General features: G+C 42.4%; 3 protein-coding genes across 8 annotated transcripts; 2 read left to right on the top strand and 1 right to left on the bottom strand.

The window, feature by feature from the left end:
* Positions 1-1,506: 1,506 nt before the first annotated feature.
* Positions 1,507-8,107, bottom strand: cahz (carbonic anhydrase). The gene is made up of 7 exons (XM_037458521.2): positions 7,795-8,107; positions 6,776-6,973; positions 5,859-5,977; positions 5,011-5,103; positions 4,776-4,838; positions 4,487-4,642; positions 1,507-3,228 (listed from the first exon to the last, which is right to left on the bottom strand). Exons 1-7 carry the CDS (start codon positions 7,826-7,828, stop codon positions 3,109-3,111), a joined length of 783 nt encoding a protein of 260 aa, XP_037314418.2. The 5' UTR covers positions 7,829-8,107; the 3' UTR covers positions 1,507-3,108.
* Positions 8,108-14,253: 6,146 nt separating this feature from the next.
* Positions 14,254-88,068, top strand: LOC119209263 (disks large-associated protein 1-like). Of its 6 annotated transcripts, XM_037458451.2 has the most exons (16): positions 14,254-14,494; positions 37,078-37,158; positions 46,977-48,505; positions 59,770-59,984; positions 63,479-63,674; positions 66,408-66,690; positions 74,735-74,859; positions 75,422-75,547; positions 75,709-75,867; positions 75,966-76,048; positions 79,433-79,478; positions 79,793-80,074; positions 82,297-82,429; positions 82,831-82,922; positions 83,958-84,110; positions 86,693-88,068. In XM_037458451.2, the coding sequence occupies exons 3-16, from the start codon at positions 47,105-47,107 to the stop codon at positions 86,918-86,920; spliced, it is 3,522 nt and encodes a 1,173-aa protein (XP_037314348.2). In that variant the 5' UTR covers positions 14,254-14,494; positions 37,078-37,158; positions 46,977-47,104; the 3' UTR covers positions 86,921-88,068. The 6 variants fall into 6 exon arrangements, with proteins under 6 accessions (XP_037314348.2, XP_062413518.1, XP_062413519.1 ...); XM_062557534.1 differs by lacking the exon at positions 37,078-37,158; XM_062557535.1 differs by lacking the exon at positions 37,078-37,158 and having other exon boundaries at positions 82,345-82,429.
* A 14,881-nt stretch (positions 88,069-102,949) lies between these two features.
* On the top strand, positions 102,950-104,358 carry ptf1a (pancreas associated transcription factor 1a). The gene is made up of 2 exons (XM_037458510.2): positions 102,950-103,652; positions 103,758-104,358. The coding sequence occupies exons 1-2, from the start codon at positions 103,034-103,036 to the stop codon at positions 103,958-103,960; spliced, it is 822 nt and encodes a 273-aa protein (XP_037314407.1). The 5' UTR covers positions 102,950-103,033; the 3' UTR covers positions 103,961-104,358.
* The last annotated feature ends 39,425 nt before the right edge of the window (positions 104,359-143,783 follow it).

Genomic DNA, 143,783 nt, shown 5'->3' on the forward strand with positions numbered 1-143,783 from the left:
AGTGAACGACTGTTTTGGCAAATATTGGTTTTGCTCATATCACGGTGTTTGCTGTTTTTAGTAAAAAGTTCTTCATAATTACTGTAACAGTGAGAAACTGTTTTCTTTCAGGAATCAGGATTCAGGAATCAGGAAACGTTTATTGCAATAGTATGTTGTACATACATGGAAATTGTCTTGGCGGAAGGTGCATGAAGACAGTACAATAAGACAACATAGTGCAAATGAGATAAAAATAGAATAAAATAAAAGTATAATAAAATATAAAATATAAGCTATGGGTTAGTACGCTAAAAACTAAAGCTAAAGCTATGGGTTAGTAAGTTAGAGGAGATAAGATAAAATTAGGAATAAAAATAAGCAATACAAAGCATGACTCCAATCTCCATTGGCACCACGATGATCCGTATATTTAACACTAACAAAATATTTTTAGAAATAATTCATGTAAAAATCACAATGCTGAATGTCTTCCATACGGTGAAATTTCTAGTACAATTATCAGTGAAATGTGTGAAATTTCTAGTACAATTATCAGTGAAATGTATTTATACAAGATAGGAATGCCAAAATAATTTTCTGTGCTGACATATGGACATTTACGGTGTTTCAGTGTCAAATGGACTGAATTTTCCAATTTCAATTGAAGTTACTGTTGCAATTTGACAGTTTTTTTAATACAATATACACAGTGTAGGACAGTCCTGCCAGGCAATTATTTTTTTGGGATCATATAAACTGAGTTAAACATAATGGTTTAAATACGATATGACTGTGATGATTTAAGATGTATCATTGTTGAAATGTACTAGCTAATAGATGATGATGCTACTATTCTTTGTTATGTTTACATGAAGAAGCTTTAAGCCAAAGGTGTGATCATTGAATGTACTGTAGTATTAAGGGAATAGGGATTGGTCAGGTATTTTAGATCCGGCCATCAGATGGAGCCAGGAGAGAGTCATGTGATGCCTTGGAGCAGAAAGGAGCTCACAAGGGAGAAGCTGGGCTTGAATACGACAACAGCACAAGGGACACCCCCGCAAGATCAGAAGAGCGGCGCTTGACAGACCGTATTTCTTTGTAATTGTATTGCTTCTGTTAGTTATTCAATTCTTTATCATTTTTAATCTGGATCTTAAGGCTTTGTGCTGTTAGACCCCACATTACCATACCATAATTGAGTTTCTAATTACACTGTGAAATTTCACAATTTCATATGGGGCATTTTGCTCAAACACCTACATACTCATGTATAATGTGAAGACTTGAGGTGTTAACAATGATAAATAAATCAAGTGAAAATAGGGGATCAAATTCTCATGTACTTCATTACAATCCAAAATTATTGTGGCAACCAAAAGAGTCTCCCTCTGATCATTAGAACAATAAAGTGAACATTAGAACATTGTTTTTTCGCTTTTCAGAACCAGAGGTTGCCCTTTTGGATGACCGAACCGTTTTGAGACTTCTAAAGAGCTGTAAGAAAAAAAGAAATACTCAAACTGAAAGTTAGGAATATTTATTGATAAAAGGATTTCCGATCACAACAGATTAAAAATACTTTTTTCTCACCATCACACCACACTGAAAGCTAATGCTTTCATAATAATGATATAAAAGCTAAAAACGAGTGACATTTCGCTGGCCTCTGATGAATATCTGCCATGGATCACACTTCAGTCAGATGGAATGATATGTTTGCTGACAAACTGTAGGAAATGTCAAAGTCTATAACATATGTTGATACTGCAGATTGTGTTAATATATTGTCACAAATTGATCATTTCAGTTCTTTCTTTCCAACTTGCACATTTGTCTCACGAGTCTTAAAGGCAACACTTAATGCACTGTGGTGATAGGTAGATAAGTTGCTATAGTTTTGTTTAATTATCTGTAGAGCCACGGATAGAATGAGGTGAGCCATGACCACAGAAAAAAGTAGATCTATCAGTAAAGTTCCATCAGCCGACGCATTGTAGGACTGACTCCGACACATACTGGAACATTCGGAAGCATTACCATCATTCGTTGATCAAGTCTAAAAACCTTCTAGTTTACGTACACCTGCCAGTTCATAATGGCGACAGTGCACGACTGAGTCAACGTTGTGAAAGGTTCTCTAACTCAACGAGGCATCAATAGAAACCTTAGCTTGAACAATCTGTTGGTGGCACAATTCTCAACACAATGTAATGCGTAGCAGCAAAGCATTTCAAACAAGGCAAAGCACACTGTCAACAGATTAAAAAAACAGAGGAGTAAATATTAATTTATATTATTGGTAAATATCCCTGCAGAGTATTTAGGCCTACATCTAAGTCTTATAGGCCACGTGGCCCTTTGCCTATAACTAAATAGTGCGCATCATCCAATAATATACGGTTGCATAATAATTCTTTATTTTTATATTATGTGCATTATTGCTAAGAAAAAAGCATTTCCCTGATGATTCTTCTATCCATGAAAGTTCCCTTCAATGACACAAAAATAACTTTTAAAACATTTTATAACTATTTGGGGTAGGTTTTGTCTGTGATGAAGCCCACTGTCTTATTATCTATCCACAGCCACTGTAAATGAAGAAAAGCTTTGGTTGTTAGTTATATGGTGGCTAGAGAGAGGGGTTGCGTAACAGAGATCAGGTGGTAGAATTCCTGCCCATTAGTGGGTTTGTTAGATCCCAGGTGCACCGCCCCCCTGTGGACAGAAGGACGGCTAAAGCTGTGTTGCATGTAACCAGCGTCAAATTCTGCTTGTATGGCAAATAAAGCTCATTCTAATTGTGATTCTGATGCAGCCGAAAAGAGAACGGAGGCGGACTGTAATCAGATGTGCCTCAGTGGCAAAATTTGAATTAAAAATGTCATCTGGATTTTATTTGGAAACAAATACTTTCCTAATAAGTAATTTAATTTAAGACACATCCAGTCAGTCCTATGTCATTAATTACATAAAAGCAGAAAGGCCTGTATTCTACTCTTCAAGTAAATATCAATAGTGCTGGTAAGTAATATAAACTATGGATACACTGCATATGGGGGGAAATGGGAAATACGTTAGGGATAAGCAAAGGGGGGCAGGAAGCCAGGTAGATGAGGCAGGGGTCTATTTGAAGGAGGCGCGGACCTGGCGGCCCTTCAGAGGCTGGCAGGGCCGGTAGTTGTCCACCATGCAGCACGGAGCATCTCCATCTCCAGTGAAGAGGAGGCCACGGAACTTGGCCATCTGATGAGGAAGGAGAGACAAGGGATAGACCATTCAAGTTAAGATTTCCGTCTAATATGCTTGCATTATCCGTGTTGATGCTAACAGATATATCATCAATGAGAGCACAGTGGGACCAGATGATTATATGACACGTTCAGGACTATTATGTATATAGTACCAAATAACACTTGTGTCTTATTTGATCATTAAAGCATGTAGTAGTAGAAACCTCAGATACAAATGTACACCTGAAAAGGAGCATGATGTGGCCCCCTCTGAATAAGACATGTGGAATTTGATGCAATAATCTTTAATCCAGTGTTAATACGGGGCAGCCAGCCTCACAGCCTCCCACTGTGCTAGTTATCTTCCATGTGCACGCGGCGGTGCTGACGCTGAAACTGGTCCCATGTTGGAGCCGCCAAATGGCTCCCTGAGGAGCGCGGGTTAATTGTCCCTCTCCTGCTTCTACTTCTCTACATAGGCACAACTCATAATGGGGCATCTACCATCCGGGAGGTGACCTTTAGGTTCTATGCTACATGAAGTGTGGGGTATTAGTCATGGTATCTGAGATACAGCCAGTCAGGATAATCTTAGTGACACAACTTATTTTTTATTAAAACCACTTTATTATAACTTTATAATAAAGCCTGGAGTTCTTGGTCCCAGCCTAAAGGTTTTTCAACATAACAGTTAATAACTTCTAACTCGCTTCATTCTGTAGTCATTTTCTGGCTCTTTTGTTTCATTTGTCAGACTTGCCAAGGCTTGACACTTCGCAGCCTTTTTATTCCCCTCATTTTGAGTTGAATTGTTTCATTTTCCACACGAGGATCCAGCAGCAGTCGCTCTAGACTGATCAGAAAAGCCATGCTGGGGCAGCAAGGTCCAACACACATTCCAAGGAAGATCTCTGTGTTTATCAAACTAATGTTCATCACTGCATGCATACTTCACACTGTTATACGATGCAGAACATGTGGGACTAAAGCTGCCCAAACAATGGCGTCAATTGTCGAATAAATGTGCAGATGAATTTCAAAAATTAATACATTTATTGCTATGTTACTCTGTTTTTGTTTTGATGTCCTTACACAATTTCCACCATAGAATTTCTCTTCTAGAAATAAATAAAGGTGTATCTTAATCCTAATTACTGGTAAATATCAGTGCTAATTTAGTTTCAAATAAACTAGTACATTGGTTTGATGATGCCATTTACTTGGATTGTATGAAGCTACGGTGAGAGAGTGTACAAAGCAAATTTCAGTACTTGTGCAGGGCTGACACTGATTGGCTCCTTGAGAACGATCCAGGTGACACTCTCCAACAGGGGAGGCGTGGTCAGAGATCCATCATAGGTCCAAAAGTCCAGAGAACCAGGAAGAAGAGACTTTGCGTCAAAGTTAGAAAAGGTGCTCTGCTTTCCCTGCAGGTTTCAAGGGGCAAAGAATAGAAAAGAAGGAGGGAGAGGATGACTCCTTGTTAATCCTGGATGGATTTGTTAGTCTTCAAACATATAAATAGCTCTGCATTGACCGTATTGGCCTATTTGTTCTTACCTTTGATTTAATAGCATCCAAGGCATCCAGAACTTTCTGAAGCCTGGGGTTGGCAGCACCGATCTGTAGCACAATACAGAAACACACACACACACACACATATTTGTAATTATAATACTCAAATACAGTGTTGATTTTTCGGCCCTTCATCTTACCATGTACCTCAGAGAGCACATTCCCACCACTAGTATAGCCAGTCTAATGGTTTGCCAGTGAAGACTCACTGGTCACTAACCTTGAGGAAGACCCCGACCACTGCGAGTCCATCGGGCTGGCTGGCTGCCTCTCCAAAGCTCGGGTACTTGGTGTTCCAGTGCACCAGGTGAAGCTAAAAGGAAAAGGGGAGGTTTGACCTTTAGGCAGCACCCACGGGAAAACTGAAGCTAATGCTTCATGTCTTAAACTGGCACTCTCTCTACTGACCACCAGGGGGCGACTCCTCCGGTTGCATACAAGTCTATGAGAAATTATTCACTCAGCAAATATTGTAAAGATGAGTTTATGGTGTCAATCTCAAGTTTCAAGTCTTCTTCAATACACCATTATGTTTGTTTAGTAAATAAAGGTCAATTTTGACTCAAATAGATCATAAATCAGGGGATGCTTTAGGGCGGGGCTTACTTGCATTCAACAATTATTTAAGAATTCCCCTGCTTAAATACCCTGTTGTGGCAGAACGACACTAGCGATTGTGGAAATACTGAGATTTTTCGTTCAGTTCAGTGTTTATCTGTACATTCTGTGTAAATAAATAAAAAATCCTACTAAAACCTCAAAAAACTAAATAACTTTGAATATGTGAGACTAAAGATACTGGGAATCCACTTATGAATTACTTGATACTGTAAGACCGTAACTGTTGTATGTTAGAGTTCCTTAAATAAATACATAAAATATATCTGTCCAACTGCAAGTCCCCTCTGAATTCCCCTTGGAATTCCAACCAGAGGTATTAGTATCACATATATTAGACCAAGGGCTCTTGAAATAGATGGGATAGAAGCACCAAAGGAGGAGGCTGTTCATCCCGTAACATGAAGCGTGTGCGCTAGTTGTTAGCAGAAGATCCAGCAGCCTCAGTACCTCACACGGGAACTTGATGCCGTTGACAGTGTGTTCGGAGCCTCGGTCATCGCTGGCTCCCCAGTGGAAATGAAACTGCTTCAAGCGATAGGTTCCGGAGATTGGACCCCCAATCAGGGCTGGTAGAGAATAACAACCCAATCATTAGAGACACAGTCGGGGAAGGACACATTTAATGCCAACATGGTGAGCATTAAGTCTTTGCTTCTTAGTAACCTGCATGTTAGTGCAGAATTTTTGAGATTTACTGTCAGTTCTACCTCTTTATATTGCATTTACATATGTTTTTGTCTACTTGATTCAATTAGGTTGGTTCTTGTGTTATGGGACGCGAGGAGCTTCATCAAGTCTGAGGAAACAATACTTATGCAACAAGACATTGCACCCAGGGAGACTAGTTACACACAGCATGTTCTGTCATGAATGCATAGGCTACGTTTTATACAAATATTCAAATTAAGTGGAAAAAGAAAAAAAAGAAATAAGATAAATTCATATTGATAAGCGCTGCTGAATGCATGTTGTGTAAACAGAAGGGTGAGGTGGTGCAGATGTCCTGTTGGCCTCTAGATACGCTCTTATCTACCAAAGTACACACAGGGTAGGGGTGGAGGTACAAAGCAGGCCGACTGATAAAGTGTACTGCTGTAATACTGTAATACTGTAATGGGCTGGATGAGCCAATAGCATTTCCATTTCTTGTGGTTTACAAATGCAGTTTGTGGTTTCCTTTGTGGGGGCATTCACTAATTATCTTGAAAATAGAAAGTGTGATTTAAATCTTGTTTGATTCATATTCATTCTATATACCATCTACCAACGATCTGCTCAATTCCGTGTTTGACTGCATATGTGGAAATGAGGTAGATATTTGAGGCGTACACAGTACAGTGCGTGACAGCAGGAGCTGTGCTTACTGGAGCTGTCGCTGTCGTCCACATAGTCCACCTGGAAGGAGTGTCCGTTGTTGAGGATGCCCTTGGCGTTGGAGGGGTCATACTTGATTTTCAGAGGTTTTAGACTGGAGTCGTACTTGGCGTCCTTAGGGACGATGTTGATGGGAGACTGTCTAGGCCCTACGGCCAGAGGAAAGTCTCTTTCCCATGTGTCAGGTCCTGCAAACACATATTCCAACATTAGATGGGATATAATTATATGTTGCAAGAACACAAACCTGTATAATATAATAATAGGCGTATTCTAAAGAGAGGCATTCTTTTCTCCTTTGTATTAACTGTCTTGCTTTCTCAGGTATTAGTGCAGAAACAACTACTCCTCGTGTTACCACAGAAAAACTTATTCTAGTTGTAAAAAGAAATAATTAAGATATTTGCACAATTCCAGCAATACAAAATAAACATTAAACCCATGTATAAATAAAACAATCGCATTGTGCAGGAAGAGGCAAAGGTTCTACGTTCAAAAAGAAAATTCTCAAGTTCACTCAGCAGCAATAAAGGATAAAGGCAGCAAAAGTAAATAGAAAGAGAAAAGGCTATTTTTAGGAATCAAATCAATTAAATAATACAAAATGCTAATTTAATCACTGAGTAGATCCCAAATGTACCTTACAGTAAATGTTTTTTTATTAGAAAGCCACGTTCAGATCCTTCATATTTTCATTAAATTGATCAAAAACTATTGATCAAAAACTGAATTTATTCCTGACTTAATGTTTCTTTTGCAGCCAGTCCAGGTGGTGCTTGGGTACTTAGGTACTGGCACTTTTTACGCCTACACGTCCGCTGGGAACAGTGCTCACCTGCAGTCGATTTAAAATCAAATTGTTCCTCCACTACAAAGCTGATTCCCTGAAGGCAACACTTCTTTAATTGATGACACCGTTTCTGAGGAATGCCATTGCACCGCCTGCAGCGCGCAGTGGAGGCTTCCAACCTGTTACGTCTAAGAGCTGTAGGTGCAGACACATCCTCACCGTTGCCTGGTCCGTATCCCCATCCGTGAGACATGGCTGCTGCCGCTGTGCTGACACCAAGCAGTGATTAGTCCACAGTCAGGTCGGAAAGAGGCTGGTGATGGGTGACGATGGAGATCTGGTGACAGACACCCTGCTGAAAGGCGGCTGCTGCTGGGCTTTATATACGCAGGCTTGCATGGGGGGGGGGTTGGCTCGTCCTTCCTTCAGCGGGCCGGTCAATCAAGACAACGGTGCAGCCATCCGGGGATGCGACGTAGGCGTCCTCCTGCCCCCTTCCCTCCTCTCCTCTCCTCTCCTCTCCTCCGCTTCCCTTCGTTTGGGAATATTCTGAGGCAGATGTTGAAGAGGTGTGTTTTTCATCGCCGGGCAGAGATGGAGGCGCATGCATCGCATCCCTGCGTCCCCCGAGCTGTTCCCAGCTGTTCCGGGATCAGCGCAGGCTGATGCGCTCCAGCGACTTTTAGCGCAATATCCTGAGCTCGGCATTTTCCTTTGCACATATTGCCAGCTCCTTTGACCTCGGTTATCCGGGACGGTACGTGCTGCCCCCCCCCCCCCCCCCCCTTACTGCTTCTACAAATGAGTTGCGGACTCACACATATTGGCCTTACATTCATTAACCACAGTTTACCATCTTAGTAGTGTATGGTTACTCAAACCAGTGCAGATTACTGGAACGATCAGTGACACTCCATAAATGTATTGCAATTTCAACTGGTCTTTATAAAATAATAATAATATAATAATAATAACCTATTGCTTCAGTATGAGAACTTCTCTAGCATTCAGTTATCTCAGTAAGTTACCAAGATAATTGAATGCTATAGACGTCCTTATCTTGGTTACCCCTGGTAATGGTATCCATGGGAACAGAGCAGGAGCCTTCAGCAGGTTGCAAGGTTATTTTAATGTCATTGTTAAATAGGGTGGCAAAGCGATATTCATAATATACATAAAAACCTCACAACAATCTGAGGGTCCGGTATAGCGGATGCTTCAGCATTTCTTGGCACAGAGTAGCGGGGTGAAAAAGTTGTGTTGTTTCTTAAAATCCTTTTTCGCAGACACCTCTTCTCACCAATACCACTGATACTCAGAAGAGTACATGGAACTATTTAAGGCCCACTCCAAAAACGTTTCTACATAATCATCAGTACCACAGTACAAGTACCACAGAGGAGGTCCAGCCTATCACAAGGGCGCCAGAAAAATACATTTAAAAAAACGACTCCAATTTTCATCACCCAGGAAGAGAGTGTCATGAAGGACAGGATGCCCCCCCCCCCCTTTCCATCCTGGAACATAGTGTGTGCAGCTTCAGTCCGGTACATAGATTGATGACATAGATTGACTTTACTCAAGGACAGAAGGTTTATGTTTTATTTATTCAGTGACATTACAATATTAAACAGAAATAGGACATTCTGGATATTAATTACACAAGGTTCTAATCATGACTTGTTATAATAGGGAGGGACTATTGGCTGCTCATTCGGCTCAGGCATTAGGTGCATATTCTTCAGAAGTGAAATCAGTTGAAATGTAAAAAGTGTTCACATGCGTATATTTTGCTTTAATGTCTTCACTTGTCCAACAATCATGTGTAGCCTACATTTGACATGTTTGTTGTTCCCATGAAAATACAACACAAAAGCACTTCACATGGAGACAAGCAACGGACAAACCAGACAGTCCAGCAGCACTACTCGGCCCCTTTAGGTCTCCTTCACTGACCTCTTCCTTCATTTAGCAACGGAATGCACAGGAGGCTCAAACATGGGCTACCATTTACTATTTCACAATTTAAAGATACAATAACAGTAGAATATATTAAACAGCAACAACAGAACACCAGTGTTACTAAAGGTGTTCGGGAAGGGTCTAATAAAAGACCACCGTTTAGCATCATGGGAAATACAGTATCTGTCATTTCTGTATCAGTCACCCTTGAATTGTGGTTTCACTTAAGTCTGTTTCTCTTATCTGGTATTCGTGGTAACTTTTTGAAACCATTGTTGCTGCCACAATATTCCATGCAATAAAAATGGTGGTGTAGTGTTCATTCTATGTTGTTTCTCTGTGTTGTATAAATAATAACACTTTTAAGACATGTATTCTGCATTTTGATAAGCCCTGCTGGATAAACAGAGTCCAGCAGGGTGAGGTGGTGCAGATGTCCTGTTGCCCTCTAGATATACACGCTTATCTGCCACAGTACACACAGCAGGGGTGGAGGTACAAACCAGGCCAACTGATCCAGCTGACTTGATACTGTAATACTGAAATACTGTAATACTGTCCTACCAGGCTGCTCTCAGCTGGTACTGGATCAGCACGGCCTCAGCCGCACTGGGAGAAGATTTTACCGTGCAGACGATTTCAGAGCAATTTCCTGAAGGGGACATTTTTCTTTTGACCTCTAGCCAGCCGTCCTGGTGCATGCTGCAGGCTGCATGGGATGTGCTTACTTGTGGCTCTCTGAAGGGACGAGCCCAGGTATTCTGTTGAGAATTATAATGCATTAAATAATACAAAATGATATTGAAAAAGGGCATTCAACGTCTCTCCTTGTGAGTTGTGTCGAGAGACTCGTTAGCAGCTAATCAGCTGCATTTTTGAAGACAAGGAACCATCAGCTCCACCAACACTTGAGCTCAAATGCACTCTGGCTTGATCATTCCTTTGCCTCATCTGGTTGTAGCTTTAATGAAGTCATATTAATGCACAACGTATGCTGCAGTACCGTCCACCATTATCTATATGTTTTTTCACAACTAGAAGAAGCAATCAATGAAAAACATACTGGACGAATACATGTTCACATGTGAGACACCCAACATGAAATATACAAGTCTGAAAAAGCGACTTTACACACGTGAAATCTCACATGTGGTTTTCAGATGTCACTGTATTGTAAAGGGTTAGTTGTGTTACATGTGTTTATTGTAATGCACTTTTATTGGATTTTCTTTAAGCCAAGCAGTCTGTCAATGCACGTGCTGCCCTCTGGTGGCCTGAGCACAGACGTACATCTCGTCCATTGGCTGCAATCACCAGAACATCTGGCTCTTTGGCCTTGTCTCCACAGGGGAGGGGGGGTAGGGGAATGTTTCACTTCATCAGGAGGCCATGCTTTGATTCCTTGAGTTTATGTTGATTTCATGCTCATTACATCCTCATTTGCATGTACACCACTAAAGTAAGTGACTGTGAGAAAAAATGACAAAATGGGTCCGGACTTTGGAGTGGTTCTGCATTTCAACCAGTATTTCCACTCGATCATCTTCAATATGATTCCAGGTGTTTGCTTTGGTCCTAATACTTTTTCAGGTGTGTTTGCCAAGACAAGCCAAGGCTGGTATTGGTGGCTTCCTGACTGGACGCACTAACTCGTGGTGCCTGTCCATCGGCACACTGAACCAGCAACGCTGCTCATCTCATGAGTACAGATGTCGGTGTGGCTTTTGAACGGCTGGTAAAGCTATCAAGCATTCGCGTTGTGTGACACAGACGTCTCACATGTCTGCAGCAGTAGAGTGTACGAAGCCTCCTCCTTCCAATATGGGAAAGAATGTGTCTACATTCACAGCTCACTAGGAAATACACAAAGCCTCTAGAATCTAGAGGCTTTGTGTATTAAATACAATCATCTAGAGTCTAGGTGATTGTATATTTAATTCTGCACTTGGGACTCTCTAAGACATATTTCTTTGGTGTTTGTGTGTATATTTCAATGCAAAAGTACTATTTTTAGTCATGTTTGCATAGTTTTTTTTAGGAAGGCTATGCTTCTCCAAGAGATTTGTGGTATTGTGAGTGTATTTCTTGTTGTTTAGTCAAAAAGCATCAGCATTTGTACCAAGAATTGTTTTACTGTGAACATTACGACGTCATGACAGGACATGCTGTCAGACTGAAGTGGCCTACAAAATCACTCCTGTGCACACACTCACACACACACGTTTGGAGCAGTAGCCTTTGGTGCCGTCTAAACGCTGAGGAGGATGATGTCATGGGACAGGGCGATTCGTCTCATGACGATTCTCGTCTTAGTGTCAGAGCGACCCGATCATCTGAGGCTCCGGTTCAGGCTGATAAGCATCACAGGGTCCGGGGGGGGGGGGGGGGGGCAGCCAGCTTCTGAACTGAGGCATTGCCCGTGTGACTGCTCCCTCTCCGGGTTTGTTCTCCCCCCAACCCACCCTCTGCCCTTTTTCTCATCAAGAGGGACATTCACAGCCTCACATCAGAGGAATCCTGCTCCGCACAATAAAGTGCTAATTGCAGTGTGAACCTTCTAATCATTAGCACTCCCTGAGCTAACTACCGCACTTCATTTACCCCCCCGCTGTCCTCACAGCATCCACGCTGCATCCTGCAGGAACCGGCTGCAGATGCAAAGCGGATCTGACGTGTACGATTTCAGTATGTGGCTGGGGATATGTGGGATGCTATGTTCTTTTTTACTGGTAAATGGGTGTCTACATTTTTCAAGCGTTGTCCTGAGAGAGTCTTATTATATGTACAGATACATAACTAACATCATATTTCAATTGGTGTATTTTGTGACTTAATTCTGGATTTACAACATGCCATTTTCTTCTATTTCAGGAAGTACAACTATTACTGTATTCCAATGAAGTAGAAATACACAAGTAGTAGAAGTAATATTTAGTAATATTTAAACATATTCTTATTTTGTACTAACCTATGAAACCTTTTATGGGTTTTTGGAGTAAATCCGTTTTTCTATGTGTTTCTGTCTGTGTCTCCTTTGTATATCTTGAGAACTGCTCCTCTGGTCTACTGGCATAAAGCTGTAGACACAGGCACCTGCAGCATTGGGGTTGTCCATTACTGATAAAGTAATAAACTGCAAGACCTTTGCTGCTGGATGCTTGACAGTTTCTACTTTAATATTGGAATTGAAATCACCATTTTGGATCTTTTGCATCCAATGAACATCAGTTATTGGGAGTGGGAAGGAGTGATGTACAGATGTAAAATACATGACCTGTCAATCACACCCTGGCCGTTAGCATACCCTGCTTCACTTGACTAAATGAAGCATCATTTACCAAACCATCATTCTGAAGACTTGAAACTAGAGGTTGGATCATAAATTCATGTTTACAATGTTTACTGAGGGAATAAATCAAGAGAGAAGTAGAGACTTCTATTCAATAGGAGTCACCTTCTGAAGGACACGTCCACATCGGCTTCACTTGGCACAATGTCTTCTTTGCCAACACAACGGTGACACTACATTCTACAACAAAGCTTATTAAAACCGCGGATGCGTCTACATCCAAGGTCGACTTCCAGCACCTGGGTTTTGCCGGTTTCGAGGCAGAATGTTTTTCACAAAGGTCAAGAAATAGTGTTTTGGAAAAGATGTTGGGAAGAAACTTCTTTGACAATTGGAATACAGCCCGGGACTTTCCCCCTTCAGCAGGACGTCTGTGGTGAAGGCCATCTTCGGATTATTTAGAAGCTATTTTTCTTGTTTTGTTTCCTGTACCATTCCGACATGGGAGATGTTCTAGAACAGCGTGACGAGCTGGTCATTATCTCCTGCAGATCTGTTCCACAGATATAGTGTCTTCAGATGTGAGGAGCATGGATCCTTCCATTACAGCGTGACATGTTCCCTCTTTTAGGAGCACATGGTTCCTCTGAGGATAAAGTCTGATATAGAAATGCTACAGTAACAACGAATGAAGGCAGTGTTATTATAGTGAGTTTGACCACTGTCTGTAATGTTCGTATTGTGAATAGAGGATTCCAGCTCTGTTCTCACAAGAGACAGCTCTCGCCTCAAGCTTCTCTCTCTCAGTTGGATGAGCCGACCACATTGAAGCCTGCGGTGGTGACGCTGCTCCACTTCCACTTCTCTTCTAAAATAAAAGTACTCATCTTTAAAAAAAATGACATAGGCTTTCTATCATGACGGTTATTCATTGTTTTGGGAGCAGTAGTCCCAAAGGATGAAGAGGATGAGGAGGATGATGACATGGGACGGGGCAATCAGTCTTATGTCCATTAGTGCCAGAGAGACCCGATCATTCAGGCTCACAAGCTTCACTGGGTCCTGGGGGTGAGCTGGCTTCTGAACTGAGGCAGTGTGTGACTGCTTCTGTCTCAATTACCGTCAACGTATAGACACAGAGACCTGGAGGTGTGGGTGAAATCAGTCCTTGAAAGACTCCTAAAAGGAGTGATCTTGTGTAACCTCACCTCAGTGACACGATGCATGACGTGAGAACTTGACTTTGATTCAGGCCAGTGAATGAGATGCATAGAAACTCAAGAGATCTTATTTTTTTTTAACAAGTTCCATCATTTAATTACAAACGTTTCTTTCATCTGTGTCAAGCGAGCAGTGCGTGCTTTTATTTCCTAGAGCCAACTTGCCTGATATCCGGCGTGGTCCAGGCTCAGTGTGGTTAACTTGTCTGCGGTTCATGGACCACAGGCTTGCGCCACTTGATGCCCCCACATTCACGTGCACTTGCGCACACGCAAGCGCTCACACACACACACACACACACACACATACACACACACACACACACAAACGCGCGCACACACATTCCAGCAGTGACTCTCTGTTGTGGTCGCCTCGCTTCTAAAAACGGACGTGCTTTTTTGGATGTAGCAGCCGGCGGTGTGAGGAGCTGCTGCTGTCCGCAGAAAGGTAAGCCGGAGCGCGCGGGCTTCCACCGCGCATCAATGAACGGCTCATCAGTGCGAACCGCTGCCGGTGCCGGACCCCTCCAGACGGTCCGCTGGCTCTCTGCTGCATTGGCGTGAACGGCCGCTGTCGCGCGTGGGGAGATTCCCTCTGCAGTGCGCCGCGGTCATTGCCGTCCTCTCCCACAAGAACGTCGCGCAGCGCCACGGAGAATATGGCGGGGGACCTTTCCAGTGAGCACTCGCACTTGGGGCTAATGAACTGAGCCCCTGTTCAACATCATTTCAAAGTTTCTGAGTGATGGCCGCCTGAGGAGGGGGGGGGGGGTCAGTGTTGACAAGGTGCACGGAGGGGTTGGAGAATGGCCGGTAGAGACGGGGGTCGGCGTGGGGAGCTTCAGGAGCGCCACCGTTAAACGGTCACTGATTCGCTCCGTGTCTCGCGCGGCTTTACCTCCTTGCTTGTCGAGATCGAGTGCGCGCACACGCAGGCGGCATCTGGATGCAGCTGGATGGCGGTGTGTGTGTGTGTGTGGGGGGGGGGGGGGGGGGGGGGCACCGCCCGTGACTTAGTTTGCAGCCGTTAAATGAAAAGCGAAAGGGGTCGAGTGATGTCACGTTGCCATTTGTCGTGTTTTTGGGTGTCTCGCGCCTCTCTGAGAGAAGTTGTGAGCTCAGAGGAGCGCGCGTCAGTCGTCGCGAGGACTTGCAGATCCCAGCGTGTTTCTAATTCTAGGAGACCAACTGGTGATGATGAGCGCGTGGGCAGAGTGTCAGCTGGGAAGGGATTATATTATATTATTATATTACGACCCAACATGGAGAGATGAGTCAGTTACACATCGCCTTCATATCCGTTTCATACGTCGCTCTATATGTGTTACGTCTTTGCATTTATCATACGGTGTATTCTCATCCTTCAGTGCTGTTCAATGCAAAGTCATTCAAAACTTGCAAAACAGACTTAAATACATTATATGGGGGGCTCAGAAATGTAACTCCCACAGAGAAGGTGTGCATTATTCTGGGTAACTTTGTGTGCTGCTAAAAACAAGGAGTGGAGTATGGAACATCATCATTGTTGATTCTGTACACATGACATCCATTGCAGTCTGTCCATCCTGGTAGAGGGATCCTCCTCTGACCTTCTCACTAAGGTTTCTTCCCTTTTTTCCCCATTGAAGGTTTTTTTCATTTTTTGGGGAGTTTTTCCTGTGCCGATGTGAGGTTTTAAGGACAGAGGGTGTTGCATGTGTACAGACTGTAAAGCCCTCTGAGGCTAATTTGTGATTTGCGATTTAAAATGAATGATGATGATTCATTTAACTTGTGTTATGGATTCAGTAGTTTATGGAGGGAAAGTGACGACCCCCTCCCAGTTTCAGCTTTTTAAAATATGTCATTTTGCCGTGTTTCTCTTTTTTGATAACTTTTGCAAAAAACTTTTGCTAAAATGTGCAAATTTTTTGAAGGTTAATTCAATCCCATTACATAGTTTCATGGTGTTTTCTTGTGTGTGTTTATATTAGGAAACTGTATTATTGAGTCACATATTGAATATATTTTCCAAATATTATAATAATATAATCCTTTTCTTAGAAGTTGCTTTTCATCACATCATTTCTAAAGAAATGGCCCGTATCCGGCCTGCATCCTGTCCCCCGCCCTCCTGCCTCGGATGAGAGTCCCTGCCTGCAGCGAGCGGCTGGTGGAAGCAGGAGGGGAACTCTGTCTCAGCCGGCAGCTCGGTTTGCAAGAATGTAACAAACCACACTCAAGCTAAACAGTTTGATTCCACAGTGGACACGTTTAGTTTAGCTTGTCTGTGGATGAGGGACTGAGATGAGAGTTCTTTGGCGCTGCAGGGGATCTTTCAGTAACCTTGTCCACTCTGGAAATCTCACTCATTTCTCACTGAGGGCAGGACAGGTGACAACATATCAATGCTCCAGTTTTCACCCCTGATCACACGTCCGCTGCCCCCAAACCACAGTTAGCTGGTTAGCTCCAGTCTGAGTCACCTTTCTGCTGCGGTAAACAAACCCAAGTTACGCTCAGTGAGGCTCCACATGCTACCGGACAGCAGGTGTGGCTGCAACTAACGATTATTTTAACAAATGATTAATCTGTCGATTCTTTTTTTGATTAATCAATAGATTGAATGATATAAAAATGTCAACCCATTATTTACATTTTTTTAAAGATGGACTAAGACTAAATACATTGACATGTATGGTTTATCTGCCTGAAATATAGTCTTAATCCTGTCCAGTGCGGGTCACAGCTGCGGTGTCAGCGAACCATCGGCCGTACCATTCGCTGGTCGGACCGTCAGCGTGCAGTCCTCCGTAGCCATTTGCCACAGCTCCCACTTGAGGTCCTGGGTGATGATGGACCCCAGAAAACAGAAGGACTTCACAGCGGTGACTGGGGAGTCACACAGGGTGAGGGGGGAAGGTGGGACTCCGTTCTTCCTGAAATCCACAACCATCTCCACTGTCTTCAGAGCGTTGAGCTCCAGGTTCTTTTAGCTGCACCACGTTGCCAGCTGGTCAGATTCCCACCTGTAGGCGGACTCATTCCCACCTGAGATCAGTCCAATTAGTGTGGTGTCATCCGCAAACTTCAGGAGCTTGATGGACTGCTGACTTGGGGTGCAGCTGTTTGTGTATAGGGAGAAGAGCAGAGAGGAAAGCACGGTGCTGATGGACCGAGAGGCAGAGACGTGTTTCCCCAGCTTCACATGCTGCTTCCTGTCAGACAGGAAGTCAGTGATCCACTTGCAGGTGGAGTCGGGCACGTGCAGCTGAGAGAGTTTGTCCTGCAGCAGAGACGGGATGATGGTGTTGAAGGCAGAGCTGAAGTCCACACACAGGATCCTGGTGTAGGTTCCTGGGGAGTCCAGATGCTGAAGGACGAAATGGAGGGCCGTGTTGACTAGACTTGGGTATCGAGGATCGATTGGAATCGGGACTAGCTTTGCGATTTACCCGGTATCGTTCAAAAGTTTAAAATTCAGTTCCTAGTTTCGATTCTCAGTCTGCCGGCGGCGATCGGAAATAGAAACCGCTGAACACCAACGAAGAAGCGTCCACCGGAAGTGTTGGCATAACAGCGCGATCGAACATGGATATCGTGCGTCGGCGCTCCAAAGTGTGGTTACACTTTTCGAAACAAACCGAAAACTCGGCAAAATGCAACATTTGCAGCAAAATTGTTTCATGCATAAGAGGGTGCACGTCAAATATGATTAAGCACCTGGAGTGGAGTGGAAGTAAATGTGAGCCCCGTGTTTGACGCGCTGCCTCTTCCTCTGGCTCCAAGGGTTAGCAAGGTAACCTTTAAGTACCTGCAGTATCATACACTCATGTGTAAATGTGTTTTTGTGAGGTTTCAAAAATAAAGCTCTGAGGAAAGTGTACCCCTGTTAAAATATATTCATAATTTATAATGTTTATACAATATTCAAGTTCATAGTTTGATATTTATATTGTAGTTGATGGAGAAGGTCAGACTATTTCCTTCAGAAAGACCCTTGGTTAGCTAGCTCATTTAAAATATCTTAAACTTTTGGACCCTGCCTCTTAAAAGAATCGGAATCGAGAATCGCTGGGAACCGGAATCGAAACAAAGAATCGCAATCAGAATCGTTCAAATTCAAACGATACCCAACCCTAGTGTTGGCAGCAGACCTGTTGGCTCTGTAGGCCAACTGAAGGGGGTCCAGGAGGGGGTCAGCGAGGGTCTTAAGGGTTCCTTCCGGAGACAGCTGATCAGCACAAGGCTTCAGGTGTGGGGGGAGACGCAGTCCGTACCGGCTGCTTTGCGAGTGTTTTGTCTTTTAAAGAACCTGTTAATGTCTCTCTCCAGAATAGAGAAGGTTGTTGCTGGTGAGGGGGGTGGGGGAGGGTGATACAGAGGCGTGAGCCCCTCATGGGCTGGGGGAGGGAGGGGTGGTGGTCTAGAGCAGGTTGGTGGAGCTGTGGGGGATGGAGTCAGGACATGTCTTTCAAATCTGCAGTAAAACTCATTCAGCTCATCTGCTAGGCGGAGAACAGTATTGTAGGATCTCTGTTACGTCACAGCAGCTGATGTGGGAGAAGAAGCAAATTCTTCCACCCTAGCCGGAGAGCTCCGTATCGCAGCCCGCTCTGAGCAGCTGGAATCCCGCGAGCTGGAGTGCAGAGTCCGATACGTCTCAGTCAAGCACAAAACGGAGGATGGAGAAAAGTTTCTGTCTATCCTCACCAGCAGCTGAAGCACGTTGGAGAGAAAGATGCCTGGCAGCGGTGTGCAAGAACCATGTTTGCGGAGACGCACTAATAAGCCGGCCCGTTTTCCTCTCCTACAGCGTCTCAGCGTGTGAGTAAAGGTGAGCGCACCTTTGACGAGAATGTCCAGTAATTCCACAGAACAACAGAAAACAGAATTAACCAAAAGACAAACGACACCGACGTACCAGGGCTGCCATCTGCAGCGCCATCCTAGAATTAAGATTGTAGAAACAATAGAGGCCATGTAAATGTTGGCCATGTAAAAAGCATTGGAACGAAAACGGACGAAGACAACAAAGCACTACTGCACATGCAGTGCAATGCGCTACTCTTTTTGTCTTTGTCTAAATCACTTGTATATGTTTTCATACAAAAGGAGCTTTGCGCACTTGGTAAAGCTCCAATTGTAAATCTAGTTCTTCAAGTAAATTGTAGCTAACTCCAGTCAAATTTAATGAAATTAAACTCAATTTCCCAACAACAAAAATTGAAATCGCTGAGTGACTAGAAACTTTGGAAAACCATTAGCCACAGTGCTGCACCGGTCGTGTAGGAACAGGTACTAATTAGGACCGCAACTAATAATTAGGGTCCTTGCTACGACTAGTCGTAGAGGAACCTATTGTATTTCAAGGAATTATTATTATTATTATTCTCACAAACCGCGGGCCTTTTTGGGGCCTTTATCATATTCAAATAGTTGTTAAATTTGGCATGGATATCTGGACTGTTAAAAAAATTGATAATTTTTGGGTCTCACATTTGTGTTTAAAGAAATGTCTCTATAGCGCCCTCTAGAAATTTAAAAAAGACCACACTAGACCAGTTTCCGCCCCTGATGTCCGATCTACTTGAAAGTTGGCACACAGGTGCTCTTAGACATGCTCTACAAAAAAACCAATCATAGTATGCAAATGCGCCTAACTAGATTTTCCGCCATTTTGAATTTAGTGAAAACTACATATTTAGCAAATTCTCCCTAATTTTTGAAGAATAGGGGGCGCTGTAATTAATGTTTGAAAATCTGCCTTTTTGGCCTATTTTCATGATTTCTTACAGTTGTAAAAGACTGAACTCCTCCCAGAGATTAAACCCGATTCTTTTCAAAATCGCGCAGTGTGATCCTGAGACCTTAGGCTCTAAAAATTGCATTTTGCCGGAAGAATTTCCAAACTATGTGTGTAGAGAGCATTTTAAAAAAACTACCATTCACCACGAACGTTCAAGTCTTTTTAACTCAACCATACTTTAATTTACTTACTAACTAACTTACTTTAATATCTAATCTGCTCTATATATCTCATATAGCATGAATTTATCACCCTTTAAACATCCATATGATCATTTCTAACCTGTCTTATGGTTTTAACAAGATATTACGGTTAATGAACTTTGTAAGGGGTGTGGCTTAATCTGGCAAGATTTATAACTTCCAAATGGCTTGGCCTGCCTTCACCAAAATTGCAGGATGTGTACACATTGAACCCCTGAACCATACATGTCAACCCTCCCAAATTTCAAAGCCCCTCCCGAAAATCTCCCGGACCGACCTTTCTCTCCCGATTTCCACCCGGACAGCGTCAATTAGAACGGAAAAAGATGAGACTGGTGCTGCAAAGAGAACCGCACCCCCCCCCCCCACTCGAGACCACTACCACCCCCCCCCCCCCCCCGTTGACCGCTAGCACCAACCTCCCCCCCCCCCCGTCGACCGCTACCACCCCCTCCTCAAGACCGCTACCACCCCCCCCTTTATTAAGATTAAGGGGCGCTGCATTTAATCATTAAAGATGTGCCTTTTTCTGCCAGATTAATTTCTTACAGTTGTAATAGACCGAACTCCTCCCAGGAATTAAACTTGATTCTTTTCAAATTCACGCAGTGTGCTCTTCAGACCTTAGGCTCTAAAATTTGTAGTTAGAAATTTTCTAAATACACCTTTTGAATGATTTCGAAGGAAGTTGGGTCATGTATGGTATTTTAAGAGGCTTTTATTTTCGAATGGTACATCCGAAGGTCCTGGTTATCAACAAGTCCCACCCTGGTGATGTGTACTCTCTGCCTGAATTGGAATGGTTATGAAAGTATTGATTGTTTCCTTTTAAATCTAATCTGAAAATGACAATGTCTGGTTTTGAAGGAAATTGGCTCATGTATGGTATTTTGAGAGGCTTTTATTTTGGACTGGTACATCAGAAGCTCCTGGTTAGATGTTGACATAAAAGGCCTAAGACCATGATAATGTCAAATATATTTGTAACTGTGCGGCCAGTTCCCCAACGTGCAACGAGTAGCAAAGACCTGTCCAATGCTGCTGTTGTTATTTTTGTAATTGACTAATCTATCGACTATGTTTCCCATTAGTCGACTAATCTAACAATTATTTACCACAGTGTATGAGCGTGGAAACAAAGAGGCAAGTATTCCTTTTTTTCCCCTAGAACTTGTGGTTGTTTATTTCCATCTAATAACTATTTGAGTTACGAGTTAAAACAAATGTAATCATCATAATAAGTAATACAAAATGTAAGTGCAAATATGCGTTTAAAAGTAACTCAAAATAGCAATAAAGTCTTTGAGAGACAAAAAGACACAGAGCTTTAATCATCACGTTGTAGGTTTTAGTACGTTTTTATTATGATTCATTAGCTCTCTCGTAATTGTGTTGATATGAATTTTTTTGCCACAATCTTGTGTTTGAAGAGTGCTAAGTGAAGGTTAACGTGAACTATTCAGAACGAACAGAAAGACTAAAGACGATTTACTACACTGCATTTAACATAATAGCGTTAGCATCCTTCACGAGACGTTCTGTTCTCCAACACGTAAATGTAAACCTTACGATAAGCTAACAAGTCTAGCCTTACTTCTAGCTAAACTTACCATGAGGAGAAGACGTGGTGGCTCCAGCTCGTTTTAAATGTGCTGCTGTGAAAGGACAACTCCGTTTTGGTTCGGTTCGCTGATGAAATACTCCCAGACTTTTTGAGCTCTCCCACTTTCAACTTAATCAACTTCTTATTTTCCTTGGTGTATGTAGACAATAGAAGCGATAGTGCCCTCAGCACTGTAGTATATTGCAATGCTGAATGAAAAAGACCCGTATCTGAGTCTTTTTATAATATACAACACGTCAACCATAGAAATCCGCGTTTATAATCGATGTCGCCGACAAATTGTTGCAGCTCTAGTACCAATATGGCAGCGGTTCTCTGCACTCAACCCCACTGTTGTTTAATTGTTATTTTAAACACAAAACTACACACATTTGATCATCTTGGACGCTAAATGTCTTAAGGAAACCAGGACTTTGGTCAGCAGTCAGAATGTACGTTTTATGACATTTCTACATCGGCTTCACTCATTAGAACCCGGGGTTACCGCCTGGGTAAAACATGCCAAAACCCCATCATGAAACCAAAAAATAAAGAGGAGAGAAAGAGAAAGAAAAGACTGTTCAATAAAAAGTGGGGGTCCAGTTGAGAATGGCTGGTTCATGATCCAGTTCATGATCATGTATTGCACCGATTGTAGGACGTTAAGGGGTCTCTCTTGTTGGGACAAGCAATTTCACAGTGGAAACATTGAAGGACTATGAGGTTTCCGTTGGACATGTCAAAAGCCACACAAAGACAACAAAGAGTTGCGTTTAGGTACCTGGTTCTCATGAAGTCGGCGGAGCTTTACACCCTTGCAAATTTGTTAAATATCCTTGCAAATAAATGCTTTGCTAACAAAATCCTATAATAATCTGCTATGCCAAATCCTTTCATGTAATGATTTTTCACATGTCATTTATATTAGCTCACACAAAAACTTCCTGGCCCCTCTGTCAAATTTTAGAACCCATTGTGGCCCGCCCAAAAAGTTTGCAGCCCCTGCTATAGACCCATCCTAGGAGGGATATCTAATGGAGAACTTAACTGTTATGCAGTTGTAGACACAACACAGGGGGTGTCACGGTTTGGGTCTGCTTCTTGTCTTATTTTGTAGTTTTCATGTCTCTTGTGTCCCTGGGTAATTTCACTTCCTGTCTTCCCCTGTGATTGTCTGCCGTGCCTGATCGTTTCCACCTGTGTCTAATCACCTGCACCTCCCTTGTGTATTTAAGTCCTGTGAGTCTCTTGTTGTGTATGGCGTCATTACATGTCGACTGTGTCGTGGGTTCTTGTCAAGTAAGTTTGTTTCGTGTTCTCAAGTCCAGGTCCCTGTTTTTGTCTGTTTTGTTTTCTCCTCCTTCCTGTTTTTTCGGTTGGAGTGATTTTGAGTTTGAGTTCTTTGACTATTAAATTCCTTTTATTTTTCATCATCTCCGCGACTGAGTCCTCCCTCCTTGCCCTCGCACCCCGTGTTGTGACAGGGGGTTCCTGGGCCTGAGAAGGAGTTATGTCTATTAAATGTGACTAAAATGTAATTAGTTTTCGTCAACGAAAAATAGACTAAAACTCGACTAAAACTGAGGATTAAAATGACTAAATATGACTAAATCAAAAATATCTGCCAAAATTAACACTGCATGTGTCAAAATGTTTTGGGTGTTGATTAATCGGCTCCATGTTTCAGCTTTGTGCTGCTGTCTCGAGTGCAGCTTGCGAGAATAGTTAGTCTCTGACCTTGTTCAAAGAGTTTCAAAGCGTTAGCTAGTTGATGAGACACTTGTGTCCGAGTGAATTCATGTTGGAGCTTTCACAGCTCTCGCTTTTGATGCGCTGCCTAGACAGCAGATCTCATGTGAACACAATGAGTCGCTTGACAATATGACGTTTCAAGTTTTGTCTGAGCAGCCTGTTGCTCTTAGCTTCACGTTGTGTCTCATGTTCATTCATGTTTCAAATTCTTTTGGCTCAGGTTTTTAATTTTACAAGGATTAATATGCAGGGTTGCCTGGCATTGTGGCAGTCTTTTCAGTATCAATACTGAAAACAGCTCAAAAGTGACACAAAGAGAACATTTTCACTGTCTAGGAAAACCATTTCCACTCACTTATACACCCCTTTTTTAGGATGGCAGTGGAACTGAGAGGGTTGAGTTCAGCACAAACGGTTTGAAATCCTTAAAACCATTTAAAGTGGAAAAAAAACTCTGAAATACCTGGCCTTGTGCATAACATGGGGCCTCTCAGATTTCCTTTAGTGTGTTAGGTACTGTAGCTTGCTCATCCAGCAGAGCAGGACCCTGTCAAAACACGAGAACTCTTTCGACTGAATGGTAGTGAGAGCATTGGGAGAAAATGAGAAATGAGTAAATGACATAATCCCTATGATGTATTTCATACTAAACCTTGACAAAGGTCCAACAATCAAATTGATTTGGAAATGATAAGAGACAGTGATTTTAGCCTCAGTTTTCAGGAGCAGAGCCACACCTCTCCACACTCTTCTCCTCATGTCATGCATTAATAGGAGTTTTACTGCCCTCTACACACCACACCTCTTAATTTTAGAGCACACAATCTTAGAACGTCCAATTTACTTTTCTTTCTACATCCCATTTTAACACCCACCATCAGTACCAAGAGCATCAGGGTTTGTAAAAGACAATCGGCCATCCTCCCAAACTTCCACTCGCTCCCTCGTTAGTTCTACAAGCATCAGAAGGACCTCTGACAGAAACTTGTGTGCCTGTAAGGGTGTAAGGATATTGTTACACACCGGAGTGGGAGTATAAGAGTCCACCATGAACCATGAGTTGATCATACACAGGGTTTATCTGAGACTCTGACATAAAATGTGAGACTTGTGAACAATCCACCATTACATAATTTTGGTACGTACATCTGTACCAGCATTCCTCTCTCCCTCCCTCTTTTCTCTCTGACAGCCAGCTGATACACACACCCACACATACTACTGCAGGGCCACCGCAGCCCCCCTCCTCACTTCCGCCTGTTGAATAATAATTTGTGGGTTGTCATTGTATTACAGCTTCCAATGATTCCCATTAACTATTTCATAATGAACCACATTTACAATTCAATCTTGGTGGGTCAAGGCCGGCCGCTGGGTTTGGAACGGGTGGTGGTGCATCCTGAGTATGCCACCCTGGATGAAGTATTGTATCAGTTAGAAATTGCAAGATTTCTAACAACACTAATACTAAAACTTTTGTACGCTAATAGATGCTGAAGATGTGATCATAAGCAAATCATCTGAATTGACTCAACTAGACTCGCCCCTTGTGTCCTGACACTTTAATTTGACTCTTGCTCAAAGACTTGAGACTTTACTTTGTCATGAGACCAAAGACTTTTAAGTTAAGATTTAACGTGGACTTCAATTTAAGTGGGCTCATCTTTTCAAGTCTAGAGACTTGACTTCGATTATCACCATAAGACTGGAGACTTGACTTCAGATTTGACTTGGACTCCTGCACAGGAACTGGAGACCTGACTGTATGGTAGCTCCTGTCATCAGTGTGAATGATGACGTACACACCAGAAACGTTCAGTTCAGTACATTCAATTCATAGGACAGAAATGAAATGTGTGTATGTATGATGTAAATAATGTGGACACAGCAGTTGATTATGTTGGCATGAATTATTTTTGGATAAAAATTTATTTTTAGCAGACTGGTTTTGAAGTATGTTGCCGACTAACATTCAGATAATATGGATGTTACATTTTGCAATATAGTTCCCATTGTCTTTCATTGTTTTAATCCCCTCTCGACTATGAAGTCAATTTAACTGTATTTCGTCTCTGGCTGCTCTGAAGAAAACTACCTAGCAGCTTGCCTCCCTATTCCTCTGGAGCCACCTTCTTCAATTCCCCTTAGCATCCATGTCTTTGCTTAAGTGGGATTATTTTGGTGTACCGCTATAAATTATGCATGAACTCAAGCTGGTTGGTCCGGCAGAATCATTCTACATTTAATATTCCTGCCATAGTGAGGATTGACTCCTGCCCTCTCAGCACAGAGCCTGCTCTCCGCTACACTGGAGCTTTCACGCCCCATTCCCCCCCCCCGGCTGTCTTTCATAAGGAGCATCCAAGATATGTGGCTTTACCCGTACAATTGACAATGTTTATGATGTTAGAAAACCTAAACAGCTTTTGACGCTAACTAAAAACACACCTCTATAGACCAATGTTTCCCCTACCATTGAATACGGGGTCGCCCCTACCCGCCCCCCCAAAGCACCACCTGCGCCTCCCCAAGATAGTCTGGCGCACGGCAGTTCTGCACGTTCGTGCACACAAGGACTGTGCACACGTTTTACCAATACCAAGTCCTTCACCCTCACTTCTCAAGGTCAACGCCTCTCGTAGCCTCACAATGGTCTGAGCCTCTTCCAGCTATTCAGGGTGGGTATTGCAAAGACAGGAGGTGGTATTTATAATCACATTGGATTAATTGGCAGTATTACGTGCTTTTCAGTAACAATGAGTACAGGGCAAAGTTACATTTTAATGCTATCAACGATCATTATTATTGTCACATGTTCATCATGTCACATGCTCCACACACGCTTTCATTGTTGCTAAAAGTAGCAGATTGATTGATATCAGGCTATTATTGGTTGAAATTGGTGTAACTAGATAACTAGATAATGGAAGAAAAGATTGATTCAATATCAAAAGGAAAGTGGGATAGGGGCGTTATGGCCGTCTAGTCTAAAAAGAACGGAAAGGAGCTAATGTGACCAAACGTGATGGACAGCAGAAACCTGAGGACCCTTGGAGCTTCACTTCCAATGAGTAATGATGTCATTTTGGGCTTGTGGACCCTCCGCCGGCGGACACCACAGCGAACGTAAATCCCCAACAACAATCACCAAAAACTGCTTGGAATTGTTTGCAATGTGGATTCTGCCCCGCTTTTCAGAAAGTGGGGCAGAATGAATCATGGGGATTGCCCAGCCAGATGGAACCACTTGATGGATCATAGTGCATTCTGTGAGTGTGTGTTAAACAGAGAAAGGAGATTCCCCATTTGTCAGCTGGTGCTTGTGTTGCCCACTGACCTTGGGGTGTTAAATGAGCTCCACTGAAATTGAATAGAGATACTGATGGTCCCATAGGGTTGATGGAGCCCGCTGCAGACAGGAGATGGTTTTGTCTCTTAGGTACATTCTCTGTGTGTGTGTGTGTGCGCGTGTGCGCGCATTTGAGCAGCATTCAGTTGAGGCATACTTAAAGGAATTAATGCACATTTTGAAGATGAAATGAATATTATGTTAATATAAGAATTAGGAGTTTATAACTATGTAGTATAATGCTATTCCGGGAGACAACCAAACTAGGTTGAGCTACTGTTGGTATCACAGCCAATCGCTTGGGCCTGTAAAGCAACTATAACCATCAAGTCATTTCAAAAGTAGCTTGCAGGCTGAAGAAGTGCGGTTACCCCTGCTCTAATGTAAGAACACTGACAACCCCCAGACTATATGTAGTAGTGAAATGTCAATCACTTAATAAATCCGCCCTAAGGCATACTGTTTGTCTAGTTCAGGGGTCTTCAACTAAAATGTGAAGAGGTCCAGTTAGAGAAAATCTCTAGAAGCAACAGTCCAGAAGATCATAATGTGACTACTTAGTGTGATTAAATAGAGTTGTATCAACATCTGCATGTCATCAATACACGACTAACAAATAGAATGAATTCAGTTTAATTCTAAAACTCTTTCGACACTATTTATTGTCACATAAAGAAATGAACATTTATGTGTGACTGCAAATACAAATAATGTTCTCTCAATTAACTAAATTAAAGTAGGGCTGCATTAAAAAAATTAAAATATAAAATATTTGTCTTATGGGGGGGAGGGTTAGACGGAGAGACGAACAGCAGTGGGGCTGATGACTCTGGCGATTTTTCAGGGCTGTCTTCCACTCATCTCCCTCACGGATACGAACAAGATGGAAAGCGTTCCGGAGATCAAGCTTAGTTAACACCGATGCGTTCTGAAGTAGCTCAAAGGCAAAGGACATTAGAGGTTGGGGGTAACGATTCTTGGTGGTGATGTCGTTGAGACCCTGATTGTTGATGCATGGGCGCAAAGAGCCGTCCTTCTTGCCCACAAAAAAGAAACCAGCTCCTGCAGGAGAGGAGGATGCTGCGAGTGATTCCCTGATATACTTATTCCTTATAGCCTCAGGACGAGACAGCCAGGTAAGAGGTCAATGCAACAATCACGGGGGAATAGAGGTACAGAGGTTGGGGGCAACCGGGTCTGGGCTTGACGGAGACAGAAAGACAGGATGGGCTCCAGTCCATAATGCTCATGCCTCTCCAGTCAATATGGGGATTATGCTTCGCAAGCCAGGGATGGGCACGGACGAGAAAGGCATTAGGGGAGTCGATAACAAAGAAGCTTATCTCCTCGTGATGGTTACCAGAGAGGCAGAGACCCACCGGGGCGCTGACGTGAGGGATGTTGGCCAACCTCTGGCCATTCAGCGCGTTGACCACCATTGGAGTCTAGAGTTGAATGGTATTAATCCCCACTGAATCACAAAGCCGGAGTCAATAAAACTCTCCTCCGCTCCGGAGTCGGATGCCAAATCCCCCGGGAGCCCTCATGCCTCGGCGCTGTTGCATCCTTGTGTCGATTCTGATGGCAAGGTTGATCAGGGCATCGCAGGCGTTGGGTAGATCATGGGCAATCAGCTCGTCCTTGATCGTCTCCGGCTACCCGTTCAGGAAGGTATCAAAGAGAACGTCGGCATTCCAGCTAGAGGATATTGCGAGAGACTGGAAGTCGATGGCATAATCCGAAACCGACCTCTGCCCCTGGCGCATGTGTAATAGTTCATGAGCAGCCTCATGCCCGTGTTTGGACCTGTCGAAAACCCTCTTCATCTCGTAGAAGTCCTTGAAGTTGTTGCAGGAGGGCAACTGGGCATCCCAGAGGGCGGTTCCCCACTCTCTCGCCCTGACAGCTGGGTGATGACGTAAGCCACCTTTGAGCGCTCAGAGGAAAAAGACGTAGGTTTCAGTTAAAAAACGACTGAGCACTGAGAGAGAAAAGAGCGGCATGTGCCGGGCTCTTCTGCATATTTCTGAGGAGGCAGCTTAGGTTCATGGGCTGGTGCAGGAAGCAGGGGCGAAGGTGGAGTGGCAGCAGAGGCTCAGCTGAGCTGCAAGGCCTGCATCCGAGCTGTCAGGGCACCGACGCTAGCGAGAGAGGGTTCCACCTGAGTCTGGTGTCGTCCTAGGACTCTGCCATGATGTTCAAGGGCAGCCTCCACTTGGTCGGGGGCTGCTGAGTTCATTCTGGTCGGATTGTACTGTTAGGCTTTCTCTCCGTAAGAACTCAGTCGCAGACCAAGTTGCAAAAAACACAAACAAATGTGTTTTCTCCAAAACAGAATTCAAAGAAATCCAAAAGATGGCAAAACCAGCCTTCAAAAAGGAAAAATAAAGGGAATCAAAATTCAGCCAAAACTTTCTTTCGGGCATAGATCCTCACACACTGACTAACAAGGCAACAGTTGACAACAGAAAGACACACCTATTTATAGGGGGGGAAACTAACAAGACACAGGGAAAACAAATCAGGCCAACAATCCGGGAGATGATAGGGGACAGGTGAGTGACAAGGCTGGGATGTAGCAGAGGGTGGAGTCTACGGACATGACAAAATAAACAAACCGGGGGAAACCTGTGGCATAACCCAACACACAGTGATCACAATGAAAAAATGTCTTGCACCACAGGGATCTTAACAACGCGGAATGGTTTAACTCTAATGCAATTGGTCAGTGCTTTAAGCCACTACTGTAAAGACAATCAAAGCTGTGCAGTCAAAAAGTGTGCTTTCACATTTTAATCACAACTGGGTTTTTTTTAGCTTTGGTCAGGATTCGGATGGGACAGCTTCTGGGTCCAGATCCGGACCGTGGTCCGCCAGTTAGTGACCACTGGTCTAGATACATTACATGTCATTTAGCTGACCCTTTAATCCAAAGCGACTTACATTATTTCAATCAGGAGAGACTCGTTCTGCAAATAGACCCCTTTATTACGTATGAAACAGAATTATAGTCTTTGGCGATTTGGACTCTATCCTCGAACAGGATAATCGGGGGAGGTGATACAGTACGGCTCCTCCAGAATTCCCCCCCTAGAGTCCAGACACTGGTGGTGGTGGTGGTGACGCCAGGAAGTTGTAGTGGCTGATGCTGCCTGTTGTTAGACCGGAGGTGCCTGGGGTGGAGGAGGGTTGTGTCTGGTCCGACCCGAAATGACAGCTGACAGGACCCGCCAAGATCACTCCTTAAAAAGTTTAACAGCAATGCTATGATTGGTCACCCGACCCATAGCCGCTTCTGGTTGATTGTTTGTTACTGGTGGAAACCACCCTCCCCCGCCCCCTTCGCTGTTTGCAAACAGCTAAGACGCCAGCCACCCCTATTGACCCGCCGTGAAAGGGGAGTCTTCCTTCCAGAACTATCGCTTAAGCTTTACATTATAACACATTTTGCCTGGGGAGCAATCAGGGGTTAGGCATCTTGCTTAGGGACACTTCGACATGGAACATGGGGCAGCCGGGATTCCAACCAGCGACTCCCAGCGCATCACACTACTCCATGCCCCACCATCGCCCAGTGGATTCCAAATGGACCATAATTTATTAAATGAACGTCATGCTGTATTGAAAACAATTTAAAACTACAGATTAAGACCATAAACTCATGTTTACATCTTCTTGTAACCAAAGGAGTCACCACCTTATGGCCATTAGAACAAATGTGTAACGAACAAATGAGTGACGAACAACCAGTGGCGACTAGGGTTGTCACGATACCAAAATGATGACTTTGATACTATACCTGCCAAAATATAATGATACCTGAAACTTAGATACGATACCACAAATAAGATACTGGAATATTTATCTATGATGGTAATAAATAAAACATCTGTAAGGTTTCCTTTTTTACTAGCTGGGTACTTGAATTTGAATCAAAATATTTATTTTGTCAACAACTGACTTGGATCAAATGAAGAAATTCAAATCAATGTCTTGACATAATAATCATCCAATAATCGATATATTCTCAATATATGATATTGTCAAGTAAAATAAGGGCTGAATTTAAGAATGAAATACACAGAAAGCTTTGGAAAATTATCTTAAAACAAAGTACGTACCGTCTTTGTTCAAATCTGTCAGAATATATTCACCACCTCACTGGGGTGAGGTTTGGCAGTAGAGTAGTAACATTATGATGGGTAGAGAGCCAGAGTAAATGAGCCCACCCAAGGCTTCATCCACACTTGACTTTTATTAGTTCACTGTCTGTAGACAGTGTAGCATTAAACCATGGGGTAATAACAACTAACAATCACCGCACAAAGAATCTAAGACTGTAGTTCAACGACCTTTTTACTCTGGTTGTGTTCGCCGATCATGCCTCTGCATCCCCCAGCAGACACACTGGGGTCTGGGATGGAGTGGATTTAACCTCCCCAGGGGCACATGTGTGTGTGCTCACTAACGAAGGCTGTAAACATAGCTTTGAACCCTGTGAGATCCGCTCTGGTTGTGTCCACTGGTAATGAATTTCAAACACAACACAACCTTTACTTCACAGGAAAAAGGTCACTGTCTCTCTCACTCTCTCCGTGGCTCAGGAAGTAGAGAGGAGGTCGTCGTGTGTAAGGAGCTCTAAACTGTGCCATTCATTTGACAATTCCATGAATGATTCCCAGCAGGCGGCTGGTAGGAGATTATGCGCTTGGTCGCCTGTCCACGGCTGATCTGTCCCTTGGATGCTGCTGGACCCGTCAGCCAAAGCTTTTTTTGATATCATTTAGCACTGTATGGTCAAAGAACTCTCCTGGTTGCATTGATCACACTTAGAACAACCGAAAAAAATTAATGTTTTATACCATCAATGAGTGATCAACTAGTACTTCAATTAGGAATCTTGACAAAAACATTCCATAGAAACTAAAGCGGGTGTTTTTCACAAGTTAACTAAATTGTTATTTTTGTTACAGGAAATTATGGGGGCATTTTTCCCTGAACAACCGGCAGTGCCTGGTATGGAGAACTGGTCCTGACGAGGCTACGGTTAGCATTAGCATCGTTTCTCTCTCTGGTTTAGACAAAGCTAAAGTCAATAATTAAAAATGATGTTGGAGTTATAGGTAGGGCTGCAACTAACGTTAATATTCGTTATCGATTAAGCTTGACTTTTTTGACAAAGCAGCAAATTAAAAATAATGATTTAAAATGTTGTATTTTGAACTTCTAATATATTTGAGTACAATAAAATGAAATGCTAATAAAAACATTAAATAGTGATACAACATTTTGAAAGTATAGAGAAAGTGCAAATAAAGTTCTAAAAGTAACTCTAAATCGCACTCAAGCCTATGCAATGACAAGCATGTTTAGGCTGCTAAACCTGCACTAAAACGTACCCAGCATGCCTTTTAAATATACCTGCATTCCTGTGGTGCTTCTGTGAAATGCCAATTCTGTTTTGCAGATGCTGCCTTGTACTGTTTGGTTTGGTTTGCTCATGAAATACAAGAGGTGTGGACTCGAGTCATGTGACTTGGACTCGAGTCAGACTCGAGTCATGAATTTGATGACTTCAGACTCGACTCGACAAAACGTACAAAGACTTGAAACTCGACTTGGACTTTAACATCGATGACTCGTGACTTCACTTGGACTCGAGCCTTTTGACTCGAGAAGACTTGCTACTTCCCATGAAAACTGGGGGAAAACATTTTCACACGGCCGCGCCGCTCTGTTTATCTGCATCTGTCAAAGAAATGTGCGCCACCTGTATGCAGAGAGCGCTGCCTGCACGACATCCAATCACTGCAGTCCATTTTACCGTATCAACGAGACAGCTCGTTCATGCTTTCAAAAATCGGGATTTTTGAACCCGGATTCAGACTCCGATGGAAATCCTCGCCAACATTATGTCAACGTCCGTTTTAAAGTACTATAACACAGTCACAGTCGATCCACCATTACCCTTCCCTACGTAGTCTAGGTCTGTGAGGCAGCGCACCATCACCCAGGGTTCCTCGTCCCCACTATAATAAGAGGACTTGAAATGACTCGAAACTAAAATGGTAAGACTTTGGACTCGACTTGAGACTTGTTGGCTTTGACTTTTGACTCGACTTGGGACTTGCCTCATCTTTGACTTGACTTGACTCGGGACTCGAGGGCAACGACTTGAGACTTACTTGTGACTTGCATAACAATGACTTTGTCCCACCTCTGTGAAATACTCTGAGACTTTTGAAAGTCACCTACTCACTTTTTTCGGCTCTTCCATTTTTGTTCATTTTCAAAAACGTCTTCTTTTCCTTGGTGCATGTAGACAATCGAGGCGTATTGCAATCCCAGAATAAAATTACTGGTAGCTCTGAATCTTTTTGTACTATATGATGCGTTGACCATAACATTTCCCGTCAATAATTCTTCACAATCAAAGTTGTCGATTATGTCGAGTAATCGTTGCAGCTCTAGGTTTAGAATTCAACTAAATGTAATATATATATATATATATATATATATATATATATATGATTCATTATATTAAAAGTATTAGAAGAAGGAAAAAAACATAGCTTGTTGCATAACGTACATGATACTGAAGCCCTGCATAAGTGTTTTTTCTGCAGCTTTTTTGTATATTTATAGTGAAGACCTCTTTCATTTTATTTAGGCTTTTTTGTGTTTCATGCTGTTGAGCTGAATCTTTTTTGGGGGTTGGTGAAATGTTTTTGCTGAGGGCAGGGATTAAAATGATTTAATGGATTATCATATTTTTCCACTGAGATGATTAGCCCCCAACAGCATCCCTGTCTAAAGCAGACGCCTCTTCGGTACAATATAAACATAAGACACAAAATTAAAAAATAACTACCCCTGGCAAGGTCTGAAAAAGACAAATGATTAACATGGGCCCGGCTGGGCAGGGTTTAAGAAACGCTCGGTGTAGCATTACAAACACAGCACAGCGCACAACTTCTTCCTTTTGAATAAATCAATCCACTGGTATAGACTGATCATGTGGCGATATCAGTGCTTTTCTACACCATGGACCAAGAGACACTATTCAACTTTAGCAACTAGCTATCTGATTCCACTATGATTTCATGCTGCAGTTACAGAACAGTAAAAGTACCACCAAATCATCACCTTAACATGAAGCTGAAGTATTTTTAAATTAGTGTTCATGAAAGCCTTCCCTCTTTTAACAAATGCTAATGACTAGCGGTTATCTCTAATGCTAGTCAATTGGCGTTTAAAGCTGCCTTCAAGTACATTACATTAACAATTTGTGCAAAAATGACAAGATTAAGACCTGAGCCCACCAACAAAACTATTTGATGGGTTTAATTTAAAGACTGTACATTAAGACGGTATACTAGTGTCTGAGGACTATGACTTCATTGTAGAGGCATGTTTTCTTGGGTTTTGGCGTGGCCAAGGTTTGGCAACGACACGATATGTCAGACCCTATGCCTTTTTGTCTTAAGTGGTAACTATCCTTTTCATTTCTCTTTGTGTTTGATATGGGCCATTGTGGCTTGTGTAATAATTTGTGGTGCAACCATGTGGTCACCGGGTAGAAAGTCTGCTTCTGAATCTAAAATTGTAAGGATGTGGATGATTAGTGATGTTATTAGTTGTATCGGTTGCAGGCTTAAGGCAATTTCCACACTGCAGTTCAACTTTGAATTGAAGGGAACCCATTTTTCTTGCAGCGCCCGCCTGTGTGGAACGATATAGACCCTCTATCTGAAATGCTCTGTGTTATCCCTTTGTCTTTAAGTGTCAACCCCCCCGCAAAAGAAAACAGTCTGCCCTCATTGTTTATTGTTTTATGCATCTGTGCTGTAAGATTCATATTGATTTTATTACAGCTCAGCAACCCATGACCCTCTTTAGGGGTCTCTAGACACAGAAGGGACACTTATTAAGGTTGAAAAATCCTGCATTTGTGTCAGTAGATAAAGCTTAGGATACCTTCTGTGTATTTAAAAATGACAAAGCAAGGCTTTAATATGTAAATAAGTGGTGTATGGTGGAGCTTTCTGGTTTGAAGTGCAGCAGCTCACCAATCAATTTATCACGCCCACAGCAAAGGCCCAGTTAGGCCAAACATTGGGTCTACTAAAGCTCCACGTTCTTAATGAGCCTGTTTCCAGGCAACAACTTCATCAGGTTTCCACTAGTGAAAAATATCCTAATAGGACCCCGGGTGTCATATCCCATCATTAGTTGGGGGACAAATCTGAGATTGTTAGCAAATTAATCTGCGAAAGAGGAGCTTTAGGAATTGCTTATTTGTAGACAATTAAGCACCTGTTGTGGGTTTGTGTGTCCGGGTGGATACACCTAACAACCGGCCGGTGTGTGTGATGGCCAATAGAGAAGTAACATTATCAAAAACACTCATGCACTCATGCGCTGCCTGTGTTGAAATGAATTGAAGGCAGGATAAATACTGTGGAAAAGACCTCTTCACACAGAAAAAGAGGGGAACCAACAATGGTTCTTCAGAGTGATGCAATAAAGGAACCTTTTTTGATTCTACAACCTTTCGAACCATGGTTCTTTGAAGAACCATTTCCTTAAACGGTTCTTTAAAGAACCCACAAAGGTGCCTCAAAGAACCTTCAAATAAGGCTTCTTCAAAGCACCATTTCTGGTGTTCCTGAACAAGATTAAAAGGATTCCTTCCTGTACGTCCTTTTGCCTCCATGTTGTGAGTCAGCCACTACACCCAAGAGGCTACAGTATCTACAGTGAGTGTAGGGTAGGGCGGGGGGATGAGATGAAATGGGAGGGGGGGGGTGGGCAAGGCCATGTAAGAGAGACTCCCATTTCATAGTGACTAGAGAATGTTAAAGAAGCTCATTCTCAGTCACTCAAGCATGACGTTTCTGACGTGAAGAACCATAACAAATCGCAGGAGTTGTTTTTTTCTGGGTCGGTAGACATGATGCCAGATACCCAAACTAACGTGTAGAGGCACTCAAAAAGTGGAATTTTCATAATATGTCATGGTTAAGCGATATATTTAGTGTCTTATATTTACATCTGATGTACAGACCACATGCCCCACCCTCAGACCACTTATCCTGCACACAGGGTCGTGGGGGCAAGAGACAGGGTACACCCTGCAGGGTAACACAGAGACAAACAACCAATCACACTCACATCCACAGGCAATTCAGAGTCACCAATTTACCTGATCCCCAGAGCACGTCTTTGGACTGTGGGAGGAAGCCGGAGTACCAGAGAGAACCCACGCAGACACAGGGAAAACATGCAGAGACTCCAGAAGTTGAACCCAGGACCTTGTTGCTGTGAGGCCACAGTGCTAACCACCACGCCACCGTGTAAACAGTAAAAATAGCTCACACATGCCAGATTCCTGTGTCGCCGTAGATTTCCAGTTGTGTCTGAGCCCCCTACTGTGGCTCAACACGTTAGATGCCCAGATTTTGTCAGTGTCAGCAATGCTGCTGTCACACCAAATCGTTGACGCCGTTAATGCGGAAGCCTGTTGGAGGGTTAGTTGTGCCACCATCCACTGATGTCAGGATCCATTAGTGGAAATCAGAGGTCTGTTAGTCGGAGATGTTCAGTAGGCGTTGAACAGATAGCAAAAGGCAAATAGAACTTAGGTCTATAAAGCTAGTCCATCTTTCCTTTTCAATGTCACTCATGATTACTTTTGCTGAAGGGCAAACATGCTTAAATGGATCAAATAATTTGAATAATCTGCTTGCTCGTGTGGTTTTAGTACCATCATGCATTGTCTTCTGTATTTACAAAGAGAAAATAGACTTTTCGATGACGTTGTCAGTAAATCGGACTGAAACACTGGGGACGTTTTTGGTCACACCATCAGGTACTTAACAGCGGCAGTTTTCTTCCCTTGTTCATTCCCTATATTTTCACTAACCCAGTGGTTCCCAAACGATTTCTGTCAGGGCCCCCTTTTAGGATTAGGGGACATTGTAAGACCCCCCCCCCAGCCGGTGTCACTCCTAATGTCAACGAATGTCATCGCCTCGTGTCGATCTTCCTTTGATTTATTGACATTTAAACAAAATCCATTTACAGAATAAAATGTAATGCCCCCGCGTGGAGAGGCCCCCGACATGACACTCTGCTAAGCCAAATCTGGTCTAAATCTCTGCACAGCACTTTGTTTGTACTTTGACCCCCCCCGACTGTTTCATCTTTGTCTCTTACCAATGCTGATTTGGTCTTACCTGAGAGACGTCTGGCTATGGCAGATAACGGGACAGGATGAAAGCAAACCATCACATGTACCTTCTGTAGTAACAGCATGTGTGTGTTCTGTCCCCAGATAACTGGAGTTGATGCAGTTATACGGAGATGTCAATCCCTTCCAGTTAGCGACAACTGCAATGATGAGGATTTGAAAGAGGTGAGTTTACAGTTTACAGGGACATTAACTCTATTTTGTTCTCATGTTCCACAACTTTTATTTTCATTCTTCATGATATTTTGATTTATTTTACACAAAATATCAATCAAGCAGAGGCAGTTGTAGCTCCTGCGGTGAGTCATCCTTTCAGTCGTGCTTAGAATAATCAAGAAAAAAGATTCATGTCCACATTATTCGTGATGCATTAACTACTCTTGACGAGTGCTCAGGACGAACAACCCTTCTGATTCATTCGTACAAGGCTTTCCCAGAGATTCCGGGTGTTACTGGTGAGCCGTCAGTTCCCTGAAGGTGTCCAATGAAGGTGTTGATCAGCCAGCCTGGCAGCAGCACTGCCTGCTGCACTGTGAGAGGACAGGGACTCACAAAGGACGCTTTGCTCTTTGTTTGCTGCTTTTCACATGGACATGGGTTCACATCTCATTTTTATACTTATTTTTTCTAATAATTAAGCGGATATTTGCACACGGTCAGATTTGTATTAATTTGTTATGTTCTTACTGAAATTAGGAAGGTGCAGCTTTGATGGCTGAAATAGTGTTAGTTATAGAGAGAAACAAATGACTGTGATGTGATCCACACACTTCTGTCTTTAGATAGACAGTCAAATAGTCAATCTGTAAGCGTACTCCGACTGGTGGTGTGCAAGAACTTCAGGAGCTCTGTTAGCAAGCTTCCTCCACAATCTTCTAGAACAGCTGCAGTGCGCTCCTCCAATTATTCTGCATCCCTCATGTCTCTACATTGTATTTTATCCAGTCTAGATATTCAGCCAATGCTGGCTACAATTAGTCCTCTGAGACGACCAGAACACATGGCCACCATCCCTGAGCTACAGCCTCTCAATTCATCTGAGACAGATACATTGCTCTGGTGTGAATTGTCTTGTTGATGCAAAAATGCTGTTAGAAATATCCCTGGGGTCTGAAGTAATCACTCTAGTCATAGTTTGTGAGGAATATGACAGGGGAAAGTGTTAAAGATATGATTCACGCTTATTTCGCAGTCAGCTGTTCGTTTTGGTCCCCACCTCCTTCACACATCCCACCACTGAGCTGTTCCCTTCTATCTGTCTGCATGTTGAAGTCAAAACCCAGGATTTCATTTCTTAGAGAGGGAAAGAGCAGCTCTGTGCAGAAGGCAAGCAGGTACTGAGATAGAGAGGGAGAGAGAAGCAGGTTACGCCCACGCTCTTCTCAACCCTGCTCTAAAGGCTGAGTTGAATCATAACACTCAGTGGGCGAAAAGAAAGAGAGAAAAAATCCTTTCCACGCAGATTGTGACGTACGTTCATCTCTAGTCGACCAAGGATCTTAAGGACGCGAGAAGAAGGAAGAGAGGGTGCAGACTTTAATGGCTGTATACATGATCTATCCAGCTGGTTGAAAGCCTCACAACTTTCCTCAACCGTAGCCTAAATATTGGTTTCAAAGAAGGAGATGTCCTTGGCGGTTTATGAGGTAATCGTATGATTTAGCACCAAAGAAATGTCTCTGGGGGTCATTGTTGCTTCATTGAGACCTTGTCAGTTGCAACTTGTGTGAATGAATGTTGGTTTTCTTCCAGTTTTGTGCCAGCTGCAGGATAGGAAGCAACATTAACTCACCCACTCGCTCTACTCACACACGAATGAGCCAACTTCATGAACTCAGGATAGCTGTGTGCCATCTAATTCAGCCAGGAGGTTTCTCTAGTTCACACGGCTCTAAAAGCAAACCTCTCCTTGTGATCTAATGATGTTATATTTTTAGTTTTGACAAAAGGAAACAAGTGTACTGATGTGTACAGTCCATGCATGTATCGTACTACTAACCTTCATGTCCACTTGTTGGAACTTTGAGGACATTGTGCATTGGGTTGTGTATGGACTGTCTGTCCACGGTAATTCTCACACACTGCTGCTCAGTCTGATCGTTGTTGTGAAAATGTAGGACACTATGCTGAGGAACGTCCTGTGTTTGTTTTGGTTCACATTAGTTCTTTTTATTTGTATTGACTGTGTTGTATTGAACGCACAACCATATAGAGAAAGAAATGAAATAATATGAATAACATTAGGCTAGTTATTTCCAGTAGGGAAGGTGGAAACTCAAAAGAAGCCAAGCAATTTTGGGCTGGGGATTTTATTTTATCTGAAGGGCTACATGGCTAACTGGTGGCTTCCCAAAAACGATGATGATGTAGGCTCATCAACTGCAGCTTAGAGAAAGCAGATCTCCAGGAGATGACTTCATTGACCAGTACGCTGCTTGGACCTGAGTATCCCGTCCTGGGTCCAACAAGTGAGAAGCAGCGAGCTACGGCTTTATAATAGTCCAGGCAGAGTCCTCGATAGATGCAGCAATATAAATATCTCAGAGTGGCTGAACAGGTTTCACTCACACCCCAACTGTCCTCAACTCCAGCAGGGTAGAATCCCTTCAGAGACAGCAACTGTCCTCCAGCCCTGACAAATGGGTGTGAATCAACACAGGGGTGATGTGTAACGCTATTTCCTCAGCAAGAACCAAACATACAACAATTGACATTGGAAGAGACCCGGGAGGGCAGAGCATGCTTACCCTATTTATGATAAAACAACACACAGTATCGGCAGAAATAACTTAATCGCAGTACTTTTACAGAAATGTCTTGAGAGGGTACTTGAAGTTAAAGTTAACACCAAGTGCCTGAAAAGTGCTGTTTCCTCTACAAGAACTTTACTGCAGTAAAGGAAATGATGGCGGCTTGCCCCTGTAGATGTGTGACTGGAGACTGAAGCACTCCAGCTCCGATTGTGGATCACAGGTTTATGCCATTATGTTGTATCAGTATACAATTAAAAAAGGTCTCTAGTCATAGATGATTCACGATTACTGTCATTCCTCAACTCGCTGGAATCAAACATCATTCCAGGTGTTGCTAAATTCACCAACATGGTTTGTTCCAAGCGTAACTTTAACATCCCGCTGGATTCTAGAGACAACAGCACAACTCTTCTCTAACGCCCTTTACGTGCCGAGCTAACTGTTTCACAGTTAAAACTCCAAAATAAGCAGTGGTCCCAAAATGCTGTTTAGAACCTAATATGGCCATTTGGTTCCCATAATCTCAACTAAACGGCATAAGGTCATTACATTTCAGCGAGAGTCTGTGTTCAAAAACTGTGCATCAGCTGAACGTCCTGAACAGGTTGGCTTAGGAAAGCCCTCCCTGTCAGACAGTGGTTTCTATGGTACTACCTGAATTATTATTAGCATCCAAAGGACAATACATGCAGCGCATGTGTGTGTGTGTGTGTGTGTTTGCGCTCCTGTTCGGGTCTAACTGGAACGACAGTACTAAACGCTGTGGAATGTAGGAGGTATAATGATCGCTGCTCACTCATGTCTGTTTCACATACTGCTGTGGTTGCCATGGTTACACATCCTTTCTGCTTTTGGTTTTGTTGCAAGATAGGACGAGTGAAAGGGAGAAGAAATCTCCTCTCTCTCACCCTGAAACAAACACGCACACAGATTGGACTGCATATAGGAGAGTGGCTCTATCGTGTCTCCTTCCCAGTGGATGGGCACACGGGGGCCATGTTTGCTTTACCCCAACCCCAAAGAAGACCGGAGTAAATTCAAATGGATGAGCTCATTTTCACTAGCTGGTTGAGCTTCCTTTTTCACAGTGACTGGAGGATGCACTGTTTTAACTACGGTCAGGACATTTTATCAAAGGTTATTACTCAGGTTATTAGAGTTTCAATCAGGGGCGAGCGGACCGGAACAAGAACCGGCATTGGCCTACGGGGTGGGGGGGGCGATCGCCATGACTTAGTTGATTGAAAAGTAGTCTACGAGCCAAAAAAGTGTGGGCACCCCTGGGTTAAAGCTTTTGATCACAATGTCACTCAAGGAAGCAGCGCTCGCTTGACGGACCATACGCTTGCCATACTCTATAAAAGTATTCTTGGCTGTAAAGTCCAATTAATAAAATGACATAAATATAACTAATCGAGTCGTTTTATAGCTTTAAAGCCCAAACCTGAATGCTGCTATACCAATTTGTGAGAAAATGTAAATTCAGAAAAAGTATTTCCTATATTTTAAATAGAAAACGCACCAGTATTGTCTTAAACAATGTAGATAAATGTAGAAATGTTTTTTCTCTGAACTCATTGAATTCCGACAGTGGTGGTCAGTTGTCCTAAAATTTGTCTGTCACATTTGCGCTATAATTGAATTTTAAGCAGACCAAATATAGCTTTAAAGTTTGTAAAGCCTAACTCTCTATTGGCAAGGGGTTAGCTGGTGACTGGTTATCAGTAAGCCCACATACACAACACATTGGAGGAAAATAAGATCAAACCAGAAGACAGAGGAAGGAAATAGTCAATGTTTCATATTAGGGTCCCCTGTAATCTGCCACAGGTCCCATGTTGTATTGATTTTCCTCCATCTTAATGTCCATTTCTGGTGGTGCACATTGATGTGTGAACAATGAGGGGCCTACAATAGCATTCCTCTAAGTCTGGTCGATAACTACAGGCCAGGCTGAAATAAGCCAAATCTTGCTAATTTACAACCTGAGATACACAGTTATTTGTTCTGATTTGGGCTCTGGGTGCATGTGGTAATGATTACATTACATGTCATTTACTTGTCATGCTAATGAGGTGAGAGGTCCTAACCTCTGTTTGAAGCAGGATTGGTCAGAGCATACATAGTTTGTCTTCATCTTATAACTAGTACACTTCAATTACAACACAACATATAAGATCATAGGTCTTCATGGTTTATCACAGTTTATTTGGTGCAATACTTTGCCTCACTCGGCTGTCTTGCATCCAATTGCTTATCTAATACCTGACAGGAGAAAAAACTCCCCAAAAAACCTCTTTGGGGGAAAGTGAGAAAGGACGGCAATTAGCTTCCGTCCCCAGGTTTTAACCTTACATCATGACAGGATGTTAATGTGTACAGTATTTATATGATTTACATGACTATAAATTGTTATTGAATATAATGCATTCACTTCATTTAACATTTAACAAATGTCTTATCTACTATCTAACATCACACAAATTACAATTCGACACTAAACATTACTACATGTAATATACTTCTACTCAAATCCCTAACACTACCGAATATTTGTTTGCACGCACTTAAACAAAATTCTGAGTATCCCCACTGATATCGTACGTCATCACCACAAGTTGAGGTTGTGGTTAGTTGCAACTGTAGCATAATTGAGTGGTAGGGATGCTGGGCATAAGGCAGGGTCTTTGCTGCTGATGGAGATGTTCTTGGGGGGGGGAGGGAGAGTGGACTGGAGACTGCAGTGGAGAGGAGTTGTTTTATTAGATGGGTTTATTTATTGGGTTAATGGTTCATTTAAGAACAGGATGTCCCAGCTTGTCGTTCTGATGAACTTACACTTAGGCTTCATTAAACTTTTAAATGAGCACTAATTTAGTTTTAAACACACACCGTCAGCAGTGGTCCAGAATAACAAGCAGTTGGTGATATGGATACGGTTATTTTGTGTGTGTTGTATTTAATCCATATATTTTGTAGTATTTTCAGTCAAAATCAATGCAACTGAATGTCAAAGATTCTGATGGTTGGTTTATTTTTATATCTTCTAATAGTACGCTGACATTCAAAGGTTTTTGGCTGTTGTATTGATATTCATCGTCTTTCTTTCAATCTTTTTTTTTAACCAGCACTAACTGAAAGTGTATATTTCGATCACTAAACTTTTGACATGGTTTTGGTTCAAATAAAAGAAGAATCACAGGAAGCCAACAGTGTTACGGTAGGAAACTGGTAATTCATCTTCCATCACAATGAATCTGTTTGAAAACTGCCGATATTAATAGTTTTTAATGGGAAAAAATGTCAGTAGTTTGTAGTTGCTTAATCATTAAAAAAGTTTTCTTGAAGAAGTTTAAAGCATTCCATAATAGATTTGTCATGGTCCTAAATGTTCTTCCTTGTGTTAGCGACTGTGTGCCCCGGTATAGACGTGGCTCCATTGGATGAGTATCCTGTCTGCTTTCCGTCCCTCTATCCACCCTCGGAGTGTGACTCAAAGGCTGTTTTGTTCGCCAGCTTCCATTTAGCCTAAAATAACTTGATCTCAGCCCTATTTTCATTTCTCCTTCCGCCTACACACAGCATCAACCCAGGCTGCCTGACACATATGGCTCTTTGAAAAAGGCAGCAGGAGGTGGTGGTATAAGACGGGTTGGGGTGGGGTAGGGATTAGCTGTCAATCTTTTATCTGGTATTCCCTCCCTTCTATATTGTAGTGGAGACGTTGTTTCCGTCTGCTTTACCTCTGTTCCTGCTCTTCCCCGCTTCTCTCGCCTCTCCTTCTAGAAATGTACCTTCAGTTGTCAGTTGTATAAGTAGCTAATCTCCAGTTTGGCTCCTCCACATTGATCACCAATCAATGTGTAACCGATAAGGAAACAAGGGCAGAGGTTTACAGTCTAGGTTGGAGGCTTCGGTTGTCTTCTAGCTCCTCATGAACAGCAGAGATTTCGTTCCGACATGACGCAGAAGAGACACAGTCTGATTGATGGGCCGTGTTGGAGCTCTGTGGTGGGGGGTTGGGGTTGGGGGGCGTATTAGCCACACGGACCTTTTTGCGACACATCAATGTCAGTGTGGAGCTGCCGTGTGTGGAGTGCTTCTGTGTATTGGGTCAGGTTTGGAGGTCTTGTGTTTTGCTGCCTCTGAAGACTTCACTCTCCTCAGTTTTCATGCTAAGCTATGCTAATCATTTCCTGGCCCCAGCTGTGTACCTACCAACAATCAGATTGTTACCTTCATAACCTTTTATCCCACTCTCCATGGTCACTGTATTTATGAGTACCTCTTTAGTAGTAGCAATACATGTTTAAAGTCCTTTTGTGATGTAATCGGATGTATATTGTGCCAGTCAGGGAAACAATTCAGCATTTTTAAGACCTAGTTATTTAAGTCCTTGCACAGTAATGTCTGACTTTACTAACGCATCATTTGAAGTGAATCACTTCCTCCCTCGATTCAGTTGAGTTTTATTTTTAGACACAGTGTTGGGAGCACAATGTCTTTACAGACAGTAATCCAGGACTCCAACCCATAATCACCCAAAGAGCACACATCCAGTGTTGGATCCAGGCTTCATTCAGTTACAAGGCAACATTAATGGAAATAAAAGAAACCAATGATGTACAGTTACACTACTTGTTCTATAAGTTTAGTGAATGAGATACTAGACCTATAGCCTCCATATCGCGTCTTACCATTCTATAATTAAAAGACAATTTGAGTAGTAAGTAATTGTTTTTGTGGGTAATCAGGATGTACATACTAGTGAGGCCACAGTTTGAGAGGAGTTCTTAGCAGTGAGGATTCATGAATAGATTAATTAAGCGGCAGCAGACATCGACGTACATCACTCTTTCAATCAATCACTATATATACAATAAATACCTACTTAATAGTAGGTTGTAAGTTAAGTTATAAAGTGAAGCAATACATGTGCGAATGACAGTGTATTTTCTTTGTTTGATTAAAAAAAAGTTTTAAAATTGTATTTACGCAATATGGGGTATCTGTTGGTTTCCCAGGCTACCAGCGCAGACTTCACACAGTTACATTTCCCAGGTGAGAAGTATCAAGCCGTTAGGGTGGTTATGAATACACATATAGTTGCGTGACCTTGTACTGTGTTGTACTGGTGCTTGTTAGCAGCCCTTCTACCAGTGGAGTTGTCAGGTTGTGTTAGGCAGATGTGTCACAAGCCAAGCAGGACGGACAAAACTCACACAGACATGCACACGCACTCACCTTTCCCACAACGCCACCACAAATGCATGGCTGTTCATCTGTGATGAAAAACTGCGTGGCGAGCAGTCTGAACCCTGCAGCCTTTTCCCAGGGCCGCCAGAGATGTGAACTCACGCTTATGTAAGATCGGAGAGAGGGGACTTCTTAAAACTCTTATCTGCTCCAAGCACAGCAAGCTGATTGGTAGCTTGGCCCCCTCCACTGACTAGAAAAAAAAAGGACTGAAAAAGGACATCCATGTTTATTAGTCGTCCTCTGTGTATTGGTTCCAGTTATGGCTTGGACTCAGTCCCCAGCTGGGCCTCGTGGAGACTGTGTGTGAGATCTAAGTTGATATTGGATATGCCGTTTTCCCCAAAGGCTTACAGCTTTTGGGTGGGGGGGGGAGCCACATATTCCAACATCAATGTTCTTTTGTGTGTTTACCTTGTTTTACTCATGTTTTGTTTTGTCATTATGGACTGAAAACAAGGTGATGATATAACCATGGCTGACTGAAGAAAAAGCTTTCCTTCGTTAGGAAAAAAGCCAACAGGGCTTGTGTGCATTGGTACGGTTATTAACATTCAGTCAGATGTGGTTTTTTTTGTGTTGTTTAGAATTTAACAGAAGTAAGCATGCAAATTGGAAGGAAACAAGTGGATATGTGGAGGCATGGATATCAAGCCATCGCAAACTACAATATTGCACTGGGATATTTTAGGCTTTGGGAATTTAAGCCGCTGATCAGCATTAATTCAAAGATCAACCTCACAAAAAGTGTTGGTTCAGTTCTCTTCCTCTAATTGTATCCTCTCTCTCCTCATTGGGAAGCATTAAGAAAACAACCTATTAACTGTTCAATTCAGCCAGCCTCTGCCACACACTCACTGTAACCACTCTGCATTTTCTATTCTGCTGACACCAAGCCACACTGAGCAAGCATTGGCAAAGCAGAGGTTCAAATAGAGTTAGCAGGTTCTTCATGTGTCTCTGGCTCTCATGGTTTCCTTCCCAAAAACCCAGGGGTTAGTTGAAATGCCAAATTATTGTGAATGTGATTGTTATGCAAACATGTGACAGACTGGCCACCTGTTTAGGGCTTACCTTCCTCTCACCCAATGTATTCTTGGATCCCAGTCGCTTCACCCAATAAGTGGTGCATTTGGTAGATTTATTGAGGGAGTGAATGAATCCATAATCAGAAAAAAACAATTCTAACAATATTTTAATAATAATATTTTGATCAATATCCATATTGCAGCAATCTCAAGAGTTTGAGTGGTTTACACTGTCCTTGAGTTACACCGACCCACAAGTCGCTCTCAAAGTGCTTTGCAGCAAGGCCTGTTGCAATATGCAATATATTGACATATCGCACAATATAGGTAAATGAGTGTGATATTCATTTTACATATAAATGAATGTTTTAGTCGATCGCGTTTCCCTCTTGTCGGAGGCAGGGCTTAGGCTTAAACACACGCAGAGCGGACACGGACAGGGTAACCCACCGTGTTATAAGTAGGGATGGGTATTGTTTGAGTTTTTCCAAGACCGGTGCTTTTAAAACGATAACGGTGACTAAACTGATACTAATAAGCGCAAATCATGATTAAAACAAAAAAACTTTAACTTTATTGGCTTAAAGGATATTTTCTTTCTTCAAATTGAACAATAGATTAACTGTTTGAACACGACTGTAATTATAAATAAGTAAAACACACTGTTAACTGTTTACTGTTTAGTAACTTGGTGTTTCCCCTCTGTAGGAGCTTGATGTGTATATTATCAAAGGATCATCAAAATATGAAGGGGCAAAACCTTGGTCCAAGCAGTACTATGGAGCACATGGGCATGCTATAATTATAAGTCAAAAGTAGAAAAGTACTTATATCCACAACACTAATATGTTTAATTGAAACCACAGGGCTTGTCACTGTCATAGATTGTTTTGTTGTTGAACTTGCATTGACTATTTCTTGTTGCTCCTCTCTTCCTGTCTTTCAGAGTCTGCCGCTCTCCTTTCAGGGACAGTCTCCTGCAGCCCTTCTCTGGTCACTGGCCTGCCCAGGCAGCTCTCGTCCATACCATTCCTCTTTCCCTCCACCCATCCTTTCCCCCCTGTCCCTCCTGTCATGAAAGGCCTGTCCGGTAGTCGGGGTCACCATCACGTGGTCTCCTATGAACCATCATACGATCTACTGGGTCACCATGTTGACCGGAAGCCATATTTAATCAGTCAGAATGACATGCCTGTGCCCATTCCCATGCCGCATCAAGCTGAGCTTTCCTACTACAACGCTCAGCGCACCCCGTACCCCTCTGACAGCAACAGCATCGTCCCATACGGAACCTTCCCAAGGAGGTGCCACTCCACCTCCTCATCCCACCATCCTGAGGTAAAGGATGAGTGTATGGCCATGGTACCATATATAGTTGGAGGAGGAGGAGGAGGAGGTGGAGGGGGCTATGGGGGCAAAACGCCCACCCGGGTACCAGACCCGTTTGAGCGCCAGCCATCATTCCCCAGAGATGGCTACCACACACTGCAGTACAAACGCGGAGTGCTGGCCCACAGTGGGGGTGTGGGGGCACAACACAACAACAATGACAGCCCAGGCAGAATTCGTCACCTGGTCCACTCAGTCCAAAAACTCTTCACAAAGTCACATTCACTGGAGGGGCCGCACCACCCACAAAACTCCAAGGGGCCCAATAATGGGAGCGTTAATGGTAGTGGTGGTGGAGGAGGAGGTGGTGGTGGTGGCTCAAGGGCCAACCCGGAGGGTGAGATCCCACCAATGGGAGTGCGCCAGCGGAAGCGCAGCAAGAGCCGTGAGCGCTGTCGGTCAGCGGAGCCCAAGCATCGAAGCCACCACCACCCCCACCACCAGCTCCACGGCTCAGCGTCTGCTCCGGGCTCCGGGTACTGGAGCTCAGACGACAACCTGGAACGGGAGCTGAGTCTCTACCACCCTCACCACCACCAACCTCCGCCATCACCCTCACCCTCCATTTCTCCCTCGCCCATCGCCATGACCATGGGCCGGTACCCCGGCAACAGCCAGGACAAGTTCCCCCAGATCCCCCTCTCCTCTTCGCAGTCCCAGCAATACTTCATGATGGACCCTTACGGCACCCTCAACGAGCACACACACACCCACGCCCACACCCACGCACACCATGGCCACACGCACCACCACTCTGCACTCAAAGCATCCCGGAGCAACAACGATGTGAAGTACGCAGCGTCGTCGGCATGTGTGCCAGTTAGTGGTAGCAGCAAAATCAGCGGTGGCGGTATCGTTGGAGGAAGTGGCCCCTTGCTGTCTCTGGGCCTTGTGGACGGGCCCCTTGTGAAGAAAGGGGCATGGTCATCAAGCCTAACGGTGAGCAGGGCCAGAGAGGTCTACACCAACAACAGCAGCCACAACCAGCTTCAAGCCAGCGCAGGAGCCAGTAACCTAAACCTAGATAGAGCTCTAGTCATATCTAAGGGCAGTCAGCAGCAGGAGCGCTCTTGCCATTTCTTACAGGTAACTAATTCCTCCCCCGACTCCCATCCAAAACCAGTCGATTCACTCTCCTCCCCCATCCTTGCTTCCCTTTTCCACACACCTTACTTTCCTGACCAATGTTTCCTTTAAATCAGTGGCGTCCAGTCTTGCAACCCTCCAGGTTTTCAGTCCTACCAAACACTACACTCTCTGACTTTGCTGAAGAACGGCTTCAGTTAGAGGAGGGCAAACTAATAAGTTAAATCCATTACTTGAGTGGCCATTCTGAAGTTTTGAAAAGTGTTACCCCTATTTCCAAGGCATGCACAGCTGTAATTCTGGCACATTCAGATATAAATTGTTTTAGGCATGAGGTATTAGTTTTTTCATGGTTGACCTGCAACCATTTTGATTTGGTTTATTTGATAGATATACTCAAACCAGAAACCTTGCATGTGACAGCATACTAATGCAGATACATGGTACACATGTACAAAAGACAACTACATTGTGCTAAGAGCTACAAGGGATCAAATCTTTAGTTTGCCTTGACGGATTGTTTGAGAAGTGTCTTGAGACAACTTTACAGATATTTCAAAAGTGATGCTATTGATTTAAGTATCATGTCACTTGTATGTATGTAACCAGTTGGTAAAAAAATATTTTATACAACACATATTCAGACCTAATACCAGAATCTAAGCCGGTGTTAGAAAGGCTGTTGTGGTGATGCCCCCTCAATCAGAGAGCAGTGTGTTGCATCTTGAATTCGAATGGTATTTGCTATGCAGCCGGACCTCCAGAACACTTAAACAATTTTGGTTTTGAGACAATTACGATTAGAGCTCCTACATTAGTGCGTCTTTATCATTCTGTCAGTCTGTCAGAACTACATGTTGCAATTCTCCCTATTCTATAAAGCACTTTGTAGATAGACTTACTCAGAATGTTACTCGGATATGAGCACAATCAAAAATCTGTCCACTATTTCAGCACCACGGAGAGCGCCCTGCAGTCTCTCTGCTGTAATGGGATCGTGATTTGGGGTGGAAAGCAGGATGCAAATAGCCTTTTATGCAGCGTTACATGACAATGCTGTGGATGTGCATGCCAGCTTGTTGGGCTGCTTTCCTTCAAAGTCCAGGGTCTTCTTTAACACATCTGCATAACTGAATTGCCTTAGTGTTTGGCTGGAATGAAAACTGCAGATTCACATGGCAGGAAACTATGACTGGATGTTGCACCCTAAAGCTGGGGACACACTATAACTGGTAATAAGAGAGCTATAGGCATGACTCCATCTCACATTCATCAATAATTAAATGTACCAAGTTAATGTGATTAAATTAAAAAGCTTTTTATCAGATAGTAGTTGAATGAAATACCGTTAGGGCTGCGGCTAACAATTAATTGTATTATATTTGTATTTACTAATATGCTGATTATTTACTCCATACCATTGATAATTTGTTTGATAATCCAAATGTCAGACCACAGAATTGCTTCCATCCAATACTTTATTTTGTCCAACTGAACTGCCCAAAATCCAAAGATGTTGAATTTTTACAATCCCACATAATAAGAAACGCCACAAATATATTCCGTTCAGCAGTTGTAAATTGAGGGCATTTGGCTTTAATATAAAAAGACGTAAAGAAGCGTAGGCAACTACAGTTGGGTTGGTAAAACTATAAAGAGTAGGCAAAAATGATCGTCAAAATCCATCCCGGTTGTTAACTCTTTTCCAATAACTGTAATTAGCAACACTAGCTTTGAAATTGATAAAACCAAGTAAAGCAGATTCTGAATGAAAAGTCTCTATTTACTTCTGCTAATATTAATAGTGTAATCTCAAATAATTAGCTTGGTACACAATTATAATCCAAGGTACCCGCAAACATTTACTTCCACTCCACGACCTCGGAGGTGCTTAATCATATTTGACGTGCACCCTCTTATGCATGAAACAATTTTGCTGCAAATGTTGCATTTTGCAGAGTTTTCGGTTTGTTTCGAGAAGTGTAACCACACTTTGGAGCGCCGACGCACGCTATCCATGTTCGATCGCTCTGTTATGCCAACACTTCCGGTGGACGCTTCTTCGTTGGTGTTCAGCGGTTTCTATTTCCGGTCGGCGCCGGCGGACTGAGAATCGAAACTAGGAACTGAATTTTAAACTTTTGAACGATTCCGGGTAAATCACAAAGCTAGTCCCGATTCTAAGCGATCCTCGATCCTCGATACCCAAGCCTACCCCCAGGTCCTCCGGGGCTCTAGAGGTCGCTCACCGATTGAATGGAAACACTGCTATTGATGCAAAAAGTCCTGCTCTGGGATTTTCAAAATTGCCTTGAATCGTCTAGTCAGATCTATAAAGAGACAGAGATCTTCATAGAAACTGTAACAAAAACACAGCATAAGTTCCCTCTTAAAGGCTTAAAGGCACACAAAGGCCTCCCGATAACTTAACTGGAAACAAGCTGCAGTGGAATGGGACTGTGTGAGGTATCTCAGAAGTGACTTAGCAGAGATGGTCAGCTCATCGTGTGTTCACGGTGTGCTGATACGTTGTAGTGCATCCACAGCCTTAGAGGGAACATTGCTCCCCCCCACCAGTCCACCACTCTGATCTCCCAACCTCCACCACCACCACCACCACCACTCCTCCCGCTTTTCCTTCACTCACCCAACTCACCCCTCCCTTTCCTCTTTGCTACCCAACGACCCACTTCCACCCCCTCCTTCTTTACTTCCTTTTCGTTTGGGGAGCCTCCCTCTTCCTTCTCCTCTTCCTCCTTTTTCCTCATTTTGAGTTGAAGAGAGAAGTAAGTGCAGAGCCAGTAGCAGCCTTACTCTCTGAATGCTAGGTATATGACATGAACCCATGAAGAACGGCATCCTCTCCTATTTGTAGGCTTCATTTTCTATTTAGTAGTGCTTCCCTTCCTGCCTCTCTACCAGTTACCTTGCTTTTCCTGGCTGATTTTTTATTTTCTTCTGCCTTGCTGAGCTGTGCTGTCCTGTGAAGTGCGGTGTTGGGCAAAGTGTTGGGGAGGCGTTTAACTGCATACAGGAGGTAGACGGGTTTGGATATGTTCGGCAATTCAGTGGTAGTTCAACTACATTTGAATCGGGTCTGTTAGCATTCCCTTTAATGGAGAAGCACAAACTGTGTTGCTCAAAGTAAGGGAACTTATGAGAGTGACTCATGGCAGAAAATAAAAAGATATGCAACAAGAAGAAAAAGACGGCAGCTATCGTCATCATTGATGCCAACGATCTATTTGGAAATGCTCTCTAAATGTGAGACCTCATTGTTACACACAAAAAGTCAGTGAATCATTCCGCAGATCCTGTCACGGCTGTTTGAGTAATCCAGACCAAACTCCCAGTTAAACTCATCACACAGTACGATGGAGCCAATCTAATCCCAACCGTATTGACTGCCACAACGCGTGAGCATTGTAGGGCAAAAAGTAAGTAGCTGTCATTTTGGCAGTAATCAATTCAAGTTGTTTCAGATTGCTGCTCTAACAAACTGTATTTGTTTTTCTACTGAACTATCAAATGTATTCAGAGGGGGATTTGAAGGGATCTGAGGTTCAGAGGTTATGAAACGGTATTAAAGGAACCTTTCAAATGTAAAGAAGAAAAAAAGATCTCCCATTTCAAGATTACTTATAAATGGAGCATTCTGGGTAAGAAGCACGATCAATGATGAGCAGCATTTCTATACTATTCATGACAGTACAGACGACATTTGTTTCCAAAAAACTCCATGCCTGTGAAATACTGGGGGAATTTAGTTTGATTGGTTCTAGGCAGGAGTACATTGTACAAGTTAAACAGCCTCCTCAGCACCTGCTGGTATTCTTTGGTACATGTACTGTGCTGTGTGGGATTATCTGTGTGTGTGTGTGTGTGTGTGTGTGTGTGTGTGTGTGTGTGTGTGTAGAGGACACACACCGTATATTACAAACATTAGCATTACCAACACAATAATCAATTTTCAAATGAGCAACTGAACCAGCTGAGTGGCTTTACTTTATCTTGGCTGCAGAGAGGAGCAGGCCTTTAGTAGATCCCTCAGTGTGTCTGATCCACTTTTGGTTTTCTTTTGATGCTATTAGCTGTCAATGCACACTCAACACTCTCCTCCACATTTCCGTGTAGCCTTGACCAATAGTCAGTGAACTTTTCAACCTTTTTCAACATTTGATATGTACGACAATACCAGCAACACTCAAGTAAACCCATCTGAAAACTGGGGGTTCTTTTATTTGGAATTTGTATTGGTCGAGGTTGATTTACACAGTTGAACTTCAGTTTTACTCTTTATTATAATATTTTGTTCAGATTTCATATTCATGTTGTTGTTTTTTTGACAAATTGACTAATGTGAAATTCCACATAGTCACTTCTTCATCACTTTTCATAATACGCCGTAGGAAGCCCTCCAGTATCACTTTGACTGATTGCATGAACGCTGTCTCTTCCAAACAAGCCGTGTTCTCTGATAACAACTTGCTTTGTTGTAGACGACACTACTTGTTACGATTGGTTAGGTTCCCTCTGCCTCAGTTGGACTTTAATGCTTGGCCACCAGACTTTGTGTTTTACTTCACTTCACTCTTTTTCACTACTTAATTTCATCACTACGGAGACATGAGAGTGTCATAGTTTAACAAACTGACCACTGATCAAAACTACTGTACATCACCACTTAGAAGTGAGAAATCGCTGTATAATCATTCCAAAAACTGGTGTCACACTCACAACGTTGTGGTTCTCATTTCTATGTCCCTGCTTTGAGTTTGGTGATAAACGTGAAAACATTCAGCACAGATGTGCGCCGGTTTTTGTGGCTTGTTCCATTGAACATGGTGTAGGTGTAGTATGTGTAGTACAAAAAGGTGTCAGGAGACCCTTAGCCAGTCTGTGCCTCTCTACATGAAATCTATAAAAAGATCCTCCATTGCTTACTGAATTGTTATTGAAGATATTCTTCTTAAGGCATTTCCAGAACTGTCCGATACTGCACAAAAAAAAGCTTATTTTCAGTTTAACGTGAGGTGATTGAATCTTTCAGCATGGCTGCCGGTTACCTCTCTGACACGGATGTATGCTGCGGCAGGAGAGGAACATACTCAGGCTCCTCTGACCCCAGCTCATGGGACAGGTCACTGTCTGTCGTCTATTTCCTATTTCAGCATCCAGTAGACCTGGAGTGGGCAAGAGACAGGGGGGGAGACTCTTTGTCTGTTTGCCTGCTGTCGGTCTCAACAAGCAGCAGTGTGACTCATTTATTAACTGTGATACGGACATTTATAATTCAGAAACACTGCAATCATGCCTGAAGCAGGGACACAAAGTGAAAGCCCACATTTTCTGTTCCGCTTTCGAAAGTCTGTGTAGCGAAAAGCTTTTTTGGTCATCGCCTCAGCTAAGAGGAGCTAGAGAAAGACCCTTCTTATTCATTTATCTACAAATGCAGTCATATATCGTCAGCGTTAAGTTTAGTTCCAATACTACTCAGATAAAGGTTGTTTGAACTACAGATTAGACTGCAAGTGAATTTGATTTCGGTGAACAGTGCTTTGAGACACAGATGGGATTTCAGGATTTCTTTTTCAAACCTGGAGCACAAAGACAAGCTGCTAACTGAATCCAGAAAGCTGAGCATTAGAGCCACTGCTGAGGAGGAAACACTACAACAACGTTTCTGTCACTGCCGCTCAGCACTGTTGGTTTTATTGGCAAAATGATCTTCAGCATCTATCGGCTCTTACAGAGCTGTACCTGTTATTTCTGATGCTGCTGCCTTAAGCCATGAAAACAGCCCCGCGTTGCCATGGAAACGATCTCCAGCCGGTAATATGTAACACACGGTTGTTGCTCTGGACGCACTGTACACGCGGCTGTAAGAGACTCAGGGACTTATTTCTTAAAACGGGGACTGGCACTGAGAAGGATGCAACAGCATCGGAGCAGCAGTGAGAGCCGCAGAAAGCAGCGCCGCCGCAGCAGAGGCATCATCAAGCCGCAGTGAGGCCCATGCGTGGGTGAGAGGCGCTGCTGATGCCACTGCAGCTGGTCCTTTCCCCGCATTCGCTTTTTATAGCCAAACTGCTCATTTGTGTCTGTTTGACGTCACACGGAGGATAAAGAGCGAGACAGAGGCAGACATTGAGCCCGGCCGGATCGGCTCAGCCTCTTTCTCTGTGATTCACATGTAATCAGTGACAATGTCTGTCTGTCTCTGTTATTTTCTGTCAATCTGTCACACCGGCTTCTACGACCTGAGGGGGCTGGATCTGCTCCACATCGCTCAAGCACGCTCAAATTGGATTAACTAATGACATGCAGTGAGTTATATGTATGGATTACGTGCTACAAGTAGAGACGTCATGTAGCTTTATCTCAGCTAATCATACAATTATTTTTATCAGTACAGTGTGGATTCATCCGCCTCCTTGAGCCCAAGCGGCCTTAAGACTAAAGAGAGCAAATGCAGAAAAACGTGTGTACACTTGTTTTAGGGCTAAGGTTGAACAAAGCGACTAATGGCAAACACGTATCAATCATTTCTTTTAGATATGTTTTATATGTGTTTGGCACATTGTGGAACACCTACAGAGCAATAAAATGAAACAGTTCTTTGTGGCTGACCAGGAGCCGCTCATGAAGAAGTCTCATTCTGAAGTGACTTGTTGGAACACGTGGGTCGTCGTTGTGCAGAAGAGTGCAGAATACTGTTACCTAATGATGCCATGGCATCTTTCTGAACGGAACGGAACATGAACTTAATTGGACACAATAATGCAGTCAAGGGAAAGGTAAAGAAAGCTATTTTATTTCTCTGCAGTGTTCTTTCTATGATGTCAAACATAAATATTTTGGGGCCTGTAAGTGGTAAAACAAATACCTTTGGTGGCTATACATTGGCGTGGTAGAACTATCATCACTAGTTACCATAGTTAGACATTGTCTAAAGTAGACATGGTTGGCTTGTGGATTGCCGTTCTGGAGCCTTCAGCTTCTGCCATCTTATCGTCATCATCTTGGTCTAAGGATTTTGCCTGTTGGGGTTTTTTCAGTCCGTGTATGAAAGTTACAACATTTAGAATGCAATGGGTTGACGTAGAGACTCCGTATACGTCTCGGTAGCAGCAGCGATCTGACACTCAAGAATCCCTGCTGTAAAGCATCGCTTGCATTATGGTCTCTAAATGTACCGTTTTTAAGTACCAAATGAACATCATGCGTCATCATGGGAAGTAGAGTAATTTTCTCATAGACTTCTATAGGACCACAGGAGAGGACCCCTGGTGGTCATGAGAGATAATGCATGTGTTGTTGCCTGCTTGATTCAGAATCAGCTGGATAGTTAGGGTCCTCGCTACGACTAGTCGTAGAGGAACCTATTTCAAGGAACTATTATTATTATTAGGGCCTGAGGCGACTTATTGTAGAAATTATTATTATTATTATTCACCACTTCAATGCGAAAAATTTTGATATTCTTCGGCTCCTGCAATTAAGGCATTTAAAAAAGTGCTCTAGCGCCCCCAAAAAGTGCTCCCTATGGGAAATTTTTTTCCCACTTTTACCGATTGACCTGGAACTTTTGCACACAGGTGCTCATGGATGTGCTCTACAAAAAAGTCAATCATGGAATGCAAATGCACCCAACTAACTAAACACTGAGTTTGATTGTCAGGAAACCTTCCGTGGATCATTATTGGTTCAATGTGCCCTTGATATATCAGAATGGTGCTGATAACTCATTTTTTTGATGAGATATGGGCTAGTTAACTTCGCAAGGGGTGTGGCTTATTATGGCAAGATTTATAAGTTCCAAATGGCTTGCCCTGCCCTCACCAAAATTGCAGGATGTGTAAACATTGAACCCCTGAACACACCCTAATTTTTGAAGATTAGGGGGCGCTGCATTTAATCATTAAAGATGTGCCTTTTTGGCAAATTTTCATAATTTCTTTGAGTTGTAAAAGACCAAACTCCACAGTTCATGCCATATTTAGTGGTTGTAGTAATGTTTAAAATGTTTTATCGGATGATCTGCACTAAAATCATATTTTTTCATCTTTTTTTTTATTTGATTATTTTTGCTATTACACTTTAATTTGTAAAGGTCTTCCTTCAATTAAAAACAACTAGATTGAGATTTATTTTCCCTTGTCTTTTTTTAACTACACTAGAATCCCACACCCCACCCAGCTGTTAAAAAAGTAACTCAGTAACAGAGTACATTTTTAATGAGCTACTTTTTACTTTTACTTGAGTAAATTTTTAGACTGGTAACTTTACTTGTACTTCAGTAAAATTTTACATAAGTAACCGTACTTTTACTTGAGTACAACATTTTGTTACTCTTTCCACCTCTGGGAGTCAGAACCACGGTCCAGACGGAACAACGATCTAGAGACCTGCTAGGCGAGAAAGCACAAAAAACTCCCGGAAAGAGGCTGAATTAGTGATGTACATAAATATAACATGGATGATTTTAGAAGGAGAGAGTGAGAGCGAGAGTTAGAGAAGGGCTTGGTGTGTCCTAAGTGTGTCCCCCGGCAGTCTAAGCCTAGAGCAGCTTACCTAAGGGCTGGTCCAGGCTAACCTGAGCCAGCCCTAACTATAAGAAATATCAAAGAGGAACGTTTTAAGCTTTATCTTAAATGAACTGACCGAGTCTGCCCCCCGGACTGAAAGTGGAAGCTGGTTCCACAAAAGAGGAGCTTGATAACTGAAGGCTCTGGCCCCCATCCTACTTTTTAAAACTCTAGGAACCACAAGTAGCCCAGCATCTACGGAGCACAGATGCCTTGTAGGGCAATACGGTGTAACAAGCTCTTTAAGATAAGACGGTGCCTCACCAGCAGGTGCCTTGTAGGTGAGGAGAAGTACCTTAAATTATTTTCTTAATTTAACAGGAAGCCAGTGCAGAGAAGTTAATACAGGAGTTATATGATCCCATTTCATAGTTCTTGTTAAGACACGTTGTCACAATCGGGTGAGTGCAGGTTGAAGGCAGGCAGGACTCAGACGCAGGCTTCTTCAGGTTTCCAAAAGTGATCTTTATTCACCAAACAAATCCCAGGACCGTGCACCAACGAGGAGTAACATGGACAATGACGCGACAAAGGACAACTGGCACACAGGGCTTAAATACACAAGGGAGGTGCAGGTGATTGGACACAGGTGGAATCAATCACGCAATCACAAGACAAGGCAGGAAGTGAAGTTAACCCAGGACCACAAGAGACATGAAACTTCAAACTAAAACAGGAAGCGAAGCCAAACCGTGACACACGTGCTGCAGCATTCTGAATCAGCTGGAGAGGTTTAAGCGATTTACAAGAGATAACAAAGAATTACAGTAATCCAGTCTAGAAGTAACAAATGCATGAACTAGTTTTTCTGCATCACTTTGAGACACAAAGTTCTGGATATTCTACATATTACGTAGATGAAAAAAGGCAGTCCTTGAAGTCTTTATATGAGAGTTGAAGGACATATCCTGGTCGAAGAGAACTCCAAGATTCTTGATGCTGCTACTGGATACCAGAGCAATTCCATCCATAAAAACTGTATCACGTGACAGCTGACTTCGAACGCATTCTGGGCCTATCATGAACCGTTTTTTCAGAGTTTAGCATCAGGAAGTTGCAGGTCATCCAAGTTTTGATGTCTCCAAGACAATCCTGTTTAACAAGTCTAACAAGCTGGTCGGTGTCTTCTGGCTTGATTGATAGATACAGTTGAGTATCGTCTGCATAACAATGGAAGTTTATGCGGTGTTTTCTGATAACGTCGCCCAAAGGAAGCATATACAGGGTAAATAGAATCGGTCCAAGCACAGAACCTTGTGGGACTGTGTGACCAACATTGGTGGTCCTCGAGGATTCACCGTTCACAAACACAAACTGGGATCGATCCGATAAATAGGATTTAAACTGCTGAGTGCAGTTCCTTTGATACCAATCAAATGTTCTAGTCGACTTCACATGTACTGTTTACTTTCATTACTGGTATCTATTTCTGATGCATACTTTTCTTAGTTTATATTTGTATATTTCATTGGTGTCAAACTCACAAAGAACAGTTATTACATAAAGGTAGTAATTAGCCAATCACATCAACTTGCCGCCTTCAAAGCGCGCAGGTCGGATGTTTGTATTTATTGTTTCCTTTTTTCTTGCCATATGCACTTCGTATCATTTTTTTTCCTCCTTAAGACAAAGGGAAATGTGAGAAATAGTCTGTGTAAGACCAACCAGACTACACACAGTGTGAGTTACTGCCCTGGTCCTTCAACTTAAAGTATGATTTCTACATAAAGCTATTAACATAAAGCTTATTTCTTCAGATTGTTGGACAGTTCAATCACTTCAAGGAAACAGAAAGTTTATTTTTTTTGTGTTTTATTTCAATAAAATAATTCCCTTCTCATCAATTGTCTTGGTTTAGAGGCAGAAAAATGGAGTAATACTGAACTATCTCACTGGATACCTGTGGCAGCCCTTAGAGGGGAGTGAGTTAGAGGAAATGGTTAACTGACAAAAATAGTTGTAATATCAGGGGGGGTTGACTTATTTAATTGATTTTATTGATATTGATTGGTTTTTGCATGATTAAAAGAGAAACCTTCATGTACAGGTCACCCAAAAATGGACCAAAAGAAGCTCATTAAACCACGAGAGGGATGGGACAAAAAGGATGCTGTTTATGTCTTCAAGTTAACATCCAGTTTGATCACTTAACTCCACTCAGTTACTCTCCAAACCTCCTCTTTACGTTCATTCACTTTGTGTATTTATAACTGCACAGTTGGTATCTGACCCCATTTGACAAGACTTTCTCAATTAACAATCAGACCCTGGGGTCAGATCAGTGCAGACACAAACACATTATACACACAGTACACTGTCTCCTGTGCTCATGTGTGGACACACTTCTGGAAAGCAGATGTAGGGATTAGCCGCAGAGGAAATTCCGACTGACTCAAAGCCCATACACCTATACTGCTCCCTGCTAATTAGCCAACAGACTGCCCCACATTAGTGTGAGAGCTGTGAATGGAGGTGTGTGTGTGTGTTTAGTCCAGCCTGGGTTTCTGGATGCTCGATCCCGTTTGTTTGTTGTTGTGCGGCATGTTAAGCGCTGTTTGTGTAGCGTCCATGTACCATCAGGACACTTTAGTGAGCCAGTTTGGTGGCTGGGACTCAGACAGCAGCGGAGTGGACCCCCCTGACAGTGTTCCTCTGCCCCATCCACCCGGCCCCCAGGTGCCTCAGGACGAGTGGAGCGGCTTCTCCCCGCTGGGGAAGGAGGATGACATCCCCTGTCGGAGGATGAGGAGCGGCAGCTACGTCAAAGCCATGGCTGATGAGGATAGCGGGGACTCGGACGGGAGTCCCAAACCCTCCCCCAAGATGCAGGCCCGCCGGGCCAGCTACCTGAAGGCCACGCAGCCGTCGCTGACTGAGATGACCACTCTACAGTAAGACGCGCTGCGCTGACTTCTCAGGTGTTTCCTTTTGTAGTTTGTGCTTGTCTCATGTTGGAATCAGGCCTGATGGAGACAACGTGGGACATTTCATCAAAGTGGTGGGTTTTAGCGGTTTTTATCAGACATGAAAAAGGGTCTATTATTATTTTGTTTGTTTTACTCAAAAATGTTTTTTAGATCTAAGTAGACAAAGCTCTTAGCATTTGTTAGGATTTGTGTTAGTTTTTATAGCAGGGCCCTTTTGGTTGTGACTTGAGCTCCTGAAGCCGATGTTCTCCTGAATAAACATCTGTATGCACTGTGACATACAGATGTTGCGGTAAGTATCGAACACAGAGCTTTATTTCATTGTGTTCCCACTCATGATGATCACAGAGGATGTACAGTAAGTATTATATAAACATGTGATCATTAGATTGATAGCATTTTAAAGGAAAGCTAGTGAGATTCCACCAGAGTAACCGCCCCAATCAATAATCACTAATCAACAGACCCGGCGCTTTGCTGCTATCTTCTCTTTTGTTCTTCTTGCCACAGCACAGCAGTACACAGCCAGTGTAATGCCTCAATTTGCCTGCTGAACAACAGTATTTTCAAGATTGTCATCTGGCAGAATTTCCATTTAAACAAGGGTTTATTTTGCTGGTTGGCTGAAACTAATATTTCTTTGACGTCCATTGCTGTCTGAAAGGGCCCGAAACCATATCCTAGTCTTTATTCCAAGTACTTTTGCTGGTGATGAAGCGACATGACGTCTGGTGGCTGTTAAAGGTAGGCTCGGTTGCCCCAGAGACGAGTGATCTTCACTCTGATCTACAACAGGGAGCCAGAAATATCACCGTTGCCTAATTAAGCTTTCACAGCTCTCTAAATAGTGAGAGTAATTACAGTGAGTAGTCGAGGGACGGCCGCCTGTCTCGCTATTCTTCCTGTGCCATGCACACACACACACACACACACGGAGATAGATGGACGCTGGTCTATTTAAAACATTAAATCTAAGGTGCTGTCCAAAATGGACAGCTGTGTAGAAGACAGTGAGACCTTTGGCCATCCTCTGCCAACATTCCCCCTCCTTCTTCCATCTAACGAAAACGGCTTCGTCATGAGCAAAACCACTGAATAATATTTCACGCGGTGCATTGATCTCATTTGTCACGTTTACCAGTAGAGTGCAGATGTCTGCATGTTCTGCAGCTATCACTGCACCATCATGAATATATTATATGGATATGCACACTCTACTCACTAATTGTCTGCAACACGCAACATTAATCTTTTCAGCTTCCTTATCTTTTTTCATCTGTGAATCAGGCGTGAACATCGTGTAAAAGAAACAAAAGAAAAGTTACTACTACTTATTAATTCTGTAAAAACAGGTACATCGTTACAGCCACAAGAGGTTGAATTCCCCTCCCACCCAATGTGCTATATGGTACTAAAAGCAAAAAGAACAACACAAGTATTACAGCAACAAACATTTGAATAACTATGCTGAAGGAAAATCAATTCTTTATCTGTTCACCCTGTTTGGACCAGAGTCTTTGTTTCCTTTAATAACATATCATCATTTAGTTTGATGCTTCCAGAGAACATGGTAATAGAAACCTCATGCATAATGTTATGGCTAGAAATGCTGAGTCCTCATTATAGAAGTGTGTGTGGGAGAGGCGCTAATTATGCACTGGAGCAAATTGGTGTCCATCACAAACTGCATACACATAATCAATGATATAAAGTTTAGCACTTCACGCAATCCCAGCTGTGGAGACATTGGTACAGTTCATGAGGTATTTGTAGGTCTATGTTCTTAACTTGTGACCTTGTATCTATTTTCTATCTTTATTTTTACTATCTGGACCGTGAGTCTGAAATAATGATGATGATGAAATCCCATATAGTACATATATATTAATTCACTTCAACATTACCATGATTTATTTATAAAATGACAATACTTCGCTTCTATCACATTCTGACGCAGAAAAGCAAAACTACATGTGTCACGCCCGCATGTCGAGTTGGGTTTGTGTCCTGTCTACACGTTTGTTTTGCGTGACTTCCTGTTTTACTTTGAAGGTTTACTCCCCTCTCGTTTCAGGTCCCTTGCCCTTCCAGATGTGTCACCAGTCTGATTGGCTTCCCTGATTCCTGATTGTGTGCACCTGTTGCCTCTTCCCCCATGTGTTCATATAGTCTGCGTCTTCCTTTGTCTTGTGCCAATGTGTCGTCCTACGTCGTCCCACCAGCCACGTGACCAGGAGCCATAGCCACAGTTTGCCTTACCTTTCTTGTCATAAGTCAGCCTCGTTTGAGTGATTTTATGTTGTAGTTTTTGAGAGTTGTTGTTTCACGGTTGCATCTTTCCTCCCTTTTGGAGCGCCTTCAGTTATTACCCTGTGTTATTAAACTGCCTTCCAACTTACCTGCTCTGCGTCTGAGTCCCGCCTCCCGATCCGGCCTGACAACATGTTTCATTTAGTATGGAATAAGATCAACGTGCCAAATTCATTTGGCACGTGTCAAAAAATTCTGCGAAAAAAGAGCTATCAAGGATTTAAAAAAAATCTTTTAATTGATACACACAGACATTAATATAAAAAGAATGGAACATATGGTATGACTTGAGTGCCGTGTAGAAGTGTCATATACTGCTGCTGTGTGTGAAAAGCTGCGACTAGTGGAGCGAGCTGCTGTGTGAGGAGAAGGAGAGAGATATGATCAAATCATTAATAAATGTTTGTTATTAGTGACTACGTAAATAAGAGGAGGAAACTCATTGGCTCAGTGGAAGAGTGGGTTCCCCTTCAGAGGATGGCTGGTTTGATCCTAGGCTCTGCTAGATTAACCCTAGATTAGTCTTTCATTAATAGGTTTCAATATTGGATTAGTTGCATGGTAGCTCCTGTCATCATTGTATAAGTAGGTGTGAATGGGTCAATCATGACGTGTTGGTAAAACGCCAAGTATGAGAGGTTAATGTGCGTTTACCATATATTGCTGACTGAATCACAGAACCATCTTGTCTGAATTGTGCGGCTCTATAAATACATTTCAATCAGGAGAGATTTCTCCACCCTGCCGAAGGATAAACCCAGGGCCGGGATGCTGAGATCCGATGAGGCACATCCCCCTCGGGAGTGCAGACACTGGTGGTGGCGGGGAGTAAAGTTCTTCGACACGCTAGATTTTGCTGCTGATTGGAGGTGTCAGGGATGGAAGAGGGTTGCATCTGCTGCATGCTGAAGTGACAACTGACAGCAACAGAGAGGAGGACAGTTTTTAAGCTTTACAGTACCGATGTGTTTGGCTAACAGAAACGGTGGCCACTTCTGGTTGGCTAGTTCTAAACGAGCCCGCCCCCAATCAGCTAACCACCAGGAGCCAAGTGGCGGGGCTCGTTCAGCTTGAATTTACGACCTAAGCTTGATACATAGCTGCTGACCTTGTGTCTGACTCTACTTCCTTGTCGTCCTTCTTATCAGGATCTCCTCGGAGCACTCCCCCAAACTCCAGATCAGAAGCCACAGTTACCTGCGTGCGGTGAGTGAGGTTTCGATCAATAGAAGCCTGGATACCCTGGATCCCAAAACCCTCCTCGACCCCAAATCGCTGCTGTCCTCACCCCAATACCGCTCACGCAATGAAAGCTACATGAGGGCCATGAGTACCATCAGTCAGGTTGGTTGCCAGCACCACCACCTTTGTATTGTTAGGTTGCTCCACCTGATCACGTTGACGTAAATACAGCAAGGTTTGGAAGGATGGGAAGTGGAAACATTCAAAATGTAATTGGTTGCAATTATTCTCTTCTTGAGTTAGTTCATCTGGAAGATGATTCCAAACACACACACAACCTATTGGCTTTATGACTGACTTTCACAATATATTTACCATCTCATAAAATGTATGTGTGCGGGGAAATGTTCTCAAGGACCTGTTGACAAATCTGTGATTGTGCATGAGACTCTTGGGTTTGGAGGGATTGAGAGAAGTCTCTTCACAGGATTCTAGAACTGTAAAGGCTGAGGTGAGTTTCTGGTGCCCAGAGATCAGCGATGCATGCGAAACACCCAAGTATATTGCATCTCTCCACCTTTGTGCGTGGGGATTTACTCTCCACCAACCTAAATACCGCTAATATGTGAATCAGTGTCAATCAAGGCTCGTCTATCAAGTAGTCATGGTCAACTTTGTGGTTCCCAGAGTCTTGTCCTCTGAGGTAACACGTTTTTACAAAGTCTATGGTGTTTGAACATAGAATTGAATTACAAAGTAGGGCACCATTATCACCGTAACCCCATCGAGCTGTTTCAGTCTGTGCCGGCCGGACCCTGAGGGTGTGTCCCTCATCCCACGGAGGTCTTCGGCCAGCCAACAGCGCTGTTCTTATATTGGCGCTGATGGACTCGAGGATGAACTAATTTGAATTTGGTGGTCAAAAGTCACTCTGACTTCGCAAAAAACATGAGGTGTACTACACTCAAACATCTGGATTGGTAAAATGATGACATGACCACATGGCGGTAAACGGTACCTTTATGGCAGACGGTATGCGGTATTTCTAGTTTCTAGTCATGCGGTGCTGCTGTCTGTCTGTACCGAACCTGAAACAGCGCTTAGCCGGACCAACAAGAAGGCCTTTGGTTCTCCGTTACTCAGTGTTAAACTAACCAACCTTGTGGTCACCACTACACCAGTGACAAAACAGTGCAACAGGGCCTGTCTACAAGTGCAGACCCAGAGCAAAACTGAATGGGTGTGAGGGCTGATGCATCTTCACCCTCTGCACCATCGAGCTGCACTGGGGTCTGAGATTCATTAAAAATATATCAATGAGCCACCATTGACACACACACACACACACACACACACACCTGCCTGCTGCCCGAAATACACAGCAGATCAACAAACTTTGATTAGCGTTTGTTAAATGCCACAGTGACCAGCTGTTTCTGTACTTTAGCAGGCCCTTCATTTTAAAAACTGAAATATTTGAGAGCCAGAATGCATGAAAGATTTAGCGGAGCTTTGAGCAAACAGAGATGGAGAGGAAACAAATTTACCAGCAGCAGATTGTTCGGATTGTTCAGGTAGTTTTTCTGGGATCTAGTGAGAAAAATACAGAATAATGAAAAATGTTCTACTTTTTTCATCTTTGAATAATGATTATAGTTATAACCACATGTTTATTAAAGACACTGCTCTCACCTCTCAAGGTCGGGTTATTCTCAGGTGCCATTTGACCTTGATCCAAATAAATATAATATTCTCATCTGCATGAACCCAACCATGAGAAACAAATGAACAGTCAAGATCCATTCCGTTTGATTTCAACTCGATGTCAATCTGAAAATGAAGCTCAGTGATTGGAAAGGAAAAAAAGGGAAATGAAAAAATCCCCAAAATGGCACATGATAACAGGCCTGCTGTGTTACTAGAATACGTTTAACATGTTTGATGATTCCCTGACACCATTAGCGCCGAGGAAGGTGCCTCTAAGCAGGTGACACATTGCAACTGTGCTGCTCCTTTGGGCACCACGTAGGCTCTGAATTAAAAGCTGCTCCAACCACCAACCAACCACCTCTGGATACTGATGTTTGAAGAAAGACTTTCCCACAGCAACTTGTGGAATGCTTTCTTTGATTAAACAGGAATGGTACCATGACTCAACAACACCAATGGGACAGCATCAGCCTCAAACATTTCAAAATATCTATCGGTTTACATTTTCTTTACATTAAACCTAATCAAGTAACGCCCCCACAGTGTGATGTCACAAAGTTTGAACATTATATAGGTAAGTTCTCAGTGACATGAGTTAAGACATAAGACTGAATGACGTGACGAGTTTTCTCCATATTAGATACCTGGACGGATCCCTTTCGCAAACCTTTACTTGTCTCACACTTGTACAGCTCAACACAAACTCAAGAGATAGGTTCCTTATCCCTCAGTCAATTCTGATATCTTTCCGTGTCATCAAATCTTTGCTTCTGGTCACTACAGTCCAGCGCTGTCCAACTGGTGGATCTCAAGCTGCAGTTAGTTTTCAGTTATGGAAGATAGTGTTTCTTCAAATGTAGGTGCTTGGCACCTTGGCACCCGAATCTCACCCAGTGCACCTGTTGCCGTGGACTGGTACCTAAAACACGCAAAGCTCACCTTCAAAGGTAGCTTCCGCCCTCCAAACGGAGCTCCGTGTTGCATGACACCCCCTCTTCTGGGCTGCCCCCATATTCATGTGGCCGTAGGGTTTCAGCAGCATTGCAAGCTGATGGTGACCTGCATGCCCAACGTATCTCTTGCACTCCAAACTCTGATTAACAATAGTGTGCTTAAATGAAAATAGGATTTTGTTCCTGCTTTGGCCTGCTCCCCCTCTGATGTCCTCCCCCTGTCCTCCTCCAGCTGAGTGAGGTGGAAGTGAACGGGCAGATCGAGCAGGTGTGTGAGCAGGTCTACAGTGCGATGCAGGCCCAGGCCATGGAGGCTGCAATAGACAGCATGGAAACCATGGACACGCTGCCAATGCCCGGGTGCTTCCGGATGCGCAGCCACAGCTACGTGCGAGCCATTGACCAGGGCTGCTCGGGGGACGAGGAAGGAGAGGGAGGGAGGCCGCTGCTCCTGCTGCCGTCCTCACCACCACGCACATCTGCCACCACCGTCAGGACCATCCAGAGCAGCACAGGTATGGCTCCTCACAAGTGTGTCCAAAGCTTTCCTCTGAAAAAATACTGAATATAGTTCAGGGTACGCTTGGTAAAATGAGATTAACATTTATCACAACATTGGTTGGCTATAATGGATGACTGTCTTGGATATGAATTTGCATTTCACACACTCAATGAGTTTTAAGCACTTAAACCAGTAGTAAAAGCATTTTGTCACAAGTAAATTGACTTTATTTTGACTCTTAAGTGGTGATGCTGGGTTCTGGACTGAAGGATTTCTCAGTTTGAATTGTGTGTGTAAAATGTAAATGGCCTGTAGGTGTATTTCTCTTTGCTAGTCTTCAGACCACCTGAAGCACTTTAACAATGTCGTCATCACTGGTCCTCTGAAGGACGACCTTGCTCTCCACTGAGCCCCTGTCGCCCACATATGTACAGTGGGGAGAACAAGTATTTGATACATTGCCACTTACAAAGCAGGTAGAAGTCTGTCATTTTTTGCATAGGTACTCTTCAACTGGGAGTGAAGGAATCTAAAACAAAATCCAGAAAATCACATTGGATGATAAAATATATATTTTGCAGTTTATTCCATGATATAAGTATTTGATCACTCACCAACCAGTACGAAGTAAGAAGTAAAGCTCTCACAGACCTGTTAGTTTGTCTTTAGGAAGGCCTCCCCACTCATTACCTGTTTTAAATCTTCACAGAAACCAATAAACGGAAGGTCTTCTACAGTCTCTGATAGAAGATTATGAAAGAATAACGCATACTTCTCGCTAGAAATGCCATCGAAATGCATACAAATGCTGATGCTTTCTTAAAATATTGTGTTTTTCACAGATAATATGCCGACCGTCCGCCATGTTTTTCTTTTCGCTAACGGGAAACTTGATCACGTGACTTATTTGCAAAGCAATGCAAATGAATTGGCCAAAAAATACGTGACGTTATTTTGGGGGGAAACGTAACAAGATTTATTTAGGTTTATTATTGTGGACCAACGTAGCTATTACACGTTTTTTTGGAGACTGGGTTGTGTGATCAGTGAAGTGAGCACAGTATAAACCATAGTGTCCAGAAATGTTGGCGTTTCTTTTTCATATTTAGGACGATTTTGCTTACAACCATGTCTATTTCTTTTTACAAAATGGAAGAAAATCAGGAACCCGTCAAAGGAGTTGATGAATCATTCAACTAGATTAAACTATTATATGACTTCCTCGTTTCTCTTTTACTGCTCAATTTGATTCTTCACATGCGTGATAATTGCTGAGCTGTTACATCTCTGGCCAATCATACAAGTAACAAGCACACTGCTGCTTCAGTGTGGGAATAGTACTCAGATCTGTGAAAACATGACGAGCCAAATGAATCAGCTCCACAGTTCTCTCAAGAGAGCCGACAATTATCTGGCCTCCATTTCCTTTTGACTGATTCCAGAGTGTTGTGAGAGGGACGCGAGTCTCTGTTGTCGCATGCATCATTCTAAAGATGGTAGTCGTTATGTTTAAATATGCAATGTTAATACCACGAGCTACTACGAACTGCAAACATGCTTTTTGCAGGATGTGTACTTTAATCTGAATGTGGTTTCACAATCTTACATGAAAAAAATATCCAGATAACATGGGGGAAAGCGAGTGTCACGGTTACTGATACCGGAGTACGGGAGAACCCAAATGCACGACTCGTACACGATGGACAAGACAGGAGGGTTTTAATCAAGGTTCAGGCAGGGTCAAAACCGGGAGATCCGTCAGGAGGCAAACAAGTCCAGAGGGGCAGGCAGGTAATCCGTAGACGAGGACAGGCAGGGTCAGAATCAGGAGGGCACACAGACAGGCAGACAAATCCAAAACGGGGCAGGCAGGTAAATCGGGGTCGAGGAACAGACGAGGTCGGAATCGAGAAAAACAGGATGGCTTCGGGAAACGCTGGAAAACTTGGTAGAACACACAAGACAATCTGGCAGTGAGCAACAGAATGTGACTGGCTTAAATAGTGAGTGACTGACGAGGGAAGGCACCACAGGTGAGGGTGAGGAGAACCAGGTGCAGGAAATCAGGTGACGAGGTGGGAGGATCTGAAATGACAGGAGAGTTAGTGAACATGCAGTGGAGATGAATAGACTATGATGTGAACACCCAGTGAAGATGAAAAATAAACTATGATGTGGACGTATGTGTGACAGCGAGGGGAAGAATGTTAATCCGACCACAAATTAAACGAAATTAGCCATCTAGCTAAATTAGCGCACATTTGGATCCATCCACCTCCCACTGGAGGCATTTTTATTTTATTAAACCTTTGATTCAAACTCTTCCAACTTATAACCCTCCTCGAGCTTCGTTCTTCAGAAGAAACATAATTACACTGAGCATTCTTACAGCTAACGATTATTTGATAAAAAAGAAAATCTATAAGACTTGCCAAACCCAGAGGAACAAACATGATCCCTCTTGTAGGCCACTGCTTAAACAGGGATCAGTTCCAACCTTCTAATGTGATTTTCTCTAATCTGGACTGCAGTTATGTAGATTAAAAGACTAGATGACTTCTTGCTGCAGAGATCCCTTTGGGAAGAAAGCCGCTCACTTTAAACAAATACCTTAATCTGTGCCTTGTGGCTTCACTGGATGAGCCACAGTGCTGCTGTGTCACACACATAACAGGAGGAGGACTTGGGAAAGCGCTCCGGGTTGCGGTTACGTGCATAACTGCACTCTGCCTTTGCGCTGCAACAACGAACCAGAAACCTCACGCAGATAATCTTGTAAAAGGCAAAAAAAGGAAAAGGCTGTGGTCATGCGTGTATTCAGAGGAGAACATGCCACAGTGGATGCCGCGGGGACTTTGTGTCTGCTGTTTGGTATTAGGGATGTCTTTATTTTCAAAGGGCTCAACTGGAGATGACCTACATTTGATGCTCCTCCGGGAGTTCTTCTGGAGTTAACCAAGAGGATAAATGGACACACACACACACACACACACATCTAGATAAGCGCAAATGTGTCTGTATACTATTCAGGCCTGCATACACCCGCACAATCTACTGCAGGCCCACAGTGCAGTACGTGGTCAGCCTTGCATCCACATGACTGGAGATTGTGCTGAGGAATGTTGGTCCAATGTCCGCTGAGGTGAGACCTGAGGCGTTTGGCTTTTCTTTTTCATCTGCTCACTCAAATTCTACTGTGGTGTGTTTGATCCCACATGAGAATCCAGCCAGAAGGATGGACAAGAAGGTGTGGCGTGGGGGCTCACCTTGTTACTCTGTGTTCTCTGGACAAGATAGCCCCAACACATGTGTGTGTGTGTGTGTGTGTGGAGATGCAGCACTTTCCAAAGTACTGAAGCTGAGCTGCTTTTCTAGTCGTAAATGGAACTTTTGGTCCTGATTCATTGAAGCGAAATGTCTTTCTGAGGCCAGATTTGACGCAATTGTCATTTGAAATTTGTTAACTTGACTCGTGTGAGGAGCGAGCGGTCCGTTGGAGCTGAGTCAGTGGAGCAAAGGAAGAGAAGAGAGTTCTCAGCTCATTGTGGCTGAAGCATAGTGAGAAGGAATAAAGAGGAGACAGAAGTAGAGGGGGCTCCAAATGATGTTGATTGTGGGCCATATCAAGAACAATATGAACAAGTCACAAAACAATAGCTGGTTACAGTTGTATCAAATTGTGTTCCTAGACCATAAAAACCACTATCCAAAACACTTCTAATAGGCCCAAAGCCCCACTAAAAATACTAGGATGGTAAATATGTAAACAAGTCCAATTAAAACAGGTTTAAAGAGCCAAAAATTGGTTTCAGTTGAGGGGGCCCACTTAAAAGATTATGATGCCATTGTAAATGTAAGCTGTGAAGTCTGATATTAAAATATAACAGAACTCTGTATCAGTGCCAAGAGGTTCAGAATTGAGTTAATATCTATATCTGTTTTAACGAGACATACGGCGACTCAATGTATTACATCTCTATTTCATTCCAAGGATTCCAACATAGTTTGGACACCCTAGAGATATTTATATTAAAATGCTCAAACACCAAAACAAACAAACAGGATGGAAACACAGATGAGATGAAAGCTGGAAACATGAGAATCCACCACATGAATAAAAAATACTGCATACTGCTGAGGCTGAGTCAGAAGCTTCTCCGGTGAAACACACATCAAATGAGGTCAGTGTGAGTAAAGCAGCAGAGTAGGCTGATGAGCTGTGCATAAGCCAGTTAATCACCTCCTCTCTGTGCTTCCTCACACATCCAACCTTCCCACACACATCCTCCTTATTCACAGCAAGACAAAACATCCATGCAATGCACTCTGAGGGCCTTTTTGGAATGCTTTCTCTGGATGTGGTGTTTGACCTTTTAACCCTTAATGCAGCTTCTGTCCCTATCCATTGTGCACCGGCACATAAAGGCAGAAAGGCCAAGTCAAAAGTAGCTGCTGTATAGTTTTAGTGAGTATATTTATTCACTCAGCTCTGTAATAAAACTATTTCTTTTATGAAGGCAAAGTTCTCCATAAGCAGGTGAGCAGTGTACACTTAGGTATTTCTTGCTGTGGACCAGAGGGGCCACAAAACACCATCATTGAATGTGTCTACTATTAATTTGTTGAAGTAAGCTGCTTGCTTCATTGTGGTGTAGACACCTTTCTTTGTATTTGAGGTGTTTGAATGCCTGCCCCCCTTCAAAAGAGAATCACCATCACCAGTTAAATATCTTAGGGCTCATTTGGAGGTTGCTTTTGAGTTCTTGACACTACGTGACTAACAACTCCTGACCAGGCGCTGATGCTCTGGTTCCCTCCCATTGACTTGGATCCATCAAACCTCTTTTAGTACCATCCTTTACATTCTCCCCAAACTATATTTAATCTGTGAGCACTTCTTATCCACTTCCATGTATTTCTGTACAGATGCTCTCCTCTGGGGTTAAATATGGAGGGTAATGCCCTGTTCTTCTTTGTAAAATCAGCCACTTTTGCAAAGTTAACCCAGCTCACTTTTGCAATGTCATACTGACAATTTCTATTTTTTAAATTAGTTTGTGTTCCAATGCCAAAGCTTCATTTTGCAGTTTGGGTTTTGTTTCCAATCGATCCATTGTCTTTCCTCTCATCTGGGGCCGTAGAGCCAAGCTTCTCAGCTGGTCCTGGTCCTGGGAAACCCAAGACATTCCCAGACCAGATGAGGTAGATGATGCCCTGAGCTTTCTCTGGGTCCAACCGGTCGGGGGAAATTCCTGTTGGGTTCTAAAAGTCACGGGCTGAGGATTTTGTTTTCAATGCAACATTTAATTTATAATACCAAGTCAAGGTCACTGTGCGGACTCCATATGAATATAGTTCCCAAACCGTAGTGGAATTGTTCTTGCTGGTTTATGATGACCTCTTACCTACAGATTGAAGCGGCACAACTGCTGACATTGACCTGACATTGATAGCGGTAGTCCTGCAGGCCAGCTGAGCTCATGGCATTTGGCCAAGTTGAAAAAAAAACAGTTGCGAGAAAAGGAGGTGTAGCTTTTCCAGATGTCTACGGTACAAGGTCAGCCCCACACTAGGAGACTCATCAACTAAAAGGTTTTGCATAATTTACCAATTAGTGTAGTTTCCCATGAAGGTTATGTATGTATGCCATATATTTGAAGTCACCGAGTTGACTTTCCTCTTGTGATGAGATTCAGGCAAAAGGAGCTGACGTGAAGACAAGCAACGTGATACCCAAAGCACCAGGAAAAACTCCCAGCACATACCCGATGGTGGGTTTGGGAAGGTGGGGTGCGTACGCAACACCTTCAATTCCCGACGGGGGCCCTCTGTTTGCACACATGTCTGTTTGTGCCCATCGGGACAGAATTCCCCTGTGTGCACAGATTATTGTAAACGCACCGTTGTCTCATTTACGGTTTGACTTGAAAGGACCAAGTCGATAACGGGACAGGAGCCGTTGGGCTGCGTCACCCAGTGCATACACTCATCTGGAGAAGTTCTTATACTGCCAACCATCCCAACCTTTGGCTGTCTTCCACACGGACGATAATATCAATGACACCACTGGAAAAGGTTTTGTCAGGATTCACACAGCTCCCTTTGAGGACACAATGGATGTCATCAAAATTGTTTCCCAATCACTGTGGTAGTTCCTAACACCTTCACTACGGACCAGAAAAAACCCCGTCCCTCGACGTGCAGTCCAGCAGCCGTTTCTAAACCCCGCAAACGTCTGTCTGAGGATCTGACTTCCAACACAAATAAGCCCCATTTTGAAATAAAAACACAGTAAGCCTTTCACACACTGCTGATGCATATAAAACAACAACCGCTGAGGTGCCCTGACCCTGTCCAATAAAAACCTGAACATTCTGCTGAACCACTTGAATTACGACAGGCTAGCTCTGTCGAGGGACGACGAGAGGCAGAGAAGACCGGCTCACCACTACAGACGACTGATTTAACAGAGAAAGGGAGGAGGAGGTGAAAACCTCTCTATGAGGATTATCCTCACATTCTTTGTTTAGCCTTCAGGCGCCCATACAGCCAACACAAAAAGTCCAAGCATTACAGAGATGGAGGAGGCTGAGGAAAAATGTGTTTGATTTGTTTATAACAACAGCGAAGAGTTGAGGGTGATTAAAGTACGACAACGCTGCCCTCTAACTTATTCATAAAGGCAAATCTGTTTCGACTGGTTTCCATTAACATAAAAAGGGCATTTTATTCAGTGCATCTGGAGACACAGGTGTTCAAAAGTGAATAAAGTTGTTGTGGTTATCTTTAGACACTCCCGTTTCCTAGATAATGTTTGAAAGATACCCTGATTTGGTTCAACACACACACTTAAGAAGTGATTTATTAGTATTAAGTCAAAATTACATTGTTGCGTAAACCTGAACACACAAAGATGTGGTCCCTGATCAATCAGTCACCTGTCTCTTTTAACTGACCTCTTGCCTCTGTGTGTGGCACTTAAATATATCGTCTTATCCAAAGATCCTGTTTTACACCACAATGTAATGGGAGGACAATTTAATACTTTGCCAATTTCATTTCTAGAAGACAAGGTTTGGAAGACAGACTGTCCCTCCTATGGACACAATGCTACCAGCCATGGAAACCTCAATGTGATGACAAGACCTCAGAAAGCTGGGAACATTTGCTTCACATGAGATGAATGTCTTCACTAAATGGCATGGCATTCCATCCAATAGCTTTCATGAAAAGCTTCATTTCGTACCAGAGGCGGTGGACTGGCGGACTTACCATCCCTCGACCCCCTAGCACCTGCCTGGCAACATTGTTCATACATTGTAGCACGGTATTTATGACATTTCTGAGGGTTCAGTTTTAACATTAGCTTTAGCCAGGTAGTGGTCTGTTGCCATATGCTCCTCACTATTGTTTTCCTGCTGTGTTCTTCCCAGCTTGACATTGGTATTTAGATCGATCAGCAGCTAGCTACGTAGCTAACAAAGTGCTGCATTTCCCCCTCAGGCTGCATGTTCTTGAGGAACACACAGGCATGAATAAATGTCATGACCAAAGATACCAATGCAGAGAAGGAGGATAAAAGACAAACGGGTTTATTGTGTATCGTATTGTGTGCGTGCTTGTAGTGACAGGTATATACGCATTGGTCTTGTAGTGACAGGCTCAGGTTTAAAAACAACAGCTTTGTTCTTTACCACTCTTGGCTAAATTAGACAACAACACGTCATCACACACTTTCACAGGCTGTAGTTTGGTTGCATCGGTCCAGGAAAACCTCCAGGAAACTTGGACGCTTGTATCCTCGACCTCAGCTTTTCAGCCGTGACCCAGAGTTGGTGACCATAGGTGATGGTAGTGTAGAGATCCTGTGCAGCTCTCTAGATATTGCTTTTTTAAAAATTCTACCCTTTCTCAGATAGCACTAAACAAAGTAGAACTTGAGTAAAATGAATGAAACTTGATCTTGTGTAGAATTGGAAAACCAGATGTCATGGTGGTCAATATCTGTAACTTATAGAGTTTAGAATTTATACACCTTTTTTATCCTTTTTTTGTAGTTTCATCTTGCATCACCACCTACAAGAAAACCCCTCCTCCGGTACCGCCCCGAACTTCCACCTGCTCCACAGCTTCCAAGCCCTACATCTCCATCACAGCCCAGAGCAGCACAGAGTCTGCACAGGTACTGCACAAGTCTACTCACAAATTCACCCATCATGTAGTCACAGTAACCCACACATCTCCTTATGAAGTAACGTGCATTATGGTTAGGGCTATAGCAATTATGGAAGTGCAAGCTGTGTTTCTTACTGTTGTTTTTCCTTGAGAGAAAAGCACCTCTTTTACCGACCATGGAACTGAGGTCCTTGAAAATACCTCCTATACACAAGGTTTATTAACATAACCTTGATACGTCAAGACAGAATATGTCCACAGGACAACGTAGTCTTCCTCTGCCTGCTTATGAGGATCCAGCTCCTTTGCAGCCATCTGTTTGAAAATCCACTGTGCATCACTCACTCGCTTCAAGAAATGCCCACAACAAAACCCTTGTATTTTAAATGCAATTATATTGCATGAGTAATGTGAGTGTTTGTAATAAGAGATAATAGAGACATGTTTTATTTATTTAAGTTTTCAGTCTATAATGGAAGATGTTTCAAACAATGATTATTTGAACCTCCAACTATTTCACAGAGCTTAATGTGATGTTTAACCGTGTCTGTTTTTCTAAAACCAACCAGGATGCATACATGGAAGAGGAGGGACCCAGAGGTGACATGACCATCCAATCGGGGCTCAGTAACTCTACGGAAAGCATCGACAGCATGAAGGCGCTGACAGCCGCCATAGAGGCGGCGAACGCACAGGTTAGTGCTTTGTGCTGATAGGAACCAACTTAAAATCACCTTCCAATTTTTGGGAAGTAACCTTTTGTAAAAAAATAAATAAATAAAAACCCATTCGTCTTTGCTTTTGTGAATAATGTATTCGAAGTGCCCTTTTTTCCATTCTGGTAATTTCAACGTAGGTTCATGGACCAGCAAGTCAGCACGTCAGTAACAGCGCAATGACAGTTAGCACCCCCACCCCCTCAGTCCACAGCAGGGGGGCTGTTATTGAAGACCACCGGGACGTATATAGGAAGGAAGCACTCAGGAAGGGCAAATGTCTCTCCATCGGCATCCAGGTATGTGTGAGACAGCAGTGGAGGAGGAGAGACAGAATCAAATAAATAATTGGCTTCATTGTTGAATACAAGGGACTCATCCAGCCGGTCTCCTTTAGGTGGATGGACCAGAGGAGCTTCCAGATCTCGAGGACCCGTCCAAGTTTACCTCTATAGGGGTGCAAGTGGAGGATGACAGAGGGTAATATCTGTTGAACTTCTTCCACTCGGCTGTTTTTTGGCCTCTGCTCCGAAAATGGCACACCGCGATAAAAGTGTAATAACTCTGTAACTATGTTGTCTATGGAAAATTTCAGTTAGGATAAAGGAGAACCTGTGAGTGTTCTGATGTTTAAAAATCAGTGTATGTTACTAGTGAAGAAAGAAAAAAGAAATGTAACACAAAGAAAACATGGAATTTTGAGAATCGCCTATAAAGCCCTGTCACAAAGGTACGAGGGCAGGAAGGGAGGTTTCCTGAAACTCAGATGCAGAGTTTCAGGAAACCAAAAAGGACTCTAATAGTCAAAATTCAAAAGTTCACGGCGAGGAGGGGAAAAACAACAAAGACAAGACAGGGACTTGGACCTGTACCTGGAACAACAACAACATATACAAGCTACATGGCGTGGGGACACGACACAACACTGGTAACATGCAACAGGCACGACACGAGACAAGAGACTCACAGGGCTTAAATACACAGGGGAGGTGCGGGTGATTGGACACAGCTGGAAACAATCAGACACAGCAGACAATCACAGGGGAAGACAGGACAAGGCAGGAAGTGAAGTTACCCAGGAACACGAGAGACATGAGACTACAAAATAAAACAGGACATGAACCCAAACCGTGACAAAAACATGGAGATACAAGGCTCGAAGCACATCTACCGGAAAGCCCAGTGTGAAAAGTAATCGTGGCACGTTTCACGTTGTTAGAGTCAACACGCTTTTTTGATCATCTGATCAAATACGGCTAAATCAAATAGTGTAAAATGACGCTAAAGAGTGAAGATTGGCTGAGGAAACCGATCTACCCCTTAAAACCTGCAGAGGGCGCTAAAATGGTTAGTGATGCGCATTCAATGCACGTATCTCTCTCAAAAAAACAAAACGAATTAGTTTCATAATTTTGTTAAAAACTTCAAAGGCAAGGAGCATTTATGATTAACATGCTTAGATGCTCGGTGGTTATTATGCTCTAGTTTGTCTGAGAGAAATATCACAGATATCATTGTCTTACGCGTTAGTGGCCTGGTGCCCCATTTTCTTGTTGTTAGCTTCTCTCTTTGATGCGACAAATGTACCTAATCACTATGCAAACTAGCTGGACTAACTAGCATGACGTATATATTGACCTGTTGCAGTTGTGCTTGGAGTCAAAGTTGGTTATTTTCATTTGACTGTTGCACAGAGAGACAGATGACTGACTATTTGTTCCCATGATAATACTGGCCATTAAAAGATTAATTTGTGATGCATTCAATACACAGTAGTTACACAGTAACTTCCCAGGAAGTAGTAAGCTCACTCCGTCAAGCAGACAGTGACACTGTCACTAACTGCACTCTGTAAATAAATAAAAAAATGTAATTTGGAAAATCTAAGAATAAATTCCAAAGAGAAGCAGACAGAAGGCTCAACAGCAGCGTATTTCAATAAGATTCAGCAACGTCTAGTTAGAGATAATGTCTTCATGCAAAGGTGTGGAACGTCACAATACTCACTGGCCAATCTACCTTCAAGGAACAATTGGAATGCTCCTTTTGGCCCTGGGAAAAACCATTTTGTCCATTGTTTCTATTGGTGGTACCAACATAAGCTTTGTAAGTAAAGATCGATGGTGGCCACAGTTGAAGCGTATCTTCTTACAAAGTGCTGGGCTTTGACTCGAGAGCTCAGAGTGTGAAAGATTGCTTATGTTTATGTTTTTTGACACGGCAACCTGATTAAATGATACGTTGCCTACCTCAAGTTATGCTACATGGGGTTTATCTTCCCTCTGACTCGCAGTCTCCGGCTGAGTCATATCCGGCTGTCGTATGATTGTGTCTCTCTCTCTAGTCACAAACAAACACCCACAGACTCATCTGCCAAGGTTATCCTCGAGATAAACCCATTAACTGCTGCTGGGTTTCAGTTTCACTGGCTTCTAAACTCGACGGCCTTTTCTTCAGACCCCTGGCAGTTTGAACGTCTCTACAACTGTGTTAAAGAATGTAACCAAAACACATGGGAAGACGTAATGGTGAAACAGCCTTGTTGGTACACTGTACTCGTGCTCCCAACCCACATCTTTGAAACCAGAGAACAACCGGTACGATTTATCTTCAAACCACACATAAGAATGAAACAAGTACAACTGTTTAAACAGATAGTTTGACACGTACTTTGTTTGAGGTGGGAGCGGGTGCCGGTGATCCTGCAAATTCCCGCCTTGTACTCGTTGCCCAGCAAAGGTTCTGTTCAGCAACAACACAAAACACAAAACAGGCACCGACAAACAGGGAAAAGATGCTCAAGGAGCTGGGATCGTGACAGACGTTGCCTTACACAGCTGATTCACTGTGTGGGACCTAAGGGTATTATTGATCCTAAGTCCTACACAGTGGTACTTTAGCTCAAAGCTAAAATTGTTGAATCTATAATTTAAAAAGCGTTACAGTGTATAATGTTAAAATTAGGGCTGTCAAAAATAGCGCGTTAACAACGTTAATTAGTGGTTTGTTGTTAATTACGTCAATTTAAAAAAATGGTTAGGATCAAGGTGTAATTGCAAATAGTGATTAATCCTGATTAATCCACTGAAAATTCTGATTAATTTGATTAACATTTTTAATCATTTGACAGCCCTAGTTAATATATGCAGTTCTTGTCCTCCATCAGATGATTGTCTGCCGCGCTCCTCCTCCCCAGTTCAGGCACCACAAGGTGCATCGATTTGCGTGTTCTTTTAAGATCTGTGAAATGATCCGTCACTAATCCACGCCCAACTGTCAGCAGTGGTCTCACAGTTTCTTCATGTTCACGTTCGTGGTTAGAAACCTGTGGAGCTGACATGAGCCAATCATGAACTGGTGTTAGTTAAACCCCTATCCGTAGGTAGCTCTACATGTGTGTGTGTTAGTAAATTAGAAATCAAAGAAAGAAGGAAAGACTCAAAGCAAAGCTAATCTTATTGGGAGCAATGAGGCACGATAGTGGTTCATAAACATACACAATCGCTCATTAAACAATACAAAAAATAACCACACATGCTGATCTTCTGCCAGACATCACTGTGTTGATGGGGTTGGGTGTGTCTCCTGGAGTCTTGTTTAACTCGGCCCTTTGCTGGGGGATCGATTGGGGATCACACCAAGGTGTGAAGGCACATTCCTTTCGGGGTTTTATGTCCTGCAGCAGAAACCTGCTTCAAAAGCCTTGGCTTTACGCTGTGGTGGAGCCCAACAGTAGCAACGGGTCATTTGGGACCTGTAACCATCAAAGGAATAAATGATTTACTACCACGACGGGAATCCCGAGATTGGTAGTTTAGAGAATACAAATTTTGATGTTTTTTTCTGTCCCCCTCTTGTGTTCAGGTATCGTCGCTTCCAGCGTTCCAACAGTGTAACAGCAGCTGTACAGGTAGGCTTCCACCACTGCCCACTCAAAGTCCCTGACTGTAGATACATGGGCAAAGATAATATTTTCTTCTAAGAAGACATTACATTTTTCCATTTCCAGTGAAAAATTACAAGGAACCAAAATTGGGACAACATCTGAAAGTAATCTATATATCAGAACAGGAAAAAAAGAATTGATCCAGCACTACAATCAAGTTCTAAACAAGCCACTTAGACTGACTATCATTTGGACGAGGGTATACATAAGGTGGTCACACAACGACTTCACAGACCTTTACCACTCACCATCAACTGTAAATCCATTACTTCATGCAGGCAGACATGGACGTACCAGACCTGATGGACAACACTCTAAACTCCCCGGACACAGACATGGAGGTTCTGTCATCTGGTGCCCTCTCTCGACAATACTCCCGTGATGCTGCCACCTCTACTGTCAGCATCCAGGGCTCAGGGAACCACTACCACGCCTGTGCCTCCGATGACTACGATGACGTGGGCTTTGACCCGTCCATACTCCCCCCTCCAGACCCGTGGATAGACAGCGTAACGGATGACTCACTGGATGTCAACTTCAACAGCTCGGCTATTCTGGAGGTATGTGGGGGCGTAGCCAGAGAATGGGAACAACTTTAACATTGTTCACAAGATTATTAATATACTTTTATTTCTTTAACAATTTGACATTTACTCTTGATTACATCTTGGTATAATAGACATTAGATCATGTCCAGATCTGATGATATCTAATGAAGTTAACATGAAGAATCACAAACTGCATCAAATTAACAAAACTTTAACAACAGTTGGCTCCATGTTTAAGATGTCTAGATGTCTTGTAACTACCTAAATACATTCCATTCATTTTTAAAACATTCACTATTATTTATTAGCCAATATTAATAGTGGTTACTAAACGCAGGGTTCGAAATGACTTGGGACTCTTGGGGGGGGTCCCCTAAAATGTAACTATAAAAAAAATGAAGACTACCTTGCTACACTATATACTGCAGTCAAATTTATATTGACATAGTTTGAAGGTGGGATAATGGTCTTGGGATGTTTTTCATGGTTTGGGCTGGTCCCAGTATTGTAGTGGTGTCTGGAGAAGTGGATTGGCTATAATCAAACAGGTAACCCTGTAATTCTGGAGCAACAAAGTTACAGCACCTTATATAAATCCCTGACATGACAAAGTGGATAACAGGTCATTCTTTCCTTGAGCAAGGAAGTTAACTAAGTTACCTAAATCCACCAGGTGTACTCAATATGGCAGCACCATGCACCTTCAAAGGGTTTGATCAAATACAAATGGCATTTCTCATCCCTTATGTTAATAGGATTTGTAAAACAACTAGCCGCTGGATTGAATAATAATGATGTCTATAAAGACTGTTCCTGGCATCTAAATAAGGCACCGGAATCAGAGTTGGTATTCGGTCCGGTAGTGAGCTATGGAGCTCACTGCGTAGGGTGCGTTGGCTTTAGGATGTTTTGATCCACGGGGTTCGAATCCCGATCGTTACGATCATTTTTAAAATATATTTTCTTGACTACATGTTTCCATACGTGGTTGTGATGTAGTGCTCACTTATACAATCGTGAACGCTGCAATAGATTTGTGATTTGCTTTGTAGATTTTCAGCAATATGTTTGTGAATGTGCTGCTGTTAGCTGGCAGCTTGTTTGGCTTCATACACGTACAGAAAGAAACTCTAATCATGACGTTACACTGGGTATCTGAGTTAGTTAATGCAACTTTTGATATAGGAACACCAACTCCAAATATGTGACCATAATAATCAATTATTATGGAGATATAAACATAATCGAAGCACTTACAGGATTTTCATGAGGGATTTCACTCTTTGTGAGGCTTCGTTCAACAGTAACCTACGTGTCTGCGTCATAGAGCACAACAACAGTCTGTGATGCTATTGGCTGCCCTGGAAATGAATTAATTATTGTTATGAATATAAAACGTCACAAAAGACCTATAATTTTCACAATAATTTTTAATGTTAAAAATATTTGTCGGGGACCCCCCAAAATTTAAAAATAAAATCTAATAGGGGGTCCTAATGACCTATAGGGGGTCCGGGACCCCCCCAGGTCCCCCTCATTTTGAACCCTGACTAAACGGGTAAATGAATGATGAACCCCAACCCCTAGTCACACTGATGTCCCTCTGTGTGCTCATGGATGGCTTTTAAAGAGCGGGGGGCAGCAGAAGGCCCAGCAGACCCAGACATGCAGCTTCAAATGGTTGCATATTTTCAGCAATGTTACTCCTATTAAAAATGCATCTTGTTTCCATCCCCAGTATTGATTTGATGATAAGAATATTAAAGTGCTCTTTAGGAGCTCATGATCACAGAAAAAACACAAAACATTGATGCAAGTTTTATAAAAGAAATAGTGATTTATTTAAAAAAAAGTGTGTTTTGAGATGAACACATTACTTATATAATTTAATATATAACATATAATATTACATATAATATATATATATATATATATATATATTATATATATAAAGTAAATTTGTTAATATTAATAAAACACTGAAGTACAACAAATCTCCATACAAATACTGTAATTAATATTATTTCCCAATTGGATTGACATAAATAGTAGAGTATAACTTTATTGCTTGGTTACAAAATCCTACTGTGATTCATGGAAAAGAATCGCTACCCCCCCCCCCCCCCCACGTGCCACGCAACTGTCTAAGGTTTGACGGATGACTTGTTGCGTTGTTGGAGTGGACCTGTCGATCACCTCTACGTGCTGTGAAAGTCTGAATGCTTGAATGGCAGGTGGTTCAGCGGTCAGTGTGTCACAGAGATGGACGCTGGTTTCTGAAGTTGCTGCAGGCAGAGACCGACCGCATGGAGGGCTGGTGTCGACAGATGGAGCTCGACCAGCAGGACAACGACCTTCCTGACGATGGTGAGTCCCTGTGTGGGCCTGGGGTCCACCAGGTTTTACTACATAGAAGGGGCACCATTTCATTTGCCCTGAAATCTCTGGCTGGCTGGAAGAAAATGAAATTAATTCTGAAGTAAGTAGTGAGCTTCGATCCAACCGCTCTACTCATGAACTCACTTCAATTTGAAGTGTTCATTTGGAATTCCATCCCAGTAATTATTATTATAATAATAATTAAGAGTTTGAAAAGGGGTTTTGAATAAAATGATGACGTTTTAAGAGACTGCCTTCTGCTTGTTTAATGAGGGTAATATTTCCTTGATACCAGCCGACCGTATCACTGTGCACACGGAGACCCTGGTAGATGTTCTGCTGAACAGATGGATGTTTGTTTAGTTTCTTCTCTCTCTCTTTGTGCTCAGTCCTCGGGAAGATGAGGAGTGCTGTAGGAAGTGCTCAGCTCCTGATGTCCCAGAAGTTCCAACAGTTCAGGGAGCTGTGCGAGGAGAATCTGGTGAGTGTGCGATACTCTTTTACACAAACTGATGTTCTTCACCCATTTATCTATTAATTACTTTCTACTCCGAGTTCTCTCTTGTCACTCCCTTCTTATTGTCTTCTCAATTAACTAATTAGTCTCTGACAAGCCTCCAGGTATGAAATATATGGGCAAGTATTCAACATCTGATCTGAGTCTGATCCAAGGAAACTGAAAGTTTTTCCTCACAAGCAAAGCACAGAATCTCCCTCATGTCATGAAACTTTGTACACGGGGCTCTGAAAAACCTCGGAGTGACATTTTGTCGGCCGATGGGGGGGCAGGGACGATATGGTCGACTGGGGGGGGGGGGGGGGGGGTGGATGCTACGGCCGGCGGTTGAAGAGGAACCTACGCGGCTCGGACCAAAGTCCATTTTCTTTTTTTTGCGTGAGAATTTGGACGTGTGGCAAAGACCGAAATGAGTGACTGTCACTGGAGAGTCCTGTTGGAGAGATATTCATGTTGCCCAGAGGACAAATCTTCTATTCTAGTTCCACCATTAGGTCAAGTCTTCAGTTTCTTGGTGATAATAGTGTGTGAAAAAGAACATATTATCATTGCTGTACTGCAAGGTGCAATGGGACAGCTCTGCCACCTGCTTCTGTTTGTTGGAACAATGGGCCTTTCAAACAACTGATGTCTATAGTTTGACAAATGGTCTTTGGGTCCAATCGGATGTTCTTGGGACTATTAGTATTTTGTAATAATTGAGGTCTGAATGATGGTCAGTCCCCATTTGAAATCCTCTTCAGCTATATACCTCTTTTTGACTGAGTTAGAACATAAAGGGGTAACGAAAATTGCATGAAATGAGTTCTCGGCCTTGACCTCCGACCAGTAATTACATTTTTTTTAGAGGTACATTTTGTGTCACTTTGGGCTTCTCTACAAATTAACTTTGACAACTAGTGTGTAAAACTATCTTTATCCCGTTTTCTCTTACTTGGCTTTTGTCTTTAATGCTCTTCCTCTTCTCCTCCTCCTCCTCCTCCTCCGCCTCTGTCATAGAACCCCAATGCCCACCCCCGCCCTGTGGCTTCCGACCTGGCCGGTTTTTGGGATATGCTACAGCTGTCGATCGAGAACATAAGCCTCAAGTTTGATGAGCTTCACCAGATCAGAGCCAACAACTGGCGACCCCTGGATCCCCCAGAACGAAAGGTACCTTCACACAAGCCTCCCCTGTGCTGACTGATGGACTATGGATGACATCACCATCTGGCCCGACTAATTCAGTCCGCGGCTTCTCCTTTTGCTGTTTGCCTGTTCACCATTAGTTTATTGAACCACTGTGACAGCATGTAAGGCCCTGTACACTTCAGCCACGGTCAGACATGCACCTGTTTAACCTCATTCTGAATGGCAATGGAAAGTCATGTGGTGAATTGGTACGTGCATGTAATGGGTGTGCCTCAGTCACTCTACAATGTCGATGTAACGTTGGATTATTCAACAACCAGCTGTAAAGTTTTCATAAACAGAAGTGCACGGTAAATTGACTGTACCTGTGCAGCGCTTTTCGAGTCTTCTGAGCACTGAAAATCCTTCACCTCTCTCTCTCACTCTGTGCTAAACATCGCAGCAGCATTTTGGCTCTTTGCATAAATGTCCTATCATGTCTGGTGTAAGCCACAAAGGACATCCAAGTGAAACCGCTTTTTGTCAGGACAACAAAGATCCCCCATGTAGACAGACAGGTGAAGCCAACAGCGTCACATATGCAGCGTGTACACGTTTTAGATCAACAACAACAACAACAACAGCCCTGTCACAAGTTAATCACATGTCAGACTGCTGCTGTAACCCACGTCTACAAAGCATCCAATCAGAGAACTGCTTGGTGCCAGGTTGTAATCACCCAAAACCATGAAAGGTTAAGTTCATGTGTCAGCCTCGGTTTCCCTCATTTATTCATTCATGTGCTGCACTGACACACTTCTGAAGAGACATCAGAGGGGGAAATAACATGAACCTGTGGGACTGTTATTACAGTGTGTCATGGTGTGTGGGGTAGATTACATCCACATATGTATAGATATATATGAATATTGATTTGCTCCAGTCAATCCTTCGCTGCACTTCCATCTAAGTGGATTTTGCGTCAGAAATCCGCTTAATATTCGGCTAACACAACCAATAACACAGAGCTACACTTGCTGTACTCCAGCACAACAAGCTCTGACAACTTGCCCACTCCTCTCTCCAGCTGTCACTCCATCCCTTCCACCGTTTTCTTCCAGCAACAAGTAACATCTTTTCAAAGCAAGACTTTTCCATGAGTGACATACTATGTCAAACATGGTTCCACAGCCCATTCCCTAATGTCCTCAATGGCTTTACTCCCTCGATTTATTCCCTTAGTAGTATTGTAAATATGGGTTCATGGTCTCGGCCTCAGTCTTCTTCAATACAGGATGTTCATTTAGTAAATTATTATTAATTTGAGTCAAATAGACCATAAAGCAGTATGCTTATACGTCACCCCATTACATTCCAAACGCTGTAAACAACGAGGCGAGAGCCTTCACCCACGATGGTGACAGTAAAATGGCAGAAACTAGAGGCCTCAGAACGGCACAAACCAATCCATCTACTTCCGACTATGCATAGGTCTCTTTGTTCAACACAGCATGATGTTCATTGAGTAAATGATGGTCCATTTAGAGTCACAGCTCAGCATTGTCCTGTCCTCTTAGCATTCTGTGGGAGCTGCACCCTTTCATATCATTTCAGTTTGTAAAAAAACAAGATGGCAACAGCCAAATTAAAGCCATTAGGTACATTTTGCAGTGCTTGGTTGTCTGCCTTGGTGTCTGATACAGATACTCTGTAAGTGTATCTCTGCCTGCTCCGTTGCTCTTTCACCAGTGTCTGTTATGGCTTTGCATCATTGTGAATACTGACTATGCTGGCTTCCTCATTTGCTCTTATTGTTGTCTTTTTTTCTTTCTTTGTGCTTTTTTGTGTGTCGACAGTGAAGGCGCTCGCAAACAGCCACGCATCCATCAGCATTACTGCAATGCCAACAGCACCACGGGGTCTTGACACCTCTGGGCCTCCATAGATCCATCATGTCTGTCTTTTCCATCCATCCGCCCATGCTTCGTCTTGCCCTGCGTCCCCTCTGCCGCCTGCAGCCGCCTCACTGTGTGTGGCATCGATGTTGTGTGTGTTGGACTGGAGAGAGTGGATCAAATGAGAGACGTGCATAACACTAAAATACCATCAAAAAACGACGTTTTTTTTTTTTACATGTACGGTTAATGCGGAGGAACAAACCTGTACACGGGATTCTCTTGCAAACCATCCGGCATATTTCTGCATTATTATGATAGAATACCTTCCTTGCATTCAGATGAAACATAGCTTGTTGTACAGCAATATTTATATATCTTTATATTATATATATTATATGTCTTAGTACAGGGGTGCCCACACTTTTTTCCGGCTCCCGACCTACTTTTCAAAGTCGTGGCGATCTCACCACCCCCCAATGGCAGCCGATCTGCTGGTACTGCCTTGGCGATCGACTTAGTGGGCCCCCCTGTCTTAGTACAACTAGAACGGCGGTGTGAAACAAGGCGTCGGGGAATGAGGCCTACAAGCCCCTCGCCATACATTCAAGAGGGCTGTTATGGTATTCACATGAACACACACACACACACACACACGTCTGTCTTTTTCCTGACATGTTCTCACCCCCCCCCCCCCCCCCCCTCCCCCCCGACCGCACTCTCCCCCAGGAGAGGAGGCTCCCACCTCCAGTGCCAAAAAAGCCACCCAAGGGCCCCCCCCACCACCACCCCCCTCTGGCCAGAGACCGGTCGCTGGAGAGCTCGGAGAAACAGCGGCAGGAGGCCAGGAGGCGCCTCATGGCCGCCAAGCGGGCTGCATCCGTGCGGCAGAACTCGGCCACGGAGAGCGCCGACAGCATCGAGATCTACATCCCCGAGGCGCAGACGAGGCTATGAGGACACGCACCAGTCGGCATGCGGGGTGTGTGTGTGGGCAACCAAGTACCAGTCCCTGTAGTTTTTGGAGTCATTTTCTTCCAGGTTATAACTAATCAGAACACAAACCTCATACAACTGCTAGGGTCAGCTGAAAAAACGTTCTCTATCTCTAATATTAAGAAGGAGCTCCTTATTGAGTCATCAGATCTCTTCTCACAATCATCAGATTTAGATATTTTATTCATGGTGTTTCAAGAAGTTTAGGTCAGCAGTCGGATGGTTGTTTTAATTTCTTGATCAGATATCAATTTCTTCCCAATAATGCCAACCCCCCCCTCCCAAGATATTATTGGTAACATAACCAGATAACACTATTTATAGCCCCAAAACAAGCAGTTCTCCTCAACTAAAGAAATGTTCCAGTGTTCCTAAGGTGCTTTTACTTAGTTCAAGTAACTTATGAACTTAATAAACGCCATATGAAGAAGCTACTTAACAAACCTGCACCAAACCTAAGAACAACGTGACCCTACACAGGACGTTTATATGGAAAGACACGTGTAAAAGTGAAGTGACGTGTGCTGCTTCCCCCTCACAGGAGCTGGTCTCACTTGGGTTGGATGTTTTGCCTGTAGGTCCTCGGGTTGTGTTACACATCCATAAGCAAGAGATGGACAATCAGACACAGATACACCGAGTAAACACACAATCATCAACATTGTCAAACGACAATGACAACACTTGAATTGCAAACTGGTTCTCGCTCATGTAGAAACATAGAAAAGGAGGAGAAGGAGAGGCCGCCATGATCACTGTTGATCTTCCATCTCTCATGCCATCCCAACAACGCGTCACTTATTTATTGGACTTTATGTAATGATCAGCTGCAGTGCTCTTCCTCTATATGAACCCTCTTAATAACCGGGATGATATCTTAGAGGAAATTTGTTTATTTTAATTCACTTTTTACCCACCAGTCGAGTAGGAAGGCAGCACATTTCACAACCAATCAAATCTCAAATAGGAGTTACCAACTTCTTAAAAGCGCTTATTACTTATAATTAGGTTCCAAACCGTCTGATGGCTGGTGAGGTTTCACCCTTTGGGTTTTAGCAATTCAGCTTTTGATGACCAAAACTATTTTAAAAGTTGTAAATAACATAGTTTTCTTTTAACTCTGTAACATGGAGAGCCATCAAGTGAATTATAAAGTGCTGAAAGTGTCAAAGCTGCGCTACGTTACAGTGAGAAAAAGGCCTCATAATGTTTGGAAATGAATTGGTTAGGGTCTGTGAGCGATCCCCACTTTTGCATAACACTTGTGATGTGATCTTCAAGTCTGTTCTGCTTGGATATTTGAGATAATTTGTATTTTACACGATACAAAGCAATTACAAGCAATATTTAGTTGAGCGTGTAGGCTTCATTTAAATGTAACACAATACCCCATAATTAAGGGGACGGAAAAAGGACCTGTTAAATGTGGAGTGCGGTTTTATTATCATCATGGCTTCGTTAGAGATGTCCTGTAGTATTTTGACAGGCCACAGCTGTAAAACAGGCCCATGCAACTTTAGAGACAGGAACAGAAATGACAATATGGCTGGCTGTGAAATGTTATAAAAGATTTTGTTTTTTTAATTCTGAAGAGATATATTGGGCTGAACAGAGGAGTGAATATGAAAGGTAAAGTTTTCTTCTAAAACATAAATGCATTGACAATTACAAGCAACCTATATAGACCTGTGTGATGGCCATTATAGGTCTTTTTTCATAATGGAGGATTAATCTTCCCCAGATCTTAAACGTATTCATTGTTCCCTACAAAAGCCTTTATGCACCATGGTAGACTTGTTATATAAAAATATATCTGTGGTATATTTTATATATACGTTGCTGTGATATTACAATACAAAAACATAGAATCTGTTTAAATGTATTTCTAATTTCAGTTCACCTTTTACCTTGGTGCTTTATTTTAATAAATATTCAAGCCAGGTATGTTATTTTTATATTGTCAAGGCTAGCATAGCAAGCTAAGCACAGCTAGCATATTAGAGCATTGCTTTTGTTGCTGAATATCCATCAATATATTCTTGATATGCAACTTTAAAATAAAATCCAGCCTCATTGCCATTTCTGCTCCTGTCAATTTAAAAGGACTACATGTGAGTCCCTTTACCCTTTTTCATGAGCCCTGATGAGTCACTAAAGAGGTGTGTCTTCTGTGTCCCCATCTTTGTCAAGTCTCAGGAAATAACCCCTGATGATGTGACAAGGATGTCACTTAGGTTATCTCACGTTGGGCTTGGAGAGTTCAGAGACCAGAAAGTGTTACTAGTGGAGGTGTGGAGTCAGAAAGCTGTAGGTTTTTCTTCAGGAACGAAGCGTATTCGAAAAAGAAGCTTTTAAGATGCATTAAGGGAAACGTAGGCTCTATTACCTCAGATGTTGCTGCTTCAATCCGTCTCCTGAGTGTCAGACAAAGTGATACGTAAAGACAAAAAGCCCCAAAACAAACATAAACAAGAAGATATGAAAAAGCACATGTAGTGAATGATTAACTTTGGACAAGTCGTAGACATTGTTGACAGATGTGGTCATGGACGCTTGCTGACGAGGGTTCCTATGTGCCACAAGAAGACATTCCATTTCATCCTCCAAAGCACACCTGACTTCAGCAGACACAAAGAAACACAAGATGACTTTTTTTGGGCCACTTCACATTGTTTATCTGTGATAACGCCATTTGTACTACTACTTATGCCAACATTTTTTGTGACAACCTCTAACTGCCATTCATCTCCAGAGCAACACTGGAAGTCAGTTGCAGGATTCACAGGATTCGATCCTACGCTGATGATGACCTGTTGTTATTGAAAGTATTCAGTATTTATATTCTTCTTTTTAAAGATCGGTTGTGTGTGTGTGTGTGGGTACGTGTGTGTGTTTGTCATTTTGTACAGGATCTAATTACCTCTGTGTTTAAACGATGATGACGGTGACAATGACCGTGAGCCATATTCAATGTGAAATACCCTTCTTATCAAGAGGAAAGGGCCATACAAATGCTGAAAGATTTCTTTATTCTGTTTCTTTGAGCATTGACTGAATCATTTATTTTGTGTTCCAGTAGCAAGCTTACTGTCTGTGTGTTTGGGAGGAACAGTAGAGCAGGAACAACATCACACGGGCCGAGGGAACCATTGGAACCTTTGGTGTATATTAGAAGCTTCCCAGATCAAAGCGCTGATGACTTTCAGACATGATGACAAACATACAATATGGTCGGAGATGCAAGCCGACAGCCATATCTGTCTGAACTTGGAGATGGTGTATCAAAACTGACAGGAAAACCATGTGAAATCTGTGTAAGATCAGGGTAGCCAGTATTGAAACAGAATTGTTTTCAATTAGTTTGCATCTTAGCAGTTACTGTAAAACTCCACTTTAAGTCATTAAAATGTTGTGTTTGAAAATGAACAATTAAGAAAGGTCAACGCAACTTGAATGAAAAATGGAATCAAACTCAAATCGGCAGAAACTGTGCCACCGAAAAATCAGAGTGAAACGGCAAAATGGACTTTGCTTAAGTTACGTTTTGTTTGCACTATAAAAATTGCATTGAATAAAGAAAAGGAAATAAAACAAGGTACATTTTTTAAAACCACCATGTAGAACATAACTAAAGGAAAATCATTCAGTTCAAAAGTAATAATGTGTGTGGAAAAAGTGGAAATCTATTCACCAATACAAGCATCGTATTCTCTTTCCTGCATCAGGAGTTTCCTATGTCAGGAAATTGGACTTTTTACTAATATGAAACATCTTCAATTGAGTTATTCATGTCAATCAATCATATTGATATAATCAGCAACATAAACCTGATTGGAAGTTTCACACTGCCATGATTTCAATGGAATTACATTCCTGTTTAAGTGCAACCTTTATACATGCCATGTCCAAACGATTACTAACAATTCATTACAATTTGGTTACATGATGCACAAAAACATTTAAAATCAAATGACATTTTTTATTTTATCCTTTGGCAGTCTTGGCCTTTCACAGGGGACAACCTTGGATGTAATGCTGCTGCTTTTCCTCAGGAAGAGATGGGAAATGTGGTCTTTAAAATCAGCGTCTCCCAGACATGTTGGTCTGTTTTTCAAACTGTGTGCGCGAGTGTCTGTGTGTTGTATTGTTTGTATGCAGTCCATTTGTAAATATAACCATTATGGAAGATGCACTGTGTGTGTGTGTGTGTGTGTGTGTGTGTGTGACGTCTCTTTAAAGTGCTTCCTGAGTACCTTGTTTTCTATGTTGGGCCTTTCCTCAGTACGGTCTAGTAGCCTCATCGACTCATTCTGTACATTAACTCTCCACTCGTGTTTGTACAGCAATCGTTTGAGGGTATTTCATGACGCATGCAGGCACAATATTAGTATTTATGAATCTATATCTAAGTTTGGAACATGTATTTGGTTTATTTTTGCTCTTATTTATTGATTTCTTTTTTAACTATGACATTCTGTTGTAGTGGTCTGTCACGCTCTTCTGGTCTTACGTTGTATTGTAAAGAGATGATTATAAGTCCATAACTATTGATCAACCCATAATAAAATTAAATATCAACTCTTCTCCCACGACTGATCTCTTCCCGTTTGGAACAAGAAGGCAGGCCAGTGTGTGGTACCTTTCACATTCAGACCAAGCTCCGCCCGCTTTTCACACATTTCAAAGGTCTATAGTAATAGTTGTTCAAATGTTCAAATCAGCTTAATTATTTGCAACAATAGCAGACTATTTTGTTATGGAAAAAAACATACACCCTACTTTTAAATCATGTTTTTGTTCTGTTAATTTGACAGTAATATTAAGGAGTAATCTGATTTGAAATTTTAAAAAGCCACCTGGAATCTTCTACATCTCGCCCACAATTGGCTGGGAGAGACTCCAGCCCCCCGCGCCCCCGCGTGCAGGATAAGCGGTTTGAGCACCTGCCCCCCAAAATGTCTATGCAAGTGCCTGGTTATATTTATTTCAGACTGACAAAGGTTCAGAAGCATATTATGGTTTGAAAACATAAAAACTCAAAACCAAGTTATTGCATCTTCCACATCAGTATCCTGCCAACCTTTCAGAAGAAAAGCTAGCGAACACATTGAGGGATTCTACCCAATAGAAAAACACACTGCTTTTATTTTGAAACACAAAAAGAGCTATAAGGTGTTGTGTTTAAAAGTCACTTTAGATTCATCCTGGTCTATAGACACAAACAACGAAACTGCAGTGATTTTGTTGATGTCGTCATATCTGTTGACTTTCCCAAACTCCGACCATCAAGGAGACGGACACTAACACGCGCGCTGAGTCCGAGTGTGTTCCCCTCCGTGAACGCACGGGGGCGCTGCTGCGCGGAACATTAGATGACCTGCGGCCGCTGCAAGGTGCGACCAGCGTGGTACTGCAGGTCCTCCGGAGGGATCCGAGCATGCGCGCCAAAGAGTGGCCGGCACGTGCAAAGTGCGGTGCCTGTGGACATCACGCATTCACACTTACTGCACGACATTGTTATTGTTATTATCTTTGTTATATTATTTTACAAGGCATGCCATTTAAACACTAAATTAAATAATAGCTTTAGCATAGAGAAAAATATGACACACCCAAACATGCACACACACACACACACACACACACACACACACACGCTTAGACAAAGAACACAGACAGAATGTATTAATAATATCATGTTATGGGAATAATAATCTAGGAGAATCAAATTGTTTTCACCTACTATTTCCTTTTTTAAGACTTCTTAGGCTGCTGTGGAAAGGTTGGTGTTTTTTATCAAGGTTCCTAACTGTATGAAAAGCAAATGTAGAATTTTCTAAATGAAAGGGCCTTCGATGCTTCCTCTCTTCCCTCCTTTGGCCTAGGAAACTATGAAATGGAAAGAAGATGTTGCAACAGTGTCTATTAAAGTGATGCACCATTGGGCCGTCAACAAAAACCAACAGGATGACGATTTTGTACTGACACAACAATAATTATTCATACAGTCAAATACTTACAGAACAACCATTTTGATTTTTAATTCATTCATTCATTACAAAGAAGTCAAATGATATGATCAACCAATATAAATAATTAATTTTTATAGGAGGAAATACACACACAGACAGACATGCATATCTCCATAACTCAACCCAATATTTATACATAGAGTTTTTGACTTTTGATCTTTGTTTAGGTTATTATGTAATGCCCCCCGTCCACATTAAAGCTGAAAATCTTATGTGATGAAATGTGAGTGTTTCAGCCAAAGGAGAGAAAGCGATAACAGGAATCATCAGTGTGTGTCTCAGATGTGTTCGTGGTCACTGTGACATCACCCATTGGTTTGAAGCCTCCATTCAGGGAGATGCATGTAATAATCCCTGGGATGAACGTATGTTGTGAAACCTGCACTCACTTGCAGGAGCCGGATCACATGTGAGGAATTTACTTGTTTCACTTTTATTTGATTGTTGGACAAAAGTGTTTTCTTCCTCTCTTTTTTCTTGAACCTTTTGGAGACTAGCCTCTTTTTTGGACTCTGCTCTGTAAATGGCACACCCATGATAAAATGTGTAATGACTCTCGAACTGCTTTGTCTATTTGTACAATTTATTTGTGTGGTGGTAAAGCAGAACCCATGTAAGTGCTATAATGTGCGACAATCAGTTTATATGTTACTGTTGATATTATGGTATTGGGTAATTATTATATATATATTCTTATTTTTTCCATCTTCACCTTATTGACCCCCTATTTGGAGTCCATATTATTGTAAACCTTCAAATATGAATAAAAAATATGAAGAGGTGTTAATCTGTCAGGCCACATGTGATAAAAAGGTTGGGCCACCTTGTTCTTCGATAAGAAAATCAAAAGATTAAAAGAACTACAATTGCAACACCTTTAGTTTGAAATGTCATAAACTCTTTTGGTTGAAATTATGGTTATTATTATTACATTTTCATTAAATAGTGAGGTATGGAATATGGCAAAAATAAAAAAAGAAATGTGAGGAATAATGCGAGGAATGTGAAGAGTTTTGGTATGTTGAAGGGAAAGGGCTCTTTTACTTTCTGTTTTTAACAAGGATTTCAATTGTATCGAGTACAATTATTTTCATTAATTTACTTACCAATATGGCTTAACGGATGAGTAAACACTACAATAAATAAAAGCTTGTTTGACCATATTGTTTTTTCCCCACTAAATTCTTCTTGTTGACCTATGTGTGTGCGCACGGCCCAGCAGTTTCCCGTCCTTTAATTCGATTGGTCAACTTGCAAATGGGGATGGACTGGCACCTCGAAGATTTATCATCACAAGTACACAGGTACGATACGAACACGTCACAAATATGACGTAGACAAGAATGACTATAAGCACAAAAGTGTGCGGTTATTGGTTATCGAGGCCCAATGTTCTAAACTAGTGTTTCTCAACTGGTTTCTCAACCGTTTGTAGTGGGTCGCGGGCCATTGCATGGAAAAAAAAAAGTTTAAAAAAAAACTGTATGTATGAAAAAATTCATCCTGGGATTTTATTTTGAAGGGACTTTCTCTAATGCAGCGGAGTGTCTGTGTTTTTCCGGCTCGTCCGTCCATGTTTTCAGTCAGCGCGGCAATTAGAATGCGGAAGCACCCCCCCCCCCCCTTTTTTTCAGAAAAACTTTTCCAGGTAGATTTCACAAAACAGGCAAATTTGCAAGCAGGAGATTCCCTGAGCGGGACCCCTGACAGTGTTTGGGTTAAGTAGTTCCTGCATCTCTGTTAATCTCCTCCTATCCGCCCTGAAGCCGTCAGCAGCCCCCCAGGGCAGAGCCGACTCTCTCTCCAGGCTCATCACATATTAGCCCTGCTCCTAGTCTGCAGCTCCCAGGATTAACTGTCAAACCAATTAGAGGTCGAGCAAAATGCCCCCCACGCCCCCCCAACCCCGCCACCACCAGACCCTGTCAGAAAGACTCTAGCTGTGTTTCTGCTTGACATCTTGTAGAGGAAAGGAAACGGGAAGGCTGTTTTTCCACGAGGGAGGTGTGGCAGAATAATGACCCCCACCTTCCACCTTCTCTTCCTACAACAGCTACTGTCAAGGTGTCCTTGAGCAAGGCAACCGACCTTCAGCTAAGCCAGAAGAGTGGTTCAATATCTAGAAACAAAAGCATGTTGTCAGGCAAGTTTTAGTGTAGTCTTTTTTTGTAATGGTTTAGGTGACATTTAGTCATGAATCCACTTCCTGTTAGATGTCCTCATTTAGTCATGAATCCACTTCCTGTTAGATGTCCTCATTTAGTCTTGAATCCACTTCCTGTTAGATGTCCTCATTTAGTCATGAATCCACTTCCTGTTAGAGTGTCCTCATTTAGTCATGAATCCACTTCCTGTTAGATGTCCTCATTTAGTCATGAATCCACTTCCTGTTAGATGTCCTCATTTAGTCATGAATCTACTTCCTGTTAGATGTCCTCATTTAGTCATGAATCCAATTCCTGTTAGATGTCCTCATTTAGTCATGAATCCACTTCCTGTTAGATGTCCTCATTTAGTCATGAATCCACTTCCTGTTAGATGTCCTCATTTAGTCATGAATCCACTTCCTGTTAGATGTCCCCATTTAGTCATGAATCCACTTCCTGTTAGATGTCCTCATTTAGTCATGAATCCACTTCCTGTTAGATGTCCTCATTTAGTCATGAATCCACTTCCTGTTAAATGTCCTCATTCAGTCATGAATCCACTTCCTGTTAGAGTGTCCTCATTTAGTCATGAATCCACTTCCTGTTAGAGTGTCCTCATTTAGTCATGAATCCACTTCCTGTTAGATGTCCTCATTTAGTCATGAATCCACTTCCTGTTAGATGTCCTCATTCAGTCATGAATCCACTTCCTGTTAGAGTGTCCTCATTTAGTCATGAATCCACTTCCTGTTAGAGTGTCCTCATTTAGTCATGAATCCACTTCCTGTTAGAGTGTCCTCATTTAGTCATGAATCCACTTCCTGTTAGATGTCCTCATTCAGTCATGAATCCACTTCCTGTTAGATGTCCTCATTCAGTCATGAATCCACTTCCTGTTAGATGTCCTCATTTAGTCATGAATCCACTTCCTGTTAGAGTGTCCTCATTTAGTCATGAATCCACTTCCTTAAAGTGGATTAAAATAATAGTATGTTTCCTTAGTGGCTTTGTTGCCTAACCATTATCTTCTGTGATGACGGAAAGTTATATAACAAATGTGGATGCAAGGGTGTAACCACACATTCTTTGGGGGGGTCGTGTTCCCCCCCATATTGAGAAAATACCAATCCGTCCCCCCCAATATACAGCAGAAAACATGCAAAAAAAAATACATGTTCGCCTTTTATGGACCCTGTCAATCGATCGGCCTCTTGTTATGTCTTCTTTATTTTCAATTTATTTCCGTTTGTTAATAAAAACACAAGTGTGTGAATCCCCCCCTCCTAATTGTACGACTTGCCTCGTTCTGCGTTGTCATGGTTACCTATCACTTTTTCATCAGTCAGTTGATAGCAAAGAAAGTAACTTGTTAACTTGTTGGAGAAGAGCCAGAGTAATGGAGCATTTGAGGTTCCTTGAAAAGCAGCGAAAACTGGACCAGCAGCCAAGCATACAGTAGGTAACTTGATACCGAGCTAAATGTGTAATTCAATTCAATTCAATTCATTTTATTTTGGATGTCACTTGTGTACAGACTGTAAAGCCCTCTAAGGGAAATTTGTTATTTGTTATTTTGGGCTATGCAGAAAAAATGAATTAAATGGAATAGAGTCGGATCAAATCCATGTAGCGCCTAAAAGGAAGTCACGTTTACAAAGAAGAAGTTGTGGTTATTTATTCGATGGTTGAAGACAGAAACAAACGGATCAGCTGATTCAGTGAGTGGTGCACATATCCAGTTGGACGGATCGAACGGGGAAATCAACAAGTGTTAAAGGACCTAAGTAGGAAAATAGATAAAGAAATGTGGAGTAACTTTTTGTAGAATAAACCACCCATGTTCCTGTGCACACTATAGCTCAAGGTGTACCTAACAGTCATTTGAAGGGGACCTGGAACTGGTGCCCTGGACGTGGGCAAGCAGTGGGCCATGGAGGGCCTCCCAGCACCCTCCTCTTGACGTCTGTCCCTGCTCTCTTTCCGCGTCCTGCCTGCATGTGGCAGGATTCTCAGGCCTCCCGGTGCTTAAGCTCCCGCACAGTCACCCTGTGACCCGCTTTCGGAGGAACGTGTGTCCGTCTGGCTGCGTGGGACGGGACACACACTGGAGCTGTGTGTTCAGCTGACAGGTGTGTAAAAACAATGTTTAATGGTGGTGGACTTCAGACCATCAGTTATCAGACAGGCCTGAAGGAGGCCCCTCCCCCACCAACCTTAACTAATCCCATTAGGCTGCAACCGGAGACTTGATTTGGTTGGACAGCTTGAAGACACCTGTGTCTCTGTTGAGGTTCAAAGCTGGAAGTAGTGTGACATACATTGTTTGAGTGCAGAGACAACTGGGAGAGTGAAGGTGTACTGGAGACTGGGGATCATGTCCAGCAGCATGAAATAACTATGGGGCACACGTCACAAGCTTCTGAAGGGTAAAGCACGAGTGGCCCTTCGCACGGGGTCCACTTCACTCGCTCTCAGCATATTCACACTGATGTGTTGCAGCTTTGTATTGTGAAGGGATGTTTGTGGTATGGGCCTTCACTTAGGAAACAAATAAGGTGATGCAGGATGGTAAGAAGTTCATTTCTATTAGTGTTCACAAAGATATACAGTTTTTCTCTAACTATTGGAGATATTGGTAAACTCAAGTTGAACATTAAACCGTAAGGAGTTCAAGATTTCTAAATGATTCTTCTCCTACAGTGTTAAATTTGGACACTTCTTCCTCCATCATACCTGTTGCATACAGGAACTCACTGGCCCAATAGGTCGGCTTGCCTCTTTCACAACAAAATACATAATAATAATTAATAATGATTTTATTAATAACTATACTGACTACACTACAAAAAAAACATTGTTACGAAAAATAACTTTTTTTGACTATAAACAGCCCAACTTTAAATTGAAGTATTATGCTAATAATGACAGATTAAATGTTTTTCTTTATTTTTTTACAGATGAAATACTGTAATTATTCTAGAGTATTTTATGGTTTTCTTAAATGACATTCAAATCATGTAAAATAAAGATGACTGGCAGCAGTGGGCTGCCAAACAAAAACCGTAAAATTAAGGTAAAATAACTTTTTTTGTAGTATTACGATGAAACACCTTTAATAGATAAATACATATATGTATATACTTACTGTTAACACTGTCGCTTCACAGTAAGAAGGGCCTGAGTGCATGTTCTCCCCAAGTAAGTTGATTGGTGACTCGCCTATAGGTGTGTCAGCGTGAATGGTTGTTTATGTCTGTGTTAGCCCTGTGATTGGCTGGCAACTACAGGACAGATCTATATAATAATATTGTTTTACTGCAAAACATTAGTGATACCACTTTATTGAAGGTGTTTAATCATAATAATACAGAGCAAATCTATGAAATAAATGTGTTTCTCTGTAAAATTGTTAAGGAAAATTCCTGTAAATTTGGTTTTTTGCACTTCATTTGAATTAAGTAATTTGACCTTAATTTTGCGTTTGTTGTTTGGCAGCCGCTGCTGCTAGTCATTTGACCTTCTTTTCATGTTTTTTACAGTGTACCTCCTGTGAACATAACTAGCCTAAAGTATACAAATATTTTTCGAGGGTCATATGGCTTTAGAAAACTTATCTTGAGAGATTGTAAATCTTTTTTAAATTTGATACTAACCCTAACCCTAACCCTTAATTAACCACAAAGTCTGCCTGTTATTCCTTGACTTTAGGCAGAAGGTGGATTTCAATCAAAGAAGTTGTATAAAAAAAACCTGTCATTCAAACTTAATTGCTTTAAAATAGTTTATTAATTAATGAGAAAATGAATGAAATAAAGTCAGATCTATAATCAGCTTCTTCCTGTTTAAAAATGTGCCCCCCTTTTATGATACTAGAGTGAATGCTCCGTGACACAGAACATGAGCACAAAATAATGAATGAAATGTCAAATATCATGTAGTATGGTGTGCGTCACACAGAAATGTACAATAAAGTGAAGCATGTTTCCTCAAAAGAAATGATGAGTTCAAAATAAACAAATGATTTTTGTCAAGAATCAGCTAAATGCAGCGACCTTCAAGTGACCAGCGAGCAAAGGTTACGGCTGAAGACGCATCGACTGGAGTTGTTAAATTACAGCTCAGCAAATCCCTTTAATTTGTTTGAGCCATCCAGATGGATAATCCCCTGTAGCCAGAGATTAGAGGGATTACCACTGAATCTCTGTTTGTGAGGATTAGCCCAACATCTAATTCCACACATTCGTCTGCTGTAGTTCACTTTCTGGGTTTCCTTTTCTACTTTGTGGACTTTGTGGAAACACACACACACACACACACACACACACTGAGCATTCACAGGAGGACATAAACATAGAGGAGGAGGAGCATTTATTTATTCAAGTTTATGGTCGGGTTCCAGAGAAACTGTGATAGAGACCATCAGGAAGAGCAATGCATGATGATGTCATAGTTTTTCCTGAAAAGAACAATGTAACTTAATACCTATAAAAAGGTGGGTTCAAAAGAAATGTTTTTCTACGGCTATTTAATTTAGCAATTTACCATCCAATATTATGACATGGTGAAACAGCAAATCCATGTTTAAATGGAACTTTTTTAGGGGAATTACTATTTTTTATAGTAATAAATGATTATCCTCTTTCCTGCAAATTAAATATATTTTAAAAATATATTTGTTATTTTTTAATGATTAGAACCCAAATGTGTTCATTTTGGATTATAAATCGTTAATAAACATTTAAGGAGAAGTAACACATCTTAACATTTGGATATGAAATACATCCATGACGTAATAATTATATTCGTATTCCACAATAACTTAAATGGTTTCTTCATGGGCGTTAGGAGCATTACTTTTCATAATATTATGTATTAATCGTATATTCATGATCATTATTTGCCCGTTTATTTAGCATTTCATGGGAAAAAATGGGCTTGCTATTCCATACTAAGTATTTCATTTCTCCTTTTTTACGGGAAAGAACTATAACCCCACCAGCAGGACACCTTATGTGTGCATTGTGCTTCTCATGTGGGGTTTTGTGTGTACGTGTGTGTCCGTGTGCGCGCTCCCCGTCTCTACGCACCCGCCACAAGCAGCACCCCGGCGCGCACCGTGAGCTCGGTGTGAATGCACCCTGCAGCCTGCTGCATGCCGCTGCAGACCGAGGGGCTACATGGGAACCGAAACACTTGGTCCGCTCGCGCAGGTCGGCCCGTTCAGAAAGACAGCGCGTTCATCAATGAGGCGGCGTGGAGCGCGCGGTCACGGCGCGTTAAAGGCCTGCACGGTTCCAATTATCATCTGGTTTGGAGCGTGAGGGGGTGGGGCAGGCACACAAACACTTTTTAACGTGTCAGGGTGGATGTACGCACGCACGCACACACACACACACACACACACAGACTCACACACACACACACACACACTGTTGCCTTGGTGATAAGGTTAAAGAAGTTCATTGGGGATCTTAGAAATGCTTGATTTCGTTTTTTTTGTAACCACCCTTGCAGCTCGGCATGCAGAAGAAGTGAACTAGTAAAAATATTCTTACACCAAGATCTCCTCACTGTGAGGTTTCACGGTAGCTTGTGCTTACTGGTGTCTTTAGTATTATGTAGTTTCCATAGTGACAGACTATTCAATCAAATAAAAGGTGAAAGGTTAAACCAGGACATTCGGGCTCCACAGTTGTCTCTGAGCGCGTTGTAATCAAACTGTTTGTGAACTTGACGTATAAGAAGAACCTGCCACTGCGACAACTCCTACATTATTTTCATCCGCCGTAATTGTTGACCAATTCTCACAAATAAACATTTTTCCACCCATAATAATTTGCAAAAACATGAAAACATCCCAACAACGGTTATAAATGATTTGGATTATTGGGTGCAGTGAAGAACATGTATTACATATATAGTCCGGTATGACGTGTCCAGTCAGTCAGTGTTCTTATTAAGGATATTTAAACGTAACACCTTCACGATAGTCAAAGAATAAAAATATGTGTTTTGTAAAAGGACGTAAAGTCAGGTGGGTAAAAAATAAACTAAACTACTATTTTTTACATTTCATATTTTTTTTATATATATATATAATGTATATAGTTTTTTTATTTCATGTTTCAATATGCAAATTAGGCATTCTGTACTTTTGGTGAATTTCAGGGAAATCTAGAGACCAAGTAATGAAACAAGCCCCCAAAAATATGAATGTGATTTCCTGTGAAGACTATAGCTGCTTTCAGCAAATCAACCACTGTCAACATGTCCAATGTCGTTGTTGTAGTTCATATGTACTTTTAAATACATATACGTATTCTACAGTTGTTCCTATATATTTTCTTTTGTATATATTCTTGTTTATTGTGTATGTCCGTGGAGTCCAACGCGCAAACACGGTGAATAAAGCTGATTCTCGAGGACTCATATTGTCTTAACTCAATGTGCTGCCAATGCTGATGACGCAGGAGATGGGGAAAGAGGAGTCCTCCACGGTGATGCTGGTGGAGGATATCTGTAGGTTTACACGCTCATCTGAGTGTTTGGTGTTGCATTGTGCGTTCAGCACCTGGTTGGTGCCGGGACGCGCGTGCATTGTGCGTCTGTCCCGGCCACGGCTTCATTATGCAGACAGCAAAACACAGGCCTCATTTATAACACGACATGTTGCATTGACTGGCGATAGGGACGCAAATGGCCTTCTTCCCACGGCCACAGCCCGTGTTGCAGCTTTCCATCCCTTCGCAGACATGCGGTGCGCGCGCACCCAGGCCGTTTCTCCTAAACAAAGTGAGCCCTCGCGCTGAATGGCCTGAATAGATGTGTTCTTACAGACCCCCGTAGCCCTTGGGTAGTCTCCTTTTCGGTGTACCAGCGAGCGCTAACGCGTCGCTTGAGGTGTCAGAGAGGCGCGCGCGCTCTCCACGGCCCACCACTGTGCCTTTATTTGTCAACCAGGCCCCCAATCAACAACCGCCCTGGATGGCACAAGTGGCCCATCGAGTGCTCTGCTGGTGCACGTATTTATGGCGGCTGCGCTGCCACTTACGGCTGAATAAATGACCGAGCTGAGGGCTCTTCTGCGGGGCACCAGGCGCCCGGCTTTCAGGTGCGCTGCAGCCGACAGGCTTCCCCCCCCACTCTGCGCACAGTCATCTGTGGGTCAATTGATCTGTCAGTTAGATGTCATACGTGTACAATGTCAATTTAAAGAAGAATTTGGGTTTTTTGTTGTTGCAAGTAGTCCAACCAGAACATGTTTGTTATGTGGTGTATCGAATTGATTTAATTTGTATTTAAAAGTGAGAAATGAGTAGAGCAATATGTAACACATTAAATCCAAACGTGAATTCGCAATAAGCGACAATAATAATAATGATAATAGCAATAATGATGGAGCAATAATTAGAACAAAAGGATTCTTTTTGACACAGGGCCACATAGAGGTATGATGACTCGTTTTAATCACGGCTTTCTCCCTACAGGCCTTAGCAACGTTTATAGAATACATATGTGTCACTGTTCAGTGAAATTAGCTTCACCTCGGGGAGAAGTTCTTCCAAACCCCTCAGAGGAACATTTGAGGCCGACCCGTTGGTGAGCGCAGTGTGGAACAGCAGAGTTGAGATGTCACTTCCACCTCGGACAGCGGGCCGACAGTGGGCGTGGCCTAGTCGAGGCTTATCTCGAGATGCGCCTCGCGGACAGAGCCGCGATTGGTTGGCACTCCCAGCAAGCGGCACGCGACTATGGATGTCGTTATAAAGAATCCTCGCGTGCCGGTTCTTCAACTACAACTAACTGTTGACGTCGAGCAGCGGACGCAGAGGCGATAAAAGACGAGCACAGTGTGTCATTGTTTGCCGCGACAACGGGACACGGAGAGGACAAAGATGGACAGCGTGCTGGACCCGTTCTCCGGACTCGACTCATTCTCCTCCCCTCCTTATTTTGACGAGGACGACTTCTTCACCGACCAGTCCTCAAGGGACCGACACTTGGACACGGATGACTTCTTGGATGACGACGTCGACTTCCTCACCAACCACTTTCAAGACTACTACGGCAAAGACGCGAGCGGCAGAGCGGCGCCGCGTGACGGGGACTACGACATCGGCGACCTGTCCTTCTCCTCGTCGTCCTCCACCTTCTCGTACGGCTGCGCTGACAGCACCCCGGACCTGTCCCCGCGGATGGGCCACCACGGCGGGCCGCTGTTGAAGCGGAGGCGGCGGATGAGGTCCGACACGGAGATGCAGCACCTGCGGCAGGCGGCCAACGTCCGCGAGCGGCGGAGGATGCAGTCCATCAACGACGCGTTCGAGGGGCTGCGCACACACATCCCGACCCTGCCCTACGAGAAGAGGCTGTCCAAGGTGGACACGCTGCGGCTCGCCATCGGCTACATTAACTTCCTGGCCGAGCTCGTGCAGTCCGATCTGCCCATCAGAAGCTCCAGCAGCGAGACGCACGCGCAGCCTAAGAAGGTCATCATCTGCCACAGAGGAACAAGTAGGTCCACTCATAGAGCAGAGCCCGTACATCTGGATTAATGAAAACGGGAGAAGAAGAAATAAACGAGCCTTAACACTAAACCTTTCATCTTTTCCTCCCCAGGGTCTCCCTCCCCCAGCGACCCGGACTACGGCCTCCCCCCCCTGGCCGGCCACTCTCTGTCCTGGTCGGATGAAAAGCAGCTGCGGGAGCAGAACATCATCCGCACCGCCAAAGTCTGGACACCGGAGGACCCCCGGAAACTGCACAACAAACCGGGCCTCACAGACATTGAAAACGAGCCCCCCTTCGCCATGGTGGTCTGAACGGAACCAGCAGCTTCGCTCTGACCAACACGCACATCGTCAATGTGAAGAATAGGAGAGGTCCACGTGCACCTGAGCGCGCATTGCGAAAGAAATACGTGAGCAGCGTGTGAGCTTGTACTGTACAAATATTGGTTTCAATGTTGTAAATTGTTGTATCATGTTGATAATTTAATTTTTGTAATTCAGGCAACTGGCAATCATGTATTTATTATTGTTATTTTTTCAAAAGTGATATAATATATTTTTTTAATTTAATCGCACTGAATGAGAGGAACATATTTTTATATTGCTGCACGATGCTTTAAAGTTATATTGCATTTACAAATAAAAGCACTTCCTGATAAAATAAGATAACTCTTTTCCAATGGTGTGTGTATTGATGAATATTGTCTGATGTTCATTCATCAACTTGTTATTTATCTTGGATAAAATAATATTTAGAGCGTTACTAAAGTTCATTATGTATAAATGATAATAATAATATCATTTATTATATACGTTCGTTATGGTTTTAATTGGAATAAAGTTGTCCCTTTAGAAACTTAACAATATTAATTATAATGTTTTGTTTTCTATCACTGAACAAGTTGGACCTTCAAATAAGTATATTATTAGCACAATTTATTTTGAGGTTCTAGTTCGATAACTTATTATTATTAAAAGACTAATTTGATTACTGGTCCGGTACTGACTGATGCATACAATTATGCCGCAATAAACGCACCTTGTTACGGTGCCATTGAACTACTCGAATTAGAAAATAGCCTCAAATACCTAAATATTGCCACATCAATATGCAAATGAGATGTAAATGCGGCAACACTGTACCCCACGAAAGATGAAGGTGTTTATTAAAGCGCACGCGAGCGTGCAGCGGGTGGTGGAGCTGCTCAATGCCGCTCTGTGCTGCCAGGTGCTGTCGGGACGGATTTTCCCGTGGCACTGCGTTCATCCCCTCCAACATGTGTCCCTAGCGCGCGCACCCCCACGGACCCCCCCCCCCAACGCGATGCATATATGAACTCCGCTTGGACACATTACAAATGACCCGACCAGTAGGCCTAACTAGGTGCCTCTCCCTCTCTCTCTTCCCCCCCCCCCCCTCCCCCCTCTCTCTCTCTCTCAGCATGTTACAGCCATGGTAAAAGGCATCTTCATATTTTTGGGCCCGGCTCTGACGGCGTGGCGGTGGATGCGGCAGGTTTAGCGGTGCCGGGGTGGGGGGCCCCATCTATTGGTGCGGCCGCAGTCAGAAGGCACTCAAAAGCTGCCGATTCACCATTTTAGAGACTTTTTATCTTATCTATTCTTATCTATTTATTGGTGTTCTACAAATTAAAGTAGCATGTCATTAATTAGAACCGGGTTTGTTGAATCGGTGCGAATTCAGTGTGTTTTAGAAAATAAAAAATAATCCTTAAAGTCAACATTAACATGAAATCCCCTTGTGAACTCAGTGATTGAGAGGGAAATTATCGATATGAAAATATATATAATTAATTTAAGGCTTCAAATGCGCGGGACATTGGTGTTTTGCATCACTGCTGAAGACGTGAATGTGACTCAATGCTAAAGTGAAAAGGGGACATGTATGGAGGTGCGTTTACATTATATTGCCATTGAAATGATTTTGAATTTGGCAGCACTTCACCTTCTTTCATGTTGCTAGTATCGTGCAGTCTCTTTTTTAAAGAACGACATGGAGAGCTGCTGACATAACGCCCACCAATAATAATAACTCTTGGCTCTTTCAGCAGTTTATTCAGCCCCGCCCACTTCATCCAAACTCATCTCGTAGGTTTTTGTTGTGTGAGAAAATGATTTTTTTTTTTTAGAGCAAAGGTTTTTGATTTACCCCCTATTTCTATTTAGTGGCACTTTTACGCACCAGCAGGCGGACGGCCTCTGTACATTTGGGATGAAAAATCGATCAGAAAGGTGGATTAACAAACGTCCAACGGGTCTGAAACCATCGTGTTGAAAAGCCTCATTGAAGATGCGACGCTTTGGTCAAACACTTTTCACTGACACATGCATGTCGGCCGCTTTGAGCCCGAATGGCAGCGCGCTGGGAGCGACGGCCAATGAATGGCCTCGATTTTCAGATTATCTCGGCTGACCATTCGTTCTTTTCTCTCACTTCACTCTTCAGCGTGGGACTACGAGAGCGAGCTGCCCGGACGTCCTGCTCCATGCGCGGCGGATTCTCTTCGCGGATCCCTGAGCCGGTGGAATCAGCTGCGTGGACCGGGCACACGCAGGGGAGGCTGCGCCGGGCCGCTCTCCTTTTCCCCCCCGCGCGCTCTTTTCCCTCTCAGCCGCGACCTTCCGATCTAAATGACATCTTTATGGGGCCTTTCTCTCTGTCGCGCTGGAACAGATCGGACGCCGCAGCCTCCTCCCGGGGGATGCACCTGGTAGTTCAAACTTTGTCTCTGTCTCTTTTCATAGTCCTTGGGCCTGAGTCCCTGGACAGCAGCTGCCTAAAAGCAAGCAAAGAGAGAGGCCCTTGTAGTGTCTTGGAGACGGGTTGGCACCGTTTTCCGCGTATTTAATGTTCCATCAGCCTTTGTCTGTTACACAATATGCCAACTGTAAAGCATGTGACGTTTTGCAATAAAAAAAACACATTTTCAATGACGTGACACCGGGCTGAAAGCGCAGTGCGGTCCGGGCCAACCAGGCTGAATCCTCTCCCCGCGTTTGTTTTGTGCGCCCCAGCCAATTAACAGCAAGGTCTTTTCGCAAGGCCTTGATAAGCCAATTAAATTTATGTCTTCCAATTCTTTTTTTCTTCAAGGGGAGAAAGGAGGTGGATTTGGTGTGTTTTGCTCCTCGGAATGGAGATTTTTCTTACCATCACCTGGCGCTTTCTCCACAAGAGAGCAAACTGTGCCGGGTGCCCCCGGAGCCATACGGCTCTCAGCATCCTCCTCCATTGTTTCCCGCCTGATCACTCATTACCGGGATTTAAAAAATCCTTTATGGGCTACGTTTTGTGTCATATTTGTATCCGCAAGATTAAGCAGATGCTGTGATTGTAACATCCACACTGTAGGGCTACTCAAGGCTGAAAGAGAGACAGGCACTTGGTTTGCGAGTGGGGGAGAAAAAAAAATAAGCTTTGGGCACATCTTCAGAGGAATAAAACATTTAGGAGCCATAAACAGACTTCAACCTGCTCTATTTCAGCCTTTGTGTTGTTTGTGAATAATTAATGTTAATAGGGACAGGTTTGTATACTTTGAATGCGGGACCACAGGTGCGGAGTGACAGGATGAATAACCGGCCCCGATTTTTGCCAAAGCTCGAGGGCTCTTGTCCAGGATCTCCAAGCTGATGGAAAATATTGTCATCTCTTTGATTCGCAGCATTACTTTCACCGAGGACAAAGCCGGGTGATGAAAAGCTTATGTCGGAGTGAAACGGGCAATGACGGTGGCCGCTTCAGACTCCTGAAAGAGAGAGAAAGGGGGCGAGTCAATGGCAACGCGCGCTTCTGGTTTTGTGCGCAAGTGCTCCATCTAACTCAAATAAAGGGGCCTTTCCAACTTTTAAAGGACCACTTTTTGCCTTTAATAAAGGCTGGACGGCTGTAGCCATTAAGCATATGGTAAGGCGCTGGTCTTTTGTCCCCGGGAAGCACTTGAGATACTAACTTGTGTTCTTTCCGGGATATTTAACTTCTCAAAGGCTCATACTTTATGTGCCAGTAACAAGTGGCGCCGGGGCGCACGAGCAGCTTCCCCCATTGAGACCAGCAGTGTGGCTGAGAAAGAAGAAATAGCAGGCTAATGATAAGAGGAGGGATTTATTTCCTAATGACATTCACTATTGTAGATTTGAGGGAACTTGCTTTACGTTATTTAACTTGAAGACATATATGTTCCAAAGCCCTGCTCCTTTGGCCCATGGCAACGCATAGAAAAGTTGGGACTACGTTCAGTGGGCTTGGAGAAAACTGTAAATAAAATAAATAAAGTTTGATGGAACAACATAAATTACAAAGGGACCCTCCCTCCGCACACACACGCGCACACACACGCACCACGCCCCCATTTAAGTTGGTTTGGTCGGTAATGCATTATTTGGCGCTCTAGTGTGAACGTGAAGTAACAGGTCCAAATAGGTGGATGCATATTCCGAGTTGCACTTTATAAAAACATAACATTCCTCCTATGATCCCTGGTTTAGGTGAAGTGCATTCATGCGTAAAAGCCGATGGCGTTGCCCGGTTTGGTCTCCTTGCGTAACGGTGCGCTCGCTGCGCGCCGCGGAATTAAAACACAGCTTCATTTGGCTGCATCACACTCCTCACCACCAAAACACACGAGACGTGTGTCTCAACAAATTGGACCAGTCCTTTGTTCCCGTGCACGACATTTAAGGTGAGGCCTTTACATATAAAGTGACGGTGATGGAAAACTGGATGAATTACATCCACTGCCATAACATCAATGCAACATAATGGTGTTATCAACAGTTCAATAAAACGTGGGATTTGACAAGAAAATGTTTTTGAAATTATGCTGCTTAATATTCAGCATTCTGACAACACATTTAACGTTTACATTTATCATCACAACACATTGAGGTCGATGAGCTTTTGGAATGTTTCCTTTACTCAATTGTCATTCTATACACTACGCGTACCACAAATAATGTGTATTCGGAGGTGAAAAGTACTGAATGCTCGTAATGTTGAATTGATTGTGCATGGGTGTGTCTGTGTGTGTGCTTGCTCTGGTCTTATGGAGGCAGCTGGCCGCCTCTGGCCTCTGAAAACCCCCCTGGTGGACGGAACACGGCGGCCTGACCTCTGCGCCGGAGGACGGGAGATGCGCCTTTGAATGAATTAGCCATAAAGACGTCTTGCTATGATCATTGTTGCGGCTGAAAGCCGGGTGGATATGAGAGGCATTGTGCACAGCTTTTGCGTGCCCCGTTCTGAAATATTACAGTCTATTCACGAGGAAGCACCATTGAAAAGAAATGCAAATCAGGCAGACGGGCTGATTCTAGCACAGAAAAACCAAAACACAGAATACATAACTCTAATAAATAAGGTTTCAGAAGGGCTGTTAGCAGTGATTCTTCACTGCCGAAGCTTCCCGCACGTGTTGTGTCCAAAAGGGCTTCATTATAACTCGGTAAAAAAAGAAAGAAAAGAGAAAGAAAGAACTGAATAACTCCACAAAAAAGTCATAAATTACAAGTATGCTAATTTAAGTCACGGCCGTTTGTACGTGTGTGCTTCCATCCATCTCCACATTCTGCGCTGCTGATCCCCGTCGCGCGCTAGAGCCCACTCTACCCGCTTGGACCGGGGGCCTTTTGTTCTGACTTCAGTCCCAGGGAAAGGAAAGTTTTTTTTTTAGTTTCCATACCCCCCCCCCCCCTCACACACACATGCACACGTGCGCACACACGCACACACACACACACACACACAGTCTGTCCTCTGCCAGTTGCCAGGAGTCAGAGGTGTAAAAGCATGCATCATTTTTCACCAGCTCTCCATTTTTAATATCGACAAAAGCGACTGCTATGAAACAGCCTCTCCGCTTGTTCGCTCGCTTGAACTTCACTGACGTCCGACTGCTCTCTTTTCCTCGTCTGAACACAGCGCAGCGGGGATGGATTTGCAAGACAAATGCAGCTGTGTGTGTGCGAGGGAGTCAAGTGGCACAAAAAGGCCGTTTCAGTCAGCCGATGAGATGGAGGCAGTCAGCATTATGCAGGCGTCAAATCAATCAAAAACAAAAGCGCGCATGATGCAGAAAATACTGCGCTCTTGGTGTTGCGGTGGCTTGGCAAAATGAGGGAGCCTGCAATGCACAGTTGATTCATTCAGAATAAACCCAGGTCCCTTTCCGGTTCGTCACCAATGGCAAATGTTGTATGGACAGTTGTATTTGAAGCTGAGGATACTATTTCTTTAATTTGAACGTTTCTTAATTGTTTAGGAATGAAACGATGGGAATTATAGTTCTTTTTGGTTTTTGTTTGTTGGTAAATTGTGAGTAAAGTACCGTCTCGAAATATCACAGTGAAAGCAACTGGTAATACGGGAATATTGTGCAAAGCCCATTGGGCGATGAGTGTAATTCATCGTGAAATATCAAGCATGACAAATAATAATAGTTTTAATGGTTTTCACAATTTTAATTGTAAAATATGAAACTTATAGCATCTGAGGTGCATTATAATGCATTTAGAAATATCACACATAAAGCATGTGAAGCTATAATGACAAGGGTAATCATTTTCAGTGTAAATGCTGCACAAAAGGGATGTTAAAACACAGATGTGTAACCGGCTCCTTCCTCTCTCAGTGCAGCTGATCCCCAGCCGGCTGTGCACTAAGTCAGAGGCTTCAGTGGCTGGTGGCCATGGTGCTGACAACTGGGAAGGTTTCCAACCCCAGTTCCGTGATTGACCCAAGAGCGGTCAAACTCGGCAGGAAGCCCTCCGCAACCAGCCAGCGCCATTTATCCACTTACCAATGAAACCAATTACTTTTACAGCGAACCTCGGCGCCGACACTCAATGTGTTGTTCCTTCAGACCAATAGAGTATAACTGTGAAAGGAGTGTGAGACATGAAGTAGGAAACCCTCCTGAGCTGCTTCAACAGGCTGTAAAATATACCCAAAGTTTCCATGGAGACTCACTGCACCCTCCTTACTGTTGCTGACACCTTCAACTGTTTTTACATTTTATATCTTTTTCCCACTTACCACTCTCATATGAATGAATTGTACATCTTTACGTTGTTCAATCTGTACACATGACTTCTATTTTATTCTCGAGGGATCCTTCTAATAATAGTAATATTGTAATTTTCAGTCATCAAGTCTAACATGTAAACTGAACATTTTAGATTTATATTTAGCACTTTATATTTGTATTTACATTTAACAGACACATTTAACACTTATTTTTAACATTTATATATAACATCAAACATTTACATTTATATTTACATTTCACATTTACATTTAACATGTAGAATAAATATTTATACTATTCAACAACTTTGTGTTTCTGCCAAACATTATCTTGGAATAGGTATTGCATGAATATACATAACGTTCTCTCTAAATGTTTAAAAAAATGACATTTGAATATTGTTGTGCGCCCCATATGGTTGTGTGTCCTCACCACCGTCTTGTGTGTGTCGCAGCTAGGTCCAATTAAAAAAACACAGTCAAACCTGCACGTTATTTTACGGTGCGCGTCCATACTAGAGATTGAGGTAGTGGAGTTACCCACGTGTCCTCTTTTTTCTGGGACAAGTGCTTCGTGTCCCTTACTCACGTATCTGTCCGTGCTGGATTCTGTCTCCGTTGATTTAAAAAGCGAGCATAAACATAGCGTTAGCATGTAGCTAACTAGCTAGCTATACCTCACGGTATCTTACTGTATGTCATAATAACTGTAACATAGTCAAATGTCCATCCCTTGCATGTAAATTAACCGCCAATGTCATAAATAAACAGTAAAAGCTGTCAATTTACAACAATAGCAGACTACCTGTAGTTAAATTCCATTCAATGGAAAAAAAGGTCCTGTACATCATCATAGTGAGAGAGATAGTATGTTATGAGATACGATGATGACTTTGATTACAGGAGCTTTTTTTCAGTGACCGGAATGGGATTCCATATGAATGTTTCTGTAATGATTAAAATGAGGCATAGTCTCAATTCATCCAGAACACCAGTCAGTGCGGTTCAACATCGAAGAGTTTCTCATTGCCTTGTCTCTCCAAGTAACGTTGGTAAGTATTATTTGTCTTCATGATTATTGAACTGTTAAAATCTTAGAGGATGTTTCATTTAGGAAGTTCCGTTCTATCAGGTTAATGAAAAACTACATCCAGGCTGTAAACACCGGGACCCTATTCTGGCCTTCACAATAAAATACACGCATCAACACACACAAACATTTTTCACATTTCATCGCCCGAAACGTTATTATTACGCTCATCAAAGTAACTTCCCTGTAGTAATGAGTCATGTAAACGTTTAAATATTTGCATGACATTTGACATGTATGAATTGACATTAACGTTACATAAGTTACGGTACTGTTTCACCTCTAGTTTCTCCGGCAAAGTTCTTCTCTCAAATGTGTTTTGGAGGAGAGAATGTACCAAGGTCGGCTCGGGTCTTCTGAGAAGAAAAAACGGTAAAATGTTTCTATACAGCACTCTATTGTATTTATTTTACAGTATTATGCTCTTGTTGTCATTTACAGTAGCTATGCTGAAGAATTACAATAGAATACAGGAAATGTGGCAGTAAATTCGTTACAGTGTAGAAGATTATTTGGGGAAAAGATAACTGCAACCATTCACAAAAGTCTACTTGATACCCCTACATTTTGCCTTTACTGCTAGGGCCCACCGTTCAAGGGATAATGTCACCACCTCTCATTAGCTGAATGAAAACTTAAAAACACCATTGTTCATACAAGTTTGAGTGGCAATGACAGAGGCTTCTCTCCAGGGTCCACATGTCAAAAAATGCTGCTACATTGAAGTGCCATCATGTTGTGCAGCTAGAGTAGGATACACCCGTCTAATAAATGTCAAGTAAAAGTGTTGTTATTAGGTTAAGAAGTTGTAAGTATTGTGGTAAGCAGAGGAGGAATTCAGCTGGATCGGATAATAAAGCGATCATATCCCCAATCACTGGCCGGCCTAATTGACAGCCTCATGAAGAGAGAACAGCTAATTGATTTTAGGCTTGTCGTCTCTTCCCCCTCACTGGGAGAGTGAAGGGAAACAGACTGAGGGATTCTTTTCCATTCCAACCGTCTGTGTGAATTAGTGAGTGGGTGTGCACTTGAATATCTGTTTCTAGGAAGAACATCAATTTCTTTTGGAAGTGAGTTCTCTTTTTGTCTTAGTTCATTGAGGATACATAAGTAAACCAAATTGTTATTTATGTGTACTGACAATTCGTCCAACGGCACAGTAAGGGTTCCTTTCACTTCTAAAAAAAAAGGTTCCATGTAAGCCGCATCCGATTGAAGAAGTGAGGGATTGTTTTGTCTCAGCTGCTCCCTAGACTGCGCAGCATGCAAAATAAAAGGTCTGCTTCATGGCCTCCTTTGTGTGTCTGTGAGCGGTTACTGACAGAGAAAGTTCCTTTAGAGAGTGGTGGCATTTCTCTGGGTTGTGCACCACCAAAGCTAAAGTATACTTTTCAGTCTGCAGCAGTAGAGAACGAACTATTCAGGAGTACAAGTCAGGCTTGTCGGATTCCCTTTGCACCAAGGTACCCTCCATCTTTGGTACTGCTGCGGGATGGAGCACTCTGCTTTATGCGGAACTTGAAAATGATTGATTCAAATTAAAATATGTAGTTCTTGCATTGTCTGAAATGCTGCTTATAAGAATGGAGGGTATCCACAAACAGGTCGGTCTCTGCTACCGTTAGCTACAGCTACAAAAACACCTGCGCCGATATTTGTAGATTTCTCCAAAAATCAAGTTTAGTCAAATCTTCTTGGACCAGACCATGAAAGCCCACACCGTATCGGATGCGTAAAAAAACTACACTTATTTTAATCCTAAAATAGACAATCTAAACAAGTAGTTAGTAAGATTAGTGAAATGCCTTGTTTGTAAAGGTAAGCATTAAGCATTGGCATCCGGATGTGAATTCTTGAATCCAAGATGTACAAGACTGAGCACAGAGTTGTGTGAAGAACGACTACCACAGTTTATGAATAAGCTAGTGGTGCTTTCAATGGTTACCGTTTTTTCTTTCATAACTGACCATTTAAATTCAAAGAATTTATAAATGAGCTAAAGTGAAATCAAGTACCTGATGGTTGCATTTGACAAAATGTCAGGGGTTACCAAAGCTTTGGGCCTGGCCTTTGGGATAATCGCAGTCCAAACTATTGGGGAAGCAGCCAGACATGCACAGCCATCGTTAGGCCCCTACATTCTCATGATAAACATATCATCAGCTATGTCACATGTTTCAGGCACTGATGTCATCTCCCAAGAATACCCACAATTTCCACTGTGTCCTAAACTTACTCTTCCCGAACTTTTGATCAACTTTCATTGACTTTTTGGTTAATTTATATTGTTTTTCCACTCCAGTTGAGCTGAGTACATTGAATAGAATTAATTTGTGGATCTGCATTCTTCTTTACTCCACGCAAAAAAGAAAACAAACAATTAAATATTGAAAAGACTGGCCCCAAATGAGAATGTTATTTACCAGAAAAGCTCCAAGCTGTTTTATCTACACCAGCTTTATGGTGAACAAACTTTCTTTAGGTTCTGTGGTTTTGTATACTTTAAGTACTATTGTACAATTGTTTACAACAGCCATTATTGGCTACACATCTTACTGAAATCAATTTTTTTTACTTCCACTCGATTGTCATTGGTTTCAGGCAAATTGCCTATTTTACATTAATTAGTTAATATGAAAACAATACAAACAAACAAATTAGAAAATATTATTTAACTTTTTTTACAGCTTCAGATAATGAATGATGGCAGCTGTGATTGATTACTGATTATTATTCTGTATATAACTTAGTAACCCAAATCTTCTAATTAAACTGTAAAAATGTGCCCTTGCAGAGACAGTTTTTGTTTTAGGGAACATTCTTTTGGCTGCAAACAAAGAAGCAAATCAGTGCATCCTCCACTTCAAAGTCCTCCATCACCACACTGCTACGTTCCACCATAAATAAGCAATTCATGGTGCTTTTAAAAGAATCATTGGTTTACTCCCAACCCAAGTCATTTTTTTGTTACCTATCAAAGTGAATGTTGGGTCCGGCCCATGGGAGGGGCAACATGACATTTCCACGGCAGCTTCTAAACAGGTCAGTCAAGGGAACCATGGAGTCCAAAGCGGTGGGAGGGGGACACTTTCAACCAAAACCGTGTAACTGAATCTAAACCAGTGGTTAAACCCATTCAGCAGTGCAGGAATGGGGAGAGCCCGAACAATACAAAACCATTCATAGGCTAACGCAGCCCCAGTGGAATGACCAGGCAGGGGTTTTAATCAAGCACAAAGTCAGTCAGACTGCACAGGCCCTCGCTTCACATAATACGCCCCACATCTCCACATTTACATCTATCTCTGTGTGTTTGTTTTGGAGTGTGTGATACCCGACTCGATTCTTTCAGAGCTTGAAGAGTAAGAAAAATGTAAAGGCGCTTCAGTTGGCGGCGACTGAGAGATGTGATGGAGTGAAAGGGCAGCTAGGATGGAGAATGGAGAACTGAGAGTCAGTCTGCCCTCGGCTTGACCTGCAGCTTTCAGGGGGCTTGAACACATCAGAAATCCCATTGTGGAAGGTGATTAATTGAGAGTGATAACTTACCATGAACAGAGATTGTTATAGGCTTTAATGTGGTAGGCCTGGCTTTTTAAACGCTGCTTTCACGTAGCTCTGTAGTCCAGCATATGGGCCCAGACGTATTCACTGACAAAAGACGAACGGAAATTTATCACGCTTGTATGTCTTGCTAACAACGTGTTCTTGCTTTCTTTATTTAAACCCCCAATCCTCTTTTAGCCTTACTGGCTTTTGAACCGTAAGCACTAATGGGAAAACACGCTCCTGCAGTAGCCATAATGTGTTTAGTTTAGAAAATATATCTGCAACTAATGATTATTTTCCTAATTGATTACTCTAATGATGAATATATCAATGACTTGTTCAGGTTGGAAAAAGTAGACGTAATGAAAAACACAAATTTCAAGTCTTTGAACTACCTGCAACAATTAAAAAACTAAATATATTTAGTTTCAAATTATTACAAAGCATTTAATTAAAATTGTTAAGCAAATCTAAACCTGATTCCAAAAATCACAAGTGATAACACACACACACACACACACACACACACACACACACACACACCTTTTAAACACACCCTACCAGTAGTTGGGGGGTTAAGACTGCTGTTGCAAAGACACAGAGATCACAACAGAATACAGTAAACTGCTCATTTAAAAAAGGCAACTTCAAAAAACAGGTTCTTGGAACTAAAATGTTTGCTTGCTTCTGGATGATGGTGTGGGCATAAGTGTTGAATTGTTAAAATTGTGCCATTGAAAATGAACCACATTAATGTTTTTGGCAGCTGATGCTAGCATTATCGTTAGCTAGCGTTGTTCGGATTACCAAATTTCGATTCAGACCCAGGTTCCCTTTTGAACCGAACAGTAGCTTAAGCAGCATGGCAACTACTGGAAACTTAGTTACTGTCAAATGTAGGAAACAAGAGAAAGAATGCCAATTTGAACTTGAAATCCAAGAGGTTGTTGCGCTAAAGACAGAGTTAACTACTAGATTGAGCATTTCAACCTTCTAGGAAATTGGATTTGACACTTGATAGTGCCCAGGGAACGGGGCATGGAACCAATCCGAACACAGATGGTGTCATTGCGATTTAGCCATTACAATGATCCAAAAACATGTACCTTATAAAGATGAGTTTAAGCAAAAAGTGTAGTGCGATCTAAACCCAAAATGTTTACGTTTATGGAAACATTTCCTTTAGTGGCAGTTGGCTGTCTATAGGGTAAAATTGCTGTGATGTCTTTCCCTAAATTTTACCTGTGACCTTAGGCCTGCATGCTAGCTTGCCTCTTTTTTCCGTCTTTCTCAGTTGATATGCTTAAAATATTTTTATAAAATACATTTTTTCACTTGTATTTGCTTTGGTGCAGGTGTGATGTCTCACCAGAATGCCACCACTGAAGAAGAAGTGATCTTGACTGCAGCTCAAACCCAAAGTCCTGTTGGGGGTTTTTATCAGACGGACACACGGTGTTTGCTCTGGGCTTTTTTCTGCGGTGGCAGGACCCCGGGGTCCTGTCCTGTGGCCCTTATCTATCCCAGCTCAATTACTGATGTGTCAGCAGTGATCTATGAGCTGAGAGGGGCCACAGGGGAGGTTGGGACCTGGCTGGAGGTGGCCGGGACCACACGGCCAAGTCGTGGTGAGTGAGTGGGTGATTTTGTGTGTGGTTGTGTGTGTGTGTGTGCACTGGAGTAGAGGCTACCCTGAACTGGTGGTTGTGGTGTGTAGAGGATGTGGGGGGGGATTTCTTTCAAGGGTGTAAGCGGCTGATGGCCGGGTGACACAGAGCGCAGTTCAGATGCGGTGATAGATGGTTGGACATATGCTGAGCTATTGATATGTCAGTGTCATATGGAGGACCCGAGTGTCTCACAGCATATATTCCTGCATGAAAGACTCAACTTGACAAAGACTCAACAAAGAAACTCCATTCCTGCTCAATGCAACAAAAGCTATTGTTTTTATTTGCGCTCTCATTTTACAATTCATATCTTCAAAAGGTGTTTTTTCCTCTCACTCTCTGAACGTATAATATCTATTTATACATTTTGACAGACAAGTTTGTTCATTCATTATTATTGAGTTATACAACATTTACTTTATAAAACATGTTGTATGTAAGTAATACAGTTTTTTAAAAATAATTTCCAATAACCTCACTTAAGGTAATTACTTAAGATCTTAATTCAACTTTATGTACATGATTATATCAAAAGCTCTATGCTTTAGTGATATTTTCCTTATAAAAGATTAATCTTTTATAGTTTACAAGAACAAAAAAGGAAAAATCTCATTTTTGGTTTAACGTAAGAGTCCACATGAGATGTAATGAATTCATTTTAAAACAAAATATAAGCAGTTGCATATTTTTATAGAATGTTCATGCTAGTATTGGAAAAAAAAATCCCCAAACTTGTTTTCTTGAAAACTATGATTTGCTTTTAGAGCAGACGCTTTCCCTATACGGTCATCCTAATTGATGTATGATTCCTTGTTAAAAACACAAACAGCTTCCCCCTAAACGTCTTTGAATCATGACGTTTGTCTTTTAAACAACAATTGTGTCATCTGGTAATAAAAGTATAGTTAACAGGCTGGCTTCTGTGCATCTGATAATATAGTCTGTGGCGTTAGCTTCCATATTGACAGGGGGCTTAACTCCCCCCGCCCCCCTCATAGTTCCTCTGAGCTAGCCGTGTAGTCTAAGCTCATAAAGCTCACACACCAATTATCGACGAGTCAATATGAGGCCTGCAGATTACTGCAGTCAGCTCCGCCGCCCGGGTCGGGGAACGTCTTAGCTCCTTCATCAGGAGCTTCGGAAGGAAACACAGCCGTGACCTCTGCTCTCTTCTCACTTCATCACAGCCCCCAGGAAAACACGGCCGGGTGTTAATGGTGACACACGGTGGAGATAAATACACCATGAGGCATATTTCTACTCTAGAGCTTTGACAATAGGTCTGCTTTTGGTTCAAGAGGTCCAAGGTTCCTTTAGGGTGACCCTGCAACACGGGGTCGCACGGTGAAATTAGTGTTATAGATCTCCTACACAGGGGGAAGAATATTGTTTCTGAAGGCAGTCTGCAGGATGCAGAAAATGACTCGGTATTACTAACATCAAACTCCAAAGAAATGTCTAAATGTGTTCCTCACAGATCTTTAGAACCGTCAATCCAAACTACTTCACCCTTAGTGGGTGTTTTCCTGGAGACCTGAAGACGTTTGGAGTTCTTCTTCAAGTCCTTAAACAACGCATCCCATCAGCCGGCTCCCAACAGGCCCTGCTGCTGTCAATTACACATGGGAGTTTACTGCTATGACAATATATAACTAATAACTTGGTTCATCCAGGTAAGTGTACAATACGTCACCTTGTGGTAGGGAAACAATCAATGGACATTAAAAGCAAAAGAGATACCATGAAGACCATATTCAGACACCAATCAAACATCAAGGAGCGTGTCAGGTGTAAAAATGAATATATTTATTCAAATGTAATATCCCTTCAGACAATAGTCTGTGATGCCAGTACTTCAAGGGAAATTCTATTTTCCATTACATTGGAGTTTGGACAGAAAACAAAGCAGCAGATATTTAGGAACGTCAGCAAAGAAAAGACTAATCTTTCTGGATGGCTGGAAGCCACTGGGGCTAATTACAGTATAATTACAGTTTGTTTTGTGAGCTGTTGGTTGATCCTATTAAGGACACACAAACACAGGTTCTCTGCTACATCTTTCTCTAAATGGGTCGAAGAAGAAACCTTGTGTGTGTGTGTGAGTGTGAGTGTGCAGAGATTACGTTTGTTTTCCCCTCGTGGCCTACAAGACAAATTAAAGTCAGCGAGTGAATCTGCATGGACCCAGCTGTATGAATATTCATTGCCTGGGTGAAAGCTGGAGGAGACGAGTAGGGCTTAGCGGGACCTGCACCTGGTGAACCTTGATCTCTCGTATCGAAATGCCCCAGCAGTGAAACACAAGTGGAAGAAACCAATTCACATGTGATGTGCCCAAGCATGTGGGAGAAGAGAGGAGAATGAAGGCGGGGCCCATGAGATCCATGAATATTTATGCCGTGGGTCTATATGTTCACAGAGAACGTGAGGGAAGTATGATAATGACAAGTTTGTTTATGCGCATGAGTGATCATATTAAATCATCTCATTGAAGCAATTTGTTATACTTTTGGTTTCTACCCTTCATACTCACGCTGTAAATGTGTGCCTCAACCTAACGAATTACAAACTGTCCTTAATGTCTTTTGTCCCTCTTGTCTTTGAGGTCAAGCAATTTGTTTAAGAACGTCTACACAATATATCACCTTTTATTGCAATGGCCTTACGCTTCAAACTCACGTTCTAGGTATCAGGGACGGTATGTCAATATATATTTCTTTACCAATAACCAATTGTTCATGATAATAATATAATTATTTTATAAATGAACTAATCTAGTCTATTGAAACATAGCAGTACACAAATAATGACATTTAAATATTTTTTACCAAAATTCTTGATTATTAAAGAAAATACTTGGCCATCTCCTTTTGTCAAACCAGCAAAAAATGCTAGATTTTGTTATACTGTATATTGTTGTTGAGATTTGACACAACCTGTATCGCATTACAGGTTTTGGGTCGTGTCAATCAGGCGCTCTACATCAGCCTTGTGACAGTGAGGCAGACGGGTTTACATTGAAATGAATACAATGTCCACCTTCCAGTGGACGGCCTCCACTGGAAGGTGGAAGCCTCCACTTTCTTTTTTTTGCCATCATGGTCTAATGATCCACGTGTATTTGACTATAAATCAATATATATTTTGTAGGTAAACAAAATCCATTCATTCAAAGAATGTTAAGTGCATATCCTGATTAAGGAGGCGTTGCTTTTTATATTCTCTTTCTTTTGATCCATTGTGTGTTTTTCTGCCATTCTCAGGCTCCACCCACTGAATGGCAGTATTTGTGCGTTTAGTGCTTGCTGTGCCATTAGCTCCAGCCCCTACAAAGAGCCTGGGTTTGACCTGGCTAGCGCTGTCCCTTTCTCATGGTCCTACGCTCCTCCTGCATTGTGAATAGGAGTGCTGGCCTATTCTTTGAGACCTTCGGCCAGCATTGTGAATGGGGTGCGCTGGCTGATTTAAAGCTTGTGGTCGGAGAGGCCGGTGAAGGTCAGGTCAGCAGAGGTCAACCCCAGAACATCGGATTTACTTCAATATGCCTGCGGTCACATAGATGAAGCAGTAATGACCATTGGGACTGAAGCGGTCTGCAGGGCAGCCAGCGCACTGTCACGCAAACATGATGTAGAGCTTTCAGAGGCAGCCGGGATACTTGTTCAATGAAAAAAAGCCAAGTCATTTAAAGGGTCAGTTCACCCAGATTACACGTGTTTTCACTCTTCCCTTTTCGTGGCATTCATCCAATCAGATCATTTCAATTTTATGCTTCATTCTTTGGATCTGCATATGATGAAACAATACTAGTCAGCTTGCTTAGTGACGATAGTGAGCAACTTTTACTTTTGTCTTCAATGCTCAGTACTCAAATAATCCATCAAATGATTGCCGTAATAATATTCGGTTTTTCAACCTGTGTCCAGTTCAAATGATTCTGCTTCTATAAATTTAGGAAATGACCTTACTTAAAGACGTAATTCATTATTTGTACGTATCAATTGCACTTTTTTCACAGGCAGCTCTTGATCTCAAAAGCCCAGATCAACTGTTCACAACGCAATCAACACTACCTGCTGTTTTGACTTTTTTTCAGTGCGGTTTTTCAGTTTTTTTTCAGTTTTTCTCTTTGCTAATATAATTTATTCAGGTAAGTGTCACCTGTCCTGCCTTGATTACATCTTAAGCATTATTGGCCAAATGTTCTCTCATATACTGTCTACGATGCTGTACATTAGTAAAGTTGTGCTTTGTTCTATATGCCAACATTCACACAATGCTACCGTTAGCAGGTAATAGCTATCGTGGTCACAGAGTGATGCAGCACAAGTGCAAAGAATCCAGATTGAGAAGATATTTGTAATATCTAACAGATTGCACCACATATGATGGCAATCCAATAAGTAGCTGTGGAGATAAAGTGGTGGAGCCAGTGAGTAACATTCTAACTAAAGGAACAGTGGGAAGTATTCAGGTTGTGCTTGTGTGTATTGCAAGAATCAGTCATTTAACTGGTATTTATTGACTTCTGGTTCCCTCAACTCTAAGGCACTAATTCTTTTGTTAGATACCTGAAATAAGGTAGACTCAAAGAATTGAACTACAGAATAAAATAGTTTAGCAAATACCCCTCTTGTGAGTTTTGCTAGCGGTTAAATGCCCCCTCCCCCTTCCCCCCTCTGAACACCAGCTAAGTGGTGGTGAGGTGAAGACCCCAGTGTAAATCCTTCATAGCTGCAGACGTTTTATACTTTAACCTATCCAGGTTCTAGGAACACAATCACATCACTATTTTATACTGATTAATTTATCTTTGTATTTAATTTATGAGTAAGTTGTTGCAATTGCAGTTGCATTTGTAAGTTTAAAAATATTGAAGGCTAACTTGCATTTAAATATGCAGTCAACAATGAGAATGGTCCCAGTATGGAGGGCTGGAGGGTGTGGGAGCGATTCCCATCACCTTCTTGTCACATTATCAACTGGAGTGAAAGGCTTTGAATGCCACTGGGGTGTTGACTGTGAGTGTGTAAGGCTGATTGTGACTCCATTTATGAGTGCATGAAAGTGTGCTTGTGTGTGTCTATGTGTGTGTGTGTGTGTGTAAATGAATAGCAGCCTGGGCTGTCACATTAGCCATGGTTGGCAGTCTTAGTGGGCGTCTTTCTGCCTCTGTGTGTTTTGGTCTGGCTAAGAGAAGTCAGCGCAAGAGGACAGAGAAGAAAGCAGAGGAGACCAAAAGGAGGAAGAAAAGGGAGCAGGGACCTCCTGCGTGCCCAGTCCCTGGTGTGTTTTGTCCGTTAAGACGAGACAGTAAATGTGTAGGTGTTTGTCACTGACAATAGAATGCAAACAGCATCATCTGCCTGCTTAGTTACAAACCTACAGCTGTGCCACACGCTCTAATCACTGGCTCACACCACTCGCTGAGGCCTCCATTGACTACCTGTCACTTGGGAAAAGAAGATGACTCTTTCACTGCTAAAGTCGAAGAGGTGAGTCACACCCAAAACATTACATTTGTCACAAAACACACAACAAGTGTCGGACTCCCCCCACTCTTAGCCACAAGTAGTGTACCGGGGGATATTTTGTTTTGTAGGTACGGAAGGCGCCATTTCCTTTGAGGTCCCCCTCGCTTTATAAATGTCTTTCAGTTTTGTTCACTCCCTGAAACTCCTGATTGGTGGAGTCTTTGGAGCAGGGCCAGTTAGTTGTTGGATCGCCATTCTTTGATTGAAGGTCTTTGTTTGAGGATTCGACATGGCAATGGGGCAGTTAAATAGTTTGACTGAGTATTAATAACTTGCTTGTATTTCAGTGCGCGCTCACTGCTGGGGATCATAGATTGTATTGAATTCTGATATTGAAAGTATTGGGTGTCTTCATCATTTTGGTATCATGACAACCCTACTGCGCATGGCCACCAGCCCTCAACGTAAGTCTAAGTTTTTAAAGTTTTCCCTCTCTGTGATTTAGTTTGACACCACTGCTCTAGTCTAATCATCTCACTTGTGTCACTCACTCGCAGACAAAGCCTCTTCGGACTGCGATCCGCAGCATGGCACCACAACTTCAATTCTTTAAAGCTCAGGGAAAGAAGGGAGAGAATGCAGGAGAAAGGTACACAGCAAAATTCTCAGAGTCAATTTTCCATTGTTAAAATCACACTGCAAAAAGTTGATTCAACTCTTACAGAGTCAATTGTATGAAAGAGCTGGAGTCATTATCCAGGGTCAAGATCAGATTCATTTGCAACACTTAGGAGAGTTAAACTAACTCTTTGATCTATATTGGTTTAGTAGAGGGATTTCGCAGGCTAAGAGAACAGTGGATAAAGAACCTTCAACCAGGAGATTGTGGTCAATGCTCACTTACATCACATTATTTTTAACACATACTTTTCCAACTCCAGTTTATTTTAATCTGATGCAATCTTCTTCCAAGCCTAACTTAGGAGTTTCAAACCTAAAAGCAAACAAACAGTTGAGTGAACAGAAATCATTATGCGTTGCTGATGAAGCAGCCATGCAATAATACAGTTACTGGAAGAAATCAAAGATGAGTGTAATGTAATGGGACTACTTTATGGACATGTGGAGTGATCAGGTGAGCGGGCCGTGTACAGTCGGCACTTGGAGTTGTACAAACCTGCACAGTCATAGTCACAGTGTAATGCTAATGTTGACTAATACAACAAAGTTAGCCAAAGATATCACGGCTTGAAACATATTGAACCCATAACACCACAATGACATTGCATCTCCGACTCAGAGTTCACAATCCATTCAAGAAGTTGTTCTCCTCACTACAATACAAATATCAGGATAATTTCAAACAGTCATATGAACAGTGGTAATATCGCAGTCTGCACTCAGCTGTGCACAAGTACTTCATACTTTGCTACAGCGCACCATGTTACTTTAAAATGATGAATGTCATGAATTGACAGTGTTACATTGTAAAATTTACTTTTAAGCCCAGTTCTGTTGCAAAACCAAGAATGCAAATAGAGACCTGTACATTCAATTCAATTCATTTTATTTTGTATAGCCCAAAAACGCAAATTACAAATTAGCCTCAGAGGGCTTTACAGTCTGTACACATGCAACATCCTCTGTCCCGAAACCCTCACATCGGCACAGGAAAAACTCCCTAAAATATGAAAAAACCCTTCAATGGGGAAAAAAAGGGAAGAAACCTTAGTGAGAAGGTCAGAGGAGGATCCCTCTCCCGGGATGGACAGACTGACATGGATGTCATGTGTACAGAATCAACAATGTAAAAGATGTACAATACATTCAACTCCTCTAACAGAAATGATACAAGTAATTGCAAGTAGCAGAACAAGTGTACGGCAGGACCACTGCAGGGACAACCTCCATCAGATAGAACCACCATCCACAGAGGCTTCTGTGGGGAGGGAGAGCAGAAAGATGTTGGTTTATGATGACAGTAATATGAATCATATTTAAAGTAATGATGATGGCAGCAGCAGGTGTCTGCAGAGCCATGAGCCAGGAGTCAGAACCGGGGTCCGCACGAAACTATGATCCACGGAGACCTGCTAGGCGAGAAAGCAAAAAGAAGCTGAATTAGTGATGTACATTAATAAAACATGAGAGGGGCTCGGTGTGCCCTAAGAAGTCCCCCGGCAGTCTAAGCCTAGAGCAGCTTAACTAAGGGCTGGTCCAGGCTAACCTGAGCCAGCCCTAACTATAAGCAATATCAAAGAGGAACGTTTTAAGCTTCATCTTAAATGAACTGACCGAGTCTGCCCCCCGGACTGAAAGTGGAAGCTTGTTCCACAAAAGAGGAGCTTGATAACTGAAGCTCTGGCCCCCATCCTACTTTTTAAAACTCTAGGAACCACAAGTAGCCCAGCATCTACGGAGCGTAGATGCCTTGTAGGGCAGCACGGTGTAACAAGCTCTTTAAGATAAGACGGTGCCTCACCAGCAGGTGCCTTGTAGGTGAGGAGAAGTACCTTAAATTATTTTCTTAATTTAACAGGAAGCCAGTGCAGAGAAGTAAATCCAGGAGTTATATGATCCCATTTCTTAGTTCTTGTTAAGACACGTGCTGCAGCATTCTGAATCAGCTGGAGAGGTTTAAGCGATTTACAAGAGATAACAAAGAATTACAGTAATCCAGTCTAGAAGTAACAAATGCATGAACTAGTTTTTCTGCATCACTTTGAGACACGAAGTTCTGGATATTCTACATATTACGTAGATGAAAAAAGGCAGTCCTTGAAGTCTTCTTTATATGAGAGCTGAAGGACATATCCTGGTCGAAGAGAACTCCAAGATTTCTGACGGTGCTGTTGGATACCAGAGCAGTTCCATCCATAGAGACTGTATCACGTGACAGCTGACTTCGAAGGCGCTCTGGGCCTATCATCATAACTTCCGTTTTTTCAGAGTTTAGAATCAGGAAGTTGCAGGTCATCCAAGTTTTGATGTCTCCAAGACAATCCTGAAGTCTAACAAGCTGGTTGGTGTCTTCTGGCGTTATCGACAGATACAGTTGAGTATCATCTGCATAACAATGGAAGTCTATGCTGTGTTTTGTGATAACGTCGCCCAAAGGAAGCATATACAGGGAAAATAAATAAATAAAACATCTCAAAATAGCAACATTAGAGTTCAGGGACACAGTCGCGAAAAGGCAACAACCAACCGTTTTACAATCAGGCTTTCACTTCACAGTAGGACACCATTCTACAGTTAGACGTGGTTGGATGATATGTCCGCGATCCTTTAAAAGATACAGAGGTCTTAACTGTAACACCTGATTGTTGAGGCCCGTTCCAATGAATTGTTACGTAACAAATGATCAGGCATTATCAGCCATGCTTAAACTAATTCCAAGTCACTAGTTTTCCATGATTCTCATAAGGTTACTGCTTCTGCATCCTTTTCCATTTGGGGCAAGAAATTGTTTCCACATATTGACACTCATTTGTTGAAAATAGGAGAAACTGTCCCATCAAAAGATTTGAGAGTCGTAATACCATACGACTATATGGCTGAATATGACATGAATTCCCCATTAAAGCAATGAGTTTTGCATGCCGGATGGTTTACAAATTGTGCTAAGTTCCCATGATCCTCTACCATACGTCCAACTTCCTGATGCTAAAGACACCCTGATGAATGCACTTCATTGTTGACTCTGTGCTGAACCAGATGTTGTACATTAACTAAAAATCAATAGTGGCGGGAGCCGTGTGTGTGTGCGCTGCCCCCCCCCCCCCCCCCCCCCTATGTTTTCTCTTCGTCTGATAGCACTGATGCAGAGATCAGAGGCTGCGAGGTGTTGTTGATTAAGCATTTAAGAGACGGGCAGACGATAACCTTCCTGATGCAGGGCCCACGGGTGACATGTTAGCACTGCATCATGGCACGTTTCCTGCCTCGGCCTGAGCTCAGATGTCCCACTTCATACATACGGTCAGATATTACCTTCATTTCCTGTTAAAGAATTTTCCCCAAATGAAAATCCTTTATGATCATTCATAATTGCATGAATTTGACTGAATAACTTAGCAGGATTATGAACAAATATTTGTTTCCGATCATCCATTGTGTTGGCTGAGAATACCTTAGTACTTCTCACCGCAATCAGGGTGTAAATAGCATTGTTGGCTAATGACACCTTATTTTATCATATCTTCCTGTCACGGTTTGGCCTCGCTTCATGTTTTAGTTTGAAGTTTCATGTCTCTTGTGGTCCTGGGTTAACTTCACTTCCTGCCTTGTCTTGTGATTGCGTGATTGTCTCCACCTGTGTCCAATCACCTGCACCTCCCTTGTGTATTTAAGCCCTGTGTGCCTGTTGTCCCGTGTCGCGTCATTGTCTATATGTCCCTCGTCGTTGGAGCACGTTATTGGTTTGTCTAATAAAGAGCACTTTGATGGAAGAAACTCTGCGCCTGAGTCCTCACTGCAGCATGCCCCAGCCGAAGTGTGACACTTCCTTTCTTGAAATAGAACTAACTTTAACCAAACCTTGGCGTAATTGCCTGCAGTATCTTGAAGAGTTCCCCTTCTTCAGGCATCTAACGTGGCATTCCCCATTTCTCCACTTTATCTTGCCATTTGACAGCAATATCGTAAAGTGGAACTTTTACATAATCTCTTTAAAGCTATAGTGACTCCATTTTTTGTTTGGTTTCCCACTGGATAAAATGCAAAACCTACTGTACAATTGTACAATTAAAAAGACGGAATGTCTAAAATCAACTCTTTTTTTTTACTCTGCTTTGGTCTCCACCAGCTCCTGTTATTATTTAACAGTGTTCAACACCCTGCACCCATTTCCACCATAAAGAAACAATATAATCTATGTTTACTTCATCCATCGCACTTGTAACTGGGTAAAGAGCAGTATTCACTTTAAGCTATTTCCCTTAAAGCCTGGTGCTGAGGCTCTGCACAGACTGACCACTTCTTTGAGCATAGCACATATTACCGCAGCCTATATTGTCCTCCAGATGATGAATGGTGACTGCAGGAGATCTCGAAGGACATGTATGGTTACTTAACACCACTTTAAAGAGCCCCTTGAGCCAACTCTAAAAGCAGGTTTCTATTTAAACTCAAGGGTAGGAAGGCAGAGAAGTGATTATCAAACAGGTTGAGTGGTATTGTTGTAAAAGTAATATGGCGGCTATAGCATGAAATGCATGTATCTGTTTGGGCATTGGGGCTGAGAGGCCCATCATTAAGGTTGGACACAAAGGTTCAACACAACACAGGAAAACATAGCCCAGAGATAGTCCAATGCAAAAGACTGCACCTGTTTGTCTTTCTGCATCTTGCAATACTGGAACCCTGTGAAATTTTGTGATTTGCAATCCGGGTTGTTTTTTTGGCCAATTTCCCTGTAAAATGTATTTTATTTTTCAAACATGGCACATTTTTACTCAGATGAATTCAAATCTTTGGAGAATATCTTCTCTAAAAGACACATAGAGCAAAACTGCATTGTAAATAAGCTTGATACAAGTAATTCAAATTTGTTTATTACCCTAGTTTGCCGAAGTCCACTGAAGAAGGACGGAGGTCAGGGTGCAAACCTGGATTTAAAAAACGAACAGGACTTTTTCACACAGGCCGCTAATCAACCACCAAATCAATGCTGACTTACTTTAACATATCCTTGAACCTAGATAGTGTGGGATGCATAATTAATTCAAAACACATCCTGACAACAAACTTAACCTTCAAATGAATACAATTTTTGGGGTTTATGAGCAAACTTCTGTACAAATAATGTCCTCCACTGACTAAACTCAGTGGAATTGAGCAGCACTGTACCAACTGCTAACACAAGCTGCAGACATACGTAAACCTACTCAGGATACATGGCATCATGTGTTTCATTTGTGTTTTACAGCCCCAATCTCCAGTGGATGGGATTAACTAGGTGGGCATTGTCTTCATTTGTTGATCCCTCAACTCCCATTGCACAGGCTTTCTGTTCATTTTTCCTATGATCCAAGTCACTACAATAATTACCAAAAAGCAAACTCAACCTACACATCTTTCACACTTAAGGCCGGGCCACCTGACAATTTGGAATGTCTGAAGTCGGCATCTGTTCGTATGTATTCGTCCATTTGCCTGTCCGTCCATCCCTCCTCCCACTCATTTGTTCCTGTCTGTGCTTCCATTTGCAATGATAGTTGATCCTCCAAAAAATCTTTCTTTTATCAAGCTGACGGCTTGCCCATTTTGACGTGTCAATTACTTTTTAGTGTTGTATTGATTGCTGTTGCATTTTAACTCCTGAATTCCACTTCTGTCCAAGATCTGTGATGGTAAAGTGCTCCATCTATTCCTTGATAGCTTCCCTTTATTCAACCTTGCAGGCACCTGTCTTTATAGTGCATCTGTTATTGTCCCCTAATAGACTACTCAAATGTGAGTCTTGTTAGGGTTGTCTGACAGGTGCCTCTGAAGAGGTGTTCTAAAACAGCGGTTCTACAAATGTTGTCGTGGAACACCAAAGTAAGGTGCTAAAGGTCCCCTGACACCATTGTCTCCTCCAACGAGTGGTTTATTTTAAAAATCCAATACTAAATCATCAGTGTACACATCAGTCTGATGTGTTGTATTTTTCTATTCATTGCAAAATACAATACAAGAAGAAACAAGTTGAATAAAGTTATGTGATAATTCCCCATTTCACGTTGTTCTGTGATCACGTCCACAATTTATTTGTAAATTATTTCTCTGTTTGTCCCAAAATGCTTTGTGCTAGGAGACAAAGTAACTCAGCTTTTCAGATTACATTTTTGAAAATAACAAAAATGAATAACAGAAAATGTAAACTGCCGAATGACAAATGAAGGTTTTGGAGTAAAAGCTTGATCACTTTGGAAGGAAAAAGAGACGGTGTACAAATGTCTCCACTTTAACTTGATGGGGATCTCTGGTTTTATTTTGATTTGAAATATACATAATGGTTGCTGACCAATTGCCGTTTGACAGATGAACGCAGTGGTGGCTGGAAAATAGAGGGTAATGGGGCGTCGCCCCACCTGAAGCGCCCCTCCTTGAGCCCCCCAAAAAGGAAGAAAAAAAGAGAAAAGATAACAATTATTAAAAATGAAAATGTTTGTGTTTTTAAAATATTGGAAATTACTCAGTAATATCTGCCCATATGTGCTTTTCTTGCATGTCCTGCCTGTCAAACATGGAAAATACCCTGTATTATGTGTAAATTAAGATATCTGCGCTTTTCCTGCACGTCCTCTCTGCATGTCTCAGCTGGGCTTGGGCCATGTCTATGAAGGTAGATTTGTGTCTTTATTGTGCAAACAAAAGTGTGATAATGTTTTGAGGGCAAAATTCTTGCATTGCAAGAAAAAATAAAGTTTTTAAGTAAAAGTATATAAACTGAGAATAAATTATTTGTTAGTTTTGCTTATGAAACTATTGCTTTTTCTCTCAAAACAAAAACTTTTCTTCTCATTGCTAACATGCGCTAATGTTAGCCGCGAAAAACGTTTACAATGACGATGGACGTCTGTCGAGGTCCTACAGCAGCGCATAGGCAAAGTCACCAGTGTTAGCTTCCTTTTACTGACTCTGGTTACAAAAATTGTTACTTTCATAATTAAAACAGTATTTGCCTCAAAGGTAAGGAGCTAACGCCTACTTGTATACCGTTAAATCACCTGAAAACATTACATAATCATTTTTATCAATAGTTTTCCGGATAGTTAGCTAAAAACCTGCCAAGCCAGGAAACAGTGACGCTACATGTTCTAATATGTAATAATAGTTTATATGAATATATTTATATTGTAATATATTTATTATAGGATTTTTATGATATTTAGATTGGATACTTGTATCCACCTGCCACCACTGGAGTCTGCAATGGTTTCCTGGCAGCAGTTCAGGAAAGAAATCAACCCCCAACAAAACACAGATGTTGACAGAGATTAAACAAATGACATTTTGTCTTCAAAAGTCGAGCGGATAGTTTCCAGACTGTTATCTTTGGCCATATATTTAACAAACGGATAATGTAAATCTTTCAGAGAGAGATTAACTGTATTGCCAAACATTTAAGCTTGAAAAATCATGTTTATTAAAATAGCATTCCCAAATTTCCTCCTTTTGTCTCTTGAATGTTGTTTTTTAATATGTTTCTCTTTTATTGATTAACTGTTTTTATTATTATTATTTCTAATTAATATTGGATTATTAATGCTGAGGTTTTTCTACTGCTGATGAACCATAGTCTTCTAGCTGGAGATGGGGGTCAGGTCAGGACACTTGTGTGCTGAAGTGGCCTCTCTGGGTCCTTGAATGATGCCTGTGTTTGCAGATGGGGGATGTGAGGACAAGTGATGGCTCTACTCGAGCATTGGTGTTAAAGATTTCCTGACGGAAGTAGAAAGAATTATAATTAATGTGAAGATAAAAGGGATTATTAACATGCACCGAAAAGTAACTAATGGTTATAACTCCCTAAGCATGAACATAAAACGGATCAATGTATTCTAAGCATGCTGTCATAAAACTGTACTGCACATGCCAGCAAACTTATTGTTAAAGTAGTTCTTTTGGGGTCATTATTTGACAGCAATTTGTGCCTGACATTAGAAAATCACTTTATTTTTAGGGAAGGAACAAGTCATTAACCATTACGTGATGTTCTAATTGTACTGCTTCTTCTAAACGTTAATAAGCATTATTCATTAATTTACCAACAGACATTTATAACAAATTCCACAACTACTAATTCATTAGGAGTGTTAACGCTTCTTCCTGATAAAATGTTTGTGCTGATACAAAAAAAAGATTTGTAAATGTTAACTTGCTACTCGGAACATGCCTGTTATGATGTAGGTTGCTTTATTATAACAAACTAGTCAAAAGGTTACAGCTCTGGGAGTGGCACATAGCTGCCATGGCGAGGTGGCAGAAAGAGGATTCAAACGCAGACTCGAGCACAACTTCATTTAACTAGTAAACTAGACACTATATTGCCTATAGAGGCAAACAGGGTTCAGGAACACAAACAAGCAAGCAAACAAACAAACAAACAAACCTCACTGACATAGACACTCAATGAACATACAAGAGACAACCGAGCAGCCCGCTGATTGGCTAAATTTTATGTCACTCGGTTATCTTTAAACAGCAATTGGCTAAACTGCTTCTGCGGACAGACAGGCTGAGAGGACGTGCAAGAAAAGCATTTATTTTGCACAGATATCTTAATTTACAAAGATGACCGGCAATATTCCATGATTCAAAAACACAAATATTGACTATTTGTAAACTGTATTGTTAATATAGTTTAAAAAACGCTATTTTTTTTTTTTTTGGCGGCTCAAGGTTGGGCCACACTCTATGGCCCTCATTGGGTAACTTCACTAGCTAAGACCACGGCATCCACTGAAGGCATCTAACATGAGTGAACGCGTTGTTGATTGATTTAGTCTGGTCCATCGGATGGGGTGTGGGGAGGTGTGTTGGGAGGGTGGTGTTTTCAGAATGCGTCCTCGAGAACAAGAAGAGTGGGTTGAGCTGTATTCATAGAAATACCGGAAGAGGAGGCGTGGTCTTGCTCCCGAAATGATGCTAATGCTATGCTAATTTAGCATAGCATGCGATAATGTGCAATACACCTAATTTAAATTTATTAATTAATTAAAAAATGTAGGAATTCTGCGCATAACAATGCATAACAATGCGATTAATCGTGACAAAAAAAATTAAATTAGAGGCAAACACTAGTAAAAATAATTTCATTTTTTTGATAAAATTGACATGCTGTATCGGAGAAGCAGAATTGAAAATAGAGATCATAAACATATATTGAAAAGGTTTACTAAGGGTCAGAAAAATATAATTTTTAAGGTCTCCTATTGCAAAAGAGGGCATGAAAGTAGAAAGTAAAAACAGTATAATCACCATATCAGGCCCATGGAATGGCCAGTGTGCTCGTGTCTCATTATCAGTATTTCGTGTTGGATTGCTGGGAACTCTGCAAGACCACACCATAAAGCTTCAAAGCTACAGCTCAACTTCACCCGTTCACCATGTGTTTCAGCTATCTCTCTGTGTGAGCAGGTCAATCATTAACTGACTCTGTGCAGCAGCAGAAAAGAACCACAGTATCTAATAAAGCTATCTAGTTTCTCTCCATAAATTGCCGGTTGGTTAACTGTTACACACATCTTAAATCTATTACCATTTATTGTAGTGGATGGATAGTTGTGTACATAGTGAGGAGTAGGTTGGGGGTGGACCTTCACTGATCTCAAATTTGGTCTGCTGGAAAATGCTGGAATTTGTTTTGGAGTTGTTTGATTCCCTATGGATAGCTGCTGAGACACTTGGAGCAACACACTATATATATCCATGATGACATCACTTATGTTTCATATCAAGATCTCATGGGGAGGAATTTACTAATAAGTTTACTGATATTTTAAACATTTTAAATTTCTATTTGATGTAATAGTGCAGGCAACAAACAATCCCCGCTGTAGAGCCCTGGCTGGTTAAAGTAATGTATCTTGTAGTCTTTTCCAGCCCAGTGTCCCATGTACACGCTAGGCCCGTCACTATGTACATTATTGTAACAATCAATGTTCACAGCCAACATCAACGGCCTGTCAAATAGCCTGTCTTCTATGTAGCTAAAAGCTGCAGTGCTTACTTACTTACTTATATTTAGATTTATTTAAGATTTATTCAAGCAGTAAAAGTACTTGGTGAGCGTTGAGTAGCCTGCATTGGTCCCAAAACTAAGGTTTAAAGTGTGGTTGACGTTAATTTGACTTGCTAGTGACAAGATTTTGTTCAATTTTAGTTCGCACAGGACATTAACAGTGGCTTCCCAGAATAAAAGGCTCGTTACATGGCTTTTACATCTTGCAGAGGATCAAAGGTCAATGGGGGGCACAGGAGGCGCTGCTATATGATAATCGCTCTTTACACAGCCAAGACTGGCCAACTATCACTGAACATGACAGGCTCTCGCTCTGCCCTGATCTTGACAATTGGTTGCCCAACCACTTCACACTCGACCCTTGTCTTGGGGTAAAAGATGTTTGAGACAGAAAAAGGTAGTTAGTGCAAATGTTTGAATTGTGTGTGGGTGTCCAAGCCCCGTTGTCCTTGGTTACTTGGTTTTTTGATGGACCAGAGGGCCCCTCTTCGTCCTGACAGCGTCTTGACCAGGTTCTGACCTCCAAACCATTGAGTTCAAAGTTCTAGTGTGTTTTTGCATCCAGCTCCCTGAGTTAGTCATGGTAGCAGAGAGAAAAATGCTTATAGGTGCTCTTTGCTCTCCTTTTCATTCCATGTTCCTGGGTTAAGACACTTGAGCTGGTAATGTGAAGTTAACGACTAAATTACATCCCAGCACAATCTGCCAATGTTTAACCCAACTAGTTATATTTTATTTTTAATTTCAAAGAGATGGAAATGAGTTAAAGCTATTACTAGAACAGCAGAGTTAGGAATGGAGATGCCTGGAACCAAGTATAAATAGTTTTACACTAGATGTTATTTATTCTGTACAGCGTTGTACTCCTTTCTTTCATCTTCAATCTAGCAGCCAAAATCTGAGCCTCCTTCAAACAGCTTGTTGTTCACTGACATGCAAACCTGGCAGCAAGGCTCAGCATGCAGCCTGGGCCTGTTAAACTTCTGGCCCAGCGGAAAGGGGGGGGCGGGGGGGGTCCAACTCAGCCTGCCGCATGACTTTGCTCGTGTGAGAATTACAGAAAAAGTAGCTGCTGTTCCTAATCCGTCCACTGCGTGTTGTACTGTAGGTGTAAGCGCATGAGAAACACTACATTCCAGCTGCTGCTTTTCCATCTACCACGACATGACACTCACCATTGCATTTACTGAGATCACAGTAGTGGCCCCTTACCTGAAATGTACCTTCATTGTCCATGTTTGTGCTACTGCCAATAAGGAATAACCCTCCTCCAACCAATGATGCAACGCCTTCAGTCCCTCACCCAGTAAGCCAGGGAAAGACGGGTGATGCTGGTGCATAGAGTAGTGTGGTGTGCTGGGAGCCGCAAGGTTGGTGGTTTGAATCCCACCTGGCCCATGCGTCATGTCGAAGTGTCCCTGAGCAAGACACCTGACCCCTAATTGCTCCACAGACAAAATGTAATGCATGGATTTATAATGCAATGTAAGTCGCTTTGGATAAAAGTGTCAGCTAAATGACATGTAGTGTAAAAGACCTTTGCGTTGACACTGCCTTTGCTGCAGTGTACGTCTGCAGATAGCTAATAGAGTCATGGCTTAAGGTCAAGTGTATGCAGCTTTTTAACAAAATAGATCACAATATAACTGATGGAAAGAAAAACCTCAAACCTCAAATTCATCTTCTTTCGTAGAGCCTAACTTTAGCAGATCATAACAGCTATTTGATAAATGAGATGATCATTAAATTAAGTAATGAATGACCCATTGTTGAGTCATGACAAAGGCCAAAATGCAGTCTGCCACAGATCCAGTAAAGCTGGTTCCTAATCCTTCTGGGCATTAGCATAGGCATCACGTCCATTATGGGGCTGTGATGGTTTTATTGTGAATCACTGCAACCACAAGACGCCCATGAGCACAGTCATAAAGAAGTACAGAAGAAATTTTATGCTGAAGGAACCAGCATTGTGGGAGATTAGTTGTGGACAGGCAGGAAGACACATGATGTCCTTGCACCAGGTGGAGACAAATGAAAAACAGATGAATTTCTTATTCACCTGAAATGTGACTCGAGAACAAACAACGGAGCATAATTGGTCGATGACACATTCAACAATTTCCAGTATGATTACAGCCCCGGAGGGTCCTTTTTGTCCTCTCAGATGAAATTTGCCTCAAAAAGTGGACAAACATTTGAGCTGGTGATGGCCGTCTCTGGTGTGAACAGCCCATCAATCACTGACAGACATGGAGTATGTTTGTCTTGTTAGCATTTCTACTGGAGCCCTTCAGGTAGCTGTAATAGTTACATAAGCTGACTGAATGGCAGTCAAACATTTGTGCGAGATAAAGGGGCCCTTGAACGCTGTGAATCCACCTGTGTGCTGTTTGTCTTCTCTCACACAGCTCCCACACATTGTCTGACAGCGGTCAAATATACAAGTGTCGTCAAACACAGCAGGGTGTTTGCATTCGGCACTCGGTGCACAGCTCCTCTGTGTATTCGGGAATTTATATAAACAAGGTGATAAGCACGAGTGTGTCACATACATACAGTTACATCCGTAGCATGACATTTAGGCCCCTGCAGAGCAACTCGAGGGGAGAAATAGAAATATTATTCTTGTATCCTGGTTTGTTTTACACTTGGACGGAGAAGAAGCTTTACATTTAACAGAAAGATAAAGTCCAGAGGAAAAATAAGCAGATTCCTTAGAACTTAAGATGGAATGTTCAGAATTACTTAATAACTAAATTTCAAAATTGTACCTTCTCTCTCGTCTCACACACACACCGTACCCATTTGTGTATGTGTGTGTGTGTGTGTGTGTGTGTGTGAGACGCTTTGGGAAGGTCATAACTCGAAGCCTGGTTACTGACATAGTATCAGTATCTGATGACTTGGGAGTGAGATATGTGTTGAATAGATACTGTAAGAAGTAGAATTCATTATTTTCAGCATCTGAAAATCTGAAAAACACATCCTTTAATTCAAACTTTGTGTGTATGTGTTTGTGTAGTGGGACAAATCATCTGACAGGAGCACGTCAGGCCTGCACAGAACACACACACACACTCACACACAGCCCTCCATCACCTCTCATAATTGTCTGACATTGTGGCGAGTGTGTGTCCTCCTGCCCTCTTCTTTCCCTGCTTCCGTCTCTGTCAGGTTAGCTTCATCCGCTCTGAAAGACTCCCGAACTGTTTCGTGAGCAGAGATCACGTCACAACTTCTTTACTGGAAGGGGTCCAGAACCTTTTCAACTCAGCAGTGGCGACAAAAGGACTCCGATGACAGCCACTTTTCATTCAGGTTGGCAAAAAGACACAGTGGAACGTAAAGAAAAGCCATTTTGAAAAAAGGGGGCAAGGAAAAGAATGGATTGAGAAGTCACGCTTCACGAGGCCTGGTGCCCGAATGCTGTAACTGCACGCAGTCCGAGGCCTGAGAGAGCGTCGTACACGGCCTCAACAAAAGAGATAAGACAACAGACACTCCGGGATTAGAGCTGAGCATCTGTGTGCGGCTGTGCCGTGCGCTCTGCTTGGTTGTAGCTGTTGGCCATGTGTTGGTGTCTTGCTGGCTGACTGGCCCTGGCTAATTGCTGGTCTGCATAATCTGTGTGGGCACTGAGCCATTCACCTTGGCATCAACAGATGACCGGACCTCTCCGGACATGTAGGAGGAGCACTATAAAGGTTCTCTTTATAAAGAGTTCATAGGTAGTTTCTAATTACTTTACTGACGGTTAATACATCATTTCACTAACACATACAGTAAAAAGCCACCACACATGGGAGGATTATGAGAAAATGGTTTGATTTGCACAAAGATCCTGAAGGGCCCAGCAGCTCTCCTACAGGGGAAAAACTCATTGATGGGTTTGTCTTGACGATAGTCTTTGAAGTCATTTTGTGTCTTGTTGTAGTTAGGGTGGAAAGTCTTGGCATTGGCCAAGCTAAAGACTAGCTGTACCTGTCATGGCTCCAAAATGTCTCGTTACTTACATGCCTTAGATCCGCAAAATTTGTCTCTACAGCAAAAGACGCATGATCAATAAATAGATTTTGGGGTTTTCCACGCTTGTTAAATCAAATCGTCCAATACTTGGTCAGTGTCCCTCTGCCTGAAGTCAATGCTCAGAAACGCCTCTAAGTGTCTGTAGAAGATGCAGCAGGCTTTGAAGTAACCCATCCAAGGCATTGTGAGACGGTCACACCAACTGGCGTTGGAGTGCGAAAGACTTGGTTTGCTTGGGGAGGTGGTTTAGGTTAACACATGCTGACCGAACACTCCAAGGCCGTGGAGATAAAGTAATAGAATTCTTCATTGGTTCTTCTTTAAATAAGTTGCGTGACAAAAAGACTACCAAGCCATTATAATTTGCCTTGTGGTCACTGGGTCGGTGCCACAGCATTGGGAGTGAGAATTCGTTTCATTGTTGAGTTTTCAAGTTGAATTTTGAAGAGAGGGTACATTTGAGGCTCTACTGTAACAAAAAAAAGTGGAGGTGTATGTGTAGAAAATAAACGTATCCCCTTTCAGGACTGCGCCAAGTGCGCCTCAGGCCCGGGCCTTTCAACTCGCTGGCTGAGCTTTCGGAGCTCTGGTTGTGATGAATAGGGACCACAGTGTCTGGAACTGGCCAACACTAGCCTGCCAATCAATTTGTTTAACTCCCCAGGCGAGGGCAGTGATTGGTGGACCCTGCACACACACTCCCTTCCTGCCAACAAAGCAGCCCATATGCCCTCCCAGCAGGGGCCGGTCCTGATACGGGGGCCCGTGCATTTAGGGAGCCAGTTATAGGAATTTGGAGCTAATGGGATGAAAGGACTACCATCAGTGAATTGAAGCACAGAGCAAATCAAGTGGAATGCATATTCATGGTGTCACTCATCGGTCGGCCTGTACCTCCATTCTGCACACTGACAGGGACTAAACACTCTCAGTAGCATGGGGGCTCATTTCATGTCAGCATAATAACTTTTAGTGAATTAAACATGTCTAAAGATCTTTTTTGGGAGGTGGACGAAACCAGTTTAAAGGATTCAAAATGTATTTGTCTTTTTTCAAATTATTTGTGTGTATTGAAATAAAATCGTAAACACATTTGTGAAGAACACAATACAAGGTAGACTATGAGTTTAAAAGAACTTTCATGCACCATAAACTGCAGGGAGTCACGGTGACGTCAACCACCCGGTAGTAGACTGACGTTTGACAGCATCTAGTTTGGATTTTTGGCCGTTGCCAGCTTGTTTGGTTGCGAGCAGAAGAGAGGATAATAAGATATCTCTAGGTGTCCAAAAAGTTACATTTGACTTTAATGAAGCCAATAAATACACTGTGAATGGGTGAAAGTCCCCCCCAAAAAACTCAGACAACCTGCAGACCGGAGAACACAATGTTTACCTGCCAATCACAAAGTTGCCACACCCTAAAGCATCCTCTGCATTAACTAAATGAACATCATGCTCTTTGAAAAAGAATTTTGATGTTGTTTACAATGTTGGAAAAAATCTAGAGTGAAGTAGAGTCATAGGATGCCAGGCAGAGAGCATTTAACATTAAGCACCATTAACAGGAAGTGTAGTTTGACTAAAGTCAGGATACCTGTAACTCCTGTGGAGCCCTGTGGGATCGCTGTAAAGTTTACTTTAATGCAATACCATCGAAATTGCTAAAATAATACCCAGGTTGTTATGAAGTCATCATTATTTAATGTTGTGCTCTACATTTTGAATAAATCCATAATTACAAATCAAGCTAATTTATTAAGTCCATGCAGCGTTTTTATCTGTGTATCAATAATTAATCTGTGCATTGTATCCATTTAACTTGGATTAGCGTTTATGACACTATGGGGATTTTTAATTACACGACACAGAGACACATTTGGCTTGCTTCTAATTATTGGATATCTGTTAATAGTTTTTACGGATTAGTAAAATAAAGCCAATTACAATCAAACATCCAAAACATATTGAAACCTATGGATCAGAGAGGATTTGAGGCAGATTTATCTCCGAAAAAACATTGCTTTTACATCTGTGGGCCATTTGATGCCTGCAGCTCTAACCCTTAATCACGAAGCTGATTGTTTTCACCCAACAGAAGTATTTGGAATAGTTGCTAATCTCCCTGTTTTGGTCAGACATAATCTGCTGGAGTCTGATTGAGCTGCATAATCCCTGAATGAGGAAATGTACGACCCCAAACCCCCCCCCCGTCCCCAGGCCCCTCCCGAATCACTCTGTAGCTGGCTGGAGACATGCCCCACCCCCGTCTCTTCTGGCGTAGCTTCTCTACTGTATGAGTCTGCCCTGGGGGCTAAACAATATGCCCCTATTTTTCTTTTAATTAATCAAAAGCTAAATCTGTTTTTGTGAGAGCAGCCCTGCTCGGTCGGACCGACGGTGTTGATCGGAGATGCTGAGGGCTTTCCCCTGCTGATTGGCTTCCCTTTGTCATTCATTTCCTGGTTCATCTCCAAACAAACCCTTCTTTCCTTCTCTCCTCTTCCCTCCACCTTCCTCTTCTTCCGTCCTAACCTCCTCCCCCGTTGTTCCCCTGTCTTTGTCCTGTCCGAAGCTGATCCAAAGTCAGTGTGTCTCAGTCCTGTGAGCTGTCGTAACAGTGAGCAGGCATTTTCAATTCAAATCATTTTATTTTGTATAGCCCAAAATCACAAATTACAAATTTCCCTTTAGAGGGCTTTACAATCTGTACACATGCAACATGCTTGCATAACAGGTCCTAGATCTGCGTCTGGAGCTTCACTGTACCAGCGATGCAGTTACGTGGAAGTGACTGACAGCTGGAGCGGTCGAGGAATGAATGGAGGATCAATGGCACATATCAACAGACAACTCTGAGCCTTGTGTGTGTGTGTGTGTGTGTGTGTGTGTGTGTGTGTGAGGACATTGTTGTCGTTTGAAGGGGGTGTTAAAGATTTACAATTAAGCAAAAGTCCATGACAAAATTATAAAGGAAAAGTAATACACATTTATGTTAATTTAATAAATCATTAAGAATTCACAAAAAAACATCAATCCTCATCAAAATCTAATTGTTCAAATATAGGAATATTCCTGATATTGAAAATGATATTGCTTTTTTGGTTAAACTAACATTCCAATAGTAATTTCCAAAAGCAGTGATAAAAAAACAGCGTCTTAAGGTAATTTCACAATAAGTTGTGAAAAGCAGATATTTCTTATTTGATGAATGAAAGTTTAAATGAGAATCAAAAGCTGTTGGCGGTTTGTTTCCTGACAATCCTCCCAGGCGTGTGTTTTACATTGTGTAAGCCGGCTTTGCTTTTCTTCCATTTGGAGCATGAACCGTTTCACTCAAAGCCGGCAGAGATTCACCAGAGTCCTTCTAGGGGAAGCGTCCCACAATGATGACTCATAGTCATGCATTGTGTCTCAGGCGAAAGCTTTGAGCGCTCTCTGCTGGCAGCATAGGACTGAAGCTGATGATCCACAGTCCCACGTTTCAAACACGTAGGTACTGTCAAACATTTTAGCGCTTTGCCATTTTCATTTTTAGTTGTCTAATATTGAGATCAACTAGGTCTCAAAACCAGAGCAGAGCAGAACCAGCTGTTGGAAGAGACTCCCCCTTCTGTCAATCATTATGAACATTCCTAAAAAGCATTATTTAAATGCTTATAGCCCTGTCTAAATAAAACAACTTAACCAAAAATAGGCAATGCCCTAAATAAAAATAATCACAAGACATTATAAAGCATTTCTTATTAACTGATAAAGTCAAGTATACGTCATGTACGTAATCACTAGTCACTCACTGACTTTTTTACTTTATTAAAAAGCAATAATGACTTTTTAGAATAATTTATAATAAAACTGTAATGCATTGTAACGGTAAATAAAATGTGTTATGAAATATAATGATGTAACAATGGGAAATACAATACACTATATGTGATGGACCATTAATTAATTCAATGGCACTCAGTCACCAATTAAACTTGTCTGGACTGTAGGAGGAAGCCGAAGGAAAGACCCATGCTGACACAGAAGACCCAGAAGATCCCTGATTCAAAGGAACTGTGCTTTGGAATGAGTGGCTTCTAGTGGTGAGGTTGGAGAAGGACCAACCAAAAACCAGAGGCACTGTAGAGGTTTTGAGGAGACTGATTTAAGGATAATAGGCATCAAGGATAAAATGCATTAACGAATGAATTAAGGGTTACCAAAGTCAGACACAACATGTGTTTAATAGCTGTTTCAGCCTACGTGCATCTGTGCTGTTTTTGTTGATATTGTTATTGTTTTGAAGGGAATGTGGTTGTTTTTATTCCTAATTGTCAGGGCACAGATTTGTTCAGACCCCACTGGCAGAGGACAATGGACCATCTGGGATCAAGAACAATGGGAACGTCAGCATAGTTTAGACACAGAGAGGGGGGGCGGGGATGAACAGGGTTAGGGAGGCAGTCAGTGACCTGATCAAAGGGATGGAGACAGACGGTAAGAGCTTTTCATCGTTATGGAGTCATGGTTGATGAAGTTTCTTGGAGCATTGGTTCCCCTTTATAGAAGCCCTGTAGTGTTTCTGTCAGGCGCCCTCTAGTGCTCATAAGGGATCACCACTGCATGCAGAAACACTGTCTTCACCACAATACATTCAACGACAAAGTTTGTGTGTGTCTGTATTACACACAAACAGGGGCGATGGTGGTGCATATGGTAGTTTGATACGTTGGGAGTCGAAAGGTTGGTTCGAATCCCGGCTGCTCGACGTGCAGTGTTGAAGGTTCCCTGAGCAACACACTTAACCCCTAATTTCTCCCCAGGCAAAATGTAAGCCATGGGTTATAGTGCAATGTAAGTCGCTTTGGATAAATGGACAAAATGAACGTCTCCCGAACATAAATCATTAGTGTTTGCAGTAAGGATTCAGATGAAAGCTAGGCAACGTTGTTGCATTGCGTTGTTGCGTTAACTTGTTGCGTTATGTTACTGCGTTGCGTTGTTGCGTTACGTCATTACAAAGAAATAAACACTTATTACAGGATGATTGCTTGTATAACATGACGAAAACTTTGGACTGTAGTTGCTATCAGGCAGCTAAATATCAGTAGCATTCCACCACTTTGTCAAATTAAATACGAATAATGTTAGCATCTAAATGTTTGCTATTATATTTGTTTATTTTTATTTGTCAGACAAACTGGACAATGGTGTCTCCAGCCACATGTTTAACTCAGGGAGACGTGTGGTTGCATTTCGGACCAAATGGTGTGCCATATTGACGCCTGTTTAGAATTCTGGCCCTGAGCTGAAGGCTTTATGCAAATATATAACAGTAATTGAATTAATCAGTGAAAAGGGATTTACTTTTTGAGGATTTAAGGCTGACATATGGTTTGTTTGTTTATCAGGACTGCTGGAACACCCAAGGATGAGTGCCAGGAGAGACCCCAATCTATATGAAATATGCCAGTGTAATAGCGGCCTTAATGTATCCAGCATGTTTTTACGAATAAATCAAACATGGTATGACATGACATTACCAAAATCTCACTTGAGCTTGATTTTGTGTCGTGCAGGACGTGCAGGAAAAGCATATAGTTTGTGCAGATAACTAGTTTACAAATATTATTGGATATATATTCCATTCCAAAAAAACAATTACATAAATATTGACTGTTTACATTTAAAAAAAATATTGCGTTTTATGCGGGACTGCCTGAGGACAACGAAGGATGAAGGGTACTGTAAGAGTGTATGGATGCATGTATCTGTAACTGGAGTCACGTGATACCGATAGCACCATGTTCCATATAAGGGCAATGTTTCCGCCCCTTACTCTCTCTCTCTACCGGTAATAAACAATGCCAAGAGTTCAATAGCTGAAGAGATAAACGCCTGGATGTCCGTTCATCCTCTGGTATTATTATTTCGCTGCAAAGGTAGGCCAAAGGAGTAAGCCTACCTACTAACAGGTTATGGGCCCAGGAACCGGGAATGATTCCAAAGTTTGACGGACTTACAGCAGATGCTGTGCTGCATGCACGGGGTGGGGCTGAAGCAGACGATCCTGACGGAGCCCGCTGAACCACTGTCGGAGGAAGACAGGACTAAAGATAAGCTGAATGCGGACACCTACTGTGCATTGGCGCCACTACTTGACAACACAAGCTTGGGGCTGATATTCAGAGACACAAAGGACAAGGGCCGAGAGAGCCTCAAAGTATTAAGAGAACACTACATCGGAAGAGGTAGGCCCTAGATCGTTTCCCTGTAGAGCTGAAAGAGAAGGGCGAACTCTTTTCGAGATGGCCAGATGTAAGCTCATTGACAGTGGCTTACCTGAGAGCCTTTGGCACCATGCCATCCAGGAAGCAGCCTATACCAGGAACCGGTGTTTGAACAGGCACTACCCCATACACAGCACTGACAGGTAAAAAGTGCAATTTAGCCAATATGCATAAATTCGGGTCAGAGTGTTATGCCTACCGGCAGGACAGAGGCAATCTAGATTCTAGGTGTGAGAGAGGATTCTTTGTAGGGCACGACAAGAGCAGTCCCG

The sequence above is a fragment of the Pungitius pungitius genome, chromosome 15, assembly GCF_949316345.1.
Source record: "Pungitius pungitius chromosome 15, fPunPun2.1, whole genome shotgun sequence".
Classification (NCBI taxonomy): domain Eukaryota; kingdom Metazoa; phylum Chordata; class Actinopteri; order Perciformes; family Gasterosteidae; genus Pungitius; species Pungitius pungitius.

What these genes read in the sequence shown, in the direction of transcription:
- cahz (XM_037458521.2), bottom strand. Translation starts at nt 7,828, where the DNA reads ATGTCTCACGGATGGGGATACGGACCAGGCAACG. An exon ending in GGGATACGGACCAGGCAACG is followed by an intron (nt 6,974 to 7,794) that starts GTGAGGATGTGT and finishes ATGTGTTTGCAG; the next exon opens with GACCTGACACATGGGAAAGA. An exon ending in TGGATGCTATTAAATCAAAG is followed by an intron (nt 4,643 to 4,775) that starts GTAAGAACAAAT and finishes TGAAACCTGCAG; the next exon opens with GGAAAGCAGAGCACCTTTTC.
- LOC119209263 (XM_062557534.1), top strand. Translation starts at nt 14,287, where the DNA reads ATGCCCCCACATTCACGTGCACTTGCGCACACGCAAGCGCTCACACAC. An exon ending in GCTCTTGCCATTTCTTACAG is followed by an intron (nt 48,506 to 59,769) that starts GTAACTAATTCC and finishes CCCGGCCCCCAG; the next exon opens with GTGCCTCAGGACGAGTGGAG. An exon ending in GTGTAACAGCAGCTGTACAG is followed by an intron (nt 79,479 to 79,792) that starts GTAGGCTTCCAC and finishes TACTTCATGCAG; the next exon opens with GCAGACATGGACGTACCAGA.
- ptf1a (XM_037458510.2), top strand. Translation starts at nt 103,034, where the DNA reads ATGGACAGCGTGCTGGACCCGTTCTCCGGACTCGACTCATTCTCCTCC. An exon ending in CATCTGCCACAGAGGAACAA is followed by an intron (nt 103,653 to 103,757) that starts GTAGGTCCACTC and finishes TTTCCTCCCCAG; the next exon opens with GGTCTCCCTCCCCCAGCGAC.